General features: G+C 36.9%; 12 protein-coding genes and 3 pseudogenes across 17 annotated transcripts; 8 read left to right on the forward strand and 7 right to left on the reverse strand.

Annotated features, from left to right (window-relative positions):
* Nucleotides 1-9,462: 9,462 nt before the first annotated feature.
* LOC110772952 (Ribosomal protein L18ae family) lies at nt 9,463-11,661 on the reverse strand. The gene is made up of 4 exons (XM_021977443.2): nt 11,306-11,661; nt 10,676-10,751; nt 9,856-9,970; nt 9,463-9,700 (listed from the first exon to the last, which is right to left on the reverse strand). The coding sequence occupies exons 1-4, from the start codon at nt 11,526-11,528 to the stop codon at nt 9,641-9,643; spliced, it is 474 nt and encodes a 157-aa protein (XP_021833135.2). The 5' UTR covers nt 11,529-11,661; the 3' UTR covers nt 9,463-9,640.
* A 2,899-nt stretch (nt 11,662-14,560) lies between these two features.
* On the forward strand, nt 14,561-17,918 carry LOC148295132 (uncharacterized). Its single transcript, XM_088252400.1, has 2 exons — nt 14,561-14,871; nt 15,469-17,918. The coding sequence occupies exon 2, from the start codon at nt 15,471-15,473 to the stop codon at nt 17,916-17,918; it is 2,448 nt and encodes an 815-aa protein (XP_088108526.1). The 5' UTR covers nt 14,561-14,871; nt 15,469-15,470.
* Nucleotides 17,919-24,760: 6,842 nt separating this feature from the next.
* Nucleotides 24,761-31,045, forward strand: LOC110772093 (C2 domain-containing protein At1g53590). The gene is made up of 12 exons (XM_021976489.2): nt 24,761-25,431; nt 25,771-25,845; nt 26,240-26,383; nt 26,942-27,037; nt 27,147-27,278; nt 27,727-27,879; nt 27,992-28,033; nt 28,434-28,482; nt 28,667-28,759; nt 28,854-29,037; nt 29,283-29,409; nt 29,566-31,045. The coding sequence occupies exons 1-12, from the start codon at nt 25,306-25,308 to the stop codon at nt 30,589-30,591; spliced, it is 2,247 nt and encodes a 748-aa protein (XP_021832181.1). The 5' UTR covers nt 24,761-25,305; the 3' UTR covers nt 30,592-31,045.
* Nucleotides 31,046-34,638: 3,593 nt separating this feature from the next.
* LOC110772061 (C2 domain-containing protein At1g53590) lies at nt 34,639-40,867 on the forward strand. 4 transcript variants are annotated; one of them, XR_002528993.2, is made up of 13 exons: nt 34,639-35,326; nt 35,565-35,639; nt 35,949-36,092; nt 36,792-36,887; nt 36,998-37,129; nt 37,499-37,651; nt 37,753-37,794; nt 37,929-37,977; nt 38,512-38,604; nt 38,700-38,883; nt 39,238-39,361; nt 39,509-40,440; nt 40,523-40,867. XR_002528993.2 is itself a non-coding variant. In XM_021976439.2 (12 exons), exons 1-12 carry the CDS (start codon nt 35,201-35,203, stop codon nt 40,247-40,249), a joined length of 1,959 nt encoding a protein of 652 aa, XP_021832131.2. In that variant the 5' UTR covers nt 34,639-35,200; the 3' UTR covers nt 40,250-40,867. The 4 variants fall into 4 exon arrangements, 2 of the variants coding, with proteins under 2 accessions (XP_021832131.2, XP_021832155.2); XR_002528983.2 differs by having other exon boundaries at nt 39,509-40,400; XM_021976439.2 differs by having other exon boundaries at nt 39,509-40,867.
* Nucleotides 40,868-41,011: 144 nt separating this feature from the next.
* LOC110772087 (Pentatricopeptide repeat (PPR) superfamily protein) lies at nt 41,012-42,881 on the reverse strand. The gene has a single exon (XM_021976476.2). The coding sequence runs from the start codon at nt 42,638-42,640 to the stop codon at nt 41,456-41,458; it is 1,185 nt and encodes a 394-aa protein (XP_021832168.1). The 5' UTR covers nt 42,641-42,881; the 3' UTR covers nt 41,012-41,455.
* Nucleotides 42,882-43,019: 138 nt separating this feature from the next.
* On the reverse strand, nt 43,020-59,003 carry GSL04 (glucan synthase-like 4). 3 transcript variants are annotated; one of them, XM_088252018.1, is made up of 41 exons: nt 58,546-59,003; nt 57,652-57,752; nt 56,888-57,009; nt 56,647-56,734; nt 56,379-56,492; nt 56,102-56,221; nt 55,849-55,941; nt 55,671-55,762; nt 55,254-55,380; nt 54,939-55,076; nt 54,785-54,861; nt 54,495-54,645; nt 53,252-53,377; nt 53,043-53,160; nt 52,390-52,718; nt 51,881-51,933; nt 51,729-51,789; nt 51,492-51,573; nt 51,356-51,405; nt 50,976-51,062; nt 50,775-50,906; nt 50,608-50,702; nt 50,448-50,532; nt 50,203-50,363; nt 49,894-50,017; nt 49,694-49,788; nt 49,467-49,614; nt 48,993-49,144; nt 48,387-48,493; nt 48,180-48,302; nt 48,022-48,090; nt 47,669-47,837; nt 47,459-47,570; nt 46,759-46,878; nt 46,570-46,685; nt 45,968-46,051; nt 45,511-45,623; nt 45,202-45,431; nt 43,971-44,819; nt 43,575-43,760; nt 43,020-43,488 (listed from the first exon to the last, which is right to left on the reverse strand). In XM_088252018.1, exons 1-41 carry the CDS (start codon nt 58,766-58,768, stop codon nt 43,258-43,260), a joined length of 5,853 nt encoding a protein of 1,950 aa, XP_088108144.1. In that variant the 5' UTR covers nt 58,769-59,003; the 3' UTR covers nt 43,020-43,257. The 3 variants fall into 3 exon arrangements, with proteins under 3 accessions (XP_088108144.1, XP_088108145.1, XP_021832119.1); XM_088252019.1 differs by having other exon boundaries at nt 50,245-50,363; nt 54,489-54,645; XM_021976427.2 differs by having other exon boundaries at nt 54,489-54,645.
* A 2,575-nt stretch (nt 59,004-61,578) lies between these two features.
* On the reverse strand, nt 61,579-62,300 carry LOC110771935 (NAC domain-containing protein JA2-like; annotated as a pseudogene).
* Nucleotides 62,301-66,140: 3,840 nt separating this feature from the next.
* On the reverse strand, nt 66,141-66,973 carry LOC148295133 (NAC domain-containing protein 66-like). The gene is made up of 3 exons (XM_088251738.1): nt 66,554-66,973; nt 66,297-66,505; nt 66,141-66,174 (listed from the first exon to the last, which is right to left on the reverse strand). The coding sequence occupies exons 1-3, from the start codon at nt 66,971-66,973 to the stop codon at nt 66,141-66,143; spliced, it is 663 nt and encodes a 220-aa protein (XP_088107864.1).
* Nucleotides 66,974-74,043: 7,070 nt separating this feature from the next.
* On the reverse strand, nt 74,044-74,756 carry LOC110771968 (uncharacterized). The gene has a single exon (XM_021976331.2). It carries the CDS (start codon nt 74,633-74,635, stop codon nt 74,090-74,092), a length of 546 nt encoding a protein of 181 aa, XP_021832023.1. The 5' UTR covers nt 74,636-74,756; the 3' UTR covers nt 74,044-74,089.
* A 2,509-nt stretch (nt 74,757-77,265) lies between these two features.
* Nucleotides 77,266-80,256, forward strand: LOC110771518 (Tetratricopeptide repeat (TPR)-like superfamily protein). Its single transcript, XM_021975831.2, has one exon. It carries the CDS (start codon nt 77,379-77,381, stop codon nt 79,521-79,523), a length of 2,145 nt encoding a protein of 714 aa, XP_021831523.1. The 5' UTR covers nt 77,266-77,378; the 3' UTR covers nt 79,524-80,256.
* An 11,051-nt stretch (nt 80,257-91,307) lies between these two features.
* LOC110771905 (F-box/kelch-repeat protein At3g23880-like) lies at nt 91,308-93,529 on the forward strand. Its single transcript, XM_088252745.1, has 3 exons — nt 91,308-92,262; nt 92,368-92,702; nt 93,268-93,529. Exons 1-2 carry the CDS (start codon nt 91,308-91,310, stop codon nt 92,688-92,690), a joined length of 1,278 nt encoding a protein of 425 aa, XP_088108871.1. The 3' UTR covers nt 92,691-92,702; nt 93,268-93,529.
* A 1,416-nt stretch (nt 93,530-94,945) lies between these two features.
* On the forward strand, nt 94,946-96,056 carry LOC148295134 (F-box/kelch-repeat protein At3g23880-like; annotated as a pseudogene).
* An 8,139-nt stretch (nt 96,057-104,195) lies between these two features.
* On the forward strand, nt 104,196-104,993 carry LOC148295135 (F-box protein At3g07870-like; annotated as a pseudogene).
* Nucleotides 104,994-108,905: 3,912 nt separating this feature from the next.
* On the reverse strand, nt 108,906-109,711 carry LOC148295136 (uncharacterized). Its single transcript, XM_088252401.1, has 2 exons — nt 109,018-109,711; nt 108,906-108,940 (listed from the first exon to the last, which is right to left on the reverse strand). The coding sequence occupies exons 1-2, from the start codon at nt 109,709-109,711 to the stop codon at nt 108,906-108,908; spliced, it is 729 nt and encodes a 242-aa protein (XP_088108527.1).
* A 6,098-nt stretch (nt 109,712-115,809) lies between these two features.
* On the forward strand, nt 115,810-118,485 carry LOC110771427 (F-box/kelch-repeat protein At3g23880-like). Its single transcript, XM_021975726.2, has 3 exons — nt 115,810-115,942; nt 116,250-117,558; nt 118,286-118,485. The coding sequence occupies exon 2, from the start codon at nt 116,278-116,280 to the stop codon at nt 117,544-117,546; it is 1,269 nt and encodes a 422-aa protein (XP_021831418.2). The 5' UTR covers nt 115,810-115,942; nt 116,250-116,277; the 3' UTR covers nt 117,547-117,558; nt 118,286-118,485.
* Nucleotides 118,486-119,430: the final 945 nt, after the last annotated feature.

A 119,430-nucleotide genomic window follows, 5' to 3' on the forward strand; every position in this document is an offset into this window, starting at 1 on the left:
GTAGAGTTGTACTCTCGCGACATGCGAAAACAGCTGGAAGACCTAGACCGACCGGGTAAACTCAAACAAGTAGATCGCGAGAGTAGTTACGCTCAAGCTAAGATTGCGATCTTTGGGAGCTCAAGTGATGAGCCCCAAGAAGCTGTGCGTGAAGCCCCGGAAGAGGACAGCCAGAGGGCCAAACTCAAAGCTCCAATGGTCGAGACACCAAGCACCGAGAAGAAATGATTTCCTACTGCATTATTGTTGTTTTTATTTTATTTTGTTGTTTTTGTATTTTCCTTATTTTGTTTCGGAAATAAAAGAGTAAGGTTGCAGAAAGAAAAAGAAAAAGAAAAAGAAAAAGAAAACAAAGACGACAAACGGAAAAGAAAACACATTTCCCTAACTAAAATAAGATAAAGATGATAGCCGAAAGGGAAAAGCAAAAACACAAAGCTCTAGAAAATGAAAGTAACGGGCAAAAACATTAAACACCAGAAAACACGGAAAAAAGAAAAGTAAAGCGAAAGTAAAGGTGCTCCCCCTTGAAGCGATTAGGTCGAGCATGCCCGGGAAATCCGAAATGGTGTTGGCTCTCTCTCATCAGCATATGTCTATTTAAACCATACCTCTGCAAGCGGATGATACCCAGCATTTCTTCCTGCAAACTCAAGGAAAAACATCAAAAAAATTCAGAAGCAAAACAAATGGCATCCTCATGCACTCACCTTGATGATCTCAACCTTGAGCTTTCACTTGCACCACCGAATGCCCAGACAAGGGCTCCTCCAACTCCTGTCTTCCCAAACTCCACATATCATCACGGCACGGCCTCAAACTTTGCTGAGGCAATACCGAACTTTTCTGAGGCACTGTCGAACAGAGCAGTGCGGCTAGGAGGCATGATTAGCAGCAAGCTCACTCCGACAGATCATCTGCATGTGGCACAGAGGTCTGATAAGGCAGCGGTAGAGGAGTCCCACAATTTAACTGTGCTCCACGCGGTCTCCGCTACCAATTTGGGCATGCGATTACTGGCGAGGACAAGGGAGTGTGCCGCGATGAGCGAGGAAATAGCTTCCTTGAAGGCTATGGTGGCGGACTTGCAGAAGCGGCTCTACTATGCCAATCAGCACGTGGAAGCACTGCAGAGAAAAAATGAGGACCATGTGGAGCTGCTGCAGATTCTACAAGTGCGAGAAAATAGAGGCAAGCCATGATGATTATGAAGAAGATGAAGAAGATGATGAAGAAGATGATGATGATGTTGTTTTTTTTTTTTTTTATTGTTTTTTTTTTTGTTTTGTTTTTTTGATTTTTTGTTTTTATGCAATGTTTGAATTGAAATAAAGTTTGTTTTTAACACTCAGAGAAAAAAAACTAACTAACCATACCACGTAAATAAATACATAAACTAACTTAACAAAACAAAAACAAAAACAAAACAAAAACAAAGACTTAACAGAAAAGAAAACAAAGAAAATAAAATTAATAAAAAAAAACTTAATTTAAAAACACACGAATATACAAGCAACTCACGGATGACCAGTTAAGGGCCTCAGAAAACACAGCCAGGGGATCCGGGAAGGTTGGAGGGGTCACAATGGTCCCGCTTAAAACCCAAACTTCTTAGACACCGAAGGTGTCGCCTAAAGAACTCCTAGACACTGTATTAACGGAAGTGCTCACTGGGGTTACCATAAGTCGCCTCATATGAAATTTTTTTTTTTTTTTAAATTTTAAAATTTTTAAGATAAGAAATAAATAAAAAATAAGATAAAATGAAACAACAAACCATAAACAAAAATGAACTAAGTACTGTAAACAAATTCAAACAAACAACATAAATTGTTGTACTAAAAGAAACAAACCAAGAAAGAAAAAAAAAAAAATAAACAGCACTTTCTATCACCCATTTATCACCATTTGGACAGATTCGTCTCTATGTTTTTCAGCTTCGACCTCTGTTCAGTTTTTAGGCTATAACTTTCCAACCGTAAGTCCAAATTTTACATAATTTATATGGTTGGATTCAGCACAGAAAAACAAAGAACTCAAGGCGGACCAAAAGGTAAAAACAATGACGAAAATAAACATAATTCAAAGAAGAGAAAGGATTGAAATGCTCCCCCTTGAAGCGATTAGGTCGAATGTGATGCACTTGGAGGTCGCGACTTCTCCCATTGCTCCACACTTCCCATTCTTATGATTGAGGTTGCCATCTCTCTCCATTTTTATTAAGCTATCATAAATTGCTAAAACAAACACACAAACTTGAAATGGAATTAAAAGGATTAGGAAATAAAAACTAAAATGAAAAGGAAAATCAACACACATCCAATTCCATGCTTCAAAGCAACAAGCACCAATGGGTTGTGTAAGCTGGGACTTAAACCCAGTTCTCTTGCTTGTTGGGCAATTGTCCTTTTCTGTTGGACTACAAACACAACTTGTCCATTAACATCATTAACTTTAAAACTTGAAATTGTCTAGAAAAACATGAAAATGAAAAATAAAAATAAAACAAGTAGGGAAAAGAAATAGAACCAAACTATGTTGCCAATCCCCGGCAACGGCGCCAAAAACTTGTTGTGTAGATTTCAGCTGCACCAAAATGGATTCAGCTGCATCCTCAACTTGTGATACTCGCAAGTGCACGAACCGTTGGTAGTTTAGCGTATGTAAGTGCGAGGTCGATTCCACAGGGATTGGTGATTGAATGATCCAATTCAGTTTTCCTACACAAAACAGAAACAAAAACAAAGAACATGAAAGAAGGAAGAAAATAAGAAAGTAACTCAAGAAAATAAGTTCCCAAGTTCAATTTAGATTAATGGATTGATTCTAGCTAAAGTATGATTAAGCCATGGTGTGTGGTCATAACCTTGTGTTCCTAATTCCCTAATTTGATCATTTGTTGTCTAACCTAAAATTAAGCATTAGGAACCCATTAAGCATAGAAGAACATTTTAAACAACCAAGCATGTATCTAATCCCTGTTGTCGAATGTCCATACATACTCTTCCTATTCATAGTTCAATTCGAATTAAAGCATGGTGTATACTCTTAATTCAAACCAAGATAGCTAACATGCAAGCCTAAATGGTGATCAATCATTCAAACTAGCATATTAACTTATAAGCATAATGAATAAGAACAAAAACCATAATTGAAACTTGGAAACTAATTAAACTTGAATACTTAAGAAAGAATGTACATTACAAGAAAAATAAATTACAACTAAGAAAACATTAAAGAAAGCTAGAATTGAGAACTAGAAAGCAAAACTAAGAGAATTTGAGGGAGAGAAGGGAAGGGAGCTCTAGAGAAGTGTTTGAGAGCTCCCCCCCTTGGGGGTGTTATTACAAGCTTGGGAAACCTCACTATATGTAGGCCTAAGGAAGCTGAAAATCTGAATTAAGTATGGCTAATGCATACAACACTTTATTTTATAAAATCTGAAATGGTTGATGCACTTCACTAATGCATACAACACTTCCATTATAAAATCTGAAATGGTTGATGCACTTCACTAATAAATCCCACCAGCAGCCCTAGCTCATCTTCATGTCACCATGACCAAGCTTCCAACCAGAAATAATAGCTCATCCTGAGGTCAGCATGACCAGCAACTTCAAGGGCTTACGAATTGGGCTTCCCTTAAGCAAATTAAGACTTTAAGCACTCAAACTTGAAGTTCAGAATGTCTTCTTTCCAGCCATATATCATTTGGGCCAATCCAAGGTCGGAGGAGGAAGTTAAGGCCAAAACAAATTGCTAACTCATTTTGCGCGCTGATAAAATCCATCCTGAGCATGGCTCTGTGTTTGCTAGGTAACAGACTCCATATTTATCCAATGGGGCTGCATTTTGGATATGTTATATTACACACCCATTGGAACAACTTTCATGAAGAATGTGGCCTCATCCGAGCTATGTAGGTTGCTGAAACAAAGCTTGCAATATGACCTACGAAACTGGGCTGGCAGGGGACTGTAGCCAAAATTGAGTTTGTCTTTAAGCTCTTCATCCATTCATCCAAATTAGGCCCTAACATGCATGGATTGCATCATTTACTATCCAAAGCCCTCATTATTACCTAAAGCTCAATGAACTGAAAGATAAACACAAAAAGGATTAAAAGCACAAGTTTAACTCAAAAACATAACCAAATCATAAGCTAGAAGGGTACAAAATGATATGTAAATATGCACCGATCAGCATGCTGAGAACACTACTGAGAAAGCCTTCAGTAGCATGAGTGTAACTCAGAAGGGAGCACGATTCAACTCTGCCTCTGGTGACTTTAAGCCAAAGAAGAATTGGAAATCGAAGGGTAAAAAATGGGATCCTAAATCTCAAAACTCTGTCAGTCAAGGTGACAAACCTGAGCAGGCCAAAGAAAAGTGTAAACACTGTGATAAACTACACCATGGTGAGTGTTGGTTTAAAGGGAAGCAAAGGTGTCATGGCTGCAACCGGTTTGGACATTTCATCAAGGACTGCAATCAAGCAAAGGCAGGGAAGCTTGCTAACATTGCAAATCTGGTAACAGAACCTGCTACTATGTTTTATGCCTGCCATGCTGCCACTATTAGTAGAAATAAGAATGTTTGGTATATTGACAGTGCATGTAGCAACCATATGACATCTCATGAGTCTCTACTTGTTGATATTGATAGAAATGTGAGGTGTAGAGTCAAAATGGGTACTGGTGATCTAGTACAATCAACAGGAAAAGGCACTTTGGCAATTGAGGTGCAAGGTGTTACTAAATATATCAAAGAGGTAATGATTGTGCCTGGATTGGATGAAAACCTGTTGAGTGTGGGGCAGATGGTAGAACATGGGCATTGGTTAGTGTTTGGTGACAATATGGTTGATATTTATGAAGGAAAACAGATGAAAGAATTGATTGCAAGAGTGCAAATGAAAGGGAACCGATGCTTTCCCTTAGACCTTCAATATATCAATCCTGTCATGGCTAATAAGGCAACTCTGGAAGAATCATCTTGGTTATGGCACAGGAGATATGGACATCTAAACTACCTTAGTTTGATGCTCCTGCAAGAGAAGGATATGGTGCAGGGTTTGCCTAAATTGCAAGAAGTTGAGAAAGTTTGTTCTGGCTGTGCTATAGGCAAGAGTCACAGAAGTTCCTTCAACAAAGAAAAGGTTTGGAGAGCTTCACAGCCTCTAGAACTGATTCATTCTGACATCTGTGGTCCAATGCAGACCGTGACTCTTGGTGGGAACAAATACTTTCTCACTTTTATTGATGACCACACTAGAATGTGTTGGATATTTTTCTTGCAGTATAAGTCTCAAGCACTGAACATTTTCAGAAAGTTCAAAGTCATGGTTGAACTGCAGTGTGGTTACCAAATTAAAAAACTGAGAAGTGACAGAGGAGGAGAGTACACATCTCAGGATTTTTCAAAGTTTTGTGAAGAGATGGGTATAGAGAGACAGTTGACGGTTGCTTACTCTCCACAACAGAATGGGGTTGCAGAGAGGAAGAATCGCACTGTGATGGAGATGGCGAGAACAATGATGTATGAAAAGAAGATTCCACTGAAGTTTTGGGGAGAAGCTGTAAATACAGCAGTGTATCTGCAGAATAGAAGTCCAACAAGTGCTTTGGACAATACAACACCATTTGAACAGTTTAGTGGGAGAAAACCAGGTGTCAAACACTTGAGAATTTTTGGCTCACTATGCTACATTCATGTTCCCTCTCAGAAAAGACACAAGCTGGAGGAAACTGGAATGAAAGGGATATTTGTGGGATATGGCAGTTGTGAAAAAGGGTATAGAGTACTCAATTTGAGAACTCAAAAGGTTGAGTTGTCTAGAAGTGTCATTTTTTATGAAGAATCAATGTGGAATTGGGAAACCAATAAGGCAGTGCATATCTCTGTGCCATGGACTGATGAATCAAGTTCACAAACATCTGACTTGGTTTCAGAACTAAGTGATTTACAACAATCACCCTCTAGTACAGACTTGCAAACTGTCCAAGAATCAGTTACACATGATTCTACAACCTCAAATCAGGAAATCTATGATCACACTCCAAGGAAATGGAAGAGTTTGGATGAAGTGTATGCTCAATGCAAGATGAGTATCATTGAACCTGAAAGTTTCAGTGAAGCAGTCAAAGATGAAGCTTGGAAAAAGGCTATGACTGAAGAGATATCCATGATAGAGAAGAATTCCACTTGGGAATTGGTTGACAGACCAAGCAGCAAACCAATTGTGGGAGTAAAGTGGATATACAAAACAAAGCTAAACCTTGATGGCTCCATTTCAAAACACAAGGCAAGACTTGTAGCCAAAGGTTATACACAGAAACCAGGGATTGATTTCAATGAAACCTTTGCTCCTGTAGCAAGGTTAGACACTATTAGAACTCTTATTGCACTAGCTGCACAGAAAGGCTGGAAACTGTGGCAACTAGATGTCAAATCTGCCTTCTTAAATGGCATCCTTGAAGAAGAGGTTTATGTTGATCAACCTGATGGCTTTGTGGTTAAAGGGGCTGAAGACAAGGTGTATAGACTGAGAAAAGCTCTCTATGGGCTAAAGCAGGCTCCAAGGGCTTGGTACAGTGAAATCGACACTTACTTCTCTCAGTGTGGTTTTCACAGAAGTCCAAGTGAAGCTACTCTTTATGTGAGAGTCAAAGAAGGTGTTGGCACACTAATTGTGTCAATCTATGTAGACGACATAGTGTATACTGGAAGCAGTGATGCAATGATAAAAGAATTCAAGGCTGAGATGATGTGCAAGTATGAAATGTCAGACTTAGGGCTGCTCCATCATTTTCTTGGTATGGGAGTAACTCAAACTGAAGGGAGCATCTTTATCCATCAAAAGAAGTATGCTCTTACTCTCTTGGATAGATTTGGGCTCAAAGACTGCAAATCAGTGAGCACTCCTTTGGTTGCTACTGATAAATTGCAAAGAGAAGATGGAAGTGAAGCTGCATATGAAGGTTTATATAGGAAGATTGTAGGAAGTCTCCTATATCTAACTGCAACCAGACCTGACATCATGTTTCCTGCTAGTCTGCTTGCAAGATACATGCACAACCCTTCCAAGAAACATTATGGAGCTGCTAAACGGGTTCTAAGATACATTCAGGGAACCATTGATTTTGGAATTGAGTATGTGACTGGAAAATCTGCTTTGTTGATTGGATATTGTGACAGTGACTGGAGTGGATCCGAGGAAGATATGAAAAGCACTTCAGGTTATGCGTTTTCATTTGGAAGTGGAGCTTTCTCATGGGCTTCGGTTAAGCAACATAGTGTGGCTCTTTCAACAGCAGAGGCAGAGTATGTGAGTGCAGCAGAGGCAACATCACAGGCCATTTGGCTCAGATTTGTTCTTGAAGATTTTGGAGAAGAACAAGCTGCTGCAACTACTGTGTTTTGTGATAATACTTCAGCCATAGCAATGGCTAGAAATCCAGTGTTTCATCAAAGGAGCAAACACATTAAGAGGAAGTTTCATTTTATTAGAGATGCAATTCAAGAAGGTGTAATTGAATTGCTCTACTGCAAAGGAGAAGAGCAAGTTGCAGATATCTTTACAAAGGCTCTTCCCAAAGACAGATTCAGCTATTTGAGGAGTATGCTTGGTGTGAAATCAGCTAGCACTTTAGAAGGGAGTGTTGAAATGTAAACTGCCTAGCTAATTTCTGATTAGTTGATTAAGCTAATATGTTTAGTTGAGTGACTTGAGCTAATATGCCAAGTGTAAGGTGTAGAGAAGCCAGTTATTTTCCAACGGCTCTTAGCCTTTGTGCTGCCATGTGTCATATCCACATTGGCTGATGTATTTGATTGGTTGAGCTGATGTAATGAGAATATACAAAAATACAAAAGGTGTGATCTCTGCAATGCACAGCAGATTGCATCTGAGAATATTTCCAAATCTAGATTTTCTCTTCGTAGCTCTCTCACTCTCTTCCTTCTCTTTGAGCTCTCTTGCTAATCCAAATCTCAACATACTGGCTGCCCTTGCAAAAAGCAATGTGTGTTTCCAGCAGTTGTCATGGCAAACGGCAAACACTATTCATTTTTTTGTTTTTTTCACAAATTTGTTTACCTAAACAATTAATTTGGACAATATTTTCGGATAAGATTTTTGGGTTTGTACTTGTCAATATTTATTATAAAATTCATATCTCATAATCGGATAAAATTTTCGGATAAGATTTTCAGTTTCAAATTTCGGATAGACAAAAATAAAACTTGAAAGTGAAAAAAATATTGAGTAGAAAGTGAATAATAGTTTAAGGAGAGGAAAATGCATGAGGCTTTGGTGTTAAAAGTGAAGAGTATTGGTTGGTATTTATAGAAGAAAAAAATATCATTCATTTTTTTATTGCACAAAAATTGGTCACCGTTGGATTGGAGGAAAAAATCCAATCGAAGAGCCCAAAGGACGCCACGTGGCTGCTAGCCGTTGGCGGCAACTGTAGTGCATGCGTGCAATTTTTTTTAACATTGGCGCTTGCAGCCCAAAACTCGAGCTCACGCACAGGCTCGCCTCCCCCTCGGGCTAGCCCAGTCTGCTGGGGCCCACCACCTGCTCGGGCCTGCCTGCGCTACTAGAAACGACTTTTTCACCCAAACCCCCCCAGCCCGAGCCCAGCCACCACTGCTGGACTTACTCTAAGCTGTTATGGGGTTATGGGGTTTGACCTTGAGATCACTGGTTTCCACTGACCTAGAATATGAGTCTCTGGATGGATTGATACAGCTTTGGAATTATAAATAGACACAAACCAACCAGGCAGAGCTGGAGGATTTGCATTGTTTTTATCATACAACTGGAGCAAAATATGCGCATACATAAGAAGATCATTTGTCATTCTTTCTACAAACTTAAGATTTTAGTCATAGCACTCAACTAAAAACACAATGCTTTCAAAGGTACTCGAGTCCAAGTTAGTTATAGCAATCAAATCAACATGCCACCCTCTTTAGGTTTCGCAATTTGCAATGTTAATTCCTGTTGGGAAGGAAACATCATAGATTAAGATTAAGGTAGAGCCAACTACATATAGCTCATGTCCCCAAACTTTTGATCATTTTCCAAGTTCAGACATAATCTTTAAAAGTTTTTATAAACTGGTACACAACTCTCCTACAAATCCTACACATTGGTACATCGGTTGACGAGATTGTTAGTACATATAAGGCCAAACCCCGACCACTGCTTATCAATAGGCTCTATGGTTTCTTTATATTTTTAGATACGAGTCTCTCATCAACAAACTGTTGATATTGTGATATTTCTTTCCCCAATAACGAAAGATGTCTCAAGTTCAAATCTCCCTCCCCGTTGACTCAAAAGAAAGGCCTCTTGATTAGGATCGGAGGGAAGCTTAATGAGGTAACATCTCTGGCCTCCGAATTTTACACCAAACAAATTTCGATTATAATTGTTCACACTTGGAGCTTTGGATCACTAACAAATAGATAGCATCATCAAATATAAACCATCAAAGATATCATACTGACTTTCACAAGTTCAAACAGTATAATATAACTTATTAGCAGATTGACATCCATATATAGTCTTTCAAGAATCTGGACTCGTGTATGTATCAATCTTGCAAGCTATACAATTCCTCCCTCTGAGATTACCAGTCATTACCTCCCTTTGTTGCACCGAGGATGATAGCAATTGTAGCAAGAATAGCCTGCACATAGAGCGGTATTAAATGAAGTATCAGAGAGGCAAAACTTTAGAACGGCCATGAGGTAAGTTCTTGACTAATATAAGAAACTTGGAGGTATATAACGTGTGAACAGATCCTTCCAAAAATTTAAATGAAAGGAAATAAGCGTTACTCACACCAACTACACAAGCGATATATCCTGGTTTCTCTCGGTGGTCTATCCTGGCACATAGCATGATAAATGCACCAATATACCAGGGGATGGTAGCAAGGACGAAACCAATAATAAACCTTCAAAATAAAGAGTATAGATCCTTTATAATTAGAAACTTAACACATTTATATTTAAGTGAAGATAACAGAGAGATAGAAGAGCACAAAGCATGGAAGATAACACAATGAACAGATCCTATTATTCTTCCATGGAAAATAAAAGAAAGCATAGTCAGTATGATGAGGGAAGAGTCCTAATGAAAACACTATGTTTTGATTCACGCCCCAAACAATCTCTCCGGCTTATTGGATTTCTGCACATCTCAATTCCTTCACACCTTTGAACATAAGAAAGGTTAACTTTTGTACTACAATTGTGTCCACGGCCCGCCAGTACGTGGACAAGAGAAAGTTCAAGCTATGCTATTTTGACCATTTCCACAATTGAAAACCATTTTGCTCAATAAAACTAAGAACATTAAGAAGCCTTGATCAAACTTTGCTTGCCATGTATTGATTAAAGGTTTCCAGTACTTAAATATCATCCAAACCATGCTAGTTGAAAATATCAGCTCAGTGCCATTTAAATCCTTAACCAATAAATCGAGATTGGAAGTTAGTTTGGAACCTTCTTTTTTCTTTTTTAACATTCTATTCAGAAATTTCATATTTAAGGGCATAAGAACCAAACACACTGGAAATAACTACAGAACAATGTCATACGACTCAAATCTATCAACTTGTGGAAAGCTATTTCAAATACAAAACAGTATTATAACTTACAGGAACCAGCCACAGCCAATACCACAGCAAGGAAGGCGGCGCTCTCTTACTGGTCTTCCTTCAGCAACTGCATAGCCTAGAACAACAACAAAGCCATTTTATCATATAGAATAAAGCATCTATGACAACAACTATTTATCATTCATCAAGAAGAGTGGTAAAGAATGAAGATCCAGTTAAACCCCAAAACACAAAATGGAATGCAAGCAACAAACACACATACCCAACTCATTCACTCACAAAATTCCAAACACAAAAAAAATGAAAGAACCCTTTACAACCACCATTGAGCTGATCTAGTCACTAGCAGCAAATCAAACAGTGAAAAGCTCTGCAAATGAAAAGGGAATACTTGCCATAGCCAAAAATTGAGGTTGGTTGAAGCTCAAAAGTATGGTCTTTACTTCTATCCATACAAATGACTAAATAAGTCAAACCAATTCCAACCCAGAAAGACAAATAGAATTTGATCCATTCTTGCAGCATCCAATCCCATCACAACATACACAAAAAAACCCATTTTTAATCTCATTCACACTATGCACTTGCTCCACTAAACAAGAAAAAGAAACCCAAAAATTATCAACAAACTAAGTCCTTTGTGCTAAACAAAACAAAGAGATGCCATACCTTGAACAGTTTGATATCCCTGAGTGTAGTACTGAGGATGAGGAGCAGGAGGGTCTGCGGCTCCAGGCGGCGGAACCGGCTGAGGAAATCCTGTCGGCGGTGGCTGATGCGGCGGAAGCGGCGGCGGATAGTTGGCTACGCCTTGGAACGTTCCATACTCAGGTGGCTGCGGATACTGCTGATGATCACTTGCTGCTCCTTTCTTCTTTTCATCTTCGCCCATCTTTTTACTTCTAATTGTTATTTCTTTAACTTTTTTCTCTTCTTTTGAGATATTTTGTTTGTGTTGTGATTTGGAGTTTGAGAAAGGTTTCTTAGGAGTTAAGACTGGGAGAAATTGCACGATGGGGGAAGTTGGGAGCTGTCTGAGTGAGTCAATAAGTCAACGGATTTATTTTCTTTTGTTTTTTGTTAATTTATTTTGTTTTGTTTTGTTTTTCTGTGTATAGTAAGAAGAGGGGCCAAGTGCAATTTGGGCATGGTATTCAGATTCACTGCATTATTTGTTTTATTTTTGCTTTTTTGAGGGGTCATTTTAATTAGGTCCCGCTTGCTCTAAGATGATTGAGACTATCCATTTATGTCTTGCCAAGTTGCCGACAACCTAATAATAACTCCTATTTGTTGGTTGCTTGTCACTATACTTGAAATTAGTAGATTAAGTTTCCCTCCATAAATACCTACAAGGTCTAACCAGTAGAAAATGACATTAATTTGCAGACCAGTGATTTCATGTTCGAACCTCTTGACACCTTCATAGTATGTGTGAGAAATCATCTCCCTTTATAGTTTAAACTATCGTTTGTACTCAAAATAGTTTTCACCAAAAATATAAAAAGATTTTAAATTCATTAACCAAAAAAGTTAAGAACTTGAGTTTATTGGGGAAAATAATATTTAGAATGTGACTGCCTAGTTTTCATTTACTCACATTATTGTTAAGTTAGGAAGCAGACAAGAAATTAGATGAGTGGAGGCAAGTTCCTTTACTCGCCCCTTTCGTAGATCCTTTCATGCACGTCGCATGCTCATATCTAATGAAAAATTTAGGAAAATATCATATAATTAAATAATTATAAGTTTTTTTTTTGGTAATACAAATAATTATAAGTTCTTTCCGCCTTCTCCTTTGTCTCATGCAGTTTTTGTTTTGCTCATGAACTACTTAAATGCATGATTTATCACTTTCAGCAAATTCATTCATTCTTCTGTTGAGAATCTCAAAATTTTGAAAGAGATGCAAAGTCTTATGGATGAGTTTAGTAATTTCTTTCTCCTACTAGTTGATTTATCTTATTCTGTTTAATTTGAGCATTCACCATCTAAGGTAGACATGATTTACATCAAATATCACCTCAAAGGTTTTTAACATCAAATATCAATAAAAGAGGTGCCTAACAAAGATGCCTACAAATTTCTGTAAATTTGGATATGGCTTCTAGTGAGTTGGTTTTTCTGTAATTTTTTTAGTCGCATTGTTTCTAGCCTTTGAGGTGTTGATGTGTATTGGTAATTGGTAATTGGCTAGAACCCTCCAAGTTTAGGGGTTTCTTTCCTGACCAATTCTTGTGATTTCCATGTTTGTACAAAGAATGTTTTATTTCTCGCAAAAAAAAACAAACAAACAAACAAAAGATGCAGAAAATTTATCTTACTATTAATTTTACAAAGACACCGATCCTTGTGATGTAAAATGCTGAATTAATTGGTCTGAGTTAACCCATGTTATCACAGTGACATTGAACAAGGGCGGAATCGGGAACTTTTCAAAAGGTGAGCTAGCTAAAGTTATTAGCTTAAAATCAAATGATAATTTTTTTGTACCAACGATTTCTATAGTTTTTCTAGAAATAAAAGTTTACATTAAATTATATAAATCATGCTAGTTGTAAACACAAGAAAAAAAAATGAATTAGGGCCATATTATTTACGAAATAGTGAATTTTATTTAGAAAAATGCGTCTCTTTTGGAGATACGTTAATGGAAAAGGATTAAAATTGATGTTTGGGACAAACTTTAACACCAAATACAAATGTGGAAGACCTTTGACTATGACTATTGGTGTGGTAGCACTGGTGGACCCATGAATTTTTTAGCATATGTGCAATTTTGAAAGGCTAAAAACTCTTTGTGGATTGAACATCTAAGGCTTTTTACATTCATATCATACATGAAAAATTGTTTTATGTAAAAATATTGACAAAGTATGAAAAATGGTTTTTCGGAATAATCATTTTCTTAAGATAATTTTTGGCGGCTTTTATTCCTTACACATGAAATAAAAAAAAACTTGATTTTATGGGATTTTAGTATGAAGTATATATTGACTTAATGAGTCATCATTTTTAGCTTAAATCGTATTTTGCACTAAAACCGATTTTTCATATTTTGATTTAGTGGGAATTTGATTTTCTAGTATTTTTATTTGAATCCAAATGAGTGGTACTTCCTTTTTTTTTTTTTTTTTTTTTGTTGATAAGAGAAATAAGAACTACAAACAAAAACCACGAGGACACGCAGGCCCCAACAAGTCAAAAAAGAAAGGAATCGAACAGTTCAGAGACAGCCCCGCCTCCCAAAGCCTAGAAGGACTTAACCCATGTCCCAAACTAGCAACAGCATCAGCAATAAAATTTGCCTCACGGACGACATGACTAAAAGAGCAGGAATCACAAAAAAGAGCTGAGAAACATAATATCTTTAATCAAGAGGTTGATACTCCACGGGGCAAGGTACTTCCTTATTTACATTGTAAACTTAAGTAAATTGAGTAATATAAAAATAAATGAAAGTAAAAGGACAAAAACATTTATGGTTTTTCCGGCGATGGGAGGTGCTTAATATTAATAGGTCCGCCACTGTATGGTAGGATATGCAATTATATATATATATATATATATATATTTATTTATTTTTAATTTAAAATATTATTAAGCTATATATGTTTAATTATTTTTTTTTCCCAAAACCTTCCCTAGGCATAGCCCAGGGCAGCATTTGGGCCAGTTCCGCCCTTTAGAATACTTCAAGGCTATTGACAAAGAGGCTGAGACAATATTGAAAATGCAGCTAGCTTGAAGGGGAGGAGAAGAGAATCACGAGGGCGTTGAATCAACACGCTGTGCTGAAAAAAAAGCTGGAGCATAGAATATAGGGAAATTGGCGGCTTTACCCCCGGCGCAGCTAATTTATTCAATATTACCCCCATTTTGAAACTCCATCACAAATACCCCCTATAAAAACATCATATTGACAGCTTATTGTGTTTTTTTTTCCACAGTCCTTACGCTTTCTCTTCCTCTTCTTCCTTCTGCCAAACCTCACAAAATCCACCTCCACCACCATAGAATCTCCCCTAACTTTATCTCCTCTTAGTTATATCTTCCAAGTAGGGGCTGATTTCAACCTCAAGGTTGAACCCCAAATTTGGAACCATACCCTAGCCAAGGTGCGACTCACCACCTCCTTTGTCGGCCTCCACAACGAAGCCACAGTCTTGACTTTCCACCTCCGTCGTCGACTTCCACCACAAAGCCATGACACTTCATCGTCTATCATCACTGTGGTGAGTTCTGATATGGGTTTTGTTTTGTTTTGGGTTTCTTTAATTGATTGAGATTATTGGGTGATTGCTTTCATTGTTTTGAATGAGACATTAATGGGTTTCTGTTTTGGCTTGCTATTTCTGTGATTGAATGAAATTTACCAACTATTTCCTGTAGTTGTTAAGCTCTTGGACTTGGATACACTGTTTTGTGCTTATGATTTGTCTTTATACCTGTTTTGTGATTGAGACTTGGACTTACAGATCTCCTTGAAAATGATATATTCACTCTTTTGGGTGGTATGATATTCGATAAGAAACAACCTTGGACAGTCAAGGTTTGGCAATTTGTAAGTAATTTGTTAGTAATATGATACCCTAGGTTAATGGTTTTGGGTTGTTTTAACTTTAAGAGTTCTTGACACATGCCTTCCTTGCTGGAGCTTGAAACACAGCTAGGCTAGCTGAACCGTTTCACTTTGCATAATGCTGATGTTTTGAAATTGTTGGTTACTGATGTTTAATTGATGTTTTATCCATATGGTTTATCCACTAGTTGATAGATTTTTTATTGGTAGCTTAACATGTGTTAATAAAAGGAAATTTTATGATGGTCAGAAATGGACACAATTGCAATTTTGGTTTGCTACAATGGAAAATGGGTAACCTCAAAGAAGATGTGCACATATGAAGGGGGTGACTCAAAAGGCGTAATAATTTCGCGAAACATCACGTTTGGTGAGCTTTTGGAAAGGGTGCATAAGATTGTTAATACAGACAACAGGGAAGACAAGCTTTGTTTAAAGTTCTCAGTTTCAATATCCTCGAATGAGTGTAAGCATATCAAGATTGAGGATAATGATGATGTGAAATTTTTTATTAAGTACATTTGTGACGTAATTCCTTCAAAAGTGGCTCATTTACTAGTGAGCATAGAAGACAGAGGAGTGAAAAATGTCGTAGGTGATCGTATGCATATCATGACAGATATGAGTCGAATGGCCTGTTCTTCAAATGCCATAGTTGAAAGCAATGGTAATATACATGGTGATTCTGGAACAGAATATTTAAACAGGATTGATTTTACAGGGATGGAGGGGATGCATAATGGTGATAATGGTACAGAAATGAATGGCTTGCAAATGCACTCAACCCCTTCTAGTTTGGCCCATTTGGAGACATTTTCACAAGTGGGTGTGACGGGTTTCGGAACAACGTCTGAACTTTCTATTCGACATAATTGGAGACAAATGGGTGAACAAAACGTGCACAATTTGGGTATTGTAAATGATGAAGAAGAAGATATTGAAAGTGCGTATTCACGGAATAATTGGGATCCAAAATTGGAAGTTGGGAAAATTTTCTCTAGTAAGGAAGCATTGTCCAACAAGTTACAATTGGCAGCAGTGAGAGGTCACTTTGAATTTAAGGTGAAGCAGTCTTGCAAGAGTCGATTGGTTGTGGTTTGTTCTCAAGGTCCATGTCCATGGCGGCTTCGTGCATCTAGTTATGGAGAAAAGAACTTCATGATTGTGAAATATAATCCGGTCCATGAATGTGATATGAGTTTTATACATGACAGGCATCGTCACGCAAGTGCTAAACTCGTTGGTAATGCAGTGAAACGGAAGTTGAAAGATTCTCGCACAATATACACACCAAGTGATATAATCAGAGATGTAAAACAAAACTTTGGGGTCACCATTAATTATTGCAAAGCTTGGAGATCGAGGGAGTTAGCTGTAATGTCCACTAGAGGTTCAGTAGAGGAGGCATATTCTCTCCTTCCAGCTTATTGTCACGAATTAGAGCGTGTGAATTCTGGCACAAGGACACACATCCACACCGATGAGAACAATAACTTTTTGTATTTTTTTATGGCTGTTGGGGCATGTATTAGAGGGTTTCAATCTTCGATGCGGCCAGTCATTGCTGTGGATGCCACGCATTTAAAATGTAAGTATAAGGGTGTCCTCTTTGTTGCTAATGCATTTGACGGAAATCGAAATATATATCCTCTTGCTTTTGGAATTGGGGATTTAGAGACGGATGCATCATGGCATTGGTTTTTTAGTAAGCTTCATGAAGCCATTGGTGAGTGTCCAAATCTTGTGATTATTTCTGATCGGAATATTAGCATAGAGAATGTGTGGCACAACGTTTTTCCAACAGCACAACATGGCATATGCTTTTACCATATGAAGGGTAACATGAAACGCACTTTCAAACTGAAAAAACGTGATAAATTGTTGCTATACTTTGAACAAGCTGTGAAATCTTATGGTATCGCTGAATTTGATCGTCATTTTCGTAAGATAAAGGGAAATGATGAGGTTGCTCAATATCTTGAAAGTGCAGGATTACACAAGTGGTCTAGAGCTCATATGGATGGACGTCGATACAATGTAATGACAACAAATATTGCGGAGTCAATCAACTCAGTCCTTCGGTTTGCAAGGATGCTACCAGTGGTGCATTTGATTGATGAAATCATCAAACTGCTTGTGAAATGGTTCAGTAAACGTCGTGATTTTGCTTTGAATTGTACATCAACATTGTGCCCTGACTTTGGCGAGAAGAAGCTGAGACACAGGTTGGAATGTGCTTCAAGGATGAATGTTGTGAAACTGAATCACGTAGAGTATAATGTCGTGGACGGTGATATGGACGGCCACGTACATTTGACGAATAACACTTGCAGTTGTAGGAAGTTTCAGCTTGAGCAACTACCTTGCAAGCATGTAGTTGCAGTTTGCCGTTTCTTGAAACTAAATGTATACTCCATGGCTTCTCGTTATTACACTCGAAATACATGGTTGGATGCTTATTCAGATACCATCTACCCGGTACAACCTCAAGAGTTGTGGGTTATTCCTGAAGATGTCCAAAGTAGAGTTGTGCATCCTCCCAATGCAAAGGTCATGCCAGGCCGACGAAAGAAGCTAAGGATTCCATCGCAAGGAGAGGATATCATAAGGAGAAAATGCTCAAGGTGCAGTGGCACAGGCCACAATAAAAGCACTTGTAAAAACAATGTTCCACTACCTAATGTTGGACATACATTATGAATTATGGAGTGTGAATTTGAATTGTATTTGTATTGCGTTTGGTGTTTTGTGGATTGTGAATTCTGTTAAATTTTCATTATTTGGTATGTATTGCGTATTCTATCTGCTATATTGTTGTTAAAATCTGTCATTTTCGGGCCTAAATTGTGTATTCAAAGTTTTTGATTCAGTGGGTCGAATCGGGGGTGGGTATGCCATTCCCATCTCCATCCCCGTGAAGCTTTTGTCCCCCATCCCTACCTTTGTAACCATAATACAGACTTGAAAAAAAAAAAAAAAAGATATACGAGGGCAATACACTAGCAATATAATAGCAATAAAGGGCTATACGATGGCAATACACATACTCCCCTATAAATTTATTCCAGCACAGACTTGGAAAAAAAAGATATACGGGGGCAATACACTAGCAATATACAAGCAATAAAGGGCTATACAATGGCAATACACATACTCCCCCTATAAATTTATTCCAACACAGACTTGAAAAAAGAAAGATATACGGGGGCAATACAATAGCAATATACAAGCGATAAAAGGCTATACAATGGCAATATACAAACTCTATACGCCCCCTATAAATTTATTCCAACACAGACTTAAAAAAAAAAAAGATATACGGGGGCAATACAACAGCAATACACAAGCAATAAAATGCTATACCTCACCCTCTCTCTTTCGGCCGCCCTTCTCCACCTCCATCTCTCACTCTCTGTCACCTCTTTCGACTGCCGTTCTTCCCCTCTGATTCAACAAATTTCTCAATTTTTCTCAACTTTCCTGAAATCCATGGCATCTCAAGTACTTAGCTTTTCTGCTATACTTTCACACCCATATGTTATTTGGGTTTTCTTTTGCTTGTTTCAATTTCATATATGGGTTGGAATTTTTGGTGCTTAATGTCACTTCAAGTCCCTCCAGGTCAAATTTGAGTGAGATTGTACATAAATTTGTTGAAACATAATTGTGGGTTTAATTTAAAATTTTCTCTCTCTTTTTTAAAATTAATATTTTCAGCTTGTGTAGAGAATGTTATTTAAGTAGGATTATACAAAAACTTGTTGAGCCAAAATTTTGGGACTGTGCAACAAATATTTCTCTGTTTGTCGTAAGGAATATTATGCTTGAAGCTTGAAGCTTGTCCAGGCTAAAATGATTTTGAAGTTTTTCTTTTGCTGATTGAATTTATTACTGAGTTAGGTTTTTATTCTGACAAGAAATCAATTAAAGAAACACAATTATTTGGTTCAATGGTCTCTTGGTTTTATAGGAGTTGTGTGATCTAATATAAAGGAACATTCGGGCCACTAGAAAGTGTTATGCATCTTCAAGAATCTGCTATGATTTGAATTTGTTTTGTTATGTTTTGGGATGTGATTTTTGAATGAACTACATAAATTGATATAAAGAACTACTAAGTGAGCTCTCTGCATCCATAATATTGAATCAGCAATGGTGAGCTTAAGTAGAAGCAAACGCTTGATATCTAGTAAGATAATAATCGAAGTTAAATTGTGCAAAGTTAGATTGTGCTTGATGTCCACCACTTACTTTAATTACACTCCTCTACAATGTAGGACACTTTTTGCAAAGTTAGATTGTGCTTGTAGAGGAATTGGATAATGGATAATGGGTTCACCAATTACAAGACTGCTTTGTTCATTCCACAGTCCACTCTGGAATTGCTCTCCAATTCTTATAACCTTCCTTGTTTCTCTTTCTAAAATTATGTTTCATTGTTGTAGGTTGTTGCAGGCAGATGCCATAAACCATATCAGTTATAAGGTGAGAAAAAAGAGTTCTTTGATGACTGGGAAGAGTGTACAGAGGCATTGTAGTATGACAGCCATCATCATTCAGTGTTTTAGATTTAGGCTTACCTATGAGTTATTGCTAGGCTTATTGCCTTAACCTTTGGTTGTTGTTGGTGCTAGTGCTTCATGAGTTTGCTATCTTTTTAAGAAGGCCATGGAAAATGCACCTTGCATATTTGTTGATGAAATTGTTGTTGCACAACAAAGAGGACCTGTAATTTTTTTTGTTTTGCCATCTCTTTTGCAGGGTTCTTTTTTTTTTTTCATGAAAAGCTATAAATTGGCAATAAACATACAATACAATGACAATAAAAGGCAATAAATGGTTATACACAAACAATAAACAAGCAATATATAGACAATATACACGTAATATACACTGAATGTATATAACGTGTTTTCTCAAAAAAGGATGTGACGTCCTTGATGAAATCACATTCTTACAACCATAATTTCCCAATTTCCCTACTATGGAAGCAATGTTATCTCATTACATCTTAAGATATACATAAGAAAGTGGCAAAAAACAAAAAATTTACATCTCCTCTTGGTCGGGAATTTTAACACAATTTATATCTATCATTAAAATTCCAGGACATGTCCTCTTAGACCCGAATTTAAGCTGAAAGTTAGCAATTTCCTCCCCAAAAGAACGCCGCCACTTGAAACAAGACAATCTTCCATCTGTATAAAATGGATAAAAAATGCATATTAGAAGTAAATCATTCAATCATAATTGAAACAAAAACATAACATTCAATCACAATTGAAACCAATTTCAAAATAGAAACCATTATCAAAATTCATATAGATTGTTGGCTTTTCTAAATGACCCAATTCTTCATATGGAAAGCTTTCACAAGACAGTACCATTGCAAAATTAAAGTTCACATTCATGCACACAATTTCATACTACTCAATTGCAATATAAAAGTAATTATAAACATGGGTGAAGTGAATGTGTGTCCTCGCAGGCGAATAAAAATACAAATCAGGAAATCAGGAAATCATCAATAGTGCATTTGGCATTGTTCAAACAATTAAAGAAGCACAGTCTCAGAGAAGAAGAAGAGCAAGACAATGGAACTAGATAAATGCAAAGAGCTGTCAACAAACCTTCAAGTTTTCCAAGAACCCTTTTCACGGCACCAACACAACTTTGGCATGATACCAACCTTGAGGATTGTATAGATTGCACCAAAAACAGATCTAGGATTGAATTACAAAAAAATAGAGAAAACAAAGATCCAACATATGCCAACTTTACACTATCAAACGTATGTTAAAATATTGGCATCTCATAAAACTTACAAAATCTCCAATCACTTTCAAAAGAAGTAAAGGATTAGAATCTTGCATTTGTTGGTGGTGCTACTGGTTTCAAATTATGATGTTGGTTTCTTACAGTTAAAACTCACATTACTGTTATTTCAGAGAGCATCTATGAGTTTTATATGTATTCTTACAGGTTGCTCAGAAAAGCCAGAAGTCCTAATTTGATATACCACTTAAGCGATTTCACAGACAAATCACAATCACAAAAGAGTGAATACACCACTTTCAAGGAGGTCTGCATGTCCAAGTCTCAATCACAAAACAGTGTATGCATGATTTCAGAGACAAATCTTAAGTACAAAACAATGTATCCAAGTCTAAGAGCTTGACAACCACAAGAAATAGTTGGTAAATTTCATTCAATCACAGAAACAGCAAACAAACCACAACAAAAACCCATTAATGTCTCATTCAAAATAGTAAAAGTAATCACCCAATAATCTCAATCAATAACAGAAACCCAAAAAAAAAAAAAGCAAAACCAATATTAGAACTCACCACAGTGAAGATCGAAGATGAAGGTGTCGTGGCTTTGTGGTGGAAGTTGACGACGGAGGTGGAGAGTCACGATTGTGGCTCCGTTATGGAGGCCGACGACGAAGGTGGTGAGTCACGCCTTGGCTAGGGTTCAATTCCAAATTTGGGGTTCAACCTTGAGGTTCAAATTAGCTCCTAGTTTGAAGATATAACTAAGAGGAGATTGAGTTAAGCGAGATTCTATGGTGGAGGTGGATTCCTGTGAGGTTTGGCAGAAGGAAGAAGAGGATGAGGAAGAAGAAGAGCAACGACTGAGAACAAAAAAAACCTAAGTGAAGGATGGGCAATAAGTTGTCAATAGGGAGTTTTTATAGGGAGTATTTGTGATTAGATTTCAAAATGGGGATAATATTGAATAAATTAGCTGCGCCGGGGGCAAAGCCGCCAATTTCCCTAGAATATAGCAAAAGCACAAAATGTAAAGACAAAGTTTTAGCATTATTCAAATACTCATGTTTGGTGACTAAAATTAAATTGAAAATGATAAGTATTCTTCATTGGAGGGTGGAACCACGTGTTACAAAGTTTGGCGCAAAGCAAATTTTCCTTAATAAATTTATATTTTTTCACACATAGCCTACTACGGTTTTTTTTTTTTTTTTTTTTTGGGACGAAAATAGCCTACTCCGGTTTAGCCCATATAAAACATAGTTAACCCTTTAATAAGCCAAAAAAGTCCAAAAATGTAGCTTTGAAACTACAAACGTATTTTCTCGGTTACTTAAAACCATAAACTTATTTATTTGTTAATTAAGACAAAAACTTAATTGCGTGTTGTAATAGTATATATTTTTTATGTCAATGATAGCCCACCCCTCCAAAAAATCCTGGTTCTGCCCTTCCGTGTTCCGACTACGGGGTCATATGACTAGGTCCAATCTCACCAAATGAATATAGATATGGATTTTGAGATTGCATCAGTTTTGGCCGTTCTACTAACCATTATTGGGTTTGAATGTACTTTCGTTTTAATTCCTTTAAATATAGCTGGCCAAGTCAAACACTTTGAAGAAACCTAACAAAATGCTTGTAATTTGAATTTGGAAGAAATGCAAAGTGGAGTATGCTCATTAACCTTTCATTTTCACTTTACGACAATTTCCAATTCATCCACCAGTAAGTATATCTTCTCCAATTGGGTCCCATCAGATCTTCGAAAAGAAAAAAATTGCATTCAACTGCTAACAAATGGAGGTATTTTTCCTTTAGAAGAAAACAATAACGAAAAATTAAAATATCATAATGTGTGTGTGAACATCACATTCATTCGCCAATGGGGTCTTAGTTATTGGTTTGCAGCTCAATCCTCCATAGAACAATGTGTGTGTGAGTAGTGGCGGACCTATTAAGGCGCAAAGAGGTGCAACTGCACCTCCCTTAGCCGGAAAACCATTGTAGGTGCTTCAAATTGCCCCTTTGCTCAACTGGTGTACATATTATCTTATTTCCATTTTCAACTTAAGTAAATGTCATTGTCCTTTTACTTTCATTTATTTTCATTTATTTTTATATTACTCAATTTACTTAAGTTTACAATGTAAATAAGGAAATACCCCCCATTTGGATTCAAATAAAAATACTAAAAAATCAAATTCCCACAAAATCAAAATATGAAAAATCGATTTTAGTGCAAAATACGATTTAGGCTAAAAATGATGGCTCATTAAGTCAATATATACTTCATACTAAAATCCCATAAAATCAAGTTTTCTTTTTTGATGTGTAAGGAATAAAAGCCGCCAAAAATATATTGGGAAAATGATTATTCCGAAAAACCATTTTTCATACTTTGTCAATATTGCACACCCGCTAAAAAAATTATGGGTCCACCAATGTGTGTGAGATTATTCCTCTCCTCCTTCCTAGCCGTAGGGAAAAAGCAACATCATATCACATTCATTCAATGACTATGACAAAAACTTCACATTAATATATTAGAAAGAATTATTTGGGTGGAATTTGCATAAAGAAAAGAAAAACTGCTTAGACGCTACATTTATGCGCCACGTGTTAGAATATGTGATGATTGTCCTGCAAGATTGATTTTTTCAAAATGTCGTGAAAAGTGACAGACTTTTTTTACAATGGACGCAAAATCCAGTAGGAAAATACTTTCCTATTTTTTTTGAAGTAGAAACTTGTATTCTTCTATCAATTATATATATCAAACTATAATTTGCAGAAAATAATAATACCTCCTTCCAATAAAAGAGGAAGCAGTGTCCAATTCAATATTATACATCTGCCGACAACTGTTAGACTTGAACAAAACAAACCTATCGAATAAAGACAAGACACCTTACTTCCATGTATGTATAGGGTTAATATGGTGAGGTGGTTGAAGAAATCTAAACCTCGGGACCACCCCAACAACTAATAATTTATCCCCCGCAGTAAGCATTGATCTTACTTCCATTGGTGAAAAATGAATTGGAAAAGGAAATAAAACTATTGCAAATTAAACAAACAGCTAAACCTACCTATAGGGTCATGTTAGAGAGACCAATTTGGGATACCAATTTGTGTACCAACTTTCTAATAGAGGTGGAGCCCACCAATACAATGGGTCTCACTCTCTATTAGAAAGTTAGTATACAAGTTGGTCTCTCTAGCATTTTCCTTACCTATATGCACATGAGGAAAAGCTCTGGGAAATCATGTGAAAGTAGTGCCATGTGAGTGTATGATACCCCAAGCACGAGGTCCGGCTCATCAAAAGACTTAAAAACATAGATGAATTTATAGACGTGAATTAAGTTAGTTAATCATTAATAGGATTTAGTTCAATAAAAAGATTAGAAATGTTAGTTGATCGAGATAGTATGTCTGCTTTAAGTATCTTAATTTAAATCACTATTTACGGAGGTTAAATAATTTAGAATATCACTTGTTATTAAAAATAATTTCGATCATAATCGTACCGACAGGATTGGCGACGTTGGATATCCGACGGCTGAGAACCGGCGTTGAAAGAAAAATTACAACGGGAACGAGGCAAGTCATACGACCTCCCTTTGTCTAATAAGACAACTGTATAGATATAGTGGTCTATCCAATTACCGACACACGTAGTTGACGTGGTTTTTGTGAGACGTGGAGCCGAACAGCCAGTCAAAAGCTCCACATGCGCCTTCCTGCTAAACGCCTAAATAAAGCCTCTGCTTCCTTCTTCGTAATTCGCATTGGTGCTCTCTTTCTCTCTCTGTCTGTGTCTGCCTTCCTTCACGCCGGTTACTTCCACTCTACGGTTCCCTTTTCAACTGCTCCAAACTAATTTACACCCTCAAAAGCCTCCAAAACATTCCTCTTTGCTTCCCCATTCTACTTTGGTTCTTTCATCTCCTTTTGTTTCATTGGGTATTTTCTGGTTTTCATTGTATCTGTATTTTTTCTTCCAAGATAATCTGTTCATGTTATTGTGTGTAACTATAAATCTTCAATGATTTACAGTATATGCTGCTGATTTTGCTCTTCTGGGTTTTGGTTATTTTTTATGGCTTCTCTTGATTTCTTCATCTTTTAAGTTTTGATGTGGGGATTTTCCTTTTTCTAAATCCTTTGGTTTTGACTTTGAATTTGTGATTTTGTTGGATTGGGAGAGAGGGGTTTAGTGGGTGAGAGTAAAGTTAGAAAATTGAAACAAAAGCAAGAAAGACAAGTTGGTTGTGTGTGTAAACTATAAAGAAGAAGAAGAAGAAGAGATGGATGTAACAGAGGTTACAGTGATACACCATGTGGGCATTGTGTTAATGATGCTTTGGTTGCTTTCTCACTTCAATTGCTGCCACCCAGTTGCCTACTTTTTCTCTCTGATTTATCTCTACCTGGTATGGATCACTGCTCTTCCTTGCTCATGTTTTAGTTTTTTTCTTCATTCATCTTTTTTATTAAAGAGGTCAAATTTTTCTAAAAGATTAAAGCAAGAAAAGTAAATAATGAATTTTTTTTCTTTATACAAAGAATTAGAATCAAATTCGGTGTAGTTTGCTAGATTTGGTTAATTAGAAAGTATGGAATTTTCTTTTGTGGCACCTTCTATAAAGTTTCTTGTTTATCATCCGTTATTTGTGTCAATGATGTGTAATGTAATTTGATAAATTGGTATGTACTAATCTGGATGTGCAATTGCAGTGCTTAATATTCACATTTGCTTGTTCTTTTGACAGGTTCATGAGCGGTATGTTATGAGATTGCGGAGGAAATTACAATTTGAGGAAAGAAAGCAGGCTAATCAGAGAAGGGTAATTTTTTCCATTTGTGATTGATTGATTTATCAGTATTTTTTTTGTTTATAGTCATCTGGTACATTGAAATCCCATCAGAAGCTAAGAACGATAAAGCTGTAAGGTCAAAGTACCTATTTGAGGATAGGAGTCTTTGTTGATCTTTATTGCCTTTACTAATTGTTCAAAATAAAACGTGATAGAAAGAAAGACAGCCCACCCTAAGAAAGGATCTTGTATATAAAGTCAAATTAAATTCCTTTGATTGAGCATCTATGCTTTGCACTTTTTGTTGGTAAATTTTCATTGTTACTTATTTGAAAATTGAATTCGAATTCTTGAATGTAGTATTGAATTAGTTTGGTTGTGAAATATCTCATTTCATTTTTTATTGTCTGGTCCAATACTTCAGGTGCTTTCTGATTCCGAGACCGTGCGGTGGTTGAACCATGCAGTTGAAAAGATATGGCCTATATGTATGGAACAGATTGCTTCACAGAAAATTCTCCTACCTATCATACCTTGGTTTTTGGAGAAGTACAAACCGTGGACTGTTGTATGACTTTACCTTCTGATTTATTCATATATTGATTGCTCCAATTGATTTGGGCTGGTCATTTAGTCCAAATGCTCTCATTTTTGAAGACGTGGGTTTTTCATAGGATTTTGGTCGTATATTGATGTACTTCATTTTAAGTTTGATTTGTATTCATCATATTTAGTTGAGTGATCTTTAGAGTTTTTTATTTAAATTTGTGACACGTGAACAGCTAGAGCAACTCATCATTAATTTTACTGATATCCAAGTGGCAATAACTTTGTTCAATGTTACATCCTCATTGCATAAGAGCATTCAATTATTTGGATAGAATTCTGATTAGGTTTGGATTATATATACAGTATTGATTGAATAGGCGAGATATATTCAATGGCGTACATGTCACTATCTTTTGGTTGTAAAATCTTAGTGACACAGAATAGAGATTGTTTGTGAGTACAATAGTGTGTTTTGATCGCTTCAGCTACTTTGTATGTGTGGGAAACTACTTATAACTATTTTTTTGGTAGTTATGTTTTAATAAACTTTTGACTTATTAATGATGATTTATTACAGGGCAAGGCTGTAGTTCAGCATCTCTACTTAGGAAGAAACCCACCTATGTTCACAGAGATGAGAGTTCTTCGCCAATCTACTGATGATGACCACTTGGTATGAGTTACCTTCTCCTGCATGTTGAACCAATAGTTTTTGTCTGCTCTTTATGTCTGAGGTTCTAGAATTCAGCCAAGATGAAGTAATACACTTGTAATAAATTCAGGTTCTGGAGTTGGGAATGAATTTTCTGACAGCTGATGATATGCTTGGAATTCTGGCTGTGAAGCTGAGGAAAAGACTAGGTTTTGGAATCTGGACAAAGTTGCATATTACAGGCATGCATGTTGAAGGAAAGGTATGAATTTGTCTAACTTGTAATTCAAGATGTGATCTTAGGTCCTTTTAAAATTGAGTAAGTTTTGTCCAGGAAAAGCTCATGTGAGCTATACATGACAGGCATAGAAGCATATGCAGTATACTTTTATGCGGTGCCGCCATGAGAATTAATTTGATTGATGATTGTAACTCCTGAGTTCTGATTATTTAGCAGACTACTTATAAACACCGCTCTATGTATAATATATGTTAGTAGAACTTTGAACATTAAACATTAAACATTGGTGAAAACTTTTCCTTTTTACATTCTTGTTAGAACTCTAACAGGTATGTCTTGTTGGTTTTGCCTAATCTGTTTTGCTTTTCTGAAATAGCATGTGAGATATTAAATCTGAATATCATCTCAGGCGAACACATGTGATTGATAATGCATGCACAACACATGTGATTTTCTTATTCTTTTGTAGGTCCTGATTGGGGTGAAGTTCCTTCGCAAGTGGCCTTTCCTTGGCCGTGTGCGATTATGCTTTGTGGAGCCTCCATATTTTCAAATGACCGTCAAGCCTATTTTTACTCGAGGGCTTGATGTTACAGAAGTTCCTGGGATTGATGGATGGCTGGTAAATTTTATCATATATCATGCAGATAAATTCTTAACTCTCCCGTTTCATATGTCACTCTCTGTGTGTCTATTTATCCCTGACTTCCTTATTTGTTTATTCTGTCTCCCAGGATAAGCTTCTCTCCATTGCCTTTGAGCAGACACTTGTTCAGGTATTATTTGAATTTTTGACACTCCACATGTACGATTCATTGCCATCTAATGGCTGTGCATTACACAGCCTTACATATTACCTGGCGTTGAAAGCAAGACTTTAGGCCTTTGTCGTTAGGCCAAAGGGCCACTGGCCTAAGATTTCCATTTGTATCTGTTGCAACTTTCAACTTTGATAAAAATATATCAGTTATTTCTCCTTCCGTTGGTGTTTCATACCTTCCAAATATTATATGGAGTTGAGGAAATTTCCATGTGATCTAGTAAACAAAATATAAGCTTTATATGGTTCGATGAAGAATGAGCAAATAATGGGACTTTTTTGGATTTCATAGCTTCATATGTGAGCAAGATGATTCCGAAAATGGTGCAAATCTAATTATTTATATATCTCTGCAGCCTAATATGCTGGTTGTTGACATGGAGAAATTTAGTTCACCAGAGGAAGGTAAGGACCACAGAAATAATTTTCAGTATTTCACAAAACTTATTTTAATCAAATTTCATGTGGTGTGGAGGGGAAAATTACACACACACACGCTCTCTCTCTCTCTCTCTCTCTCTCTCTCTCTCTCTCTCTCTCTTTCTCTCTCTCTCTGTGTTTCAATTAAAAATACGTGCTCATGTGACAGAAAATTGGTTCTCTGTGGATGAGAAGGAGCCTGTCGCTCATGTCAGAATAGAAGTCATCGAAGCATCTGACTTGAAACCCTCCGATCTAAATGGTTAGTTCTTGGTTTGCTAGTACAGCAAGGTTGTTTTACCAACACAAGATAGGCGTTAAATGAAGATATTTAACAGATAGTTCGGTATTTTCAGGATTCGCTGACCCTTATGTGAAGGGTCAAATGGGCGTTTACCAATTCAAAACGAAGATACAAAAGAAAACGCTGACTCCAAAATGGCACGATGAATTTAAGATCCCCATTATTACATGGGATTCACCTAATGTGCTAGCTATTGAAGTTCATGACAAGGACATATTTGTTGATGACACCCTTGGGTTTGTTTCTGAACTTGCTTAATGTATTATGTTTTGTAGTGTGCCTAGGTCTCTGCAAAGCCTTTGCAAATAAAATCGATATAGTATCTATTAGAGGAATACCGACTAAGAGATTAGTTGATCACAAAGCACGAATTAAAGGACTTTGGAAGCTATTCACCTTGTTGTGCTTCAATTTTTCTATTCAATTATTCTTTAAGTGCTGTTTTATTTGTACGATTAACAGACTCTTCTTCTGTATCCAGAGACTGTTCCATTAAAATCAGTGATCTTAGAGATGGCGGGAGGCATGACATGTGGTTGCCTCTTCAAAACATTAAAACAGCAGGGAGGCTGCATATTGCAGTAACTGTAGTAGAAGATAATGGGAAGGTACCTTTTCACTTCTAGTTCTACTGATTAGGCCCATTAGGAAATGAAAGCGAAGAGATCGATAGTTCTAGTTGCTTCATAAATTAGAATGCAGTGCTTCCACATGATGCTCAAGTGTGCACTCAAGAGTTTGACTTGAGCTTCTTTCATACACAGGGGGATGATTGTCCAGATGTTCACAAAATGCTAGATGTGGAAGATAAAAGAAATTCCTTTGCCAATGAGACTGCTAATAAAAGTTCATTCTCATCTGTATCATCAGAGAAATCTCCTAGAGTGGCAGATCATTTTGAGCCTATTGATATAAAAGGGCAAAAAGAAACTGGTATATGGGTCCATCATCCAGGAAGTGAAGTTTCACAAACTTGGGGGGCTAGAAAAGGAAAGAGTCGAAGACTTAATACCCAGATTCATGGGGAGGCTACTGGTACTGACGGTCGTAGTTCAGTGGCATCTGGAATCCAAGTAAATGATGGCAGCAGTACTGATGAGAATCCCGAGGATAGACGTCCAATGGCATCATTTCGCCAGGGTCTGCATAAGATATTCCACAGGAATTCCAAGAAGGAGGATAATTCAAGCAGCTTTACAGAGGCTGTTCAAACCCCTCATGTTAATCTAAGGGCAATTAATGAGAAGAAGGTTGGTGTAAAGTTTGTTGTGGAAGACGATGTTTCGGTCCCTCCTTCTGGTAAGGTTTCAAAAGAAGGGGCTTTAAGTTCTGGAGAGAGTGGTTCAGAAGATAGCCCAGGAAAGGGTAAGGTGAAGAGTTTCTTTAGAAATGCTGAAAAATCCGTAAAGCGTGCACTTTCAAGGAAAGGTTCTAGAAAGTCTCAAGCTGATTCATGTGCAGTGAGTGAAAGAGAAATTTTAGCAGGTTCCAACTCTTCTGATGACGAATCTCTTCCTTCCCCATTTGTTGAAATGATACCTGTCGCCTCCAGGAATATACCTTGTGGCTCCGTCAATGATTCAAGTAAACCAGAGGAGCATGTGGTTCAGCCGGTAATTGTCACGGCAGTGAACGCTGAAGGCCCAATGGAGAAGGTTGAACATGAAGAACTCGAACGCCCAACGGAGAAGGTTGAACTTGAAGAAGTCGAAAAGATGCACGAGGAGGTGGACAGCCCTGGAAGAAATGGTGATGGATTGTGTGAGCCATTAAAAGTTGAAGCTAGCTGATGCATATCTGAAGAGAAAGGCATGCAAAACTATCGCATACTGTTATGAAAGAGAGCTCATACTATTCCACTTGTGGCTGAATTAGCATGAAGTATTTGAAGTATGAGAGTATGGCTTGCCTGTCCAAGTCACATGTTGATGATGTTGTACAGTTCTTGTGTGAAACACTCACCCCAAACAGATACTTTGGTTTTAGGGTTTGGTGAATCTTGCAACATTATATTTCTACCTCTTTTCCACCCTGAAAGGGAACTTCTCTACACAGTTGGGGCGAAATGTGGTGTAGCTATTATTAGGCTGTATTATTTGTTTCATTTGTGAAGATTGCTGGAAGCTAGAGGAAGAATCTGTGTTTTTTAATTTCTTCTTTTTTGTAAATTATGTTGAGAAATATGTAAAGTTTTGAGTTGAAAATGTTGTTTTATACACGCGAAGGAATTGTTTTGTTATTAAATTCCAAATTTAATAATGGGCTGAAGGAGTCATAAGCCATCATAAGCTTTTTTGAAGAGGAGACTTCTTAAATTGTATTAAACTCATCTCGATGAGCCCGGTATATGAATGTCACAAGGTGGTGAGACATAAACTCTAAAGGGTATAGCCGGGCGGCTATACTGTTGAAATATTCAATTTACAGAGTATAGCCTCGCGGCTATACGTTGGAAAAATTCTATTTAACTAGTCTAGCCGCGCGGCTATACGGTTGAAATTTCTAATTACGGAGTATAGCTGCGCGGTCGTACTGTTGAAAATTTTCTATTTATTGAGTCTAACCGCGCGGCTATACTGTTGAAATATTCTATTTTCTTTTTTATTAGTTTTATTAGTTATTATGTTTTAATTAATATTTTTTTAGTGAATTATTAGGATTCAATATTTTAATTGACTTCACAAATTATATTACGTAATAAATAGTTTTTAATTTTTAAAATTTTTCTCCACCCACCTTAGGGAGAGGAGCTTTCGATGCCCCTTATTCTTTTTCAACCTATCATGAAAGAATAATATCACTATTTATGAAGATTATAAAGATCATGCAGGCGCAACGCGTGTAAAATGTGATGGATGTAAAAGGAATGTAAACTATTCGCATTAGATTTTTTAAGTTTTGCAGAAATAATCTCTCCCAAAAATCAACAAAACATAATCAGCGTTGTATAACTTAGAAGTACTCCATCCAAGGACACGGCATGGCAATTGTACAGACAAAAAGATGGTTCTTCACAGTTCACATTGCAATTCGACACTGAAATGAATCAAGACATGTCAACATTGTCAAATACAAAAAATAACAACATTGAAGCAAAGCTAAGTTGAATCCAATTACAAGGACTAAATGAACTAAAACACGGAACAATATAAACTGCAAAAAACAGAAGAAAAGAATTAGCAATTTGATAGTAGAAAAAACAAGGTAAAGAGTATAGGGTTAATTACAATTTAGTACCCTGTACTTACACCCTTAAGGCATGTTAGTCCCCGTCTTTTCAATTTTTACAATCGCATACCCTTAGTTTGTAAATTTTTTGCAATGTGGTTCCGCCGTTAGGGTTTCTGTTAGATCTCTCTGTTAACTGCCTACGTGGCATTGTGGGTCCCACATTTTTAAATTTTAAATTGATTAAAATATGAATAAAATATTAAAAATCAAAAAAAATCAAAAAATCAAAAAATTTCTCTCTCTCTCTCTCTCTCTCTGTGAAAATTCTCCCAAACCGCTGCGATTTTCTTCTCCCCTTCATTCCACCATGCCCACTCGCAGCCATCCTCCAAAACCCCCACCTCCAAACGAACCAAGACCCCAGCCGGCAACCACCTAGACTCCCTCCCCCTTCCCCCTCGATTTCTTCTCCCCCTGCCCTGACCCTAAACTCCAAAACCAGAGCCCTCGCGATTTTCTTCTTCCCCCATTCACCGATGACCACCACCCGCACCCAAGCACTGATGATACTAAAAGCAAGCATCACTGTAATTTTATATTCAGCGGAAGCAAAATATTCCAGGGCGAAATCAAGGAATTCAAAGAAAATAATAGCAGAATGCTAAAATGATGTTTGATTATTGGGAAATCACATAAATCTTTGTTCTCAATTTTCCACCGGGTAAGTGTAATAAAGCCAAAATCAGCTCAACTGAGCCCCGAATTGGTGTCGTGGAGCATAAATTTCTGGCCTTGCAAAACCCTAAGACCCAAAATCTTTCAATTTTCATACACCACTGACCCACGAGAGAAGCTCATCCACCACTGACCCACAAACGGACTCCGACCCTTGAAGCTCAGAAGGACCCGAACCAGCCAACGACGCCGTTTTCTCTCGGTCTTTCTCTGTCAATCGATGTTGCTATTGCTGTTCTTGAAGATGGCATGTCCTCTCTTCAACTGCGCGCAATGTGCTCGACAAAAGTTCCCACTGGTCGATCTCCGCCTGGTATTGAGTTTTGAGCTTCAAAAGCGACTTCTTCTTCCGCTCTCTCCGGAGTTTCTCGGCATCCTCCTGTAGATCCGCGGCAGACGCAGACGGTGGAGCCTGGAGCGACGAGTCGGCAGATGGGTCGACCCGGCGCTTCTTCTTGCGTTTGAAAACGAAGCCGTCTTCATTCACGAGCTCCCAGTCTTCGTCGTCTTCCCAAGCTGCTGCTCCCAGTCTTCGTGGTTTTGGAGTTTAGGGTCGGGGCAAGGGGAGAAGAAATCGAGGGGGAAGGGGGAAGGGGGAAGGGGGAGGGAGTCTGGGCATAGAGAGAGAGAGAGAGAGAGAGAGAGAGAGAGAGAGAGAGAAGTTTTTTGATTTTTTTTTATTTTTAATATTTTATTCATATTTTAATCAATTTAAAATTAAAAAATTAAAAAATATGGGACCCACAATGCCACGTAGGCAGTTAACAAAGAGTTTTAGCAGAAACCCTAACGGCGGAACCACATTGCAAAAAATTTACAAACTAAGGGTATGCGATTGTAAAAATTGAAAAGACGGGGACTAACATGCCTTAAGGGTGTAAGTACAGGGTACTAAATTGTAATTAACCCGTATAGGGTATACATGGACAGATATGGCAGAGTCCCAACTCGGCAGTAACCTAAATTGTGAAATTAGCATAATTAACCGAAGTAAAAATTGTTAATGAGAAACAAAGGTACAACTCAAACTAAATTAAGAATCAAAGCACCACTTGCTAGAAAGATAATTGGAAGAAAATGATAATTTCGACATTCATTCATTAAGGAACAAATTTAAATCCTCCACCTCTAGTTTAGACTATCGCTTATATTTAAAAAGGAACAAAGTTAAACAAAAACTATTATGTAGTAACCTAATTGTTCCCTAGCGTGTATGAAGTTATTGTCCATATCACTCACTTCAGTCCTCAGTTTGCTATTCAATTTCAACAACCCACACAACAAAGATGAATATAGAGTAGGGTGTGTGCAAAGGGTTTAATAATTATTCTTAGTTATAGTAGTTAATTGACGAAAATACGCTTAAACTTAACTAGAATTTTAATGAAGTTAAACATATGTGGTGGATTACAACACTTTACAAAGTTCAGATAGTAATGACACACATACTTAAAAGTTCATATAGTATTTATGCAAATTTCCCTAAAAGAAATAAACATAACTTCTAATCAATGGAAAAAGTCATGGCTTGATGGATGTTGATGGAGGTAATTTAGGCTTAATGGAGGTGACAAATAACTTCTTCAATCCGGCCAAGGAAGAGCATCTAGGTTTTCTCCAAAATTTATATTCCAACAATCCAAATCCATGTAATGGACAAATGTTGGCTTGAACTCGATGGAATAAAAAAACAAACCCACAAAAATTCGCGGGATTTGTGCAAATAATCATATTAGAAAATCCTCATGGCATGCCTATTTGTATACAAAAATAGAAAGACAAAACATAGAGAAATTACTTTGTAAACTTTTTTTCTTTCTCTTTTTATTATTTACACGCGTACTTGGCGGGTCTCGTCTTCTACACGTGGCACCTAAGAATAAGTTTAAAAGTGCCAACTGCTTCAAAAACGCAAACGCTCTTCATGACATGTCCCAACGTTTCATGTTCATTGCGTTGTCCCATCACCTTTCTGTGATTCTGTCTCTCTTCTCTTTGCGTTACTTCCCTCCGGTTACTTTAAAGGTCACCCCTACGACACCGTTTCAGGGGTTGGAAGGAAAACTAATCACAGTCTGAAAGGGTTGCTTCCCTCCCTTTTTGCACATTGGTTTCTATCTCTCTCTTTTTGCTTTCCCGATTTTGTCTTTCTGGGTTTTCTTTGATTTGGTTAGCCTTTTCTGTTTTCTTGTTAAATATTTGAAGGGTGTGAATGTCTCATTGTTGATTTTCCTTTTCCGGGTTTTGGTTCATTTATGGCGTTTGATGATTTCTTCAGTTCAAGTTTCAATATTGGGATTTTCCTTTTTCTAAATTCTCTGATATTTTGACTCTGAATCTGTGACTTTTTTTTAAGCCATTGGAAGAAAGTTTGGTTCTTTATGTTTCTATGGGGGTATGAGGGGGGTTAGGTGTTATTGTAAAGTGTAAATTAGAGAACCCAGCAGAAAAGATCAACTGCAAAGTGGTGCCTTTTGGATTGAAGAAGAAGATATGGACATAACAGAGGTTTCAATAATACACCATGTGGGGATTGTGTTATCTGTGCTTTGGTTGCTTTCTCACTTCAATTGCTACCACCCAGTTGCCTACTTTGCCTCTCTGATTTATCTCTACCTGGTAAGGATCACTTCTCTTACATTTTTGTTTTCATTCAAATTTGCTCTTGAAGACTACAGCTAGAAAGTAATTAAGTTTTTTTCTTTAGGCAGGGAATTAGAATCATGTACATTATAGTTTGCTAGATTAGTCTGCTTAGAGAGTATGGGATTTTGCTTGTTGATTTAATTTGGTAAGTTGCTAATTAAGGGATGTGCAATTACAGTCCTTAATATGAACTTTCGTCTAATTTTGAAAGGTTCACGAGCAGTATGTTATGAGATTGCGGAAGAAACTACAATTTGAGGAAAGGAAACAGGCTAATCAGAGACGGGTAATCTTCACTTTTTCTATTGTGTGTTTCTGGTTGTGGTTAGTATTTTTCATTTATTAGTCCTCCAGGTGGGAGGGAACTTCGAGTAAAAGAGTCTATGTTGAATCTTTATAGCCATTTCCAGAAATATTATTGGATATGACTGAAATTAAAGTCTTAATTTGAGCATCTATACTTGTGACTTTTTGTTGGTTAGTATTCATTGTTACTTATGTGAAAATTAAGCGGGGTTTTTTTTAGAATTTATTAGTGAATTTGCATGGCACTACAATACTCATTTAACTTGTATTGCTTTTTCCAATACTTTAGGTGCTTTCTGATTCTGAAACACTGCGGTGGTTGAACCACGCAATTGAAAAGATATGGCCTATATGTATGGAACAGATTGCTTCACAGAAGATTCTTCTCCCCATCATACCTTGGTTTTTGGAGAAGTACAAACCATGGACTGCTGTACGACTTTAACTTCTAACTTATTTAAATCCAATACAATGGTTTTGATCGTTCTGTTCATTTGGATAATGACTTGGTGCAAAGTGCTCTGTTCTGAAGACTCTTGGATTTTTTTATATTGTATATTTATTTCAAATTGATGTACTCTTTAGGTGCAAATTTTAGCTGAATGATCTTTAAAGCTTTACTTCTTAACTTTTGACATGTGAACATCTAGAGCTAACCATATTTAATTTTGATTGTTATTGAAGTGGGAACTACTTTTCATTTTTTATGTTTGCATTGTTGTATTTTCTGGTAAGGTTACCTTAGCTTATATGTATTGTGATTGAACGAGATTGTTGAGTGATCTTGAACCATCAATGAATGTAATGCTTTGTTAGCTCTTAGTTGAGTGATCTTTATATTTTTATATTTTAATTACTATGTAAGTGGCAAAAACTGTTTATGTTGCATCCGCATCTCATATGAGCATTCAAAATTTTTGATATAAGTATGACTAGGTTTGGATTATATTTATTGTAGACTAGAGGTTTTTCTTTTTTGTGTGTATACCGTAGTGTCATTTTGATCGTTCTCCCGGGTAGATGGTTCATGTCAGCTGCATGTATGTGTGGGAAACTACTTATACTTGATATCTGGTGGTTATTATATTTTGATACACATTTTGAGTTATTAATGGTGAATATATGTTTGCAGAAGCAAGCAGTAGTTCAGCACCTTTACTTGGGAAGAAATGCACCTATGCTCACAGACATGAGAGTGGTTCGCCAGTCTACTGATGATGACCACCTGGTATTCTTTACTTTCTCTGGAAATTTTGGATCAATAATTTTTATGTGCTCTTCTCAGCTGCATTTCTAGAATTCAGGTAAGCTAAAGTACTACATTGTAAATAAATGCAGGTTCTGGAGCTGGGATTGAATTTTCTGACAGCTGATGATATGATTGCAATACTTGCTGTGAAGTTGAGGAAAAGACTGGGTTTTGGGATATGGGCAAAGTTGCATATTACAGGCATGCATATTGAAGGGAAGGTATGGACTTTGACTAAATGTAGGTTAAGATGTGATCTTAAGTCATTTGAAATTTGAGTGAGTTGGGTCAGGCAATATCTCATGCAAGTAATCTTTTGCTAAACATGAAATATAGATTGAAGATATGCATAATGTTCTTTATACGGTGCCTCCATATAAACTAAATTTTTGATTGATCGTTGCAACCCCTGAGTTCTGATTAGGTAGTGTAACTACTTGTAATCTGGAAATATGTAAGATATATGTTAGTAGAAGTCTGAGTGTTTAAACAATAGTGAAAACATTTTATGGAAAATAGAATGTCCGGAATGGCTTGCAAAAATGACTTATATGTTCTGAACAAGCTGTGTTTTTCTTTTTCTTTTGTAGGTCTTGATTGGAGTGAAGTTTCTTCGCAGGTGGCCTTTCCTTGGCCGTGTGCGGTTATGCTTTGTTGAGCCTCCATATTTTCAAATGACTGTGAAGCCCATTTTTACTCATGGCCTTGATGTTACAGTACTCCCAGGGATTGCTGGATGGCTGGTATCTTTTATTGATGCTAATAAATTTGAACTCCCTTGATTTCTCCCTCTGTGTCTCTCTGTGTCTCTCTGATTTTCTCTTTTCTTTATTCTATTTCCCAGGAGAAGCTTCTTTCCATTGCCTTTGAGCAGACACTTGTTGAGGTATGGATGTTGGACTTTGACCCTCCTTTATATAATTCTCTTATATCCAATGGGCTATGCTGTAAACAGTCTTTCATATGTTGGCAACACTTTTGTTAGAGTATTGTAAATCTAATTTTTCATTTTCTTTGCAGCCTAATATGCTGGTTGTTGACATGGAGAAATTCGTTTCACCGAAGTCAGGTAATTATGAATATATTATACATATGCAGACACGCATGTATTTATGTATTTTGATTAGAACCTTGTATAAATCTTTCCTCACATTAGTTTTTCATGAAGAACAAACTTTAACCTGTTGGGCCTAAATTGTAGTGCTTTCAAGTTTCAACACCTCAACCATCGCTGGGGAAGTTTATTATTTTGGCGTAGTAGCTTTGTCACTCTAAAGTAGTTAGTTTTGCATTTTAAGAACTAAGGTTCTTTTTCCCTTTTTCCCTTTGAGCAGCTTAAATACCACAGCAGTAATAATTTGTTTTTAAAACTTCGAATTGTATGCAGAATATCTTCCTTTTGGAATGACAAATGTCATGTGATGTAAGGAGATTATTGTTACCTTCTACTTCCCTTGCATCTAGTCTCTTGATAAAAGCTCCTCTAATTCCTTACTACAGTTTTTTTAAACTTCTGTAATCATCTTACTCTGTCTCCGTCTCTTTCAGAAAATTTGTTTCCCAAATGTTTGAATTAATAATACATTGTTCATTTGATTGACAGAAAGTTGGTTCTCTGTGAATGAGAAGGAGCCTCTTGCTCACGCCAAAGTAGAGGTTATTGAAGCATCTGATATGAAAGCTTCTGATCTAAATGGTTTGTTCTTTTCTTTGTTTGCTGGTACACTGATGTTCACTCACATCATAGTCTGTTTAAAATTTTATATTTAACGAATAGACCTATTCTGTCAGGATTCTCTGACCCATATGTGAAGGGTCAATTAGGCCTTTATCGGTTCAGGACTAAGATACAAAAGAAAACTCTGGCTCCAAAATGGCGCGAGGAATTTAAGATCCCCATTATTACATGGGAGTCACCTAATATACTGGCTATTGAAGTTCGTGACAAGGACCGATTTGTTGATGATCCCCTTGGGTTTGTTTCTGAACTTTTGAATGTATTATGCTTCCTTGTGTGCTAGGTTTATTTTAACCCTTGGACAAAGTACTGTTATATTTATTAATTGATAAGTTGTCACACAACACGAAATGAATGATTTTGTAATTTTAGTTGCTGACCTTGCTGCTACTACAAAATTTTCCATGTTACTTTTTTTTTTTTTTTTTTGGAATCTCTAATTATCTTGTCAACCAATGTTAGTATTTTGTTTCTGGTGTCTGCTTACTTTGAGTTTTCTTTATTACCTTTTTGGCCCTTAATTTCCTATTGAACTGTTCTGTAAGTGCTGTTTTAATTGCAGGACTAACTTACCTCTTATTCTATATCCAGTGAATGCTTCATTAACATTGCTGATCTTAGGGATGGCCAGAGACATGACATGTGGTTGTCTCTTGAGAACATTAAAACAGGGAGGCTACATCTTGCAGTAACTGTTATTGAAGACAATGTGAAGGTACCTTTTTACTTTCTCTCAACTGTGGTTTACTCATTACGAAATGAAAGCAAATAGATTCGTAGTTTTAGTTGCAGTATAGGCAATGCTTTCCACAGATGCTCAAGTGTGCATTCAAGAGTTGACTTGAGCCACTTACATATTCAGGGGGATGATCATCCAGTTGTCCAGGAAAAGGTAGATGTGGAAGATAAAAGAAATTCCTTTGCCAGTGATGCTAATAAGAGTAGCTTCTCATCTGCATCATCAGAGAAGTCCCATAGGGTGGCAGACAATTTTGAGCCCATTGATGTTGAAGGCCAAAAAGAGACTGGTATATGGGTCCATCACCCAGGAAGTGAAGTTTCACAAACTTGGGAGAGTAGAAAAGGAAAGAGCCGACTCCTTGATAACGAGATTCAAAATGATACCGGCAGCTATAATTCAGTCATATCTGCAACCCAAAATAATGATGACAGTGGCACAGATAGAAATCCTGTACGGCGAATGAAATCAATTCGCAAGGGTCTAAATAGGATCTGTTCGGTGTTCCACAGGAATTCCAAAAAGGACTTAAGTTCAGATAGCTTTAAAGAGTCTGTTCGTTCTGCACATATTAATCTTAGGGCAGTTCATGAGAAGGAGATTGGGGTAAAATTTATTGTGGAAGACGACCTTTCTGGACCTCTTTCTAGTCAGCATGGTGAAAAATCTACTCGGAACATAAAGCATTCTACAGGGAAATATTCTGGAAAGTCTCAAACTGGTTCTTCTGTAGTCAAGGAAGGAAATTTTTTTGAAGATTTTAACTCTTCTGATGATGATCCTCTTCCCAAACAAATTGTTCTAAGTGAAACTGCAGTAGATGCTGAAGGCCAAAAGAAGAAGGTTGGATTGAAATCTTTCTGATTGGAAATACATTGTGGCTCAAGCAATGATTAATTTAACTGAGCATGCGTCACCTCTCGTTCTTAAGCACTGTTGTAGCACTGTTGCTTGTCGCATTCTCATCCTTTCTTAGCTCTGTGATTTCAGACTTGCTAATTGTGCAGTTGACAAGGTACTGTCGCAAGCTGTAAGGGATCCATTTGTTTTCATAGGTAGCCTTCCCTTGCCTTTTGTGAGGTTGATTCTATTCTATTTAACCAATGCTTCTTTTGGTGTACATTATATCATATCCAGAGAAGAAAAACAGCAGCATGGAGTGATGCCTCTATACCCAAGAAAGAAAAACCATGAAGGTGAAACTGTGGAAAAATGGCAAGATACCGGATCAGGGTTGTATTGGAGGACTGTTTTTATCACAAAATTCTTTTTGGGTAGAGGGGATTTGGCTTTTTGACAGACTCTACAGACCTAGACCTTCATATGCTTGTCCTGTCAATCTTTTAGTATTCCTAGTTTTGTTATGTTGATTTGGAAATGCTATGAAATTATTCGCAACATTGGTTTGTTTTATTTTTTCTGTAAAGAAGGAAAATTCTTTCATTATTGAACATGCAAAAGTATATAGTTTCATTTTTGAGATGGTGATGAACCAAGAACAATGATGATCTTTTTGTAGTTGCCGGTAGGATTAGACAAAATAAAACAAACAAAGCATACCACAAAACAGGACAGCAAACACCTCTCCCAACAATATAGCACTGCTGCAAAAGAAGTAGCTCAGAGTGGAAGAGAGAAAAGGGAAACTAAAAATAGGGTTTAAGCAATCTAATAACATTAGAAAAGAAGCCATTAACAAGTCTAATTTACATCCTCTCATCAAGTAAAAGGATATCCTCAGGTCGATACCCATCAGCTGAAGCGATAATGAAGCAACCTTGCAGCCATGTCTTTGCTACCGGAAACAAGGAAATCTGTAGTTCCAACTCATTTCCCAGAAAGTATTAACATTCATAATTCATCTCTGTGACATTAAAGGACAATAATTCTGAACCTATTTCCTTTAATTTCAATATGTTATGAGATGAAAAACTCTTCAGCTTTTTCCGTTCCATTATTTCGACTCTCAAGCAGGACTTGATAGCAAAGTGATTTTCAACTTACATGACTTAAAAATCGTTTGAAGAACCCATAAGCAACGTCACCACACAGTCATCCACTTTATGTGATTTAATTATCTACAATTTCTTCATAGGAAATACAACAGTGGCTGCTCTTCTCTGAAAACATGCTTTTGAGGATCTGCCTCCACATCCCCATCTTCGGAAGAAAGCCTTGTCTTATCATCTGCTTTAAAACCCAATCCACATCCTGCACCAGATTTTCTTTGCACAGCCCATGAATCAACGCCTTGTACGATACAAAACTCGGGCCAACGCCCATAGAGATCATCCAACTCATAAACTCTTTGGCCTCAACAAACCTCTGTGCATCAAGAAAACAATACAAAACCTCCTGATAAGACCCTGCATTTGGATCACACCCCTTGCCCCTCATTTCCTCCAAAAGCTTAATCCCCTCTTCAAATCTCCCCTGTTTCCTGAGCCCCGCTATCAATATATTAAACGTGATGGTATCCGGATCGATACCCTCATTTTCCATCCTCTTTAACATCCCAAAAGCTTCATCCACCTTCCCATTGACACACAAACCATGCATAAGTGTTGAAAAAGTTAACGCATTTGGCATACACCTTTGCTTAGGAAATTCATCGAGCACCTTAAGTGCGGCATCCAATTTCCCATACTCGCATAGTCCCTTGATGAGTATATTAAGGCAACAAGCATCAATCTCAATACCCAGCTTGGGAGCCTCCAAGTACACCTCATGAACAACATCAAACATCTTGGTCGAAACGAGCAAATGCAGCACAAAGTTGAATGTTTTCACAGAAGGCCAGCAACCATAGTTGGGCATATCATAAAGGGTCTCGATGGCCTTGTTTATAAGACCACCCACATTGCCATAAGCCTTAATAACAGTGCGAAAGAAGTTGTCAGACAAACGGCATTTGCTTTCGGATTTGATCCTGGCCATGACATTGTCAATGGCGTCAAAGAGGCGGGCCTGGGCAAGCTTGTTGACGACCAAAGTGTAAAGAGCTTCATTGGGTTTGTAGTCTTTGCGCTTGGAGTAGTGGTCCAAGGCTGTGCGGACAGAGTTGGGGTCTCTGAGGGATGTGAAGACTTGCAAGACTTCATTTGGGGCTAACCAGTCTTTGTGGTGCAGCCTTTTTGGGATATCCGATGAGGAAGATGATGGGAGCGTGGAGAAAGATGGGTTTTTGATGAAGGTGGAATGAGTTAAGCGAAAAAAGAATGGATTTTTAAGTGTTTTTGTAGATCGTGAAATCATGTTCTTTCTAAAATGTCAAAGACTAATTACAGTGAAATCTTCCAACTTCTTTGGCTAAGGTCTAAGTTTTATTGGAGGGCACGACTGTTCAGTTGGGTAAAATACTCATGGGGCTTGTTGGAGAGAGTCATGCTGTTGTGTTGCTTGGGGTTTTTGGTTGTCCGAGGTTATGGTGATGGAGAATGAAGGAATTAAAAACGTGTTGCATTCAAGAAAGCTTCATGCGGGTTAGCTCACGTGGTGAGGGAAGTTGGGGAAATGGGTTAGATTAGGATAGGTCAAAGGAATCGATCCACCTAGGTTATGTCATGTGCCATATGTATTGGTATTCATATATTGATAAACAAGTTTGATGTAAAACTGGAAAAAGACTCCCAACTCTTGTGAACCTGTCACCAATAATTTCATTGATTTCAATATTAGATATACAACATTGTCTCAATGGACCCTAGTATCTTTCTTTCCTTAACAAATGAAACTAGTATCTTTTATGCCGGTGATTGCATGATCTACTTATATCTGCTGCATATGTATAACAATTCCAAAACCTATAAAGATTTGTCAATATAATTTGACTGTACAGAATATATACTAAGAATCATTCAGGGCCAATAAAATCATCTGTTCTTCTTCTTCCCTGCAAGAATTGGTTGGATTTGTAAGTGCCTATTGAAGGCCTCATTGAACAGGAAACGAGTCTGGAATGCTGATAAAATTGGAAGCCAGGAAAAGACAGCAATAGGTGCAAAGAGAGCAACTCCCATTCCGTAATCGTATGTTTTAGCAAGTACTCTGGTGAACTCCCACAATCCAGTATTCTCTATCAGGGGCCTCACAGCTTGTGCAAACTGAACCAACAAAGTTATCAGTGAAAGAATAAGCAGGAAAAAAATGCAGCCTGAAAGAAAAAAGATCTCTGTTATCATAAACTTACCAATATCAAACCCCACCCTGTTGGAAAAAATGCTAGAGAGCAGACAAGTATGTCCTTCCAGGATAGTTTACATACGAAATAGAGAGCAAGTATGACAGAAAGAACACCCAAGAAGAGGAAGGCTTTAAATAGCCTAAACACTAGGTGATATCTAGCACTGAACTGTTGCCTTCCAAGGTTCACTGCCTGCAAAGGATGACGAGTTCATGTGAGTGAAGCCAAGTAGATAAGTTGAGTAATCTCAAAGGAAAATACCTTCCAAAATCCAGACCATATTAACAATAAACCATATTTTTAAAAGCAAAAACGAAGAGGAAAGAAAAGACAGATATCTTCTCCCTAATGGCATCTTAAATATGGACATAATTTCTAATAGAAGCCAATTGTAAGGTTTACCTTTACTATAAGGAAAACTGCGAGGATCACTATCCATGAAAGCAAATAAACCAGAAAATTCCTGCTGTTTTGGGAGATGTCAAGGTGGTAGACCAGACCATACTGATATAGGAAAAATCGAACGGAAAGGAGAATTTCAAACACCCTAGAAGTCATCCCTGAACGACGAAGATGGGCTTGCTCATCTATCCACCAAGACTGCCAACTTTTATCTTGTTGAACTCCAATGCCACCCTGTTGTCTGATCCACTTGTTCCAATCTTTCCAGTCATCTACTATCTTCTCCCAACTGAATCCAGAAGGATTAAAAAGAAATGGAGCGAACAACCAAGTGATTGACATGAACCAAATTGAATAAGTGATCAATGCATATGCCATGTTGCTCTGATAGGACCGCCTAAACAAGTCATAAACAGTCAACAGGAGCAATAATTCGAATCCTTTCACAAAGTGGCTTCTTGAGTATAACCTGTAGTTCTCAGTGAAGCTAGCATGAAACACAACGACCTTACGCCCAGTGGGTCTGTATTTAGCACCCCCATGCAGAATTGTTCGGCCATAATAATGAATTTTTGTGCCAAAGGAGAAAGTGAAGAAAACAGAAGCCAGCTGCAATTGCATCAGGACAAAATCTTTAAGTGCATTAAGGAACCCCTTCTCAAGTCCAATTTCCATCACCATTGGTAATCCTGTTAGTAGTCCAAGCTGTATAAATGACTGTGAGGCAAGAGCTGTTTCCAAGGATTGTATGTTCTGCAGTCTAGCTTCAATTATAAGCGCTTTTTCCAAGCCACTAAGGACAAGGTATAACTGTCCGTAGAGGAACACGTAGATTCCAATGATTGACATCTGATAGCAGAATTTCAGATCAGTCACACCCCATGTTAGTTGAGTGGCAAGAACTTCATAATAGAGCATTCAGAATAGAGGAAACAGCAATAAATAGATGTAACAAGACATATGCGATAATAAGACTATAAAGAATATCTACCATAGATGTATTGACTCCAGAAATACAGATTGACATTGTACATGAAAGAATATGTTTTATTAATTTACTCCATAGAATTTGTAGCTTGTTGACCCAAAATTTTTATAAGAAAAACAAAAGAATTTTCATCTTGCAATTTTAAAATGATCATTGTCAATAACTGATATGACACTGTGCCTAAAACCAGAGAAATTTATCCTAATAGCAACATAAATTTGTTTAGGGGTTCAAACAAATTACCAGGCTACTAAAGTAAAACCCAATGGTTGTGAAATAACAAGATAGCATCCGGAAGAAGTCAAACTGACGTCCAAGGTGGTATATATCACGGCTTAGAGTTTGTTCACTGTTTCCATTAGCAACCTTAGCTTCAAACTTTGATATCTGGTTTAGACTTACGTCACGCCCCTTGCCAACTTGCATGTACTCATGATAAGTTATACATCCCCGTCGTAAGGTACAGTTAAATCCTACATCGTATCTGATGTAAGCCATTTGAATAATTATTGAAAGTATAGGAATATGATTTCTAACATAAACAAATCTTACCAGCAAAAACATCCTCGCTCAGGTTAATTGTTTTTGATGCTTTGCTTATGCCACCTCTTGTGATGTGAAATAGCCTGTCAAATACATCCGGATGTCCATAATGGAACCGTACCCTATTTATTAAGAATAAATAATACGAATGAGAATGTATAATTATGAGCACTAAGATCTGTTGGACAACAAAATATTGTCAAAGGACCTGATACAACAAAATACTCTAAAATAGCACTCTGTGGTGGTTTGTAAACACACAACTAACTGACGTGCATACAAGTACAACTAGCATGAGTTACCAAGCGAAATTTTTTGTGGGCCCTACATTGGTTAAACTAGGAAAAGTTACGCAAACCAAACTAAATTTCACACAACAGATAGATAAGCAAGTGCACATCTGTTCGTACATACAGATGCCCTCAATGTGATTGAAAAATGAGCTCAGGAAACAAGGAATTATTACCTGAGTGGGTTAGCAAGAAGCCTTTGACCAATGGTGACGAAGCTGGTCTCTTGATAAGACATGAACCAAGCAAGAGAAGAAACACTGCAATGTGCGGGAAAATAGAAGAATCAGCTTAAAAGTTAAAAAATCACTGATTTGACTTCTCATAGGTAGCTTGAATAACTTGCTAGTATACAGACACTCAAGTGAAATAAATGAGCTAGTGATACTTTAGTAGTTTCAAATATTTCGTTCTTCACCAATAGCATTGACTGCGGTGTCATATGCTAGCTTCAGAATCTGTAAGCTCACATCAGAACTAAAGTTTCCCTAGTCTATGGATCATTTCTTTGAAGCCAAGATTGCTTATGTATGGAAGAAAAAATAAAAGAAGTAGAAGAACGGACTTATGTGTTTATTTATTTATTGTAGTAAAACATCTGCAGGGAGCTCGAAGCATAATACCCATCTTTTAAGCTTTTTCAAAGCATAATACTTCCCAGTGTAGCTTATGTAACTGAACAAATGCCAAATCAGATTTCCTATCATAAGGCATGTACTCATTGAGTCACATCTGACATAATGTGCTAATCAGAGTTTATAGGATTAGAGGACCTAACCTTCCTGTAAATACGTGTTCCCTCAAACCAAGTAGTGCAGGAGGTCTCCGTCCTTGGTTCTGAAGAAATTCTTGCAGAAGATTTCTCATTTTGAGTGCTTCTTCCAAATAACTATCCTATAAATCCAGATACTGTAAGAGAAACAAATATGAAAGTGACTAATCTTTAGATACTGGACAAGTAGCCTACTTGATTCATATCAATGGTTTGGAGAGCTTCACCACGAGTGAAGATTATTCCATGATTCTGGTTTTCGGGCTTCCCTTCTCCAATAGTTGGTGGACCAGGAAGCTTTATGCGATATATTTCCTATGAATAACAGCAATGCAGATGATGTAATTTATTAGATGAATAAAAAATTATAAGAAATGATGGCGGCTGCATTGAGCATTTGATATAATAAACATAACTCTAACATTTATTTCCATTAATAGAAATGCAAATCCAATTATAAACAATATAAAATTGTGTGTTTAGGCAAAGAGGTTCCAAACTACTCTTCTTTTGATAGGATATTGTAATGAATTTCCTTGATACATATGTTGAAAAAAAGCAATTGGAAACGATTGTAAACAATATAGAAATTTCCTGTTTTGGCAAAGCAGGTTTGTATAGTAACTTCTGTATCTTTGAATGCTAACTCCTTCCTAGCCCAAAAAACGGACTATCTAGTCCCAAGTATTCAATAAGTTCTATTCACTGGCACATTAAACTCATTCGATCACTTTGTTAGTTTGTCAAAGGAAGTTATTAATAGACATTATAGAACAGTACTACACATTGCTCTATTAAAAATAGATACGCAAACTAGCTACATAAATTAACAGTACCACATTTCTAACACTTTCCAATAGAACAGTACTACACTGTATCATAAGTTAGTCCTTACCTGATCAAAACCATTGACAGCTTTAACCAATACAGAAGAATAAACTTTGCGAGGCTTGTTTTCCACCATCTCTTCTTTCTCCTCAACGTAAGCAACACGCAGAGATGGGTATCTTCAAGCAATAAATTCTTGAGTCATATGACTTCTAAATTATATTTTAAAAGTTGTGTGCTTCTGCAATAATTCTTTTCTTTCCTGGTAGAAGATTACCTTATCATCAAGTCAATAATGTCTTGTGCATGTGGATCTCCAGAAGCTTTTTGTGATCCAAACAATTGACAAGAAAGTACATATGTAAATTTCATGTCTGCTATTGCATCTAGCTGAGCAGATAACACACGATTTCTACTTTCAACAGCATCATAACCTTCAAGAATATCTGGATCAACAGAATAAGCCACATGGCATATAAATGCTGCTCAAACCTTCCGACTAAAAACTTCATCAATGTCATTTGGCATCAGAATTGACAATAATTAAAGAAAATATATGGCATAGAATTTCGAAGTGGTACAGTAAACATCAAATGAGAATACCCATTTTCCAGATTCAAGAATACAAACCTTCATCTTCAGCCACATCAAGGAATGCTTGTAATTTTAAGGCTTCTCTATAGTACATCATTCCTCTAACTGTTACAACCATATACACAAAACTGGAGGTTATTGAAATGACCACCTGATCTACTGGGTTTAGATTAATAACAAATCTTATGAAGCACCTGTTCTGCTTAGCGTTTGGCCCCGGTAAGAAGCCCAATTTCTAAGATCTTCCTCCTTGCCTTTATCTTTCAATCCATCCAAGTTTTCACAAACCATGCGCTCCAAAAAGTTTTTCCACTCATCTAAGAAATATGAGAGTCAATTGCTATGAGATAAACCAAACAGATAGACCACAATGTAACTAAAACATTCACTAAAGTAGTAACCTGGAAATATTTTTTGCATGTAAAAGATGATGGAGACCTCTCGTTGGCTTGAATGAAGCTCCTTCATTGAAAAATTAATATCCTCCATGTAGTGTGGTGTCATAACACTACATCAACAAAAAGTTAATCAGATACAAATGATGGGATTGCTTAGAAGATTCTAAAAGTTTGTATGATTTTCCATTCACCTCCAATTGTTTGTTAATGTTAATGTCACCATCAAGATGTTCCTACGATCAGTAGCTATCATAATTTCATGAACTAATGAGGAATATAATATGATGATAGAGTTATTTAAATCTTATCATATAAAACATAATATTTATTTTTCTCCTGATGAATAATATCATAATAGATTCATTCAACTAAAACAGATGAGGAGGACAAACCAAGTTATATAGCTTGAAGTAAAGGTACATAAAGTGGAGAAGCCACCCCTATCAATCAAAGACTCACTCATTTAATCCCTTTAAATCTATGAACTTCTAAGGCAATTCGGAAACTGTCTATTGACTTCAATGACCAAAAAATTTAACAGATGAACTAAACACATGGCTGAACGAAAGCAAAAATGAATAGAAATTCCATCGAGAGAAGAAGCAAGACCAGAATGGCAGCATACTGCACACTTTGGGTGCACTGGGCATATTCATAAAGAGAGAAGTGGCGAAAAATGATATGCGTCTCCGAGCCTCTAAGTTCGTTGGAATGTCCATTGCTGTATCTTTGACAGTAAGCAATAGATGAAAACGCTTTATCTGCAATTGAAACAGTTTCATTATTATGGGTCCAGTGCTGACATGCAAGTCCAGGTGTGTTTCATATTGTTTATATGTAGATTTATACGATATACTTACCCATTTGCTTATGTGTAGAAATATTAAGCGCAGACATGTTTGCAAGTTAAATATGGGAATCATGTTGATGATTGAACCTTAAAACTGATGGAGTGTTGAAATAAATAAATCGTTCACATTCTAATAGCTAAAACTTTTGTGGACCATGGTAAACTAACGAAACTTAACAGAGAGAATGGTAGGAAAACATCAATAAAGGTGAAAAGAGGGTAATGAATATCACCTGCTCATTCAAAGCAGCACTGTCTGGCAAAGGGAAATGGATGGAATTCTTGCTATCAACAGACCCAAATAGTTCTGGTTCAATGCTTCTATTAAAATCAACAAAGTCCATGTCGATCTGTTGGAATGAGTATAGCAACTCCAATATCCTGCTTGAATACATGAATAGTTGTGATGTGCACCAAATGAATTTATCTATTCCAGGAATAGAGTTCGAATACACCAAACCTGAAGCCACTAGTCATCATATCATCGGTTACATGCTCAAATATATCTTGGAGAATTTTGACAACTTTACCATGATGGTCTTCATTTCCCTCAACCTTACAACATTTCATACAAAAGATCAGGATGGCTTAAAGTACTGATTTTTATAAAGTATGTGATCAACAATAACACAATGACTTTGCAGGAAGAGGAATAGTCACCAGAAGTTCCATTAACTCGATACATTTGGCTAGAAGAAGTGGAAGTTCAATCATCCTAAAATCCTGAAGAAGAGTTGATCTTGCGATGCTCTCTTCAATTTCAGTAAACATGGCAGATACAATCCTGATTCCAGCAAAAGAAAAAGAAAATATTCAATTTACAACAATGATATACATTAGAAGTGGGATCAGAATGCTCATGACTCTCCATTACAATTTCCTACCGGCGTTAAAAAAGACAAAACACACACTGCATACAGGCACACCCAAGCACACACACATATGCATATATTTGTGATATGTCCCTACTTTTTTTCAAGATCACCAACAACGAGGATTTCAAGGATGTACTTCAATGATTCGTAGCACTCCTTCACAGCACAGTACATGTACTCATCTTTTTTAATTTTTCTGACAAGAATCTCATCCTTCCCCACGAAATCCTTTGCGATACTCAATGCTGTTGAAAACTAGTATGCAGAGGAGACATGTTTAGACATGAACCAAAAAGAAAACAAAATGAAAATATGAAAGATTTTGAATATAGAAGATACCTTATTTGCAAGAAGGAAAACAGGCCAACGGACTATGCCAGAAAATAATTCTGATGACATAGGCATTGTCATCAAATCCAACTCCCTATTTTAGAAAATAATCTTGTAAGGTATTTCTTAAAGCTTTGCTGAAAAACACATCAGTACCAATTTAGATCACCTGTTGTTTATCAAGTCCTCCATTCGGAAATTATTGATAATTTGGTTCCACACTAAAACAAACTTGGCAACACCATTTTTTTCAGTCTTTGACACCTGAGAAAATATGAGATTTAGCAAGAGATTCTTCATGGAATTCGATTTAATGAAAAAATTAAAACCTCATACCTTTATGAATTTATTGTGAAAGAAGCCTGTTTTTCTCTTTTGATCATTTCTCGATGAAGGTGGGATAAGAGAAATATTGAATGCAGAAGGCAAACTGTGAAACCGACTTCTCAACATTCCCAACGTCCGAATCTAAAGTACAGAAGAGGAGTAAGACAGGTACCAAAATGCCTTTCAGGGAAAAAATGAAGCACAACTTACCTCACCAAGGTGATGCAATATGCCATAGACTCCACCAAAGATTGTGCAGAAAACAGAATACCATATCTGAGTGTCCATAAAATACACCTAATAGATAGAAAATAGAAAAATTGCACGTGAGTGTATGGTATCAAGTTCAACAAGTATACAAATGAAAGTAAAACTTCTCCTACAGTTATGTTACAATAAAGATTAAAATTCCATTATGTTCATCTTTACTTTCTTATTGAACGATATTTTTAATCTCGGCTTGATTTCATTTCTAAGCATGGATTTATGATTTTAGGGACCAACCTATTAAAATTTACTTCTATCCATCTGAAAAAACAGAATGTTGAACATCAAAAAGAACTACTTTAAATACTTTACAGAAAACTTACAACTATTATTGGAGCCCATACAGCAACAATTGCACCAGCATTACTCTGAACTGCAAGAGAACAATTTTTTATATATTAATATAATAGAAAATTTTCAACTCCCTGTATTGATGATGTACAAAAAGATGGTAAATACCTTTTGGAAAAAGCTCATGCCACTCGTACTTTTTCACACCAATTTTCATGATCTGTTTTGTTGGTTCTATGAGTGGTTTTATCTGCAATTTTCCATAGGCCATTGTAAACAATAAACATTAAGAAAATCATTTAAAAACATATTTCACATTCAAAGTTGTGTGAACATTATTTCTTCTACAACCCTTCTATTTTCATCATCAAGCAAACTCTACAATCCAGTGAAGTTAGTACCCACCTCAAAGAAGTAGCTGAAAGAAAATTTGCTCAGTAGTACAAGTACCCAAAACAATGTATACCTATGTAGTAAGAAAGAAATTACATTAGGGCACAATACATAAAGGAACAAGGTACCTGAAAAGAATTTATAATAGGGTTTGGTATACATACTTCAACACTGAAAGTTGGCTTTCTTGCATCCCACGCCCAATATATAATCCAGGCTACATGATCAGGAAAAAAAAATCAATATATCCACAATGTCCAAAACCAAAAGTGAATTTGTCAGGTACATAAGATAAACCATATCTAGTCAATCCAAAATTAGGCGTATATAGCAACAGTTTTTCGTTGATCATGAGCACGGTATTTTCCCCCAAAACAAATCTTTTAGAATACATTTATGGCTTATAATTTTGACTATGCCACTCTTTGAAGCTTGTAACTTTCATATGTTCAAGAAGAAAATAAGTTAACTCGGATTGTTGTCTTTAATGTCATCAGTTCATAACCAGTAGTGTTATTAACTTATTACAGAGAACTGAAAAAAAAAAAAACAGTATGACTGAGAAAGATTCTATGTTAGAAGTATTCACAAGAACAGATTCAGAATCATCAAAACTTTCTTCAAAGACTGATCCAGAAGTAAAATCAAGTGGAAAACTACATGATAAACCTACCTGTGTCCACCAAGACAAAATGGTGCATATCCGGTGATTTGAGATCTCGATGTATTTGCGAATAGAAGGAACCAAAAACAACACCATCTCAACTGCGTTAGGCATCAAATAAATTGCAACTGCAACCATATATGAAGAGAAACACCACTCTTGAAGCCAGCCTCCATATCGTGTGGGATAACAGGTATATTTTCTTCTAGAATTAGCATAATATACAGGAAGAATTATAGTCCATATTGCTGCAACAACCAGCTTCATAACATGTTTTAATTTTTCAGCGAACTCCATCGTTTGTCTGGCTTTCCATGTAAAGGCAATGTCGAGTATTGCTGCAATCCCAACCCTCTATTAGGTTTCCATTATGCATTTATAAAAGAACTTAAAAACAGTAATATTCAGTTAATGAATACCCAAAAAGGAAAGGGAAAATAACAAGTACATAAAAGACATTGACGACATAGATATCTCCATTAAAACTTCTAACGAGACTAAAACCAAAGGACTGATAAATAAGGTAACACAAACTAAAGCTTTATTCTGACCAAAAACCTAACAAATCATAAGACGAATATGTTGAAAAAATGATACAGCTCTAGTGATTCTACTTTAAGATATTTGTTCAAACCAGTGACAGTAACAAGATAAAATCATACCTCGTATGAGTTTAAGAAATGCAGATGTAATGAATACGCTCATGACGTCCTCAAATATAACCTTGTCAAACAGTTGAAGTGGAGATTCCAATTCATGGCATGCCATAATGATCAATGCCTACAAAGCAAAAGAAAATAATAAGCAACACAGGAAATCATTGTAAGAAGGAAGCAGTTGGTAAAGAATTCATTCTAGATTTTAAGTGCACCTGAAGTGAAAGAATAAAAAAGCTCCACATTCTGTCAAAGCTTCTAAAAATTTGCCAAAACGAACGGACTTCTACAAAGTTTGTTTTCCCTAACCATTTTGGTTCACGATCTTCTTCTTTAGTTGCCTGGTATAAAAGAAAAACATGAGAGAAACATGAAAAAGAATCAAAATATGGATTTGTTAACTCATAGGATTGTAAACTTTAAAAATCAGTTTACAGTTTCGCAATGCTAGGAAAACAGAAAAGTGAAGACAGAACCCAAGAAAATTGCCTACTTGCTTGTCCATTTCTGCACTCAATAGTACACAAGCCAAGTGCAAAAATAGATTGTTAGCCCTTATTTTTCCATGCACCAACATTCCATTAAATCGTATCCACCAAAGAACAACAATTTCAAAGTAGTCAGAGTAGTATATATAGTCCAAGAAGCAACATTAATGTTAACTCCCATGTGTGAATGGTCCATTTACAAATATGAGTAGAAAATTTGATGAAATTTTTAGTACAAAACAAATAGCCTCTGTTGTCGTACTATAGTTATAGTATTATATAAGACAACATTCTAAGTTAAATTAGCGCATCATATGAGAGAGAGAATCAGTTTATGTAATATCCATTCTCTTCATCAACTAGAAACACTAGACTTTGAAATTCAGTTTTAAACCGTTAGGGAATGGACCAACAATGCACATCAAGCTAAAACGTTAATATCTTCCATCACATGCAGCCCTATCCTGCACACGGAAAGGCAGGCTGAGACACATATAGGCAGCCTCATCTTGAATGTGCAAATTAACAAATAAGTGGGGAATGGGAATGAACGGTTAAACATAGGACCTCCTCCTAGGACTAGAGCTTGATACTATACTAAACAACTGCCGGACCCATAAACTTAAGCTATTAGAGTGAGCAAACAATGTAAATCAGGCTAACAAGTGCTACCTAAAAGCCACTCGTGTCTGATTGGATCCTACTATGAAATAATAAAGCACTCCAAAGTAGATTTTGAATTTGTGTACAAAAAGAAAAAGACCAGGTTTATAGATACCTATGCAAGAGCTCTTAGAGGAAAACATGGTCCATAGTTTCTTCAACTAGAAAGAAACATTGGATAGCTATACACATGAATACTTCTTAGCAAATTCATTTGATGTCCATGCAATTCATTATTCATTAAATGCAATCACGGAACAAAAGTGCTATTTCAGTAATATGATTGCAATATGATATATACCCCTACTTCATCTTCCTCCCCATCTTCCTTCCTTCTTTCTTCTACAGAACCAGTGGATGCTGAAGCCTTCTTAGCCTTGGGTTTCTTTGAAGACGGTATGCAGAAAAAATCATGGTCTAGACGCATGGGCCAACCTATTTGGAAACAATCAGGAGACCTGCAAAAAGATAGTTGATTTACAGCCTCATGATCCTAACTCATTGGAAGCCAAACTTAGATCACATGCAGCAATGTATACACACACACACACACACACACATATATAGACAGATAGATAGACCAGGTTGAATTCTGACCAAAAATACTCATTCAGATCATCATAGTTTCTCCACGTGGAATGGTCAGCTGTCCCATTTTTGCTTTTCTTGGCTTCCTTCAATTTCATTAATAAGTAACAGATTAGCTACAAAACTGGCTCAACTGAAACCATAGGGTGCATTCACATAGTACCTCTTTTATAACCGTGTATATAGGGGTAACTACATTGTTAAGGAAAGACTCAGACTGGCCTCCATATGCTGGCATGACTTTCTCCCATGTTGTCAAGCTAACAGCGCCAGTTAGCATACCATGTAATTCATATGCCATCTTCAAGAAAACAAGAAAATAAGTAGTAATAATATATAAAAAAATCATGCATATACTACAGAAAATAACTCAGAATGTGAAATATATGTTACGATGCTTTTGAATGGGCTATATGAACATGAAGTCTATATCAGTCTTATGGAGCTACTAAGTAATAGCAAGAGACTGTAAACTTACATGGTGAAATATATAACACAGACACTCTGGCATGAATCGCAAATTTGCAGCCTCCCCCCATATAAGAAGGTAAAGCCCTAGATATAAAAGTTTATACTGTTGGGCTTCTTGTTTCACATAAGGCAACCTGCAAATGTAAATAATGGAATTATAGTAAGGGGTTAATCAACATAGTTTAGGTAATTAGAATTGGTGAAATAGAAGCTGTCACAAATGAAAAACAGACAAAAAAGCAATTATAGTAACATACAATCAGACGAAGAATGAAAGAGTAAAAGCAGAAGATTTAAGTTAGAAATGAATCAGATAGCAGACATTGGGTCAGAATAGTAATCATCAGTAGAAAGAAAAAAAAAAGAAAAAGAAAATGTCATTGGTTTGTTGATGATAAGTGGAAACCAGATCATTTAATCTTACCAGATGTTGCTTTTCCTACCCAAAAATTTGCACCAGTTTGTATAATTTTTAAAAAATTTCCGTGTTAACTCATCCACTGAACCATCTCCTAACTGGCATCATAAGAATAAGAAATATTAGTACAAAAGTGAAAAAGAAAATAGTATAAAACCAAAACGTATAAACTCCAACATAAAACCTTTAAGACTGATGTCTGCTTATGGGTTTTCCGTATGTGAATGTTAGCAAGGAGTAGAAGTAGATGTTCCCTCTGATTGGCTACATTTCCCTCCTGACATAAGATATCATATGAATCAAATTCTGAAAGTAAGAAACACAGATCGCAGCAGTACATGTCTAATTGGCCAACTGCTAGTACAGATGTTATGTCACACCATACAACTTATTGTAGGAGGGGAAGTAAATTAAAGTAAAATTTTGGATTAGATTACCTGAAATCCAAAGCAGTACTGAAGAAAATCAAACAAATCAATAAAGTCCCCATGTTTCTGAAAATCATTGGCCGAAGGTATACCGCGAATATTACAAATAGCTGCTACTGCAGCTTTAATCTGTATCATTTCGTTAGATTATTAGCATTCTCATCCATATTTTACAATGCCGCTAGCTTTCTGCACTATCATGTACTGATATGACCACTTGGATCATTACATAGAAGTATAAATTACAAAAAAACAAAGAAACAAGAACACTTTAACAGCATCAGACCTCAGGTAGGTGCATGATTGGTTGCTGAATACCTCCACGGTCAAGTGGTAGAATATTATATGGCACAAAGAGATCATTAGATTTTGTCTGGACGCCACCTCTATTAGCAAGCGCCTGTGGGACATATAACCAATAAATATGATAAATAAGAAGAAAAAAAACATTTTGGGATATTAAAAAAAGAGAGACAAAAGCATTGATTTTATCATCATAAAAGATGTGGGAAAATTAAGAATGCTTAAAATTTTAAACAGAAATGAGAAAATACCTGAGGACCGGTTGTATTTGAAACTGTCTTTAGAACTTCAAACAACACAGAACCAATTCTACGTGCATCTATCAACTTCTCCCTGTGACTATTCAGATCAATTGCCTCAAATTAGTTGTGCTTAGCAGACAAATCTATTAAATACTTTAATGCATTAGAAACCAAATGCATATCCCGATATATATATGTGTGTGTGTGTGTGTGTGTGTGTGTTTGTGTGTGTACATATGGATGTACTTACCTATTTTCTAAATGAAATGCTCCATCATGTTTAATGATGTACTCTTTGTAAGCATGATAAACACGCCTCAGTTCACGTATATCACTCTTTTCCTTTCGTTTCGTTATTGTAGTTTCTTCATCCTATAACCCATTGAAAAAGAGAGAACATTTCAAGATTGGTAAGAAATCATTGTTCCACACCTTAAGAAATCAACTTTTTGCTTTCACAAATACTGCTAGGATAAATAAATAAAAAAACAGTTAACAGACATGGGAAAAATAAGGTACACATCAGACTAACACAGATATATGAGAGAAAGGAATTATCAAAATTGGAAAACATAAAACTACAGGCAATGATGATATTGAGAGAAAACTTAATCATAGAATCCATAGAAACATACAAAAAAAAGATTGAATATTTAATGAAGAAATTTTTTATTTAAATTGGTTTCTAAATACATTGCACATCATAGTGATTTCAAATCAGCCGGTAATCACAGGTTTTGAGCCAGGATAAAAACTTCATATTACCTGTTGTAACACATGAACAACGTTATTGTATGTTAAATTTTATATATTGTTGAAACAAGTTCCAATCAACTTTTCAGACAATCAGTTAACAGACATGTGCACCGTATCTGTTTAATGTTGTCTAGCCTCTAAGGCTCTGACTGCTAATTTGAGTCTTTGACTTAATCCTACTACATAGATGCAAGTTATGCAATTACCCTGTTAGCAACTGCATATTTTTGTATAGTATACTACAACGTGTGAAACCACCTGTTCAAGTCGCTGGAGAAGGGAAGTTTTGAATTGTCGAACACCCCGGCCACTCGAATTGCGGTCCATATTATGTGCTATTTCAAAGGCATGAAAGCGGCCTGCTCAATAAGATTCAATTAGACAATGTTAATGGCTCATGCATTCATTTGAACTCACAATGAATCACATTTGTATAGCATTGGGTTCTGAAATCTTTGAGAAAAGATGTGTTTGAATTGGAAATTAAAGGAAAAGAAAAGGGAAAGAAGTTTGATTTCAAAATGAGTGCAAACCTTTATTACTACTCGAAATTTAAACCAACAAGATCATTTCCTTCAACCATTTTTCCTATCATGTCAGGAAATTCCAACTTCCTAAGAAACTGTTGATTTAACCCTGTAAATTGAGATGAATGGCTATACCTTCTTTGACTGTTCAGGATGGTAAGGTAATGAAATAAACTGAATTTCTGCAACCAAAGTAGAAATCTTTAACACCCAAAAGAACAAAAGTACCACTCAACGTTCTGTTACAAAAACTTCTGGCCCAGCTTCACGTTTTGGTTGTTAGAATCAAAATTTCCCTTTTGGAAAACAAAAGAATCAAAACTTTCACGAATTTAATTTGTATCAGTTCTCTAAGTGGCAAAACAGAAGATTAGTTCAAAGAAAACTTTCATCTCTGGACATGGTGCTGGAAAATTGCAATCAACATCTCCATTGTGCATATGAGCACTCAATGGACTTACCTAACGTGAAACCTTCATCCTATAGTTGACAATTAAAGCCATTTGACTGACTAGCTAATTAAGACTAGAAACCTCCAACTTTATCAGAAACAAGCTCACCCCTTTAAAATTCACACCTTGTAAAACAAACCCAATTCAACAAAAGCTCAACTTTAACAACTTACAGAGGTAAGCAATACGAGGCTCGTCGCTTTCGATCAAATTTGCAACACGAAGAAACCTCTGGATTTCAGAAGCCAAAGAGGCAGGCAATCTTTCGCTCTCAAATGGCTCAGGAACATGATTGTGTTCACTTCCAGTGCCCATAGTAATGGACCTTGTAATGGGTCTTTTCGGCTCTGGTGGGTCATCTTCATAGATAGGCTCTGCAACCACAATCTCAGACATTGTTCTGAGCTCAAAAGGAATGATGGGATTGTGAACAAGGGAGAATATGACATGGGTTCAGAGTATATATGTGGGATCTTCGCCATGAGTTGCTTAATGTGGTCAGCTTTGGTTATAGGTATGCTTTTTTGCTTTCTAAAGTGTCGTTTGCAAAGAGGATTTGTGATCTTTTTGCTTTTGCTTTTGAAGCTGTGATTTGCTTTCCCTCTGTTCTGAGAGAGAAGAAAGTGACCAAGTGAGAAGGCAGAGAGGGAGTTTTATGAATTTCGTTTGAAACTATGTTCTTTTTCTTTTCTTTTGTTAAAATGATTGTGAAACTCTTGATTACACGTGTTTTCTTTTTTCGCGCGAGCAAATGAATCCAAAGTTTTTTATTATTAATTATTCTTCAAATGAATATTCTTAATACTATTGCAAATGAATATTCTTATTAACGAATGAGTAAAGAAAAAAATTGCGCGGGACTGATTTTACTACGCATGTGGTAGAATAATCCGATTAAAAGATTACATTTGTTTAAATTTGATAATTAGTTTCTATATCTAAAAAACATGTTATCTTTTAATTATACTGCTTTACCATTCTATATTGTCACCTTTTTTTTGTTGTTGCTAAAGTTAAAAAAGGGAGAAGAAAAGACATACAGATACTATAGAGACTTGAACCCAAGATCACTTGGACACACAAAAGACTTGGGCCAATCCGACCACCAATACCTCATTAGTGCTCTACATTTTCACTTGAGATGAATAACCTTATACATAATGAGTTATTTTTTCTCGCACACAAATCACAGTTGGACATGTACACTAGAACCACCCACTGAAAAAAGAATACGCATTTCCATTTCTTTATCCCATTGTATGATGGTGAATGTGTGATTATTATTATTATTTTACATCAATTATTATAGTTTATAATGAACATAACAACTACGACATTACATTAAGGTGAGCTATATTATTATTGTCTCAACATTGGTTTTCTAGCGTTACTCAATAAGCAGTCGCACCTCAAGGCCACTAGTAGAAGGTGTTGAAGAATACATAGAGTCCCACATCGGAAACTTAAATAATTAAAAAGTCTCATATAATAAATGGTTCCACTCCTAATAATACAGATGCCTTTTGTATAAAATCCCACACATGCTAAATAAATGGTTTAAGTTAGGGACAATATCAATGTTGCTAGTAGTGGGCCAAAAATCCGTCCCTCTGAAATCTATCTTAACAGAAGGTAATATAAAAATCGTATTTACGGATAGATTCCATCCCAATCAAAATTCAAGTTGCAAATAATTACTCAGTTCACTTTAAAGCATCCTTCAAAAGTAGTACATATATTTTATTTTAAAACTCAAAAGCAGTCGAGCTTGATGCATAATTGTGAGTGCTGCAACTTTCCTTTACGTCCCAAATAATTGCTGGAAGTCATCAGTCACATAACATTGTTTTTATCTCTAGTATTATTAGTTGTCTTCCAACACCGACGAGAAGGCTAAGCAAACCCAAAACAAGACAAAGAGACAACCTATTCCCATAAAGCCCCCTAAATAAAGCTCTAGTGCTAATGAGGAAGGCAAAGGCATGAAGTAATGTTATGAAAACAATGGCTATAATTTGATGGTCAAAAGGCAAAACCTTTAAAGAGAGCAAAGCTTCTACAATCACTTTTTCATATTGGACTGAAAAACCAAATGGTTGATGGCCTATATGGGCCATGTTCACGGTTGGTAGGCACTGTTATTCTACCCTTGATTGGACACCATATGATATGTACGTCCAACTTTGGCAACTTACGTTCCATTCTTTAGTTATATTTTCCATCTTGACACTGCATTTATATACAAAACAATACGATCTTTTAGATATGTGGGGTTGAAAATGAGGCTTTTGGTTGGTTCGCGGAAACGGGGACTTAGAAATGGAAATCATTTCTTTCTTTTTTTATATGAGATAACTTTAAGCTTTGGAAAGATTTCATGACTTATGAGAAAACGAGAGAAATAATGAAATCATTCGTCTTCGATTTAACTTAACATAATCCTGTGCTATTGAGATGAAGGATGCATAATTTTGTGTATGGTGAATGTTTAAAACTCTTGAACTGTAAAGCATTGCAGTTAGTGATGTTAGGAAGCAATATAATCTATATATATATATATATATATAACCGTAAGATCTCCCAATTTTGGTGTCCATTGTATTACCTAGATCTTAGATGAGATCAGTAGGAAGAGATAGTTGGCCGAGGAAACCGATGGGTGGCACAGAAAGAAGGAAATAGACCCAAAATCACAAGTTGCTGGATCAGTGGTTTGGCATCAGCAAAGAAGAAAAATTCAGAATTTTTGTAAAAAGCGCACACACATATAAATTGTAAAATGAAAACAAAATGATTATCAAATGAACTCTTAATGATTCAAGTGTAACAAATTATTTATCGATCTATCCGAATAATCTAAATAAGATCATGCAATAACTAATCACCAATTATATTAGAGTTGTTTTTTTGGGGGGGTCTCAAAAGAAGTTTCATTCAACTTGAAAAATTACAATAGGGCAGTTACATAAAATAAGATCAAGCAAAACAAGACGGCCAAAGGCCCAACTAACAGCCAGCCCAACTCTAAATAATATTAATTATTTATGGACATGTAAGCACGTTCAACTATAAACTTTTCTAACAAAAAAAATTGTCAACAATTTGCACAAAATATTATTCCAAACAAGGAGGAATTACAAAAAAGGAATTAATTTTGCTCGACATCGTTCACAAGGTAATCCTCTAAAAACCTAGCAAGTTGATCATCAGTACTTGTGCCAAGATGCTCTTGCTGATCGTACTGTGCAGGCAAAGTTGGATTAACTATGTCATGTTCATCCCCCACGTCGTTCATAAGGTAATCTTCGAAAACCCTACGATGATCGTAAGTACTTGGGCCAATATGCTGCTGCTGATCATCATGCACATGCTGGGCTTGGATTTCTCCACGGGGAGGCACGTCTTCATGATTTTGTCCTTCTTCTAACTTTCTTTTGCCCGATGTTTCCTTCTTTCTAACAAGACAAAGAACAATTGTCTCTTTGTTTCGCACGCGTAGTGAAGATTCATCAACCTGGAACTCATGCATGATCCAACGGTCATCATGGGGCGAGCCAGGGTTCATGTACCGAAATCTTTTTCTGATGCCAACAACACGCCCGCAAGCACGTATTTTCTTGCCGGAGTCTTCTCCTTTCCAAACTCCGGTACCGGCGGCACCAACTGTTCGACAGAAACGCGAGCCGTTTGGAGTCTTCTTCTTGAGTGTGGTGAAGACGTAGATGTCTTCTTGATCATCTTCTGGTGATGAGTGGTGGAAATCTCTCCATATTTCCCATGGTTCTTTTGTACCGTATAGATCGCAGTCAGGAACAACGCCTTTGGGATAGTCCTCTCCGTTGAGTCTGGGGAGAAGGTAGTGAAGAAATAGTTCTTCTTCTGAAGGCCTGAACTTGTAGCCCACTGGAACTTGATAATAGCCACCCATACTTGTTGTAGAGTGATGATACAGAAAGTAATGATTGTGAATTTGGTGATCAAGTTTGGAGTGTATTTATAGTGGTCATTAGGGTTGAATTTCTTGCAACCCTAGCTCATCGGTATCCGAATTATTTGGGTAATGATTTTATGAACCAATCATGGCTTGCCATGTAACATGGATTGCGATAATTAAGCGCAGGCGTCTTTTGTTGCAGATAATTAAGCCCAACGAGAACAAATAGCTACCGCCATATTATATATTTTCCTTGAAATATGGAAACTATTTCCACCAAAAATAAAATATAAGTTTCCATTTTTCACCAATTATGTATATGTGCATGGTTTTAATTTTGGTAAATATTTTTTTGTTGTTGGAATTTTGATAAATATTTAGAACTCACAGTTGAGAGTTGCAGAATTGGGTCTGCATGAATGATGAAGAAATAAAAGGACTAGAAAAAGTGTTTTTCTATTGCTACTTGAAATACGGAAAGAAAACAAGGGCTTCTTTGTTAGAACTTTTATTTTATCCTTATCCATAGAAAATAATTTTTTTGTTTTTGTTTTAAAATTATTGCATTTTAATGTCTTAATTAGTATTTTACGTATTTGTCTCTGTAACATGAAGTAATTATTTGCATTTTAATGTTTTAGATAAAGATAAAATTTTGGTTAGAAGAAGATAAACTTTTGGATTGTTTGAAAATTCAGCCATAACGACGAACCAAATCAAACTAGAATCCTAATTCGATTGGGAATTGTTATCAAAATCAAGCAGGAACAAAGATTACTACTTTGTAATGTTTTTAATGGAGGAAGATATTTTATTTTTCGGTGTGTTTTTACTCTAAATTAATAAAACATAAAATAATAGTATTGGAAGCTGTGGAATTCTTAATAGTATTGTAACCTCTATTGCCGTTGTTCCTCTTTCATGAGGAACAACATTTTTCATGAGTTGTTCAGATTTCGATGGCTGAAATGATCATGTGTACAAAAATGAGAGATTTTTTTGTCTATTTTTCGGGAGTTGTCCAAATTTTCTTAAATTTTACCATATATATGTTGAGTTTTCTTTAGTTGGTGGGAAAAAGCAACATATATATGTTGAGTTATCTAGTTATATGTAAGGAAAGAAAGAAGTTGCATTCTACATTTGTGAGGGAATAGTGGTTATAGTGTCTAGAAAGGGGTACAATTTAGCCCCATTTCGTGGAGAAAACTTAGTTGCAACGGGATATAGCACTGTTTTACTATTCTCATACAATAATTCAGGGCACATAAATAAAGCAATTGTACCTTGTAATTAATAAAGAAAAAGAAAATGAACAATTGGCTTCTTTTTTTTTTTTTCTTTTTTGGTCAAGTGAACAATTGGTATTTTCTTGTTCTTCATTTATATACATGTGAATCTTATAATAAGGGAATCTTCACAGCATTACATAAATCAAATTCAAAAGGTATGAGAAAGAATGACGACAATGCATCGCGCAGATGTGGTCCGGTTGACATCCACATCTAGAGGCTCTTTCTAGAGCAACATGAATAATATTTTGTGTTACTCTAGAGCAATGTTTTTTTTTTTTTTTGGTTCTTTGTACAGCTCATTTCATGCAGATTATGATTCTCCAAAGCTTATGAGTCCTCCTGATGATTTTGCCAAGTTTACGAGCGAAAAAATTCGGGAGTAAGAAGACAGGGCATGCCGCCGGTGGAGGAGAGTTTGCTCTCGCAGGAACGGCTTAAGAGGTGAAAGAAGTTGATCTCCATTGTTGCTACTGTGATTGCTGCTGCTTTTTCGAAGATAGAAGCTTCTGCTGCCACAATCCCCAATTACTTCTGATTTATCCAAACCTATTCAATCAAACTAGTGATCAACAAAAATTGTAATCCTAGTTCGGAAAGAACAAAATCAAACACTGGTCAGTAAACAAACTTCTCCTCATTGCATCAGTCAAGTAAATGGTGATTTATTATGAATCAGTCCAACATAAAAATAAATAAAAAACAAAAAACACTTTCACCTGATACTCTAAAGCAATCCAAGATCCAAAACCATAATTTTTAATTTTTTTAACAAAAAATTGTGCATGTTCCACATTTCTTGTAGTATACTCTGTTTTAATGGACATGATTTCCATAAAACATTCTTGTAGTATACTCTATCAAAAATTCTTGGGGAGAAGAATGGGGGGAGAGTGGATACATGAGGATTCAAAGAGACATTGACGCTCGAGAAGGACTATGTGGCCTTGCTATGGGAGCTTATTATCCAACCGCTTGACATATCAAATAAAAGTAGCTAGCAGCTGCTAATTAATTCATGACCGTTAGATCTTGGTTCTTTACAATAAACTAAATTATTGATATGTTATATATTTTCCCTGAAATATGTTATGTATGCATGGTTTTAATTGCCAAAGCTAAACCCTAATCCAATTGGGAATTCTTATTTGTTCAAGTTATCGAAAGCTAGCCAGAACAAAGGCCTACTGGTTTTAGCGGCATCATGGGCAGCGGGTGGGTCAGGTTGGATATGGACATGCTAGGCAGGGCACAAATCATACTTATTTATATGACTTGTTCATATTTTGATGGTTGAGGGTTTGTTCAAATTTCTCTTTATTTGAAATGTTGATGGTTGTAATTATGTGTATAAAAAAATGGAAATTCAATTGACTCAGAACCTCACTAAACAAAGTTTAATCTTTTCAATTTGAAATGAACTTGTAAAACCATAGTATAGATAGTTTTTATCTTGATACAAGTGATAGTCTAAACTACTATAAATTAATGTAATATACGGGAATGGGGACTCAAACTTGGATACAAAGGATGAGCTCACTGCATCTAAACCGGGTTTGCAATATATAATTTTTATATCACTTGTTCATATAAAAATGGAAGATCATGGGCCGGGACGGTTGCAACGATTCGAGGAACCTGTGGGTTTTTTGGAGCCTGATTGGCTCTTCAATGTTCTTCCTCAAAACAAAAACAAAAAAGTTCTTCCTACAAGTAATGCAAACAAGGGAGGGAGAGGAGGAAGGAACTAGATGATGAAGAAATATCGTGTTCTGTTCAAGCATTTCTTTCCATTACACATGTGTTGATATTATATTAAGTAAAACCCAAATTTGAATTGAATTCCAGCTAAGACAATAGTTAGCCATACTATATACATGTGGATTAGTAAACAATATATACGTGGCACATATATATGTATGACCAACACAAATTTATATTTTCATATTTTATAGGGTTTGGCTTATTTAACCTAAGTTCATTACAAGCAGAAACTGATAAAAAAGGTGGCTTCCATGATATTCCATGTTACGTATTATACGTCTAGATTTCTGCACTTTATTTTGTTAGCTCCAATCTTATACTTCACAAGGTTGAAATCGTAACAGACCTGACAACGCTAGCTAACTGTTGTTTGAAACGCTCTTGTGGTTTTCTCCTACTATTAACTTCATAATATTTTCACTTTCTTCCGTAACATTGTCTTAAATAAAATAGTATTGAATATCCATGTCTTTAAGTAGTGTATATGTTTTATTATTTTGTTCATTATATACAACTTATGAAATTCTTCGCCATATAAATAGTTATTACATCAAAGTACTCCAATAAATCCTTTTGTGTATTAAATTTGGAACCGTTTTGACTAAGCCTGCAGATAAACAAATGCACTAAGCAAGCTACATATATATACTTAAAGTGTTGTATTAAGAACAGAGAAATTACAAAAAGAGGAATTAATTTTGCTCCTACTGTGCAAGCAAAATTGGATTAACCCTCGATATCGCTCATAAGGTAATCCTCGAAAAACCTAAGTTGATCTTCAATACTTGTGCCCTGCTGACTGTACTGTGCAAGCAAAGCGGGATTAACCACGGTGTCCTGTTCACCCTCGACATCGTTCATAAGGAAATCCTGGAGAACTCTAAGTTGATCTTCAGTACTTGTGCCAACCACGTCCTGTTGATCGTACTGTGCAAGCAAACTTGGATTAACCATGGTGTCCTGTTCACCCTCGACATCGTTCATAAGGTAATCATCCACAAACCTAATTTGATCATAAGTAATTGCGTCAATATGTTGCTGCTGATCATCATGCACATGCTGGGCCTGGATTTCTCCATGGGAAGCCATGTCAACTTCATGATTTTGTCGTTCTTCTAATTTGCTTTTGCCCGATGTTTCTTTCTTTCTAACAAGACAAAGAACAATTGTCTCTTTGTTTCGCACTCGCACGAGAGATTCATCAAGCTGGAACTCAAGCATGATCCAACGGTCATCGTGGGGTGAGCCAGGGTTCATGTACCGAAATCGTTTTCTGATGCCAATATCACTCCCACGAGCACGTATTTTCTTGCCGGAGTCTTCTCCTTTCCAAACTCCGGTACCGGTGGCGCCAACTGTTCTGCAAAACCGCGAGCCATTTGGAGTCTTCTTCTTGAGTGTGGTGAAGACGTAGATGTCTTCTTGATCATCTGGTGATGAGTGAAAATCTCTCCATATTTCCCATGGTTCTTTTGTACCGTAGAGATCGCAGTCAGGAACAACGCCCTTAGGATAGTCCTCTCCATTCATTCTGGGGAAAAGGTAGTGAAGAAGTAGTTCTTCTTCTGAAGGCGTGAACCTGTACCCAACTGGAACTTGATAGCCACCCATACTTAATTCTTAACTAGGGTTTCTAATTAATGATGCGCAGTAAGAGAAAAACCAAATGCTGCAAGTGAGATGGCAACTAATTCTTTGGGGTATATTTATAGTGGTTGAATTTCTTGTAACCTAAGTTCAGGTTCCGAATTATTTGGGTAATTATTTTATGGACTAATCAGGGCTTGACATGTAAGGTGAATTGAGCTAAACGAGCATATATATCGGGTGTATTTTGTTGCAGATAATTATGCCAAGGAGAATAACCTAAATCCTTGATAATAAAGAGCTAGAAAGATTATGGTCTTAATTACCCTTTTGTGTTGTTTAACATTGGACAAATTATAATGTTTTTATTTTGTTTTTGTTGCTTTGCTACTTGAAATAAGGAACGAAAACAAGGGCTTTTTGTTCCGAAACTTTTATTTTATCCTTATCCATGGAGAATTTTAACTCTTACTTTCTTTTTGTTTTTATTGTTATTTGCATTTTTATGGACTATTATTTTATATATTTATATATATCTATCTATATATATAAAGCAAAAGGTAGAGAATGGTGAAACATTCAAAATACTAGAAAATGCCCTTGGTTAATGCAAACATTAATAATTGAAATTATTAATTAAATGAGGATAATATGGTAAATTCACACTTTTTCATATTTAAAAAAATTAAAATTAAAAAAAAATCAGATAATGGATCCTATTTTTATGGAACACAACTGTCCATTATCTTTTTTTAATTCTAAAATAATTTTAATATTTTCAATTTGAAATGAACTTGTAAAACCATAATTATATATAATTTTTCTCTTGATACAAGTGATGATCTAAACTACTATTAATTAATATAATATACGGGTGAGGGGACTCGAACTTGGTATAAAAAAAGTTCTTGCTCCCGATCTAAATATTTCTTCTTCTTTTAGTTTGTAAATCTTTTTTTTTTGGTTTGGCAAAAAAGAAAAAGAAAAGGTAAAAAATTACCCTAGGACCCAAATTGAAGAGAGTGGCGATCCAATGGGTACAGATTCAATCCAATGGGCAATAGCATTCAGGCATTCTAATCTAACATAGAATTCTAGAAAGTATTAAGCTATATTAAGCTAACGTAATCCCTGTATTACATGATGAGGTAAAAAACGAGCCAACATTTCTTTGAATTAAAAACACGCGTTTTTGTATAATTAAGCCCATTGACCCATGAATTTACACGCGTAAATCAGAAAGACTAGTTTTGGGCCTTGACGAAGGATTACCATTTAATTTGTTTATATCCTTAAAAGGATTTGAAATTAAGAAGATTTATTATGGGAGTTATTACACGCGTACAAGTCTTTGTGTATAAAATCCCATGACCACTTTGCATGTTTTATGCCGATCATATTCTATTCTATTATCAGTACACACACTAAGATACCTCTCGACTCTAAGTAGGTTTTTACCACTTAGGTCCTGTTTGGGATTGCTTTTTTTCGCTAAAAACCTGCTTAACTTTAAAGTTAAGCAATTTAAAGTGTTTGGTAAAAATAAAATATTCTGCTTATTTTAAAAGCAATGGTCTTTTGACAGCAGAGGTTGTTTTTTAAAGCTGCTTTCAATTAAAGCAGCGCGCTCCCTTTAATGAAATTTTCGCAATTCCACAAATAACCTTATTAGGTTAGAAATCTATCCTCACGTATTTCTCTCAAATCTGCAGACACCAACGTTCATCTTCACGTAGCCTCCCAAGTTTGGAGACAACCATTCGTTCAATCTCTTCAATCTCTTTCACAAGGTCGATTCTTCAACCTCTTCAATCTCCCAAACGTTTTTGCTTTTGTTTTTGTTTTTTCCTTCTACTGGTTGAGTTTTGCTGTAAAACACTAGGATCAGATTTTAGAATCACAGCCGAAGATTCTTTATATATCTGCTTTGCTGCTTATTATGTACATATGATTCTTGTGTGTGTGCTTGTCATGAGTGCGGGTACATGTGCATGTGTGCATGATTTCATACATCTGAATTTTCTAAAAATAAAGAGAGCGAGAGAGATGGAACAACCATAGGAGATAGATAAGGGGCGAGCCTTGATGGGTTGAGACTTCTGTTCTGTCAACCACTTGGGTTCATTGTCTCCACTTAAGTCTACAATCAGTATTTTTCTCTGTTCTATTGGGTCTAGTTTCGCGTTATAGACAGCCAGCTCTTTCTTCAGCTTTTTCTCAGTATTTTTCCATATTATCCTTGCTAGTAATAAAAGAATAGTCGCTTAAAAGATATTTCTTCAGCATACAGATTGCAATTGTAAATTAAGGTTAGCAATTATTCGTGAATATGGAAATTTGAATGCGAATACATAAGAGATATAGAACCCTCCATTCAACCTTGTGGCTGCAACACGCATCAATTCATAGAATTTTATTCCATAACTGATATATGTATTATTCTTACTGTTTCTTATTTTTATTTTCTAGAGAGCTTGATTAAATAAAAAGAAATAAAGCTTTGCTCTTTCTTATTAATAATTGCATGTTTCACTGTATAGAATTTACTTTACTTTAACTCTTTGGTAGAAAAGAACATAGAATGAAAGAAATTGTTGGAGATTGTAGGGTGAGGCATATATGCATGCTGCTCCATTGAATGATTAAAAAAATTAAATGGTAATTAAGGAAGACTTTGTTCCCTTTCCTTTCTTTATACTGCAGTTATATAAGGGAAAGAAAGATCCCCTGCATCTCCCAATTTCCTTTCTTCTTAACACGTTTTTGTTCTTATCCTGCTAATGTTAGGTCTTGCGTTCATAATACAATGTTATTGACCTCTCAACTCATTGCCATTTAGTTTTGGTCTGGATACTCTAATTCTTTTCATCCTTTGGTGCTTTGCAGTTTGAAAAAGTCTATTATTCAAAACGAAATTTTAACTTTATTGTGCTTTGATGAGTTTTTGAATGATGAATACTTGTATCTTTCTTGAAGGCTGGGGATCTCCCCTTTTTTCCTAATTTGAACCAATTGAAGGTGGTTGTTGATCGTTGCAAATACTGGGACTTAATGGCAGTGCTGCTGGAAAACGCACCTAATTTGGAAGATCTTGATTTAGAAGATGTAAGTAAGATCTGTACACAGTACTTGAGCAAAGTTACACCAACAAGACATTTGACATTCTCATTTTATTAATGTATATATATTTTTTTATTGTTAGGGAACCATGCGGGATGAAAAGCATTCAAAGCTTCACTGGAAGCCACCAAAAGTTGTGCCTAATTGTTTGTCCTCGCACCTCAAGACTATTACCCTATGTCCATTCAGGGGACAAGAGATTGACATGGAATTGGCAGAGTATTTGTTAAACAATGGTCATCTTCTATGCAAGTTATTTTTGGCATACACTAGATGTAGGGAGTGCACTTCGGATGTTTAATAGGGCTTCAATGACTTGTCAAGTTGACTACAACAGGAAATATTTTTTCCGCTAGAGATTGAATTACACAATTTCCGCCTCAGTGTCTTTTGACCATAGATCACATAATTGTGGTCGAAGTATTAATTTTATACCACAACAAAGAGTGTATGTGGGCTTATAAGTCGCAGATCCCACCAAATTCTCAAAGGGCTTCAAATACTTGTCACGTTGAGTTATAGAATATTACTACTTAGTGATTAGGGTGACCCAAATTTATTTTTGGACCACTATTTTTTTAATTATAAAAAGTTACAAATATAGAATAATGGAAAATTTGTGATGCTTTCGAATTCAAATGTACAGATATGGGCTAACAATTCTTTGACCTTCTTGCACTTAAAAAACAACAATGCCTTGAGAATTATTTTTTTCTTGGGGCAAACGTTGTCCTTTGCTCAGTCATACATGATTGAATCATATGCATTTTCCTGCCATAAAGAGCTGTACGCATGCTCCTCTAACCCAACTCCATAACTAACATGACAATAATAGTCATCAATCCATTCAGAATCAGCAGCTGGACAATCCATCTCATACTCACAACAAGAAGAATCCATATACCAATTCATGTCATCGCTTGGTGAGCAAGCCACCTGATCCACATCAAACCATCCCACCTGATCAAAATCAACTGATGATGACACTGAGCAATCCTGACCGTCCAAGCCTCCTACAACGTTCCACAAGTTACCATCTTCCGAATCTTGGAGGGTCGATTCGGAGTCCATTGTGCTTGGAATGTTGACTAATTCTGCCTCTAGAGATTGAATCACAATATTCAACCTCTCCTCATCTCGATCTTCCTCTTGAAGTTCTTCCAATAAGGACATGAGAATGGCACCGTTGGATCCCATGAGTTCATCAACTCCCAAATCATCATCATGATCATGGTCGTTCATGCTTGCATGGTTTCTGATCAGTGCGGTGCTAGAACCCATTTTCACAAAAGAAGTTTTTGTTGTCTTTGAAGAGAGGAAACAAATGAAGCAAAGAAAGGCTTGAAGGAAAAAGCCAGTTGCTGAAGAAGTGAAAGTACTCCTTAAAGATTGTATATTGCTATATGACTCTCTCGAAGAGAACTAGGCCTTTAAATATAGGCATCTCACCACTATGATGACCTTCCATTGTGGACTAGACTAGCCAATCATGTGCACATGAGCAAATAAATAATTGTTTTCTTACCAAAGCATTTTCATGTTAATATTTGCCAGACTCTTAACATGTTATTATAATTGTTTAATTTAATTATACGGATTATAGTACTTGAAGTGGTGATTCGAATTGACAGTTTAATATCATAACATGTTATGTATATATTAAAATTAACACGTTATGTGGTCGAACGACCAATCTAAACCACTGATATATTGGTACCACTAAAAAAATGTCCCACTGTCGAGTCTTAGGCCTTTCCAGCTTTCAAAGCAACCACACAAATGCGATATCCATAGCTATAATAATGCATGCATTGAATATGGGCCAAACAAGGTACGGCAGAAGAACAGAACGTCAGAACATATCTTCACTGACGGATCACCAAAGAACAATAATAAAGCAATAAGGGTGGTCAGAGCTGTGACTTGCACCAAACCAAATGCTTACACGAGGGGATACATTTTTTTCGATTCGTTGCTTTAGTGATGTGAAGTTTGAGAGGCTCTTGATGTTTCAATTTCCACTTGAATAATTGATAGATGTTACTAATTTTAATCAAGAATCTTTCCAAGTGGGGCATCGAATTGCATCTGATATTGAACATTTAACATCTCCATCACATGTCGATGTTGGGTTTTCTTTTGACAAACATTGGGTGAGTGATGAACAAGTGGCTTCGACATAAATAATAATGAGGGGTTGATGAATGCCCATTTTTCTTTTTTCTTCCAAATCTTGCTTTGCAGCACATGGTGCCACCACAACATGTTTGGTGGTGTTCAGAGAGATTTAGATCCCAATGTTTATACAAGTACTTGTAAATTATAAAAAGGATGGTGGTTGAATGATCCCCACACCATGTGGTTATGTCCTTTGTCCACCAAATCAGAATGGACCAACTTTTGAGATCCCCTATCGATTTCCATTCATCTTTGCTGTGGTATGTGAATAAGATTTGGAATTAATTGTAAGCGACGCATGCGCCTTCCTTTCATGACAAGAGTACAAAATGTGCCAATGCATGAAACTACAATAATGTAATGAATTAGGTTTTCTTGTTTCACTCGAAAATTCTAATACTCACAATCTCTTGTAATTCCTCACTCTACGTGCATTGTATACAGTATAAACTAAATAATAAAAAGAAAGAAACTATTAGAACACGAGGTTTCAAGTTCTAACTAAATGGTTAAAAACATTCACCCATACATCTAAAGTCATATACGTTCGATTCCCCCTTTCATATCACTTGTTTTGAAAGAAAATAAAAAGTTATTATATTAAGGGCGAGTTGTTCACATCCCTTTTTAGTCAGAAAAAATCATAATTCAAGCAACTTTTTTTTTTCTTCCTGAATTCTTTAATAATTTAAACCTGAATACTATTTTTCCAATTACTGTTGTCATTGCTCACACAAACAGTCAAATTTCCTTAAACCACACAAGCATAATTAATTTTGGCCACATATTACGTTTGTAGTGGGAAAAATAAAACACAATGACGTGATATATGACTTCTTTGTGGCCACTTTACCATGAATACACTGTGACCTTTGTTAGTACCAGCGTCAAATCATTTGTAACCCATTTCGATGTGCTTTCTAGTACTAATCCATCATCCTTCTACAGCAGGGGTGGCCCTAGGGTGGTGCAAGTGGCGCCACCACACAGGGCCCCGAAATTTTGTTTTCTTTGTATTATATGATATTAATATTATAACGATCGTATATATACTCTAACGGGCTACATATTGACAGAAAAGTGTTTCTAGCGGAGCTAGCTTTCTAGCTCATGTCACTAGATACAAGGGCCCAGATTCGAGTCTCATTGAAGCCATATACGCTTTTCTTAAAAAAAACATAAACATGTGAAAAAAGGGAAATATCAAACTTTAACTAACCAGTAGAGTATATGATGAATTTGAATTTGATTCCTGATCTTGTTTAAGTTTCGCACAGGGCCCTCAAAATATCAAAAACGGCCCTGTTTCTATAGCTACTCCTAAAGTGTGATTAAAGATATTGGCTTGCAATTTGCTTAACCTTTGGGTTAGCTACTCCTAAAGTGTGATTAAAGATATTGGCTTGCAATTTGCTTAACCTTTGGGTCACACACACGACATGATGCTTATGTATCCTAAAAATTAAAGAAAAAGTAGGGCAAGTTGGATAAAAATGAATTAGACAAAATTAAATTTCAAACTGGTTGTGTTAAAGGTATTGTTGAGATTATATTCTGTCATCTCAAAGCATCTTATTCTTGATTAAAGTTACGTTTTCTTGGGTAAATCCACAAGTAAAACTTTTTTCGTATTTAATTAGTTGTTAGGGATTTGGCAAGGACAATTGTGCTTTCTTTCAAATAAAGATATCGATCGATTAATTATCTCTTGATGATCTCAACTTGTAATTAAGAGCTTCTTTTTATTTATTTATGAAAATTAAGAGCTTAATTTTGAGACGAACAACTTTGTAGAGTTTTGCAAATAAAATGTTACGTGCTAATTAATATATAAAGCCTCAACTATACATGCATCCTTGTATTAATATATGTTTCCTGCCACAAATTCTGATACCCATTTTCCTCAAAGGGAGCGGTCGTAGACCCTCCAAAATTACTAGACGAGCAATCGATCTCATCATCAAGACAAGAATCCATGTACCAGTCAACTGATTCACCAGTACCCTCCTGAGAAGAAGACCCTATTTCCATATCAATCCAACCGAACCCAGCTGCATCTGTTCCAGGGAAATCACCACCGCTCACATATCCCACATCCAATGGCTGAAAATCCTCTTGACTAATGCCACCAAATTGATTAGGATTTTCCATGAAAATTTCATGATCTTCACTAGTAGTAGGGTCCAGTTCTACTTCTAGAGCACGGATTAGACTGCGCAATCGCTCTTCGTCGTGATCCTGATCGCCTTGCGTTTCTTCCAACAAGGACATGAGCAGGGCATTGCTCATGTTTGATGAGGTTCCAGCTCCAGCTGCTCCGGGAAAGTGATCATTCATGTCCATGTTGTTGTTCATGCATGACCAGTTTTCAGCTAGCAAAGAAGCCATTTGGACAAGAGAGATATTCAAATTGATTAGAAAAGAAAGAACCGAGGAAATGCAAACTGCAAGTGTAGAACTTAGAAGCTATTACGCCTAAATGGCTTTGCAAGTGGTGGTGTGGTATAATTAAACGAGTCAGGGGCCTTATATAAGTAGGAGAGTCGTGTTATGTGGCATATTCCAAGGAAGACAACTTATCATAAAATAGACCCACCATCACTTATCTTCTTTATAAAAGATATATGCCTTCATTTTAAATTAAAACCTTGGTGTGTTGAAGGGACTTTGAAACATAAAATAAAGTTCTAGATAGTATTGTCTATAGTATTTTTGCTGACTTAATATAATAAGTGATGTTTGTTAGATTAGAGAAACACTTTTGTAGCGATTCTTAGGAAAGCGCTTACCAGGAACTTAAAAAACCACACGTACACATCTTTAATAAGATTCTTTTATGAGTTTTTATATCAAACGAACATTACTTTTGGTGTGACAGTAACATCGCCACGTGATATTACCAATTTACGCATATCATTGTAACTCATATTTTGTTTTGTGATATTAATCTTTAACCCATATTATAACATGTGAATTAACAACATTATGGGGCGGTATCACGGTCCAATCCAACGATTTTTCGAGAAAAATGTGTTGAGTGAGAAATTTTACTTGTCTTGTCAACCCAACTATCCTATTTGATTTGTATATTAGAACTCATTATTGTTTATTTAAATTATTTTAATTGATCCCATTTAGATAAGAGAAACGATTATCTCAAGCACACTCGAGGGCTATTAGTCAAAGATTTGGTTGGAGAAAGATGCTGAAGAAGGCATAGATTAGGATCCCAATTAGCTAGATTAGTAAAATATGATTGACCACCCAATACGCTAAGGTGCATGTGGTGCCACCACATCACTTTAGGTGGGATTTAGATCCCAAAATCCCCTCATCCTCCATTAGTGGGTTGTGAATGAACCCCCACACAAGCGATATGCTTCCCGACAAGACACCAACACAAGGCACCAGCGCAATAAAGCCTAATCATTCTGACTAATTTAACCAATATTATTATTATGCAGCTCAATTAATCGTAATCTTGATTTGTCATCCATCCACCTACTCCTCTAAATCAAGAAAGGTCTAGTTTATGGTTGAAGGGTTTAGTCTGACAGAATTGAAATTTGATGCCAAAGCAAGCAAATAATGGGTAACTTACATACTTTCGTTATGTTACTAAAGTGTTCTACCATTGAAGTTATACGTTTTCGCAGCTCATTCGGATTTCGTTTATTCAACATGTGATGTTATGACGTGACTAATACTCTTTTATTGACAAAGTCACCAAAGGACACAAAGAGGAATGGATAGTAGTAGAAATATAATAAATCAAACATTGGGGTAATTAAAATCATTAGACTAACCCACATAAAAAACATCACTAATTGATTAGATAAGCAACCAGATCTTATGTATGCACATGTTCTTTATGTGCAATACATGCATGATGTCCAAAAATATGTTGATATATAAAGAAGATGGCCTGGTGGGATGTATTTGCATTTGGAAATTTTCAACAAAAAGAAAAATTAATTATTTTTTTATTATTATTTACTCAAATGGTCCTCAAATTAATACCTGAATTGTATTTTGGTCCCTCAATTAAATTATTTGTTCAAATGGTCTACCAACTCTTTATTAATCGGTGCATTGGTCCTACCATTACACTCCATCAATAGTATCGTTAATTTGAGAGTTAAAATCGTCAATTTATACTAAAATATTAATTAATTCAAACATAGATAGGGGAGGACGCAAAGAGGGTGGGCAGTGGGTGTGGGCTGGGGCTGGTGGCGGGGGTGGCTCTGCCTTCTTATCTTCTCCCATCATGGAGAAAACATAAATTTCTTCATTCTCTTAATGAAGAACATATAAAAAAACAAGTGATAAATAAAAACAAGAAATATCCGCTTTATCTTATCCCACATCTATCCTACAGAGCAACAAAAGAGAAACTACTTTTTCCTTTTTCCATTTTTGCAACTCCAGATAGAGGAATCCAATACCATAAATTGATCAAGGCACCCATGTGCCTTCTGCCTCAATCATCTGCTCCCATTTCTTATGATTTAGCGGTGCAACAAGCCAACTCCACCATTGTAACCTGTCGTGAAGCTCAACCCATGCCGCCACCTTGGCCATCGAAGTTGGAGAAGTCATGTCTGAATGAAGCCATCGTCGTTGTCATCTCTCCCACGCCAACTGGTTGTCTTCCGATGCCGTTGTCATTTGGTTGTACAAGGAGGGAAGAAGAAAAAGAAAAAGGGAAACGAAAACTCCACTATGAAAAAGTCGCATTTACCCTTCCTATTCTCCTCACGTGCAGTTCACATGACTAAAACTCATAGAAAATGCAACGGTGGACCAATTCATTAAATAGTAAAGAGTTGGTGGACCATTTGAATGAATAATTTAGTTGAGGGACCAAAATGCAACTCGGATATAAGTTTGAGGACTATTTAAGTAAATAACCCATTTTATTAAGTTCTAACCCAACTCTGATATTAATCGGGTCAGAATTTTTAAGCCCATTCAAATTTCTGGGTGTAGAAAAATGTCTGCAGACCCATGAAAACAAAGGGGTTGGGCTTTTTGGGCAAGTCGTCTAGTTGAATTTGATTTGCATGAACTTTACTTTCGCCCATCAGATTGATACAAGTTTGCTAATTGAGATATGTCAAACTAAAACATGCCAACAAAACTCAAACCAACTACCCTTTTCTATAAGCGCTTGCCTAATAAGATTCACTGCTCGTACTTGTCTACTGAAGCAGGTTTTAAACCCCAAAACGTGTCCAAAACTAGAAAAGCCAGCAGCTTTCTTGTTTACTGCAATTCCCAAATCACTCAAAGTGGAAGAAATGGTGATATCAAACAAGCAGAGTCAGTATTCAATCGTATGCCGAAGAAGAATACTATTTCCTGGACTGCTATGCTCACTGCATATGCTGAAAATGGTCAAACTACCAAAGCACGTAAACTGTTCGATGAAATTCCCGAACGAAACGTAGCGTCGTATAATGCGATGATGACAGCTTATATTAGGGACCAGTGTATGGTAGGTGAAGCTTTTGAGTTGTTTTCTAGGATGCCCGAGCGTAATGAGGTGTCTTATGGTGCCATGATCACGGGTTTTGTAAAGGCGGGGATGTTTGACAAGGCTGAGAAGCTTTACTGTGATATGCCAGTTAAGTGGCGCGAACCGGTTTGTTCAAATGTTTTGATAAATGGGTATTTGAAGGCGGGAAAATTTGAAGAAGCAGTTCGAGTTTTTGAGGGAATGGTATATAGCAATGTGGTTTCTCGGAGTTGTATGGTTGATGGGTATTGCAAAATGGGAAGGATTGTTGATGCTAGAAGTTTGTTTGATAGGATGCTGGAGAGGAATGTGGTTACTTGGACGGCAATGATTGATGGCTATATGAAGATGGGGAATTTCAAAGCGGGGTTTGAATTGTTTTTGAAAATGAGAAGGGAAGGGCTAGTGGAGGTCAATAGCACTACCATGGCTGTACTGTTGGAAGCTTGTGGTAGTTTCGGTAGATATGGAGAAGGGATTCAGATGCACGGGTTAGTTTCTTGTATGGGATTTGACTATGATGTGTTTTTAGGAAATTCTTTTATCATTATGTATAGTAGATATGGATGTATAGATGAAGCTTCTAAGATATTTAATATGATAAGCAAGAAAGACATTGTTTCCTGGAATTCCTTAATTGCTGGTTATGTTCAATGCGGTGAAACTGAAAAAGCTTTTAGGCTGTTTGAGATTATGCCTGCAAAGGATGTAGTCTCATGGACGACCATGATGTCAGGATTCTCTAGCAAAGGGATGACTGAGAAAGCCATCCAATTGTTCAGAATGATGCCTGAGAAGGATGATGTTGCTTGGACTGCTGTAATTTCGGGTTTTGTAAATAATGGGGATTATGAGGAGGCTCTCCATTGGTTTATTGAGATGCTTCAAAAGGCAATCAGGATCAATCCTCTAACTTTAAGCAGTGTGCTCAGTGCTTCAGCCAGTTTGGCCAGTCTAAACGAGGGGATGCAGATCCATGCTCTTTCATTGAAGATAGATATGGAATTTGATTTATCTGTTCAAAATTCTCTGGTATCTATGTATTCGAAGTGTGGGAATGTTACTGATGCCTATTGGATCTTTACAAATATCTCTACCCCCAACGCTGTTTCATTCAACTCAATGATTACTGGGTATGCACAAAATGGGTTTGGGGAAGAGGCGCTTAACTTATTCAGGAGCATGCAGAATGAAGGTTGCAAGGCAAACCAAATCACCTTTCTAGGTGTTCTTTCAGCATGTGTCCATGTGGGCCTAGTAGAAGAAGGATGGCAGTTTTTTAATTCAATGAAATCATTACACGATGTAGAACCAGGACCTGATCACTATGCTTGCATGGTTGATCTCCTTGGTCGGGCTGGTTTGCTAGATGAAGCTGTTGATTTGATTCATTCAATGCCGTTTGAGCCCCATGCTGGGGTTTGGGGAGCTCTTCTTAGCGCTAGCAGGACTCATTTATGTCTTGATCTTGCACAGCTTGCAACTCATCACCTAATTCAATTGGAGCCTGATGATGCAACCCCTTATGTGGTCTTGTCCAACTTATATTCTACTCTAGGGAAAATGAAGGATGGAAACCAAGTGATGATGACCAAAAAATCAAAGGGGATAAGGAAGAGTCCAGGCTGCAGCTGGATCATAGTGAAGGACAAGGTTCATTTGTTTCTCGCAGGAGATCAATCCCATCCGGACCTACAAGAGATCAAAGTAATGCTCTGGATCATAACGATGGAAATCAGACCGCTGGATAGATGATGATCCTTTCAAATGTTCACAGTACAGATAGTAATATTATCCATCTTATCAATCATCAGGGGTTTCCCTCAGCTCTTATGCTCAGTAAATTGGAACTGTGAGGCCTTGTTTGGAGGGAAACCGGGGTTTGTCGGAGCTTTGCCTTTGCTTGTTTTAGGAATTGGAGGCCTTATTATATCTTGTTAGAATGAAAATGATCCGCTTTCCTAGACCTGGTTGGGTGAGGGGATACTCTGGTATGGTTTTCTGGCAAGATATCTCTTCTTCTGCTTCCACAATAGCAAAGGCAAATAAGAGCCAACACTAACACAACCATTGCTGCGTTCTCCAAGAAAGATATGAGTAATGTTTTCATTTTGATAATTATAACTTATCAAATGCTTTCTTTCATTCTTTTTGCTATGATATGAGGCTTTTTTTTTTGTTTATAAATTATATATACAAAGCAGGCACAAGCGCTAAGTTGTATATTATAATATGTTGTCTATTTCTACATAAAACTACTATGGAAAAAAAAATCCGTGGAGTAGCCAATTTCTTGGTCTGCCAGAAGAGTCAATTGCATAAGCGTTTTTTTTTTTTTTTGGTAATAGCAAGTGAGCAACCACTCCGAGTCGTAGACCTGAACGGATTTGACTCTCCCCAGGGGGTGTTTTTCACAAGGTGGGATTCGAACGCTGGACCTCACTGAGGCCAGCTAACATTCGCCCACTTGCAGGCCTAGCCAGGATATCCACTAGACCAAACCCCTTGGGTTGCATAAGCGTTTTTCAAACAACCAGAAAAGCTTTCCCTTCTTATTATTCTTTTTCTATCAAAGAAATATACTCTCCCTCCAATTGTAAAAGGCCATCACATTCGACAAAAAAATGAAAAGAAAAGAAAAAAAAAAAAAAAAAAGGCATCACATTCTCTTAAAATTTCCCCACTTATATTGTCAAAGGATCATCACAATAAAATATTTATTATTTATTGTTTTTGGTGCCCTAAGGATTGTAATAAGATATTATCATGCACCTTCAACAACTAGCCCCCACAACCCCCTCCACACCCACCACCACCACAACCTCCACCCCCACAACCCCCACTGCCACAACCTCCACCGCCACAACCGCCACCGCCACCACTAGTTACAACAGATGTAGTAGCCACAGCAACACCAGCTCCAGCCAAAATAACCATGCCACCATCCTTGGTTCTGCTACTGCTTTGATTAGTAACTCCGCCTCTTTCAACGTCGCCGCGGTTAGCTGGTTGACTGGAAGGAGGCACCATGGTGGCTCGTCTTGTTTGGTTGTTCTTGTTCTTGTTCCTGCAGCAAAAAACAACACACGTGAAACAAATAACAACCCCAATCGCAGAGCCACAGGCTACTAGTGCTATAGCATACGCTTTCATTTTTTTCACAAATTTTACACATAGAAAAACGGTAAGTGGCGCACCATTTATATCCACAGATTGCATCATCTTAATTGGTTGGACTTTAGACATTTTCCGGGCGGAACATAATGAATACTTGACTTTTTGGTGCATAGAAATTTCTTGGCATCTATCATGCAAGCACATAGTTATTATAAGAATTATGCACGAAGGTTTACATTATAATTATTATTATTTTCATAGAAATCCTAGAGGGCAACTTATTTGAAACCTCCTCATAGACATTCCACACTGGAGAATATTGTGAAGTTTAGGTTTTTGGTTTACCTGATTAAGATAGATAAGACACCAAATTTAATTATTATCTAGAGTGTTCCTATTTCAACCTCTTTTCTATTTTCACCCCCTTGCTAAACACAAGAGTGATGGAGAGGCTTACTGCTTAGAGAGCTTCGATGTTGATGATCGAAGAAAAGGGGAAATTTTGTTTTAAAAGATAATAAAAACGAGTACTAGAGGTCATCAAATTGGTTGTGGTCGAAGAGATTTGTGGTCACTCACCCTTAGAACTAATCTAAGGGTTCATAAAATGCTAGTTAAAATTTTCTTTTACTTTTACTAATGACGTATTAATTTAACTTGAACCCAAAAAAAAAAAAGGAGGGTCCCCCTTTTTTTTATTTTTATAAATAGTATAGGCATTTTTTTTCAAAAGAAGGGTATAGCCAGGCGGCTTTACTATGGTCGTTATTTTTTTTATAAATAGTATAGCCCGGCTATACTATTTTTTACATGTGGGCGCTAGGCGCTAGGCGCTAGGCGCTAGGCCATAGGCGGGTCTTTTTTATTTTTTTATTTTTTTTATTTTTATAATCAATAGTATAGACACGCTGTTATACGCAAGATTTTTTTTTTTAGAAAAAGAAGAGTATAGCCGGGTGGCTTTACTAGGGTCTTTTTTTAATAATATAGCCATGCAGCTATACTCTTTACATAGATACTCTATTTTTTTTTAAAATTATTTTTCTCCAATTTTTTTTTATCGATAGTTTAGAGCATTATCCATTACTATTAGGCCATTACCAGAATCTCTATTGTCCCCTTTTGAGTTTTTACTTTTCCAGAGTTATTACCCATATGAAGAATTTAGCATTTTCACATTTAATACTCGTATTGTACACGTATGTACGTATTTTTCATGTTTAATACACTTAAGTTTTTTACAAAATTTTCAATAATACACACAAAATTCATGTATTATACACATAATTTTCGAATATTATTGAATAAAAATAATATATTTCAAAAAAAATTAAATCTATAAAGTATGTATATCGAAACTTTAGCAAATTAATATCTAGAAAGTATAAACTAATGCAACTAAAAGGGTCCTTTTTTTTTAATAAATCGTATAGCCGCGCGGCTATACTCCTTTTAAATATAATATACTTAGAGCGTATAGCCGCACGGCGATACTACTATTTTTTTTAATTATATATACTTTTTTTTACAAGTGGGCGTTGGGTGCTAGGTGGGTTCTCTTTTTTCATATATATATATATATATATATATATATAGCCGCACGGCTATACTCGGGATTTTTATAAATAAAAAAGAAGAAGAGTATAGCCGCACGGCGTTATGGGGGCCTTATTATTATTATTATTATTATTTTTCCAGTTTTTTAATAAATAGTACAGCCGCTCGGGAGAAAGGGGGAAAGAGAATGATAGATGTTGCATGTTGTAATCCAACTAGAGTTTGGTTCACAGTTATTATGGGGTTGTCGGAATCCAATTCAATTAGTACTTAGTTTTAGTGCCTTAAGGATTGTGATATCTAGTTCCAAAATACCTACTTCAATAAGTTGACAAAAACTCCTTACCAACATAGCATGAGTAGGAAAAAACTCCTTATCAACACTCTTCTGGAATGTCATATAGCTTAGATTTATATAAAACCCAAGTGACTTTTTGGAATAGCAATGGTGGCTGTTCACTAATTGACGCCACCCATGCAAAAGGGAAGATGCAACTTCTTCTCTAATTGAATTGCATCAGGTTTGTATGCTATGCGATTTTTCATATTTAAACATAATAACTGTTTTTTTTTTTTTTTTTTTGTAACAAGGGGGGCTAAAAGCCCAGCACAGCAACACCTAAGCAGCAACAAGACGATGCCTGGACACACCCATGGCATCATCATACAAAATATCCTTTAGGAAGTCAGGAGCCGTCTCATAGAGATGAGTCCCATGATCAAAATCAATGCTCCTAGCATATAAAGCATCAGCAGCAACATTCTGCTCACGATAGATATGGTTTATAGAACAACGCCAATCCTTCTTGATCTTTGACTTACAATACGCTATGATACTGAAGAGGGGATGAGTGGGAATTGTAGGACTATTAAGCAAGGTAACAGCATCACAAGAATCACTTTCCAACTCAACATTACGGAAGCCTGAGTCCCAAGCCAGAGTAAGCCCCCAAAGAATACCCCACAATTCAGCCTCAAGGACAGAGCCATTACCTAAGTTCACAGAGAAGCCCTTGATCCACTCCCCAGTTGTATCTCTAAGGAGCCCACCAGCACCAATAAAACCAGTAGTAGGGCTTCTACTCCCATCAGTATTTATCTTGCAGGTTCCAGTGCTAGGGGGGTTCCAATGCAAGAGAACCATAGCTTGGGTGGAGATGGTAGAGTTAGGCTTCACAGTATTAAACCACTACAAAGCATATTGAAAGATGATTTGATGTGGTTCAACAGGCATCACAAACTCTTGATCAAAAATACTTTTGCACCTCCATTTCCAGATAAACCACAGAAAATTAGTGAAAACCAAATGCCAACACATAATAACTGTTTTCATTCACGCATTAAAATTAAATATTATAATATTTAATTTCCAAAAACCACCAACACTAGTTAATCACGACAGCTGTAGTGGCCAAAGCAACACGAGCTCCTGCCAAAATAACCATGCCACCATCCTTGGTTCTGCTACTGCTTTGATTAGTAACTCCGCCTCTTTCAACGTCACCGGTGTTAGCTGGTTGACCGGAAGGAGGCACCACAGTGTTCTTGTTCTTATTCTTGTTCCTGCAGCAAAAAAACAACACACGTAAAACAAATAACAACCCCAATCGCAGAGCCACAGGCTACCAGTGCTATAGCACTCGCTTTCATTTTTTCACAAGTTTACACATAGAAAAAGGTTATGTGGGGCACTATTTATATCCACATATTGCATCATCGTAATTGGTTGGATTTTAGCCATTTTCCGGGCGCATTTTGTGCGGAACATAATAAATACTTGACTTTTTGGTGCATAGAAATTTCTTGGCATCTATCATGCAAATGAATTTTGTATGAAAATTAATTTTCTTTTAATGGCTAGTACTCATGACTTTATTTTTATGATCATCAATTAATTAATCATTAAATTTGGCCAAAAAAAAAATCATTAAGAGTTGAAAAAATAGGCATGCAAATGAATTTATTTTTATGCATGCCACCATGACCTTTTTTTTCCTCTTCTTAGGGAGTAAATTTCACAAATTGGAGGAGATCGAGTTGTGATTATCATAATAGAATCATAAAATATCAAGTGTGTAATATTTAAATGGCAATTAGGCAACAGTAAAACATGTAATGATACAAAACGTTGTACTATAATACGTTATTTAAACATCAAAATCAAATTAAGCACATGCTTGATCTGTGATGGATCAACTGATATGCAAGTTGTGTGACAAACAAATAATTCAGCCCACCATAACAAAACAAGCCAAGTTTTTGAAATCGCTCGTTGATTTTATTCCCCAAATAACAATAAAATTTAAATAAATAAAAAAAGAACAGAAAATTAGTGTACAACAGCTAATCAGCTCCACAACCACCACAACCTCCGCCACAGCCCCCACAAGCACCGCCCTCGCCGTCACAGCCACCACAACTACCGCCGTTATCCTCACTAGTTACGGCGGCTGCAACAGCAGCAGTAGCAAAAGCAGCACCGGCCCCTACCAAAATCACCATGCCGCCATCTTTTGTTCCATTAGTCCTGCTTTGGCGATGAACAGCTTCACCTCCTTCAACATCTCCGTGACCTCGTTTAGCCGGAGGCGGCGTTATGCTTTGCATGACGGTGGATGACCTTCTGGTCATTTGCTTCTTCTTGATGCCTCCGATGCAAACAAAACACAGACATATAACGGTAGCAGCAGCAACGGCAGCGCCGAAGGCTATGAGGGTTATAGCATATGGCTTCATGATTTCTTAGGACTTTTTACATTTGGAAGAAGGGAGTTTATAGCACACTCTTTATATCTACATATTTTGTAAGCTTGGGGTTGCAAGTTGGAAACCATGCTTCAGCGTTTTTGTGCGGAAGCTTACAAGTTGGCATTCTTTACTAACACTTGTTTTTGTTTTTGTTAAAGGAAGGAATGTCAAGATTAGAGTCTCCGACAATGGATGCTGAAATAAGAACACTATTGAAGATTTGAAAAAACAAATTAATATTGGAGCTATAATAAGCCCCACGCTGATTATTTTATATTGGATCATGAACTTTGTTATTGGAGACCATATAAAAAAACACTTTAGTATATTACAGTTTTATCCCTTGATTTGAATTGTATAATGGGAAGCAAGCAGGCTTGTGCCTACAAGAAGTCTTTTGACTCCATTAAAACAGTTGTGGATAAGGGTTTGTTGAGAGGAGCAGTTAACAAGGTTGGAGACGAGGGCCAGGTTAGTGTAAGTTTTACAATAATTGCTAGTGTGAGAGCCAAGAAAAATTCAACACAAATGAATAAACTCTTAATCCATTTTAATGTCACAAATCCATTGATTGTACGGAGATATTTATTGTTTGAACTTTGATTACCCCTACCCAAATCATTTGTATAAAAATGAAAATTAAAAATGCAACATCAACATCCTCCTCCACACACCGCCACCCCCACCGCCTCCCACCCAAACCCCGCCACCGCCAACATCACTAGCTATGGTGGCTACAACAGCTGGACTAGTACCCCAAACAACACCGGCTCCTGCCAAAATATTTGTTCCATTTATGAGAATGTGAAGGTAAAAATGTCTCACATTGGAAAGTTAGAATACCTTGCAAGGACTTATAAGGAGTTGGACTACTCCTCCCTTTGCCAATTAATTTTGGAGTGGAACCTCAACTTCCTTCACCACCTTCAGCTCTTTCAAGTTTAGTTTGTTATGGAACCTTTTCTTTTCATAATAGGTTGACTAATTTTTTGGCACATACTAAGTTGACTTTTTGGTGCTTAGCAATTTCTTGAGTTGAAATCTCATAAACATATTCCAGGGGAGGAGAATTGTGGTATAAAGCCAACGTGGGGTTCAGATTTAGAGATAGCTTATTGATCAATATTCATAAGAACATTTTAACCTGGCACTAGTCTGCTGTAAGAACATTTTAATCAAGGCTTAAATGATAAAATAGTCCCTGTGTTTTATCCTATTGGCTAATTTAGTCCATGTGTTTTTAATTTGGTTAATTTGGTCTCTGTGTTTAGTATATTGTTAGCCAATGTGGCCCATTCTGTTAAAATTGCCGTTAAATAAACAAGAAAATTCTTTTTTTCTTCTTCTTCCTTTGAAAACCTATAAATTTTGTTGAAATTAATTTAAAAACATATTAAAACTTCATTAGAACTAAAACATAGCATTATAAAAAAGATAAAAAAAAAGAAAAAAAAAGAATGGGCAAGGGGCTGCTCAGCGATGTGGTTGGGGGGAGTGGGGCGATGACCGCATGGTGAAGATTTTAAAGGGAGATGGTCAGGAGTTAGGGATTGTTCTTTTGAGAGAGAGAGAGAGAGAGAGAGAGAGAAGGGGAGGGGTGGGTGGCTGTGGGTTGGGGAGTTGGGGTTTTTGCGTGTGGGTGAGTTGTTGCTGGGGAGAAAGGGCGTTGCAGTTGAGATGAAATGGTTTTGTCCTTTGGTTTTTAATTGCTTTTAGCTTTTAAATCTTATTTTTATTTCATAATAATTTATTTTATAGATTGAATTCAAATATTTATATTTTTTATTAATATTTTAATAGAAGTTTAACAGATTGGATTACATTAGTTAACGATGCGAAACACAGGGACCAAATTAGCCAAATTGAAAACACATGGACTAAATTGGCCAACAAGCTAAAACACAAGGACCATTTTAGCATTTAAGCCTTTAATTAATTAGGAGTTGAAATCACTTTGGCAGTTTATTTTTATTGAATGGTTTTCCATTCAAATTAGGGACTCCTTTATTTGATTCCTAACCCAAATTGTCTCTTATTTTTTGCCATTATTTTCAAATATTTTAGAAGAAATCCTGGGTTATAATATAAATTTGAGTTTTGTGATTGAACTCTAAACAATTTGAGCGAATTCCCTTTGAATAAAACAAACCAAGTTTGCATGGCAGACAAATAATTCATATGCTTGAAACTATAGTCAAACAAGGTTGCTCCCACCACCATGAGGAAAATCACCACTAGCTGCTGCGGCTGCCGAGGCTGCCGTGGCCAAAACAGCACCAACTCCTGCCATAATAACCATCCCACCGTCCTTAATCGCTCGTTTGCTTTGCTTATTCTTTCTCTTGTGTTTGTCCCAAAGGCTGCACACATAAAAGTGACACTAGCAATTATAACGCCGCACACTATGAACAATTTCCAAGCATATTCTACTTTCATTTCTCTTCAAAATTTTACCAGCGTGATGATAAATTAATTATTATATAAACTTGAGGAAGAATGTGTGAAATTTCTTTTATAAGAGTAAGTTGGCTTTTTGGTGCATTGAAAATAGGCCTGGAAAATGGGCCGAGCCGGGCCAGCCCAAGCCCTAATTAGTAACGGGCCTTTTCAGCCCTAAGGAGTGATCGGGCCGGACCGGGCCAGCCCTATATCAAATATACAAAGCCCAGGCCCTACCCATGGGTTTAACATTTTCAAGCTTATGATCGGGCCAATGATTCGGGCCTATTTAGCCCTATGAAATGGGCCATTATTTTATGCTTTATTCAACTTCATTTGTTTTTTATGTTTGAAAACTTCATCCATAATTAATATAATAACAACAATACATTGAAAATTGAAATAGACTAAAATATTTAAAGGATTATTTTCATCATCATCCATTACTTTAAGACAAAATATAGCAATTTGACCAAAAAAAAAAAAGAAGACAAAATATAGCAACAAAGTTGTACTTTAAGACAAAATATAGCTAACACACAAAGGAATAGAAATATAACAATACACTATGGCACACAATGCAATACTACATATAATATAATTATAATTAATTTAATTAATTAATTATAACCGGGCCGGGCCGGGCTTTTAAAGGGCTTAAAAATAAGGCCCAAGCTCTATATATTAGACTTCGGGCTGGGCTAAGCCCGCCCATTAGGTCGGGCCGGGTAAGCCCACACATCAACAAATCGGGCTGGGTTCAGGCTAGCCCATCGGGCCTGGGCTTTATTATCACGCCCCAACCCACGGGTTTACGTAATCTTGGATTAAGACGTGATTCACACCTTAATTATAGAATTTAATAAAAACTATAACTAAAATGTGAAGAAACATTTAAATAAATAAAGTAAATATTTCACATAGAATATTCGAAACAACAACATCTGAAATCTTAAATTATTTTACAAGCCAGAACTACTAAAGAGTTTACTAAAAGAGTAACTCATTATTTATCCACAAGCTATGTACACAGTACACTCTTATAAATATGCCAAAATCATCACAAGCTTTAGATTTCAGGTTCGGTACCTGCAAAATCTATTAGGGGGTGAGCGAAACCACAGCTCAATAGGGACATAAGCCTTTTTACATGAAATTGATATAATTAAATTAAATGACAAACAATTACACACCCAAATATCACATTATTAATAATAATGCATGAATGCTCTTCATCTAATCCCGTTAATTCATATAACTAGACAAGCAGACCTGCACGTCCCATACCATGCTTATACCACTTGGTCCTGAATGCCCATTTATATGAACTAACACCCATTTCAACCGTCCCATAATTCCCCTTTTGTTAGTCATCTTGCCTAACTCCCTTTCGCCAGTCCCGAATCACCCAATAAAAACCATGTGCACTGTGGGATCCCTGAGACCTGGTACCTGCCAAGAGTTAGACTCAACTACACAAAAGACTATATCCATTACCCTCTTTTCCATCATTATTATCTCCAACCAACATCTCCAACTAATTTCCATGACATGATATAATTATGCATTTCACATATCCATATATCCCACAACAATGTAGCTATTCAAAATATCACCAATGTACCAACATTGTTCAACCAATCAAGAACACATAAACATTCCAAGAATAACATTCAATTGTAACAAGAATATTAATCAAATAATCATATCACGCATAATATATTGTTCACAAAATTTAATTAAATCAATCTCTGCAAAAGGCCCCCAAGAAACCCCTACCTTGTTTCCAAAGCTAGCTCCAAGTTTAGGAAAACACAAGCTAAGCCCTTATATCTCTTCCAAGAATTTCCTCACTAATCTCTCTTTCTCCCTCTACGTTTAATCTCTTTGTATGAATTTTCATGTGTGCTTTCAAAAACACAGGAATGTCCTATTTATACTACAAGGGAGGCGGTAACTAAAAGACTCCCTATTGGTTGGGTTGCAAAAATCTCAATGTATTGGCGGCAAGACAACTACTTGCTAGCCAAGTAAAAGTTTTTAGATAACTTTTAAGTTCATTGAGTAAGCAAATCTTGCCATCTAAATAGTGAGATGGCATCATGTGTTTTCACTAGAGATTGACAACAACCAAGCTGGTTGATAGGTGGACGTTTCCTAAGCTAACTATGATTGACAACAATCAAGTTGGTTGATAGGTGGACGTTTCTTAAGCTACTACTAAATTCTAACAATAGGATATTATATACAATTAAATACCCAAGAAATATCTAGAGAAAGACCAATAATAAATATATAATTTATAGTTATTCAAATGAATATATATATATATATATATTTAGGATAGTATTGTAAAAACAATATATATATATATATATATATATATATATATATATATTTAAAACAATGTTTAATCTTCTTTAAAAACTTTTTAAGAATACAGATTCTCACATTTATTTCTAGGCCTAATTGAAAAGGAATTTGTAACCCGGGGCGGTCCTGGCATGGTGCAAGTGGAGCCACTGCACAAGGCCCTCGAATTTTTTTTAACTTTATATTATATATAATATTATAAAAACTGTATATATACTACAGCGTGCAGCACATTGACACAAAAGTGTGTTTGATGAAGCTGGTTTCTATCGCATATCCCTTGATACAAGGCTTAGGTTTGAGTCTAAAAGATTTCTTCCACTCAAAACAAAACGCCAAAAAAAAAAATATTCATGTCTTCTTCTTTCTCTTAAACTCTGTTTTTTTTTAAAACCAAAGATACTAATATTTAACTTTATCAAATGAAAACATTAAAAAAATTATGAATTTGATTTGTGATTGTTATTATATGCTAATTGATGATGAATTTTAATTATATAAAAAATTGGTTTATGACATTAAGTCGTAGAAATAATTTTTTTTATTTTAGTATTTTCATATTAGATTATATGAGGGCTCTAGTTTAAATTTTACATAAGGCCCTCAAAATCTTAAGACCCGCCCTGTTTGTAACATATTGAACCTTAATGCACCAAAAAGCCTTAAACTACACATTCAGATACCAAAGAGTTGATTCTTCCTTTAAAAAAATTGGGAATGTTGTTTTCCTTCATGCAATGGTTTAATGTGAAATACTTTATTTTTATTCACACTTCATTTTGCAGATATATATTCCAAACAACTTATTCTAAGAAACTTGTAACGTTTGATTTCTTCAAAAACAAATAGGAAAGCTTTTGCAGCTTGACCAAAAAAAAAAAAAACAGGAAAGCTTTTTGCAGTAACAAGCATATAAATAGAGAAGCTTTTCCGATCGGTAGGGTACGGAAAGGAAATTCCTAGAAGCTTTTCTTCTTCAGCTACATTACTTCGGCTCTGCTCATCAGGACCAAAATTTGTAAGTTCCTAAACTTTCTCTTTCCTTCTTTTGGGAATTTTTTTGGAGCTTTTTTATCAGCTAAAAATTATGGGTTTGGCTTTAGTATTTTTTTTTTTCCCTGTTGGGTTTTGATTTTTTTTTTTTGGGTTTGATATGAATAATATGACGTTTAGGGTTCTTTTTGCTCTGTTTTTTTAGTACTCTGCTTTAAGAACAGCTCCCCTGTGTTTTTTTTTTCTCAATTATTGCTGAGTTTTGTCTCTATTGCTTTTCTCAGGTGGTATAACTATTTGAATTTGAAAGACATGGATAACATACAAGATATCACACAAGGGATACACGAATTGAAATTTGAAGCGATGGCACACTCTTTTCCTGAGGAAATCATGCAAGAGATCCTAATTAGGCTATCCGTTAAATCTCTGATCAAATGCACTTCAGTCTGCAAGGCATGGAGGTCCATGATCATAAACCAAAGCTTTATTCACGCACACCTCAACCCAACAGTGGACTTCGCTAACCTGAATGACATTGACCTCCTCCTACTCCACAGAATTGCTGGTAGCAATAGCCTCAACTACTACCGAAACACGGTCATTCACAAGGTGAAAGACGAGGTTCACTCTGTGCATCATGATAACCAGGCGTTTGATGTATACTCCAAGATAGAATTTCCAATTGCCGCAAAGAAAAACTACGGCAATTCACATCTTCGTGTCGTTGGCACTTGTGATGGGCTAATTTGCCTTGCGGATGATGTCCCCTCTTATGCTTACAACTTCATTATATGGAACCCAGCCATTAAAAAGTCAGTGACCCTTCCCAAGCCTGGTATTACCTTTCCAACGCATGGTGGGTACGATGCTTCTATTGGGTTCGGTTTTGATGCTACAACCAATGACTATAAGGTTGTGCGAGTTGTGACTTTATTGGATGAAGATGATGAGATGCCAACGCTAGCTGAGGTTTATTCCCTAGCCACCGGCACATGGAGGAGTCTTGGTTGTGTTTCTCCTGCATGTCTAATAGATAAAGCTGCATCCAGTGCTTTTGTTAATGGGGTTCTTCATTGGCCTGTAGTCTGTCAGACAGATGTTGATTCTTACTATATTATATTGACATTTGACCTGGGCAAGGAGGTGTTCAGTCAGATACCTATGCCGAAGGTTATTCAATGGAATTCCAAGTTGGGATTGCAATTGTCTGTTTCAGATAACAGAAAATCTATTGCTTTGTTCATGAGGCCCAACAATCGTGAAGATTTCTTTATGGATTATGGGCGTGAAGATTCTGTTCTTGATATATGGGTGATGAAAGAGTATGGAAGAGAGGAATCATGGACCAAATTGATTACTCTCAATGGACCTTTCTTTATGGATTATGGGCGTGAAGATTCTGTTCTTGATATATGGGTGATGAAAGAGTATGGAAGAGAGGAATCATGGACCAAATTGATTACTCTCAATCCACTAGGTCCAGAAACAATTTTCCTCAGCGCCTTATGTTTTAGGAAGAGTGGGGAACTACTGTTACTGCTCAAAGAAAAAGAGAGGCAGGAACTAGTATCACTAGACCTTGTGAGCAAACAGTTTAAACTTCTTGGGATTTCTGAATATAAATATTGTACTGGTCATTTTTACAAAGAGAGCCTCCTCTTACTCGACAAGAGCGATGCAGAGTCTTACTAAGAGAAAGAACAGGTAATGTGATTATAGTGCTGAGAGCATAACATTTCAATTCTTTGTTTGCCAGGTTTTTATGTTCATTAAAAGCATGATTGGTAACTAAATTGCTGGGGGATAATCCTTATGTCAGACTTGTTGTGGGTTCTTTCTTTTAGCTGATTGTCTTTCTCGCTTCTGTTGCTAGAACACAACTTGTGACTAAAGTCAACACAACTCTCATGGAGACTCAATTTGGATATCAAAAAGTTAAAAACAGTTTAATTATAATAATATCGACTCAGCTCTCATGTAAACACGATTAGACTGGTCTTTTATGTGCTCTTAGTCTTAGTCAACTTGGTATGACTTTAGACATTGGACTGATTGCTGCTACTGTAGTGAAGTCTGTGTCCCTTTTCCAATGTTTTCATTTGTATATTAGTTTCTTTTCCAATTTAGCTTTCATTTGTGTAAGCATGAAGAGGAAGTTTGATTTGCACTCCTGAAGAAGTACTGGGAAAAGTTTTCATGACAAGTGATGTCAACTCTAATGCTTAACAATTGATTAACGCAGCACTTTTCTTGTTTCCTTTTCTTGCAGATTTGTAGTGCAGTAACGTTATTTGCCGAAAGTGCCTGATGTGCGTGATGCCTGATGTGCGTGAACCTCCGTTTCTTGTTATCTATCTTGCTGATGTATTTTCGTTTTCTTGTTCATTTTTTGGCCGATTTTTAGGGCAGTAGCGTCTTATGCCTGAAGTGCCTGATGTTTCTGTGTATTTACTTGGCATGGAACTTGTTATCTAGTAGTTCTTGCACTATTTATTCTTCAGCTTTTGGGAAACTTTAATGGAAGTATATAGTTACAAATTTCATTTGCCTTCGCAGTTCTCTGCACCAGTTTCCATGAAATGCTTTTGCAATTATCTTTTCCATTTTTATTGCTTAATTTTCCCTGAGCTGAACAATTTACAGCAGAATTCACTTTTAATTAACTGCATGCCTGCAACATATGATGGTTGTCTATTTTTGCAATTGCATTCGTTTAAAGACCATTTTTGCAACATTAAACTCAACACCCATTCAACATTCGACTCAATAATAATGATTTTTAAATTTCATTAAAATTTCCCAGAAGCTCGGACAAAGCACCTGGTTTCAGAGGCTAGAGCTGCTTCAGCATTTGAATTAAGAGCATGTCCACCGCTTGGGGCAAACCGGGCAAAAGGCCCCCCTTGCGAGCCCAGAAGCCCTCCAGCGTGCAACTAGGAGCCCGGGCAAGCCATGGGTCCCACCAACCCTGGCAAGCCCACGGCGTTGATGTCACGCTGACGTCAATGAGCGAAAAAGATTGAAAAAAATTTCAATTTTTTTTAAACAAAAATACCAAAAAATTATGGATGTTTTCCCTATAAATACATAACAATTTTATTCACTTTCCACACCAAATCCTCATACAAACTCTTCTCCTTCCAATATTTGTAAATTGTAATTATTATTTTTTCTTGCATTTGTATATTTTTTATATTTTCTTCCATATTTATTTTTTTCTTGCATAATCATTTTATTTCTTACATTTCTAAATTGTTTATATTTTGTTGCATAATTTTTTTTTCTTGCCCTTGCCCTAGCCTTTTGGGGTGGAACCAAAAAAGGCAAAGCTGCCACTATTCACATGAATAGTGGCAGCTCTTACCTTGCCTTAGCCTTTTGGGGTGGACTTGCTCTACGAACTAGTCTCTGCTGTAAGAACATTTTAATTAGGAGTTGAAATCTCTTTTACAGTTTTTTTATTGAATTATTTTCCTATAGGGATTTAATTAGGAGTGGAAATCAACTGGATACCATATGCTTGAAACTATAGTAAAAAACAAGGCAACATCAAGCATGTAATAACATACCAAATGCTAACCTATATCGAAGGTTTATTCGAATTTCAAAACTAAGTACTAATTATATGACGGAGGAATTAGACCCATACCCACAATAAAACAAGCCGATTAAGTACAAAAAATCCCTACTCACCTCCACATCCACCTCCGTAGCCACCTCGACAACCGCCACCACTAGTGACACTACTAGGTGCACACTATGAACAACGTCCAAGCGTATAATCTGGTTTCATTTCTCTTAACAGTTTTACCAGCGTGATGATATAGTGGAGGAAGAATAAGCTGGCTATTTGGTACATTGAAAGGCAATTTGTAACTTTTTTTTTTCCTTTCTGATGGATTTTGATTGGATTTTAGTACTTTTAATTTTCCGACTAAAAATTGTATATGAATGTTACTCTACTGTAAGAACAGCTCCCTTGATATTTTGTTTTCTCAATTATAGCTGAGTTTTATCTCCATTGCTTTTCTCAGTTGGTATAAGTATTTGAATGTGCAAGACATTGATAACATACAAAATGTCAGACAAGGGATCAAATTGAAAATTGAAGCAATCGCTCGCTCTTTTCCTCAGGAAATCATACAAGAGATCCTAATTAGGCTACCCGTTAAATCTCTGATCAAATGTACTTCAGTCTGCAAGACATGGAGGTCCATGATCATAAACCGAAGCTTTATTCACGCCCACCTCAGCCCAACAATGGACTTTGCTAACCAGAATGACATTCACCTCCTCCTACTCCACAGAATTACTGGTAGCTGTAGCCTCACCTACTACCAAAACAAGGTCATTCAAGGTAAAAGATGAGGTTTACTCTGTGCATCATGATAACCAGGCGTTTGATGTGTACTCCAAGATCGAATTTCCAATTGCCGCAAAGAAAAACTTTGGGAATTCACATCTTCGTGTGGTTGGCACTTGTGATGGGCTAATTTTCCTTGCGGATGATATCCCCTCTTATGCTAATATGCTTACAACTTCTTTATATGGAACCCAACCATTAGAAAGTTGGTGACCCTTCCCAAGCCTGGTATTACCTTTCGGTCGCATGGTAGGAACAATGCTTCTCTTGGGTTTGGTTTTGATGCTATGACCAATGACTATAAGGTTGTGCGACTTGTGAATTTATTGGAGGAAGATGAGCAGCAAACTCTAGCTGAGGTTTATTCCCTAGCCACGGGCACATGCAGCAATCTTGGTTGTGTTTCTCCTGCATCTCTAATAACAAAAACCGAATCAAACGAAGAAGAAGCTTTAACATAACCATCAAAGTTCATCTTGAGAAATGGGGGCTTGGGCAAAAGCCATCTGATTGGAGTAGTTTGGCCACGAGATCTCCCCGAATAGCAGTTGATAGTAGTACTATGCCAGAAGAACTCAACACAAGTGCGAGCAACAACTGTCGAACTTTTTGTTGGATGAGTGCAAATGCGTGGAAAGATACAATGATTTATGGACTCCCAAATCTGCCAACAAAACAAGTAAGATTTTGCTCATGTTAACTAATATTCTCAGAGAAGTATGAGAAAGAGGAATGAAGAAGAAGAGAGAAAGATAGACAGAGAGAAATTGTAATCTTGATTTCTATATTGCTTAATCTGTTTTGCTACAACACTATTACACTTTATATATGTTAAGCAAGACTTGACTGACTAACCAATCCAGCTGTCTAACTTCCTCACTACTAACCACTCACGTGCTTTGCACATCTAACTCACTAACTGTTTTAATATCCATAGTTCACATTTTCCCTACCCTGTTACATTCCCTAATCGGAGATGATTACAATGTTGTGAAAATATAGGACTATGTAGTCCCTTTGTGAACACATCTGCTATTTGCTCTTCTGTAGGAACATACTGTACCAGTAAGTCTTTCTTCTGAACCTTCTCTCTCACAAAATGATAGTCAATGTCGAGGTGTTTGATCCTGGAATGATAGACAGGATTAGAACTAAGTGCAAGAGCAGATAGGTTGTCACAATACATCACAGGAGGATTAGGTAGAAAGAATTTCAAATCTTGCAGGACTTGTCTGATCCAAGCAATATCTGTAGCTGTGTTTGCCAAAGCTCTATACTCTGCCTCTGTTGAGCTTCTGGAGACTGAGCCCTGCTTTTTAGACTGCCAAGAGATGGGATTATTTCCTAAGAACACTACAAAACCTGTGGTAGATCTTCTGGTGTTGATATCTCCAGCCCAATCGGCATCACTATAGGCTGATAGCTGCCAAGGATCACTTGTTGTTGTAGGGCTGGTACTAGTAAACCTAATCCCAAAGTTCAGAGTACCTTGAACATATCTTAAGATTCTTTTAACTAGAAACCAATGATCATCAGTCGGACTATTCATATACTGACAAACTGTGTTTACAGCATAGGCCAAGTCAGGTTTTGTGAATGTCAAATACTGTAAAGCCCCAACAATACTCCTATACATGGTGGGATCAGATAACGGCTCACCACTGTTTTGCAGAATTTGATTGTGTGGTTTACAAGGAGTTGAACATGCTCTACAGGAGTGCATCCTAGCTTTATGCAAAAGATCCTTAGCATACTTTGTTTGACTCACAAACAAACCTCCTGAGACAAGATATGTAATCTGCAATCCCAGAAAGTAGGCAAGGCGACCCATGTCTTTCATTTCAAATATTGAACCCAAGTTGTCAACCACGGTTTGTATCAAATCTGCATTAGACCCAATCAATATAATGTCATCCACATACAGCAGCAACACTACAACATCTGAACCTTCGTGTTTTACAAATAGACTTGGATCAGAATGCGATAATTTGAAACCAAGGGCTGGTAAATATCCCGTGAATTTAGCATTCCAAGCTCTTGGAGCTTGCTTCAAACCATACAAGGATTTCTTGAGCTTACACACATATCCTGGATAAGCAGAATCTTCATACCCTTGTGGTTGGCGCATAAACACCTCCTCCTCTAAATCTCCATGGAGGAAGGCATTCTTCACATCTAGTTGCCTTAACGACCAGTGATTCATAGCAGCAAGACTTAAAATCAATCGAACTGTGGTATGCCGCACGACAGGGCTAAACATTTCTCCAAAATCTAATCCTGGTTGTTGACTAAATCCCTGAGCAACCAGCCTTGCTTTATATCTTGCAATAGAGCCATCTGAATTCTTCTTTATTTTATAGAACCATTTACTTCCAACAATATTCTTGTTGCCCGGATTAGGCACCAAACTCCAAGTACCTTGTAACTGAAGGGCATCTATTTCTTCCTGCATCGCTTGCCTCCATTCAGCTGAGTAAGAAGCCACTCTATAGCTGCAAGGTTCATCTAGCTCAACACTTGCTGTTAAACAGGTGAAATAGCCTTGATACTCTTGAAACTGTTTTGGTTGAAAGATACCAGACTTGGATCTGGTTTGCATAGCATGAGTGTTGACTGGTTCTGGAGTAGGAGAAGGGGGAAGAAAGGAAGGTGCTTCAGAAGGTAGTAGCACTTGTAATTGTTGATCACTAAATCCCAGCTGATAATTCGCAGACTGTGATGAGGAAGACGCAGAGGACATGGAAGCATTGCTAGGAATAGCTTGAGCTGGAACGGAGCTAGAGCTTAAGGGAACTTCATCTTCAGATACATCATTAACTGCAGGCTGTGAATCTTGATGGGATTGAGAAGGTAGAGAAATTATAATAGGAGATGGAGATGTATTCACAACAGACGACTGCGTGGGAGTAGTGGAGGGCACATACGGATAGATAGACTCGTCATGAATTACATGCCTAGAGATCACGCATTTTCCAGTAGCACAATTGTAGCCAATAACCCCTTTATATCCTGTGGCATATCCTAGAAACACACACTGAGCAGTTCGAGGTTGTAGCTTGTGCACATTGTACTGGCGAAGATATGGATATAAAGCTGTACCAAAAACTCTCAAGGAGTGAAGAGTAGGATCTTTACCAAATAATCGAAAATATGGAGCTTGATTATCCAAAACAGAACTAGGCATTCTATTTATTAAATACGCAGCATGAGCAGTAGCATGAAACCAAAACTTCCCTGGTAATGATGCTTCAGTCAAAAGAGTAATAGTTGTTTCAATAACATGCCGATTCTTTCTTTCAGCCATCCCATTTTGCTAGGGTGTGTATGGACAAGACACCTTATGGAGAATGCCTTTCGATGACAGAAACTGAGAAAACATGTGGTTAATATATTCGCCACCTCCATCACTTTGTAAGCACTGAATAGATGCCTTAAACTGATTCTCAACATAAGCAGTGAAATGCAAAAACTTAGAGAAAACTTCTAATTTATTGAATAGTGGAAAAAGCCACAAGTAACCTGTACATTCATCCATAAATGATACAAAGTACCTATAGCCATCTAGAGACTTGAAGTGGGAAGGACCCCATACATCACTATGGATTCTAGAAAAAGGAATCCTAGTTTTAACATGTGTCTCTGTGAAAGGCAACTTGTGCATTTTCCCATGAAGGCAAGAAGAACAAATCACACTTGAATCATCACTTAAAGACCTTAACTGTGAATTCTTGAGCATCAATTTGACGACGGCATTGGCAGGATGACCAAGTCTTCGATGCCACAAAGAGGAACTAACCTTCTGTCCAAGCAAAGCCACTGCCTTGGGCAGTGAAGGCTGAGATAATGTACAGCGGATCGGGTAGATACCATTACGACTCAGTACTCTGAGTAGAATGGTCTTGGTTCGCTTGTCCTGTATATAAAAGCCGGAAGCATCAAAGCATATAATACATTGATTGTCCTTGCACAGCTGATTAACAGATAAGAGGTTTGCAGACAGTTTAGGCACATGAAAAACAGAAGGCATATGTAAAGAAGAAGAGTTGCAAGAAAGAGATGTAGTGCCAATATTCTGAATTTCCAAACCTTCGCCATTTCCCACTGTAACCTGTTCTGCAGAGTTACATGGAGTAACCTGATGCAAAGATGAAACATCTGCGACATGTGATGAGATGCGCCGCTGTCTGCAATCCAAACCTGATTAGGCATATAAGAGCTCTGTGCAGTCATTGCTGAGAGCTTGGAAGATGGAGGTTGCCCCTGATAGGAGTAATTGGATCTCTGGAAACAATCGAGAGCTCCATGACCCCTCTTGCCACAGATCTGGCATTCAACCACCTGTGTAGAGCCCTGAGCAGAAGAGGCATCATGCCTAAAATAGCAGTTGACAGCAGTATGGCCACGCTTGCAGCAAATCTGACATTCAGGGACAATGTTGCTCTTATGAAATGAATTAGAACCTAACTTGGAGCCAGACATTGGAGAAGATGTAGATACTGGTTTACCAAAACCCCCATTAGAATACTTTCCTCTACCGAAGCCATTAGACCCATTATACATCGGAGCACCACTCGATCCAGACACCCCACGTGGACCAGGATATCGATTATGAGCATTAGAAGCATAAAAAGCAACTGTTGAACCAGGAGGGGTCGAAAGTACACCTGTAACATTAGACAGAGAAGGCGACATAGGAGCATACCCAGTGGAAGAAGACGCCAAAGAATGATGATGAGAGGTTAGCATGGCAGAGTGGGTCAAGATTTGTGCTTCAGCAGTTGTTCAGCCGCAAGCAATTGAGCTCTGAAATCCTTCAAAGAAATGGAGGAATCCCTTGCAATCAAGACAGTCTTGATTATATCATACTCAGGAGGTAGATGTTCGGTTCATTTTTACACATGATTTTTCATGTTATTCACCCACTATTTTGAGTTAGTTCTTGACATTTTATAGCTTTTTACTTCTTTTTTGTGTTTTAATAGGTTTTACCTTGGTTTGTATGAAAATGAGCTAAAAGTGCATTATTTGATATAAATTCTGTTTTTGTTCATTTTCGTAGGTCAACTTCGTGGCCTTGGATCAGCATGTTCCGGTCCTTGGATGAGGTGATGATCTTCATAAGACTTGTTCCAATGGATGTTAACTACAACATATCCAAATTTGAGCTCCATTGGGCAAGTGTAGCCTATCCAGCTGATCGGACAATTGACGCTGGCTCTGGATGTTTGTTTTGGCCCAGTTTTCACCCCCACTTAATAGCATTTTATTTCTACTTGTTACCACACCTTTTGGTAACAATGGATTGCATTTGAGTGGCATTTCCTGAGTCAATTGGAGCCTTGGATTATACCTTAAAACAAGGTTTCATCATCTGCAAGGGGACAATGGGCAATAGCTTTAGAGAAAGAATAAGTTTTATACTAAAAGAAAAGCTGGAAAGGAGGAGAGAGAGAAGTCAAAAGGGATTGCAATCAGATTTGGGGGAGTTTTTGCAACGGGAGAGAGGGTATTCCACCATTCTACACAATTGAGAGCAGATTTTGGAGCTTGGAGCTAGGAGAAAGCCAAGGTGCAGTCAAGAAAAGTGGAGAAGAAGACTTCCACCATTGATGATCTTGAAGCTTTCATCATTTTCTGAAAATCTGTAAACTCTTTCTAATTTCATTTTGAATTTGTGTTTGAAATGATTATGAGGAACTAAACTCCATAGCTAGGGCTTAGGTTGAAGCCCTAAACATGATTACCTTTTTGTTTTGATGCTTGAGTGTATGAATTTCTAGATATTGTTGATGAATTCCAATTCACCAAATTAATCTATCCTTGATGTATGTTCTTCTTTGATTGATCACCTTTGAAAGCATGCTTCTTGAGATTGTTGGGATTATGTGTATCCTTATGTTATCCTAAGCAATAAATGGATGAAGTAAGAATCATCTATGTGAATTGGTTTCTTGAATACCTAATGTAAACACCATGCTATTAGGATTCTTGTGATGTTCATATTCTCTTTGAACTTAATGGGTTCTCCTTGTAATTGAATCGAAGTACGAACCATACCTAGGTTCGGTTATGAGGAGGGCACAAGTATTGTAGCACGAACCATGCACTTTACGTATATTAGAGAGAATCAATGCGTCTTGAGCCACGACCCATGGTCTTGATTGCGAACATCTTCATCAACACGTTTAGAGTTCATTACTTGAGTATTCATGAACTTGGGTAGAATTGTTTAGGGTGGATTCCGAAACCCTAGTGTTTGTTACATTTTGATTTCACATCTTGATAATTCATCTCCGCCATTCTCATTTAATTTCAAAGTCCATTTACTTTCATGCAATAGAAATAGGTTACTTCAAACAAATCAAACCCCCCCCCCCCCCCCCAATGTGTGTGTGAGTTGCGTGTTTGACACGTTACGTGTCTTTGTTACTAAATTCTATTTGTTTCCGTAATGTTTTTGGACTTTTGGTCCCCGTTGTGTTCTTCCATTTTCTGTGCTGAATTCAACCGTATAAAGAACGTGAATTTTGGACGTACGGTTGGAAAGTTATAGGCAAAACACTGGATAGAGGTCGAAACTGGAAAAACAGAGAAAACGACTCTGCCCAAGAACGACCGGTCGCTAGTGTCTCACGACCGGTCGCTCAGCACACAATTCTGAAGTTTCGACTCTGTACTAAAACGACCGGTCGCTTTTACCTCACGACCGGTCGCCAGACAAAAAACGACCGGTCGCTCTTAACAAACGACCGGTCGCTGGTCACTGTTCACAGCACAATTCTTTTTTTGTTTTGTTTTGTTTGTTTCTTTTATATTTCTTTTTAGTTTCAAATTTTCATTTGTGCATTGTGGTGTGTTAGTTAAGTGTTCTTTTTGTACTCGAATTAGAACTTATAGACAACCGACAAGTTCTTCGTGGGATCGACCCCGTACTTATACAATCTATACTTCGATAGATTCGTGCACTTGCGGGTATTTTTAATTGGTTGTTTGCACATTAAATTGTGTCCTTTTAGGAATGCAACAGTAGACCATTGAGGGTAGCAATCATGAAATCGTCATCTGAGACCTTCACACCGGCTTGAGCAAGCTGATCTCGAACATGCTTTAAACGTAGCAGAAATCTTTCAATAGAATCTCCCCCCTTTTGAGCTGTTTGGAGCCCAGTCTTCAAGTGATTAATGCGAGCTCGTGAGACTGAGGCATAGCAATCCAACAAATTGAGCCAAGCATCTCGAGCCATCTTGGTCCCAATGACATATTCCAAAGCTTCATCCGATAGAGTGGCGATGAGCAAACTGAGAAGGGCCTTGTCAGTCTTCAGCCATTCCTTGTAACCTGCTGTTACTTGAGATGTAACACCCTCTTCGTCTAAGATTGCAAATTTTGGGGGCTGAACGATAGAGCCATCGAAATGCCCAAACAGCTCATACCCTTGCAACACATATTCCAATTGAAAACTCCACTTTAAGAAATTGTTGTCACAGAGACGAATGGTAACCATACTTAACAGGCCATCAATCTTGATGGAGGAAGAAGAAGCCATGATGAATCAGAGAGAGAAACCTAGAAGTGAAATTGAAGGAGAAAATAGAAAGAACAGAGAAGAAACCAAAATTCACAGGCAAGAACGAACCCTAGAATTTGGGGAAGAACCCTAGGAATGAAATTGAATGAAGAAAAGGAGGAAATCAGGAAGAAAAGGAAAGGAGGCAAGAAGTGAAATGGCAGCCAAAGAAAGCGTAGAAGGATCGATTGATTATGTGAAAACCACTGAGGGCTCTGATACCATGTTAACTAATATTCTTAGAGAAGTATGAGAAAGAGGAATGAAGAAGAAGAGAGAAAGATAGACAGAGAGAAATTGCAATCTTGATTTCTATATTGCTTAATTTGTTTTGCTACAGCACTATTACACTTTATATCTGTTAAGCAAGACTTAACTGACTAACCAATTCAGCTGTCTAACTTCCTCACTACTAACCACTCACGTGCTTTGCACATCTAACTCACTAACTGTTTTAATATCCATAGTTCACAGCTCAAAGCTAGAGAAACTGTGATATGAGCATTGTAGTTAGTTAAACAATTCATTAAGCAATCCTGAAAAGAACCTCCATGGCCAATAATTCTCAACATAGCGACAAACAGAAGCTGCAAGAGGGCAATGCATGAAAAGGTACAAATGAAATACCTACGTGTTTTATTCAGCAAAATTTGTGAAAAGTACAAATAAAAAGTTCGGCAAAATATACAAGCTACAGAAAAATGAGGGGTCAAAATATAAATAAAACTTAATTATGGCGATAAAAAGAAATTTCCGCAAAAAATTGTTCCGGGAAAGCTTTTCCGATTCATAAACCACCAGATCGACCAGAGATAAACCTTATTCAAGCTTTTAATCAGGGACTGAGATATAAATAGAGAAGAGAGATGCATTAGGGTTTCAGCCGACGTGTTTCTTCTTCCACACTATCATGTACGGAAATGATGTCCTAGAGGCTAGAAAGGGTTCTACTCCTTTCTTATTCACTCTTCTTCTCTAACGTTAGCTCCATTTCTTCGGCTCTGCTCATCATCAGAACCAAAAATTCTAAGTTCCTAAAGTTTCTCTTTCCTTTTTCTTTCAATTTCGAAGAATCGGCGCCTAGGCAACGCCTGGGCGGGTCGAGTATTTTTTTTAAAATTAAAATGGCGGGCTTGGCTTTAGTGTTAGTTTTGATTGACATAGTAGAGATTGGGTTTGATTTGAAAATTATGACGTTTGGGGTTCTTGTTGCTCCTCCCTATTGATACTCTGCTGTAAGAACAGCTCCCTGCATGTTTATTTATAGCTGAGTTTTATCTCTACTGCTTTTCTCAGTTGGTATAACTACGTGAATGTGCTAGACATGGATAACATACAAGATATCACACAAGCGATGCAGGAATTCAAATTTGAAGCTTTTCCTCAGGAAATCATACAAGATATCCTATTTAGGCTACCCGTTAAATCTCTGATCAATTGCACCTCGATGTGCAAGGCATGGAGGTCCATGATCATGAACAAAAGCTTTATCCGCGCCCACTTAACCATAACAGTCGATTTTGCTAACCAGGATGACATTGACCTCCTTCTACTCCACATAATTTCTTGTGACAGTAGCAGCACCTTCGGCCACAAAATGATCATTTCCGAGATAAAAGATGAGGTTCACTCTGTGCATTATGATAACCAGGCTTTTGATGTGTACTCCAAGATCGAATTTCCAATTGCTGCAAAGCAAGACTGTGCAATGATCATCTTCGTGTGGTCGGCACTTGTAGCGGGCTAATCTGCCTTGCGGATGATGTCATCTATTCTGGTTTCAACTTCTTTATATGGAACCCAACCATCAGAAAGTCAGTGACTCTTCCCGAGCCTGGTATTACCTTTTGGACGCATGGTGGATACAATGCTTCGATTGGGTTCGGTTTTGATGCTATGACCAATGACTATAAGGTTGAGCGAGTTGTGACTTAATGGATGAAGTTAAGAGGCCAACTCTAGCTGAGGTTTATTCCCTAGCCAGGGGCACATGGAGCAGTCCAGCTTGTGTTTCTCCTACATGTCGAATAGAAATGGCTACATCCAATGCTTTTGTTAATGGGGTTCTTCATTGGCTTGTAGTCTCAGACGGCGATGGTTGCTATTTTATATTGACGTTTGACCTGGGCAAGGAGGTGTTCGGTAAGATACCTATGCCGAAGATTATCCATTGGAATCCCAAGTGGGGATTGTGTCAGATACAGAGTAGTCTTATTTCAATATTCCTCCAAATGGGGAGGTCAATATATATAAACATTACAAAGTGAAAGTGCTCCATAAAAGTATGGAGATAAAGATAAGCTAGTTGTCTAAATCCTTCCTAACACATGCTAACTGTCTGCCATAAAACAATATTCTCTAAACAAGATAAGGTGCCCACACGTGTTGACCATGCAACCATATTTTCCAACTCATGCCAACATTCCCCCTCAAGTTGGTGCATAGATGTCTCACATGCCCAACTTGTCAAGTGAGTTGGAAAACGCAGTGGTGGAAACAACATGGGTCAAGATATCAGCTAACTGGTCTTCTGTCTTCACAAATGGCACATCAATAATATGAGCTTCCAACTTTTCTTTAATAAAGTGTCTATCCACTTCCACATGCTTGGTACGGTCATGTTGCAAGGGTTGTGAGCAATAGCAATGGCAGCTTTATTATCACAGTACAATGACATAGCAACTCTAGGTTTGTAACCTAGTTCTTTCATCACATTCTTGACTCATAACAATTCACAAATACCTTGGGCCATCGCCCTGTATTCAACTTCAGCACTCGAACGAGACACAACCTTTTGTTTCTTACTTCTCCAAGTAACCAGATTTCCACCAACAAAAGTAAAGTAGCCAGAGGTAGAACGCCTGTTAGTATTATCACCTGCCCAATCAGCATCAGTATATCCTTCAATAGTTAAGGATTCATTTTTGGTAAATATAATACCCTTTCCAGGAGTACTCTTCAAGTATCGTAGAATCCTGTTGATAGCATCCATATGTCTTTCACTAGGAGCATGCATGAACTGACTAACAACACTTACAGCATAAGCAATATCGGGTCTAGTATGAGAGAGATAAATTAATCTACCCACCAGTCGTTGATATCTTTCCTTGTTGGTGGGAACATCACCAGGATTTTCTTGTAACTTATGATTCTGTTCAATTGGAGTGTCAGCTGGTTTGCACCCAAGCATACCTGTGTCAGTTAAGAGATCTAAAACATACTTCCTTTGAGAAAGAAATATGCCCTGGTCTGATCTGGCCACTTCTATCCCAAGAAAATACTTCAATCCCCCCAACTCTTTCATCTCAAATTCACTTGACAGATATTTCTTCAATTTATCAATTTCATCATCATCACTTCCAGTCAATATCATATCATCCACGTAAATAATTAAAGCAGTTACCACTTCAGAAATAATGTGTGATATGAGTTACTCTGTTTGTACCCAAACTTCCTCATTGATAGTGCAAATCTTCCAAACCAACATCGAGAAGAATGTTTTAATCCATATAATGCCCTTTTTAACCTGCATACCATTCCTGTCTTTTCTGGAACACCTGGTGGAAGATCCATGTACACATCTTCTTTCAACTCCCAGTGTAGGAAAGCATTCTTAACATCATATTGCAATAGAGGCCAATCATAATTAGCAACTAAAGACAGTAATATACGCACAGTATTGATCTTAGCTACAGGAGCAAAAGTCTCATTGTAGTCTACACCATATTTCTGAGTATAACCTTTAGCAACCAGTCTAGCTTTGTACCTCTCGACAGAGCCATCAGCTTTATGTTTGATGGTGAAAATCCATCTGCATCCAACAGTCTTCTTTCCTGGAGGCAAATGAACCACATCCTATGTCTGATTCTTTTGTAGAGCCCTCATCTCCTCTACCATAGCTTCGGTCCATTTAGCATCTGCTAATGCATCCTGCAACTGTCTTGGAATAGATACAGTAGATACTTGATATAAGAACGACTCATATGACTTGGATAATCTATGGGTTGACACATGATTACTGATGGGATATTTGGCTTTAGCATTTAGGTCTGCAGTATATTGAGGTTTGGGTTTACCATGGTTTGTTCGAACAGGCAATTGATATTTTGATGGTTGAGACTCAAAATTGTTATTTAAATTACCTAAAACATCATTAGTTTCAGGAGTTACCTCATGTGGGACCTCTCGAGTAGGTTGGATAGGCCGTGGAGAAAGAGGGGAATAAGATGGTGTTTCCATGGTGTTTTCAGTTTCTGGTGTTTGAAAGTTGAATTCTTGGTCATCAATGATAGCCTCAGTGTGAGCTTCAGCATCCACACATGGGACAGAATCAGAAGCTTCAGTTTCAACTTGAGCATCCAGACGTGAGACATTATTAGACTTAGATGCAGAAATTGTAAGCCACTCATGGCTATTCTCTTCTACGCTGTCATTCTCCCTCTGAAGAGGAGAGCCATCAATGGTAAAATAGGATAATTCCTCATGAAATGTGACATCCATAGTAATAAACATCTTGCGAGTAGGCGGGTGATAACAACGGTAGCCTTTCTGATGGGAAGCATAACCCACAAAAAGACATTTGATGGCACATGGGTCGAGTTTACTTCGCTGATGAGGAAGCACATGAACATAGGCAACACACCCAAACACCTTAGGAGGAAGGTTAGTGACAGGAGACATGGTCTTCATTTTAGCTTGAAGAACTTGAAGCGGGGTTTGATACCCAAGTACACTAGAAGGCACCCGATTTATTACATACATAGCAGACTGCAATGCTTTCCCCCATAGATACTTGGGAACATTGTGATGAATCAGAAAGGCTCGGGTAACCTCCAAGAGTTGGCGATTGCGACGCTCCGCAACACCATTTTGTTGCGGAGTGTAGGGACATAATGTTTGATGAATCATTCCTTGGGAGATAAAGAACTCAGCAAGATCACGATTAACATATTCGCTGCCATTGTCAGAACCCAACACTTTGATAGTGGTAGCAAATTGAGTTTGAACCATCATACAGAATTCCTTAACAATACGACTCACATCGCTCTTGTGTTTGAGCAAATAAATCCAGGTGATACGTGTGCAGTCGTCAATAAAGGTCGCAAACCATCGCATACCACCACATGTAGTGGTTTGAGAAGGACCCCAAACATCATAATGGACCAAAGTAAATGGCATCAATGCCTTGTTATCGCTCGAGGAAAAAATAGTACGATGACTTTTGGCGAAAATACAAGTCTCACATGTAGAGCATTTGAATTCTTTATTACAAGAAGCAAACAAAGATGGTAAAAGGTGCTTTAAATATCCAAATGATGGGTGTCCTAACCGTTGATGCCACAACCAAATCATCTTCTCATTCTCCAAAACTTGCTTATTAACTTGATGTGCAACAATGTCAGACTTTGAACCATGAAAGTACCATAAATCCCCTCTCCTAAAACCACGACCCACCTCCTCCTGAGTGTGAAGATCCTGAAAATAACAATGTTGTGGGAAAAAATGGGAAGAATATCCTGCCGCAAGTTTGGACACAGATAATAGATCCTTATCTAATGTAGGAACAAGAAGGACATTAGTTAAGGTCATGGAAGGGGTAAGTTTTACAGTGCCAATGCCAGTGACAACATTTGTTTCTCCAGTAGCAGTTTTCATGATATATTTTGAACATGTGGAAGTAAAGGTAGTGAATTTCCTAGGATTATTAGTCATATAATCAGTTGCTCCAGTATCAACTACCCATGCACTATCACAAGCAGAAGTAGAAGTACATAAAGTATAACTAAATTTACCTTGCTTGGCCTCCTTAGTGGTTACATCACCTGATTCATCCCCAGTGGTTTGAGTGGTGACATGAGCAGCACTGCTTCTATGTTTCTGGGCAATCAAATCATCAGCCCATGCAGGTCGTCCATGAAGTTTCCAACACTTATCAATAGTATGGTTTTTACCACAATAAGTACATTTTTGCTCATCTTTAGTAGGAGACGATCCATTGTGCTTGACAGAGGACTGTAACGGTGCAGAGGATCTCTCAATGACTGGTTTTGAAGCAGAAGCTGGTATAGGTGGGTGTGCAAAAGAAGTACGATCTAGTCCTTGGAATCCCTTGCGTGCAGCCATGGCACTTCCACTAGTCTTCTCTTCACTCCACATGGTTTTTAGTCGAACATCTTCTTCACAAATCATAGCATAAGTTTCTAAGACATCAGGAAGAGGATCAGAGCGGAGCACATGTGCCCGGGCTGCATCAAGATGTGAATCCAGCCCTGCCAACAAGATATATACACGGAAATTTGTGACAGTTACCAAATGAGTGCAGAGATCAATTTCATTCTTGATTTGAGGTGGATTGATGGCATCAAGTTCTTGCCAAATGATTTGCAATTCCTCATAATAAGCCTCCAAGGTGCGTCCTGCTTGCATGGTGTTGACAGATCTCTTGGTCAACTCATAAATTTTTGAGGAGTTATTACTCACAGAATAAGTTTTCTCTACAGCATTCCAGATCGCTTTGGCAGTAGTAAGACGATCGAACAGAGCACGTACATGTTTTTCCATGGCATTGAGAAGCCATGTTTGAACAGTACAATTTTCTTCTTCCCAATCTTCATAGGCATCAACATCTTCCTGTTTAGGAGCTTTCTTGGTACCAGTAATATAGCCGAGCTTCTTCTTGCTGGCTATGGACATGCGAGCTGCACGAGCCCAGGAATCATAATTGACTCTTCCAGTCAATTTCTCAGGAGCAATTTGGAAGTTTTCGAATCTATCACCAGCCATAGGTAAATGAATAAAGAATATTATTCAAAAACTTTGGTTTGAAAAGGGAGACAAACTTGTCTCAGATGGGAAATAGAAATTATGGGAAAAAAGAGAAAAGGTTAATATAGTTTATGGGAAAGATAAAAAGTAAAGAATGATGGGCATGTGGGAATATGGAAAAAAATAAAATGGATTTTTGTAAAGAGGAGAGGATTGGATCAGTTTGACGGTAGCAGCAAGCTATGGAGCAGTTCTGGCAGTGGGTAGTGGGAGGGCAGTTGGATAGTATAGATATTCAGTGGGCAGTGGTAATATTTTCTGGGTTTGGGTATGGGTAATAGCAGCGGAATGCAGAGTAGGGTAATAGCAGCGGAAAAACGAAATTGTATGGAAAGCTAGGATAGATCAGTTCAGGTCTCAAGAGCTTAATGCTCTGATACCATGTCAGATACAGAGTAGTTTTATTTCAATATTCCTCCAAATGGGGAGGTCAATAAATATACACATTACAAAGTGAAAGTGCTCCATAAAAGTATGGAGATAAAGATAAGCTAGTTGTCTAAATCCTTCCTAACACATGCTAACTCTCTGCCGTAAAACAATATTCTCTAAACAAGATAAGGTGCCCACACGTGTTGACCATGCAACCATATTTTCCAACTCATGCCAACAGATTGCAATTGTCTGTTTCCGAAAACAGAAAATCTGTTGCTCTGTTTATGAGGTATAACAGTTGTAAAGATTTCATGATGGTTAATAGGCGCAAAGATTCTGTTCTTGATATATATGGGTGATGAAAGAGTATGGCAGAAAGGAATCATGGACCAAATTGATTACTCTCGGTCCACAAGGTCCAGAAAGACTTTTACCCAGGGCCTTATGTTTCAGCAAGAGCGGGGAAGTATTGTTAATGCTAATATCAAGTTGGTATGACTTTTGAGGGTGGACTGATTACTGCTACTGTAGTGAAGTTTGTGTATTCAATTTGTATGGTTTTGTTTGCTGCTGTAAGAGATTGTGCTATAGTTCAGGGTTTAATCCCTTTTCCATTGGTTTTCATTTGTATAATAGTTTCGTTTCCAATTTAGCTTTCATTTAGGGGGAGGAATTTTCATTTGCACTCCTGAAGAAGTACTGGGAAAAGTTTTCATGACAACTGATGTCAGCTATAATGCTTAACAATTGATAAGCGTAGCACTTTTCTTGTTTTCTGTTGTTGCATATTTGTAGTGCTGTTGAAGTGCCTGATGCCTGATGTGCAGTCACTCCCGGTTCTTGTTCTCTAACATTTTGATTTTGTTGCTGATCTGTAGGGCAGTAGCGTCCTATGCCTGAAGTGCCTGATGTTTCGTTGTATTTGCTTGGCATGGAACCTGTTATTTGTAGCGCTGATATGTTTTTTTGTAGTAGTTCTTGCACTATCTAGTCTTCAGCTTTTGAAAAACTTTAATGGAACTATGGAAGTATCTAGTTACAATTTTCATTTGGCTTCGAAGTTTGGAACTCTGCACCATTTTCTATTAAATGCCTTTGCAATTTTCTTTGCAATTTATTCTAATAATGTTCTTTAAGCTGTTCAACTAATTAGCTTATTTCATATATATATGTATATATATTCTTCCTTTCCCTAGCACAAGATCCTGTAAATACAAAAATTAAAAATTTGATTACTGTAGACGAAAGTCAATAGTGGAAGTTAGAACTTGTTAATACAAAAATAAAAAAATTGCTCAAGAAATTTTGCATGTGATGACTTTGATTGCTACTTTAGCATAAAAGTGGAAGTTAGATCAAGGGCTGAACCAAATTCCTAATTACAGAAGTATGTTGCACATCCATGGTGGATGTGTGGTTCAAATCAATCCCTTTCATATGGTCAATCACTTTAATATCCTGCTTAGTTATAAGTTCACATTACAAGGCTTGGCAATATTGAAACTTGATGTAAATCCTAAAAAATATTTGTATCATTTAGTGTATTTTCAATATGGAATTCTAGCGTTATGGCAATTTAAAGCCGCCAAAATTCTAAGTTATCATCATGATAAATTAATTTAAACTTCGGACATCTTAACTTTTGGTTGAACTAACTAGATCCTCCCAAATGAGCCCTTAACGTCTGCTTGGCCCCAATAGATCATTGTCCCCAAAAGTGATTTTCTTATACCGTAAGTGTTGAACTAACTAGGTACTTCAATATCAATTAGCTCTTATCCAAAGAATGAACACATTTCAGCACAACTTCTTACCCTTTTTTTTTTAATCCATGAATTACAATCATTATTATTACTATCTGTGCACCCCTCCTTTTAAACCCAAAAAAAAAAAAAATCTCTTTTATTTGCATATTAGAACAGTGAATAGTTTTGCTAGGGCTGCCAAATGGGGCCATGGCCATTGTAGTTACTGTACACCTTGTTGATTGGGCCTCTAAAGCTTTGGTTCAAGAGGTGTGTGGTTTATGAGAGAAAGAAAAGCTATTTTGATTTTGAGTTGGCTCATTTTTTTTTAAAAAAAAAAATTACAAAAAAGTGATTGGGAGATGAGGAGTTGAGCCATTGCCTGGACTGAGGGCGTGTTTCTTTTTTTTCCTTTCTGATTTTTTTTTTTTGGGTTTGCTAAGATTAATTATTCAACACTGAGATTAATTATTAAACACTAAGATTCATTATTATTTGCTACCCACTCATAGTGGGTGAGTTGTCCAACTTAGCTTAGTCTCTGTCACATCGCAATCACTTTAATGTCTTACTTAGTTACGAGCTAACGTTACATGACTTAGTAATTACAAGATCTGATATAAGTATTTATAAGTATTTGCATCATCCAGCTTTCCAATGTGGGATTCTATTGTCCTAATTTTCAAGTGACATAATTAATAATGGTTAATAGAACCACATTAATATTAATAATGTTTAAAGTAAAGGGGCTTTGCAAATTCAATGGCAAAGCGAATGATCTCTTATGTGGACTCAGCATGAGAAGTTCTGAGAAGAGGGAAAACACCCCTGTATGTAAGGCTATGCCTTGCTAGAGCTGCATCTCTACATGACCAGTCAAAAGAGTCTGTTGTTTTCTCAGGCACCAGTTAGCACAGACAAAATTGGCATGCCTGACCGGTACTTAGCCACCAGCTTCGCAGTGCTTCCTCCTTTAGTCAGGACTCAGGACTATAAAATCCCACATCGAAAACGATGGAATCAAATTTCCATATCTTTTGGCCATTGAATCATCAAATTTGCATAAATCTCTTCCCGAGAGATTATATTTATGCATGCACCAAGCTCTCAGAGCTTCACACCAAAGCTCCTGAACATAGCTTTGCCTACACCAAGAAAACTATCGAACCAGCGTTTGGCCGCAAGCTCCCTGAGATTTTTGATAATTTTGAAGATAAACCAGTAGCATCTGGAAGTATTGCTCAAGTGCATCGATCGAGAGCTACTTTAAGATTTAGGTCCCCTGGTCAACATGTGAAGCCCCATAGTAGTTGCCGTAAAGGGTTAGACATCCTGGTATTGGCGAATCGAGTAGGAGAGAGTTTGTTATAATCAATCTGGTAGCAAAACTTTCAAACTTCATTCCTGCTATAAAGTGGTGGAGATTGGATGAGAGAGTGTGCAGCAGTTTGCAGTTTTTATCATGTTGCCCATTTGAGCAAGGGAAGCTGCCCATTTGCACCCACTTGTGCATCCTGCTGTTCTGGTGGAAACATATGAATAAGGGGAATGTTGTCTCACACTATGTCGATGATCTTGAAGGGCATGATAGGATTAACCCCCATCAAAAATTCACACTCCTATAAAGGTGTTTATAAACAAAGCACTATGATGGTTTGGTAACTGTGGTTAATATTGGAGAGTTGGGCTAATGGGCTTGATTATAGGCTTGGCTTTGGATTTGGCTTTCATTAATAATAATTATATTAATCAAAGACTTGGGCCTTGGCCTTCCACGTGTCAAAAACGTAAAGCCTAGCGTCTATACTATTTTTCAAAAAAATTAAGAAAAGACCGAGTATAGCGGCTATACTATTTATAATAATAAAAAATTAAATATTCAAGTATAGCCGCACGGTTGTACTATTTTGGCACATTACAACTTAAAAGTTCAGCCACTATATTATATTTTAATATAAATTTTTAAATATGTATTATTTTTATTCAATAATTTATGAGAATTTTGTGTGTCTTATTGAAATGTTTGTAAAAAATACGTGTATTAAACATGAAAATACTTACGTACATGTATAATACGAGTATTGTACGTTTGCTTTTCAAAGACTTGGGCCTTAGGACTCTTGTGCTATGGAGAAATCTAATCAAGACACCCAAACTAAATAAGTAATTTATTTTTTGGACGTCCATTGCACTTCAAGTACTTACTATTTATTAAGTCATTTGTGAAATCAGTAACATATTTAAATATTCACTAAAGAAATAATAAATAAAACATAATTACTAATTAAAGTGATTCAAAAAGACTAAGATATTACTTAATTACATATATTAAATTAAAGAAGTTGGCCCAAAAAACAAAAGTAAAGAAACAAGTTCGCTATTTTTCAAAATTAAAACAAAAAACCTCTCTCCGACGAAAGTTTGTTGAAACAGATTTATGCCGGCGAAATTTTCACGATATAGCCGCCCGGCTTTACTATATATATATATATATATATATTTTTTTTTTTTTTTTTTTTTTTGTGGAGACATATATATATGGGGTCCGCCAGAGCCTAGGGGCCACGTGTCAAACAAGTACAGCCGTGCGGCTATACTATTTTTAAAAAAATTAGGAAATTTTTAAAAACCGGGTATAGCCGCCCGGCTATACTATTTATCTACATTAAAAAAGAGACCCGCAGAGCGCCTAGGCGCCACGTGTCAAAACAGTATAGCTGTGCGGCTAGACTATTTGTATAATAAAAAAATAAAAAATCCGGGTATAGCCGCACGGCTGTACTATTTGGCACATTACAACTTAAAAGTCCAGCCACTATATTATATTTTAATATAAAATTTTAAATATGTACTATTTTTATTCAATAATGTGTGAGAATTTTGTGTCTTGTTGAAATGTTTGTAAAAAATACATGTATTAAACAAGAAAAATACATACATACATGTATTTTAGTGCTACTGAGAAGGCAGAACATTGCTTTCCAACAACATTTTAGTTCTTTGTTTGCCATGTTTTTATGTTCATGAAAAGCCTGATTGGTGACTCCAATGGCCCTCGTTCGAATGCAATTTGCAAACAACATATGATGGTTGTCCATTTTTGCAATTGCATTTGTTTGAAGACCATTTTTGCAACATTAACTCAACCCCCATTCAACATTCGACTCAATAATGAAGGGAACACTCTTTGATTTTAAAATTTTATTAAAATTCCCAGAAGCTCGGACAAAGCCACCTGCTTGTTCAATGAATGACTTGATGTGAGACCAGTTCCAGTTTCAAAGGCGTATTTATGGGTTTCATTTCTCTTCAAAATTTTACCAGCCTTATGATATACTAATTATTTATAGTACGATCAATGCGTGAAATTTCTTTTATAAGAGCAAGTTGGCTTTTTGGTGCCTTATGATATATTAAATTGTTTTTAATTTATTATAATAATATTCTTTAATCTTGACACCCTCATTTGCACCCAAGTTCGTCTCCTCTCCATACCCGTACTTTTTTTTTTGTTGAACAAAAGTTTAAAGGCAGGAGAGGCTACCCTATCCCATGGTCAAAGCATACCAAAGTCTCTTTGAGGACTTATAGAAAGGGTCTTAGCCCCTTTTTTGGTTTTTTTAGATTACCCACCAAGAGAGATTGTTGGCAACGGGACTCGAACCTAGGCTTTAGTAGCGAAAAAAACAATCCTTACCAATTCAACCAACTCTCGTTGGGCTCCCAAATCATTTTTGTTTATTAATGAGAAATTGAAATAAACACAATGGGCCTGCCGGAAATAAAATCCCGAATGGGCCTGTGAAGATAAAGTTGCATTACAGAAACCGCGGTCCAAGACAAAGGTGGCAAAATTTACAAGCTACCGAAAAAGAAGGGGTCAAAATAGAAATTAGCAGAAAATGGTTCCCGGGAAAGCATTTGCAAATCATAAACCCTCATTAAATCAACAGATAAATAGAGAAAGAGAGGTCCCTCCCTCTGATCCGTTAGGGTTCTACCCTTTTCTTCTTCACTCTTCTTCTCTAACGCAGCAAACGAACGAGAGGCTGCATCTGGACCCAAAACTGTAAGTTCCTAAAGTTTCTCTTTCCTTCTTCTGGGAATTTTTTAAGAGCTTTTTTCTCTGATAAAAATGATGGGTTTGGCTTTAGTGTAATTTTTTTTTTCCTGATGGGTTTGGATTTTTGATTTATTGAATGGAGATTGGGTTTGATCTGAAAAATATGACGTTTAGGGTTCTTGTTGTTCCGTTTTTTTAGTTTTAATTTTTTAGTTTATGCATATGAATGTTACTCTGCTGTAAGACCAGCTCCCCTTGATTTTTTTTGCCTCAATTGTAGCTGAGTTTTGTCTCTTTTGATTTTCTTTCTCAGTTGGTATAACTATTTGAATGCGCAAGACATGGATAACATACAAGATATCACACAACAGATATACACATTCAAAGTTGAAGCTTTTCCACAGGACATAATACATGAGATCCTATTTAGGCTACCACTTAAATCTTTGATAAATTGCACCTCAGTGTGCAAGCCATGGAGGTCCATGATCATGAACCAAAGTTTTATCCACGCTCACTTCAGCCATACAGTAGACTTTGCTAATCAGAAGGATATTGACCTCCTCCTATTCCACAGAATTTCTGGTAGTGGGAGCACCATCTACTGCCACAACACAGTCATTCACAAAGTAGAAGTTGAGTTTCACTCTTTGCATTATGATAATGAGGCTTTTGATGTGCACTCCAAGATAGAATTTCCAATTGCTCCAAAGAAAAAACTGCTCAATCCACATCTACGTGTGGTTGGCACTTGTAACGGGCTAATCTGCCTTGCGGATGATATCTCCGCTTATGGTTACAACTTCTTTTTATGGAACCCAACCATCAGAAAGTTAGCGACTCTTCCTGGGCCTGGTATTACCTTTTGGACGCATGGTGCATACAATGCTTCGATTGGGTTCGGTTTTGATTCTATGACCAATGACTATAAGGTTGTGCGACTTGTGACTTTAATGGATGAAGTTGAGAGGCCAACTCTAGCTGAGGTTTATTCCCTAGCCACGGGCACATGGAGCAGTCCTGCTTGTGTTTCTCCTACATGTCCAATAGAAATGGCTGCATCCAATGCTTTTGTTAATGGGGTTCTTCATTGGCCTGTAGTCTCAAACAGTGATCATTGCTATTTTATACTGACATTTGATCCGGGAAATGAGGTGTTCCGTAAGATACCTATGCCCAAGATTATCCAATGGAACTTCAATTTGGGGTTGCGATTGTCTGTTTCAGATGACAGAAAATCTGTCGCTCTGTTCATGAGGGAAAAGAGTCATGCACATCCTCATGAAGATTTCATGATAAATAATAGTCGTGAAGATTCTGTTCTTGATATATGGGTGATGAAAGAGTATGGTAGAAAGGAATCATGGACCAAATTGATTACTCTCGGTCCACAAGGTCGAGAAAGACGTTTACCCAGCGCCTTTTGTTTTAGGAAGAATGGGGAACTGTTACTGCTCAGAGAAGAACAGTGGAAGGAACAAGTAGTATCACTAGACCTTGTGAGCACACAGTTTAAAAATCTTGGGATTTCTGGATATGATTATTGCACTGTTGATTTTTATAAAGAGAGCCTCCTCTTACTCGACAAGACTGATGCAGAGTCGTACTAAGAGAAAGAACAGGTAATGGTTTTCAAGAACAGTTTAATTCTTTGTTTGCCAGGTTTTTATGTTCATTAAAAGCATGATTGGTGACTAAATTGCTGTGGGATCCTTATTATTTCGACTTGTTGTGGGTTCTTTCTTTTAGCTGATTGTCTTTCTCGCTTTTGGTGCTAGAACACAACTTGTGACTAAAGAAAACACAGCTCTCATGGAAACTCAATTTGGATATCAAAAAGTTAAAAACAATGTAATTATAATAAATATCAACTCAGCTCTCATATAAACACAGTTAGACTGGTCTTTTATGTGCTCATAGTTTTTGACTTATATAATATGGTATGACTTTAGATGGTGGACTGATTGCTGCTACTGTAGTGAAGTCTGTGTATTCAATTTACATTTTTGTTTGGTGCTGTAATAGATTGTGCAGTAGTTCATGCTTTAATCCCTTTTCCAATGTTTTCATTTGTACAACAGTTGTGTTTCCAATTTAGATTTCATTTTTGTAAGCATGAAGATGAAGTTTCATTTGCACTCCTGTAGAAGTACTGGGAAAAGTTTTCATGACTAGTGATGTCAACTCCAATGCTTAACAATTGATTAACGCAGCACTTTTCTTGTTTTCTTTTGTTGCATATTTCTAATGCAGTAACGTTGTTTGCCCAAAGTGCCTCATGTCCATTTCTTGTTATCTATCATGCTGATGTATTTTCGTTTTCTTGTTTCTTTTGTTGCCTATTTGTAGGGCAGTAGCGTCCTATGCCTGAAGTGCCTGATGCTTCGGTGTATTTAGTTGACATGCCTGATGTCACTATTTATTATTCTTCAGCTTTTGGAAAACTTTAATGGAACTAATGGAAGTATCTAGTTACAAATTTCAATTACCTTTGCAGTTTGAAACTCTGCACCAGTTTCCATGAAATGCTTTTGCAGTTTTCTGTTTCATTTTTATTGCATAGTTTGTCTACTCCCTTGCATTGCATTATCCTTTAAGAGCTGATATGAGTTATTTAGCAAGGGTGTTTATTGATTTGAGTATCAACAATATGAGTTCGCTTGATAATAATAATAATTATTATTATATGACTTTTTTTGGGACTAGAACCATACTGGATTATGAAAAATGCACCCGTCATCTGACTTGTAAAAACACAATAAAAGTGGACATAAGTTTCCAAAAGAAACTAAACAAAACAGACTTTCTTGTTGGTGGCCCAAAACAGTGGAGATCCATATTCAAGTGGGATGTCATTGAAGAAATGTATTTGCTTGAATGCATGTGCAATGTGAAGAACATTGATGTCTTTGGGTGTTTTCTTATAAAGAACATATGGTAATTCCTCACCATCTTTAATCCTTCTGAACAAACCCGCATCACCCGATGTTGTCGCCTCATATGCCAAACAATCCATGGTTTTGAACTCTCTCAAACTTGCTTAATGTAGCACAGAAAGCAGCAATGCACTGTAGAGGATTTTTTGTGAACCGTGCTTAACATCCGAGGCAATAAATAAATCTACTAGTGCTTAACATCCGAGGATTTTTTGGTCCTAATTACTTGTCATGAAAACATTATTATAATCGGTCATATTTTATTTCTAGTAGTGTACTAAAAGTAGAAGTGTCAAACGGGTCGGGTCTGTTCGGCACTACACGAGTTTAATCTATTTAAATATGGTACGATACGGCCCAAAAATGATTATTAGTGGGCAGTGCTAGGCACGGCACGAAAGCTTAGGTCGGATTAAAAATTTAGGTTCAACAAACCAAGCCGGCCCACAGCTCGCTATAAGCCCGACCTGAGCCCAAACCTGACCCAAGCCCACTCTAAGCCCGACATGAACCCACTTAATTAATTAATTTTTCGTTTTTGTAATTCCACTCTCTAAT

This window comes from Prunus avium, chromosome 4 (assembly GCF_965620075.1).
Source record: "Prunus avium chromosome 4, drPruAviu1.hap1.1, whole genome shotgun sequence".
In the NCBI taxonomy this organism is placed as follows: domain Eukaryota; kingdom Viridiplantae; phylum Streptophyta; class Magnoliopsida; order Rosales; family Rosaceae; genus Prunus; species Prunus avium.

Excerpts from the sequence above, each read along its gene's own strand:
- LOC110772952 (XM_021977443.2), bottom strand. The coding sequence starts at position 11,528 with ATGGGCGAAGATGAAAAGAAGAAAGGAGCAGCAAGTGATCATCAGCAG. Across the intron at positions 9,971-10,675 it reads ATTGGCTGTGGCTGGTTCCT|GTTTATTATTGGTTTCGTCC; the intron begins GTAAGTTATAAT and ends TTTATTTTGAAG. Across the intron at positions 9,701-9,855 it reads ATATCGCTTGTGTAGTTGGT|GCTATTCTTGCTACAATTGC; the intron begins GTGAGTAACGCT and ends CTCTATGTGCAG.
- LOC148295132 (XM_088252400.1), top strand. The coding sequence starts at position 15,471 with ATGGACACAATTGCAATTTTGGTTTGCTACAATGGAAAATGGGTAACC.
- LOC110772093 (XM_021976489.2), top strand. The coding sequence starts at position 25,306 with ATGGATGTAACAGAGGTTACAGTGATACACCATGTGGGCATTGTGTTA. Across the intron at positions 25,432-25,770 it reads CTCTGATTTATCTCTACCTG|GTTCATGAGCGGTATGTTAT; the intron begins GTATGGATCACT and ends TTCTTTTGACAG. Across the intron at positions 27,038-27,146 it reads CTACTGATGATGACCACTTG|GTTCTGGAGTTGGGAATGAA; the intron begins GTATGAGTTACC and ends TAATAAATTCAG.
- LOC110772061 (XM_021976439.2), top strand. The coding sequence starts at position 35,201 with ATGGACATAACAGAGGTTTCAATAATACACCATGTGGGGATTGTGTTA. Across the intron at positions 36,888-36,997 it reads CTACTGATGATGACCACCTG|GTTCTGGAGCTGGGATTGAA; the intron begins GTATTCTTTACT and ends AAATAAATGCAG. Across the intron at positions 38,884-39,237 it reads TTTGTTGATGATCCCCTTGG|TGAATGCTTCATTAACATTG; the intron begins GTTTGTTTCTGA and ends TTCTATATCCAG.
- LOC110772087 (XM_021976476.2), bottom strand. The coding sequence starts at position 42,640 with ATGATTTCACGATCTACAAAAACACTTAAAAATCCATTCTTTTTTCGC.
- GSL04 (XM_021976427.2), bottom strand. The coding sequence starts at position 58,768 with ATGTCTGAGATTGTGGTTGCAGAGCCTATCTATGAAGATGACCCACCA. Across the intron at positions 46,686-46,758 it reads AAACCATTGATATGAATCAA|GATAGTTATTTGGAAGAAGC; the intron begins GTAGGCTACTTG and ends CTGGATTTATAG. Across the intron at positions 43,761-43,970 it reads CAGTTTTCCTTATAGTAAAG|GCAGTGAACCTTGGAAGGCA; the intron begins GTAAACCTTACA and ends CATCCTTTGCAG.
- LOC148295133 (XM_088251738.1), bottom strand. The coding sequence starts at position 66,973 with ATGGGTGGCTATCAAGTTCCAGTTGGGTACAGGTTCACGCCTTCAGAA. Across the intron at positions 66,506-66,553 it reads TCCAGCTTGATGAATCTCTC|AAAGAAACATCGGGCAAAAG; the intron begins GTGCGAGTGCGA and ends CTTGTTAGAAAG. Across the intron at positions 66,175-66,296 it reads ATGGTTAATCCAAGTTTGCT|TTGCACAGTACAGTCAGCAG; the intron begins TGCACAGTACGA and ends ATCCCGCTTTGC.
- LOC110771968 (XM_021976331.2), bottom strand. The coding sequence starts at position 74,635 with ATGGCTTCTTTGCTAGCTGAAAACTGGTCATGCATGAACAACAACATG.
- LOC110771518 (XM_021975831.2), top strand. The coding sequence starts at position 77,379 with ATGCCAACAAAACTCAAACCAACTACCCTTTTCTATAAGCGCTTGCCT.
- LOC110771905 (XM_088252745.1), top strand. The coding sequence starts at position 91,308 with ATGGATAACATACAAGATATCACACAAGGGATACACGAATTGAAATTT. Across the intron at positions 92,263-92,367 it reads GAGGCCCAACAATCGTGAAG|CTTTCTTTATGGATTATGGG; the intron begins ATTTCTTTATGG and ends CTCTCAATGGAC.
- LOC148295136 (XM_088252401.1), bottom strand. The coding sequence starts at position 109,711 with ATGGCTGGTGATAGATTCGAAAACTTCCAAATTGCTCCTGAGAAATTG. Across the intron at positions 108,941-109,017 it reads GGGATTCCAAGGACTAGATC|TCCTCTGTCAAGCACAATGG; the intron begins GTACTTCTTTTG and ends GCACCGTTACAG.
- LOC110771427 (XM_021975726.2), top strand. The coding sequence starts at position 116,278 with ATGGATAACATACAAGATATCACACAACAGATATACACATTCAAAGTT.